Source organism: Camelus ferus, chromosome 4 (assembly GCF_009834535.1).
Source record: "Camelus ferus isolate YT-003-E chromosome 4, BCGSAC_Cfer_1.0, whole genome shotgun sequence".
NCBI lineage: Eukaryota > Metazoa > Chordata > Mammalia > Artiodactyla > Camelidae > Camelus > Camelus ferus.
Window position 1 is genome coordinate 45,822,454 of NC_045699.1, and position 130,405 is coordinate 45,952,858.

The window sequence follows — 130,405 nt, forward strand, 5'->3', positions numbered from 1 at the left end:
TCACCCTTTACAAGGCATCTTCACACCCATTATCCCAGGCCCACCCAGGCAATGCTTGAAGCCCTAACGGGATTCACAGCTGGAATTAGGCCTCTTTCAGCTTTGCAGGTTGCTCAGTGACGTTCCCCAGGTGCCTCTCTCTCCGGGTGTGTCCTACACGGCAGTCCAGTCTATAGCCCACTCACATCCAACCATCACCCAAGGCCCTCAGACAATCCCCTCAGTAGAAACGGATCTTTGTTACACCATAAGAGCACTGCCTTGGGTGTCTGTCTCTATAAGTTTAGAGCCCCTAGTGGATTCATCTCTTTATCCTTCAGTTCTTAGAAATTTACTAACCAGAGTTTTTGAATCTTAGCACTATTGAGATTTGGGGCCAGATAATACATTGTAGGGGACTGTCCTCTGCACTGTAGAACATTTGGCGGTATCTCTGGCCTCTACCCACTAGCTACTCTACTATCGCCCCAGCCCCCGCCTGCCCCCACTGTGATGTGAAAACCAAAAATGTCTCCGGGTATTGCCAAATGTTCACTAAGGGATAAAATTATTCCTTGGTGATAACCCCTGCTCTAGACTATGAGCGCCTTGGGGACAGAGCAGTGCCTTTTTCACTTTGTACCCCTACTGTCTAACATTTTTCTGGCACGCAGGAGTTGACCAGTGTAGAAAATTCAACTTACTAAGTGCCTCCTATGTGCCAAACATTGTCTGATTTATTAGTGCTGACCACCCTTCAGTCATTCACAGGCCACCTTCCTGGTTTTTGCCTTATTTGCATGTAACCAATACTAGTATTAACTTGACATTTTCCTTTACATTGATTCAAATCAGCTACACAACATGGTATTACAGTACCTCATACAAAGAGGATGCTTAATAGCTGTGGACTATAAATGAGTTTCCCTTTCCAGCTCTCAATATCAGCTTCATGGAAAGAAACAGATTCCCTGACTACCTATCTCGTCTATTAGGGACCTCTCACTTCCATGACAAATAAACCCTAGAATTTTGAAATTTTGGCACAATGGGATTTTATTTCCCACTCATGAATAGTCTGTACAGGGTGTTCCTGGCTGCCAGGTGACTGTGTGTTAATTCAGGGACCTCAGGCTCTTGACATCTCAAGGCTCCTTCATGCTCTGGGTTCCCGTCTTACTATAAATATGGACAGAGGAAGGGTAAAGAGAGCATGAAGAAGGCACCCCTCTTCTTCACAGGCAGGCCCGGAAGTGACACACATCACTTAGACTCACCTTCCTTTGGTGAGGACCACTCCCAAGGCCCCAGCTCAGTGCAAAGGGGCCTGAGAAATGGCCAGCCGCTTCCCAGTGATGACTCAACACTGTGGAACCGGCTTGCACCCTGCCTTAGGTCATGTAAGATACTGTCAGCTCACATCTCAGATGTCTGCTTTCACCTCCAGAACATCCCTTCACAGCACCCTGACATCCAGTCCTACTGACCACGCCTCTGGTGTCACAAGAGGGAGCAGAGTAGGGAAACTCTTGTCTACAACGGGTTCTCGAATCAGCATGTCCACTCCATTCCTTCCACCCTTTGCCATTAAAAAAATGGCAAAGCCAAGAGAGGACAAAGAGCCTACTCAGGATTACCCAGCAAGTCAGGGGCAGTACAGGGCTCTGAGCTGCCTGCACTAGGCTGGCAGCAGCGGGGCCCTTCCACCCACCTTGCATGGAAGAAGCCCAGGGAATTAGTGTTGATGCCAACGCCCCACTCTGGAGTTCCTGACACCTCTTCTTGGACCTAGGCCCTTTTAAAAAGAGTATTTCAAATAGGAGCCATCAACACTTACAGAGGGTGGGTCTTAATCCATAGAGGATCATTAGCTTCACCAAAGTGATGGGACATCCATCAGCACCTCCCATTCTTCCACCAATTATCTATCTGCTAATTATCTGGGATTAAGAATTGACACGGAGCGACATGGTCATTAACCACATATTTGCACAGGCTTATTCATGTCAGTGGGGCTAATCAGTCCCACTGAGTTTAATTGGACACGCCCACAATGCACACAACACATTTACATCTGCTCGGCTGTCAGCAACCAATAAAGGACTGCAGGATGTGTTTATTTCCAAAGGGACTTGGCTCTTGGCAGAGGCTTTTTTGCAGGCATGCTGGGTGTCTTGGCTTTCTGGCAGTACGGACTGTGGCTTAACTCACAGCACACACTCAGTCATTTGTCAGATATTTGTTAGCGCAAGCCCTGTAGCAGGCATGGCACTGGCTCTAGAAAATTTTACAAAAGTGAATGAGACACTGTTCCTAACACCTCAGAGGTTTACTAACAGTCGAGGAAACAGATGCAAGCAGAGAGAGCTAAGGGCTCTGAGAGAGGAAAAAACAGCATGCCATGGGAATGCAACCCCAGGAGAGATCTGTTTGTCCTGAGAAATCAGGGGAGGCCTCACAGAGGAGGTGGCCTTTTCAGTATAGAGACAGAGGAATTCCAGGCTGAAGGAACCACAAAAGCAAGGGCACAGAGATGCACAAGGAGAACGGGGAGTGACCTAGTGTGGATGGCACACATGCACAGGTGAGAAGGAGATGGCCTGGTAGATTGGGTCATGTCATGGAGAACACTGAATGTTTTGCTAGGGTTTGGAAATGTTTCCTCTGGTTATGAGGATCATGGAAGGAATTTTGTTTTGGTGTGTGTGGGGGGAGGTGTTAGCAAACTTTTTATTTCAGTGTAGCATAAAAACAAAAAAGTGCAAACATTTTCACAAACTGACCACACCTATGTAAATAGTACCCACTTAAATAAATAAATCATTACTAAAACTCCAGAAATCGCCCTTGGCCCGCTTTAAGGAACTAGCCAATCATAAGAGAAAGCACTATCCTAACTTTAATGCAATAAATTAGTTTTCCCTATTTTCTTGTATTTGGCTTCTTTCACTCAAAGCAATGTTTTCAAGACTCATCCGTGTTGCTATACATAAAACTAGTTTGTTCCTTATCACTGTGAATATCTCATTGTATGAAAGTATCACAATTACTAATGAGCATTGTATAGTTTCCAGTTTGGGGCGGTAAATCTTCTTGCACATGACTTTTGGTTCTTTTATGGATGTACATCTGTTGGGTACATACCTAGAAGCAGAATGCCGGATCATAGGGTACGCATATGTCTATTTATATAGACATTGCTAGTTTTTCTAAAATTGTTCTATTTACACACCCACCAGAAACGCATGGGAGTTCCGGTTCCTCTATATCCTGGCCAACACTTAGTGCTGTCAGTCTTCTTATGCTTTATGCTTGCTTGTTTGGAGGGGAGTGACACAATCCCACCTAGGTTGAAGAAAGTCACTCTGGCAGCAGCATAGAATGTAGCGGTTAGAGGGAGCTGGCACAGGGACCAGCAACGAGGCCAGGCAGTAAAGCCTGGGAGAGGGATAATGAAATCAGTGGCAACAGAATTAGAATTTTAAAAGACTGATAAAAAGAGGCACTGCAGGGTGTAACATGTAGGATGTGGATGCAGGTAGAAGTGGACTTGAGCGGGAGATGGAGGAAGGTTCCGGTGTAGGGTAGGCTGGGTAGGTGAGGTGTGTCAGTTTTGAGGGCAGGAGAAAACATCTTAGTTTGGGATGCATCAAGTTGAAGATCTAGGACAATGAGATGGAGATGTTCAGTAAACTACTGGTTACATGGGTCTGTTTGCTAAGGGATGAGGTCAAAACTGGAGACACAGAGTTAGGATTTATCATCACAGAGGCAGGGGATGAAGCCAGGGGTGTGGTTGAGATTTCCCAGGGCGGGAGGTGGGGGGTGGGGTGTGTGGAATGAAAGAGAGGAGGGCTGAAGACCTGCCACCCACCTTTAGGGGATAAGCGGAGGAAGAGGAATGAGAGACAGCATCGCTTCCCTCTGAAATGCTGGCAGGGGCTGTGAAGCATGAGTCAACCCTTCGAGCCCTAGTAGCAGCCTGGGGTCCATCTCACCAGCCATAGTTTTATCCTGAATGAAATTGCATCACTAACCTCAAAGCTGCATTGTGAAATCCACAACAGATTGCGTACCTCTGGCGGCATCCTAGGGACAATGGGCACCAGAGACTCACCGCATCTCAGGGCTGGGAATCTTCCTCCCCACCTCCACAACATCTCTGCCAATTAGTTATCCAGCACCCAAGGCAAGGAACTCAAACTTCCCACAGCAGCCCATTCCACCACAGAGCAAGTGAGGATGCAAGAAAAACCTTTCCTTACAAAGGCAGTCTCATGATGTTGGAAGACAAAGGAAAAGAGAAAAGCGAAACTCCAATGGTAATGACCCTAGATAGCATAAAGATGCAAGGACTCTGAAAAACTGTTTCTATTAAGATAGCCATGAGCATCTTTCTGTTGGGGTTGGGTTCATGGTGCTAGATTCCCCACAGGAAGCTGCAGTGATTTCACTACCGTTCGCACGCTGGATGGGGATGTGCTCATCCGCTGCAGGCACTTCTCTGGCTTCATCAAGCAGTGAGTACTGCCCTGGAGTATGGCCAGACTCTCAGGACGGGAGCAGTGCATGCTCCAGCACAGATCCACCAGGCTGGACACGCGGAAAGAACAAACCCACGGCAAGCGAGGTGGGCACCATGCCATTCAGTTCAACATTTTTTTCTTTACCTGCATCCGCCCTGTGTGTGTCTCTGTAGAAGAAGGCAGACAGATATGACTAAGAAATGCCCCCTCCCCCTTGCAGAGATTGGTGGAAGAAATGGCATGTAAGAGGGAAAGGTGGCTGAAACACTGTTTTTGGTTTTGTTTTTGGCTTTATTTTTAGAAAAGTCCAAAACATCTACCTGAGCAGCCTCTGCATGACCTGAAATATGATTTGGTTTCAGAAAAGACATCAGAGGAAAATGCCCTTAAACTTCAACAGAAAGGGTCTAATCAGCCACTATTAACAACTGACAGCATGAAACTCCAAAGTGTTAATTCATGGATACACATTTGTCAGCTGAAAAGGCATACATCACCTTCTCTTGACTACAAGACATCCACTCCATTTAGGAGACCTCAGACTGAGGATTCTTAGGAATTTTCCAAAACTTGCAGACTTTGGAAGTGGATAGCTTCTATCCAAGATGACAGAACAAGATTAACTTTCTGGTTCTACAGAATCCATTTTTTTTTCTTTTTTGGGGGGTGTGTGTGTGCGGTAATTAGGTTTGTTTATTTATTTACTTTTAATGGAGGTACTGGGGATTGAATCCAACACTCGTGCATGCTAAGCATGCACTCTATCACTGAGCTATACCTTCCCCCACCCAGGATCCTTTTTCTTTCCCTCTGCTTTACCACTCACCCTATCTATTACTGTACATTGACAACCTCCATTTTCTCAATATGATTCCCATAATGTTCATCCTGTTACTTTTGATCTGCTATGGTCATGAGAATTGCCCAATCCACAGGCATGGAATCCCAGCAAGCACAGCATATCACCAGTGGCTGAGGTACGGGAATGGGCCCAGGGTCGTGGGATGCACTGCTTGGTATCACGTGTTGCACCTGGAGGCTGCTAGCCTCACAGAATGCTGAAATGCCCTTCTAAAGGTACAACTGATGCACCATCTCTGGGGAAACACACTGAAAGAATAGTGCCATTCTTCAGGATGCAGTGCATTTATTAAATCAGAGACCCCTATAGGTGTGAGTGCACCAGTAGGAAGGACAGAAGGCCTGGGAACCAAGAGGTGGAAGCAGCAGTGGCCCTACTAACCATCCGTCTCAATGACCTACTGTAGGACTATTCTTCCCATCCCTGCACTTTTGGCCTCTGCAGGGTCACACTTTCTCAATCTCATGTGAGTCTACCAGCATGGGAATATATATTATGGTTTATCAGCTGGACTTTTTAACTGGAACTTTCTTGTTTTATTAGAAAATTGGGTGATTTTCTCATCTTTTTAATTGTGGTGGTGGTTTCAGTGGTATTTGTATATATCGAAACTCATCAAATTGCATATTTTAAACAACTGTACCTCAATAAAGTTGCTTTAAAAAGAGAAAACTTGAACAGTTATATGAAATACACGACCTCAAAAGAAAAAAATATTGAGATTTCAATAGGAGTTTTGGTAAAAATATAGAAAGTAGATGAGAAAAATCAAGAAACCCTTCATAGAAGTAATCGTAGGCATGATTCAAAATTAATAAAAATATATTTTCATATATAACTCCAACTACTGTCTTTATAAAGTTGGAATAGCTTAAAGAGAAGGTCCCACCTACACCTCAAATCAGGACAGGTTTGAATATCAGATTGAGGTAGGGCCTTAGGAGAGGGGGACTGCTCTGTATAATAAGGGAGAAGCTGAGAAAAGAGGAGGCACCAGGGAGAGAGGAGAGAGGAACCAGCAGGGTGGGATGCTGCATGGGTGGAGGAGGGAAAGTTGAGAGTCCTCAGGGGCACAGCAACACAAAATGGACTTTGGGAGAACAGGAATTAATCGGTGGGGATTTTTAAGTTGTTTGCCATGGTGTGTGCTCTGGGCCTCTCTCCCTCTGGTCACTGCTGCACTATCTTTAGAAAAGGATGCATTGCTCACTAAATTCTTTTATGTGAAAGTGGATTGTTCTGGGAATACTGAAGCAGGCAGGGATGAGTTTTATGTCTGTGTTGATGCAAGGCAAAAACAGACTAGATGCAGAGAAGCTGGAGTTAAAGACTCCAGTGTAAATCCTTGAAAATGAGCAAAAAATTCTAGGGGATCTTCTGACTTTCAAAGGCTGTGGAATTGGTGGAGTTCAAATTGAGATCTCCAAGGGGTAAAGAGGGAGCCAGTTAATATCTAGGCTCTAATTGGAAGAAATAGGAAACAGAATAAGATATATATTTGATACAATGATAAGATGGAGTCGAGAATAGAAAAGGCCCAGAGAAGGGTGGGAGGATGTAGAAGGGATTGAGGGACCTGCTAGGCTGAGGGGCTATGAGTTTACCCACTCTCTGTCTACTCCATCCGCTCCCCAACCACCACTCTAGAGAAACCGAAGATGAGCCTCCAGCAGAAGTTGAGTTTTTAATTTTTCCTGTCCCTCATTCCAGTCTTCTAAATGAATTATGTGGCCCAGTGAGACAAGTGAGAGGGGAACTGTCAGAAAAGGAGAGAATATCATCTTTGTGGGCAGGGAGGGGCTAGAGCAGAGACTATGGCCTCTATCCAGCACCCACAGACCATCTGTTTGGGTGTCCTACTGGAGTCTGGGAAAAAACCCAGGCATGCAACTCAGGGGCCATGAAGTGGATTACTAAGAGAGTTCAGAGAAACTGAAGGAGAGTTTCTCAACACCAGTTCATCAGTCACCGTCCCATCTGGGTTCCTTGGTCAAGGCTCTCCTCTGTGTTAGAGCTGATCTGAATAGCAGTGCTGGGCCCCTACAAGCTTCTAATCAGATGCTGGAGCCCCAGTGCTGTCCCCATGGAGCAGAATCCCACCTTCTGGAGCAAATTCTATCTGAAACTTTGTCTCCTTCTTCAGGAGAGGTCTCCTAATTGAAAAAAAATCAGCTAGGGACCCCACACAGAAAACCCTTCTCTGAGGTTTTCAAGAAAAGAAAATAAAAAATATTTTTATCCACTTTAGAAATAAATAAAAGTAATGTAGAGCTCTGTTAACACAATGGAGAAAGATTTATCCATGAATTATGATGTGCCTAAAGAGAGGAGAATAAGAATTGAGTCCAAGCCCCACATTCCTTTCTTGCTTTTCAGCATCAGAGTAGAGGGAAGAAGAGGAGCAGAGAGTGAGCATTTGGTAGGTAAGGCTCTGCCTGTTCTGTCCTGAGCTCTCAAGGGTTAACCTTAATGTCTCCTTTCCATGAGACCCAGGTCCACATCCACAGTCTCTAAGGGCGTCAGCCACTAGAGTTCATCCCTCTTAGAAAACAAAGGCCTCAGCAGGGAGAGTCAGAGGAAGGAGTCAGATCCAAGAACGCTTCCCCAGTCCCCTGCTCGGCCCATCCACAGGAGTGGAAGAACGGTGGAGCTGGCCAGTGGGTCTTGCCCACCAGGTGGCAGTGTGAGACACGGTGGAACAGATATCTGGAGGCCGAACTTTTGGGCCCTGATTTGGGACAAACTGTTTCACGTTTTTAAGGTTCAGATTCCTTCCTGAGATACACCTGACCTTCATCCCTCACAGCGTGGTTATGAGGATCAGATGGGATAAAGTATAGAACACTATTCCAGACTTGAGCCTGTCTGTTGTCAGTGACTATTTGACCGTGTGTACTAATGCTTAGGGTCTTAGAGTCTAGTCTCCCAAGGGCCTCCCCCAGAGGACAGTTTTGCTCAGCCTCCTGTAAGAGCCTTTGCTCCTACCTTCACCGCACGTGACTGAGTCGCCTGGTTTTCCAGCTGGGAGAGCTCGCCAGAAAGGAGCTCCTGTAACGTGGCACCTGCTTGCTCTTTGGAAAAGCAGGTGTTAGTGAATCTCTTCTCCCTTTCCTGTCCCCCTCTTCCTAAAATGGCTTATGTGACTCCAGGCCCCAGTGCAGCTGAGGCTGACATGGGAGGAGAGAGAAGAGGAGGAGGGACGCTTCCCACGCAACTGAGGCAGACTACCAGTGAAATCTTCTGGGATGACTCGGGAGCTTCCTGCTGACAAAAAGGACACCGCAGGCTCCTAACCTTTGTGGAGTAGCTACGTGGTCTTCAGCAGTTTCCAAACCCCAAAACCCGAGGGGACTCTGTGGCAGAAATGGAGCCAGCTCTTCCAGGGTCTCCCCTCTCTGCACAGTGAGTCCCTGGTGCTACTGTCCTGGTCCCAGGTGGCTGATCCCCACTGGCATCTCCCTTTGGCTTATTCAGTGGGTTCCCTATTGGGCCTGGTCCACATTCAGAATAAAAGAAACCCAACTGCAGCCCCAGCCCACTCTCATCTCACACTCTGCCCACATCCATCCCTAACTCAGGCCCACCTTCAACCTCTCTCCTGTCACCCCAGCTACGGCCTGTGGAGTGTCTCTCTCTGAACTCCAGGGTGAAGTACAGTCTCTCATCCCAAGGGAAATTCAACCCTTGGAGTGGCACTTACTGCAGAAGCAGCTGGAACACGTGTGGTGTTTGCCCTCTTTCGGTCCAAAGATCTCTGCAAATCTTTAATCCACTAGCTCCCAGCATTCCTCAGTGTAACACAGCCTCTCCACCTCCAAAACCAGGTTCCGTCCTTGCTGGAGAATTTCCTATTAGCCATGAGATCTGGGAAAAGCTGGAGCACCACCTTTGAAAGAGCTTCATCCAACATAGGACCCACCTGGCGAAGATTACAGCCTCAGGACAAACTAGCAGGGAATTCCTGGCCAAAAGGCAAACATGAACCTTCCCAGCCCTCTGTGGCAGGAGGCAAAGCAGCACAGAAGGATGTAGGCTGCATAACACTGAGGCAACCACATGACACTGGGGAAACTCCGTGTGAAAGGCCGGCAGTGCCAGCTAGGGAACGACCCACAGAGTCAGGGACATAGTCTGGGGAAGATTCCCCCAAATAATCCAGATATTTAGAAAGCTACCTGTGAGGAGTCTAGACTCCGACTCTGTATGTCACTCAGGGAGCTCAAGGGGGAACCCAGATCAGAAGCAACTGGAAAACACCCTAAAGATTCACTTGGACAAAAAGTTGGGTAGACATTTCCGGTAGGAGCCCTGTAGGTATGTACAGTTCATTGTTGCCACCTCTTGGAAGCTTTCCTTCCTTGATTCAGGCATTAGACAAGCACTGGAAGCCCAGATTACATGGTTTTGGGTACAGCAAAGATAGAGCTTACCTCTCAAGGTCCTTGAGTCCATAGAACTGTTTAGTTGATACAGACTCGATCACAGCCTCTTTCTCAGTCCATCTTTCTCTCTTAGTCCAAATCCCAAACTCCCAATTTATCCCTTCCCCACCCCCTTTCCTCCCTGGTAACCAAAAGTTTGTTCTCTATGTCTGTGAGTCTGTTTCTGTTTGTTTGTTTTTTTATACTTTTTTATTAGTTATTTCTGTTTTATAAATAAGTTCATTTGTTTTTTTTGGTTTTTTAGACTCTGCATATGAGTGATATCATCTGGTATTTTTCTTTCTCTTTCTGGTTTACTTCATTTAGTATGACTATCCATGTTGCTGCAAATGACATTTTTATTCTTTCTTATGGCTGAGTAGTATTCCATTGTGTATATATATCACAATTTCTTTATCCAGTCATCTGTTGATGGACATTTAGGTTGCTTCCATGTTTTGGCTATTGTAAATCGTGCTGCTATGAACATTGGAGTGCATGTATCTTTTTGAATTAGAGTTTCCTTCAGATATATGCCCAGGAGTAGGATTGCTGAATCATAAGGTAAATCAATTTTCAGCTTTTTAAGGAATTTCCATACTGTCTTCTATAATGGCTGTACCAAACTATATTCCCACCAACGGTGTAGGAAGGTTCCCTTTCTCCACACCCTCTCCAGCATAAATGCTATTTTTATTTAAGTTTCCAGTTGTTCACTACTAATATATAGGGATAAAGTTGACTTTTGTTTTTTGACTTTATATTCCATATTTCCACCTTATATTCCAACTCACTTATTAATAATTAATTAGCTTTTTCTGTTGACTCTTCAGGATTTTCTACATAGACATGTCATTTGTAAATAAGGAAAATTCTATTTCTTTCAAATCTGTGTGCTTTTTATTTCTTTTTTGTGCCTTACTGAATTACCTAGTACTTCTAGTACAATACTGAATAGAAGTGGTACACAAGGATGTCCTTGTCTTGTTCTTGATCTTAGGTTGGAAAGCATTCAGTCTTTCACCAAGGTGTATGGTGTTGGCTGTAGGTTTTTTGTAGATTGAGGAAGTTCCCTTCTATTCCTGCTGAGAATTTTTTTTTTTTTTAACCAGGAATGGATATTAAATTTGGTCAAATGCCTTTTTGGCATCTATTGAAATGATCATAGGGTTTTCTTTTTCAAAAGTTTGTAAATATGGTGAATTTTGTTGATTTATTTAATGTTAAACCAAGCCCACATTCTTGGGATAAATCCTACTTGGTCATGATTTATTATCCTTTAATATATTGTTGGATTAAATTTCCTAAAATTTTGTTTAGAATTTTTGCAAATGAGAGATACTGATCTGTAGTTTTCTTTCTTGTAATATGCTTATCTGGTTTTGATATCATGGTAATGTTGGGTTTATAGAATGAGTTGGAGTATTTTCAATATTTAGAAGTTTGCTTAGAATTTTTTTCTTCCTTAAATGTTTGATGGAATTCACCAGGGGAAACCATCTGCATCTGAAGTTTTCTGTGAGAGGTTTTAACCACAATTTCAATTTCTTTAATAGATACAAAGGTTCTTCAAGTTATTTATTTCTTCTTGAGTGAATTCTAGTAATTTGTATATTCATATTTTTATTCATTTCATCTAAGTGTTTTAATTTATTGGCACAAATTTGTTCATAGTATTACTTTAAAATATCAGTATAATCCATAGAGGTGTCACTTCTCATTCCTGATACTGTTCATTGGTGTTTCTTTTTTTCTAATCAGTATGGCCAGAAGTTTACCAAGTTGATCTAAAAAAAATCAGCTTTTGGTTTTATTGATTTCTTTTGTTTTTTATTTTCTGTTTCATTGACTTCTGCTTTGGGTTTAATTTGCTCTTTTGGCTGCAATTTTTGGGATTTTAGCAGGCAGCAGAAACAAACATATGGGTTCACTCCATGTTTATCCAGAAGTCAGAGACGTGATTTGAGGGAGAGAGATGGTGAATTCAGTTTTAGTTCTACTTTGTGACTCTTCCATTTGAATTTATGGAACCGACAGTTGTAGATTCTTCTAGGATGGAAATCTTGGAGTTATTGGTGTTTAAGAATGTTGGTTCTGCAGTTTGACAGACTCAGGATTTATATGCTAAGTCTTCCCCCTTCCTAACCATGTGAACTTGCAGAGTAACTTAATGTCCTGAGACTCAACTTGCTCATTTGTACAATGGAAATAATAATAGTAGCTTTCCTCATGAGATAATCGATGTTAAAACTCTTAGTTCCATACCTAACATGAAGTGCTTGATAAATGGTAGTTATTACTTATTATAACTTATTCATGACTTTTATCGCAAAAATCCATCCTGCTCTAAAGACCCCTTCATCATTTAAGGATTTTGTCATGTTAACTTCTCCTGTTAAAAAAAAACCTCCAGTTTTCCACTGCTCCTCTCAAGAGTGTGGTAGCTAAATGTATAAGCTGTTTTTTGTTTCATAGCAAATCATCCCCAAATTAGTAACTTAAAATGTCACTAATTTTTCTTCCCCTCATGATTCTTTATGTTGGCTGGGCCATCTAGGCCAATTCAGATAGAGATGGATGATGGAGGATGGCTTCAGTATGTCTGGTGACAGGTTCAGTGTCAGCTGAGACTCAGCCATGTATCTCTAATGATCGAGCAGACTGACCCAGGCTTGCTGGTGTGGTAGTAGAAGGATTCCCAAGAGGAAGAAAGGGCAAGTTCTGAGGACAAAGCTCCTCCCACCTTAAGACCCAGTGGAAATTTGGGGCATGGCTTCACTCATCAATCCATTTTATGTCACTTCTTTCCCCCTTGCTTCACCGTTTCTTACTGGTGTTGTCCACTATATTGAAGGTATCTTTGAATGTGACCTTTCATCTTGGTAAAGATAGTATATTGGGCAAAGAACTAAGGAAGAAAAATCTCCAGCTCCAATATGAGGGGGTCTCTGACTTGAAGTCCCTGAGGTCCCTGGATAACTTACCTAACCCCTCTGGTACTCAGTCCTGCCTTAGCTCTGCCATTTCTCTCAGACCTCGACTCCTCCCCAACTCAGGCAGAGCCTGAGCCTCCAAATCTGTTGACAGCCTTACTCCACCCCCAACACAGGCTCAGCTCTGCCACCTGCCACCTGCCACCATGCCAGCCTGCCCTTCTCCTAGTCTGCCCCACCTCCACCTCAGCACAGCTGCCTGACCCAGTGGGAACAGCCAATCCACAGCTCTGAGACTCTCCTTTCCTGAGCCTGAGCTCAGAGCTCCCCTTCTGACAGTGGGTAAGGGGCAGCCCTGGGGACCCAGGGAGAGCAACCCCCACAGTCATATGACCTATGAGCTCACTAAATGCAAGTAGACAGAGAACCAGTGGGTGGACCTGATGAGTGAATGGATCCTGCAAGCAGAGACCCATCCCTTCCTCCAGATTGGATGAACTGCACAGGTTTGGCGAGTACCAGGCTCGGTGCTCTCAGTGGCTCAGCCCTCTGCTAGCAATTATCACCTGCAATGTCTTCTGCCTGGAAACACACTGCCTTATCCAAAACCCTGTCTCTGGAAGAACAGAAAATGTCAGTGCATCCTTGGGACAAGCTGCCCAGGCCCAGCCGGTTTACCTGCCCCTAACTGGCTCAGCTCCACAGCTGATGTGTGACCTGAGTGGTTTCTAGTTTTGTGATCCACACGTGATGCTCCAGGAAAAAGTGACAATGTCTCTAACTATATTCACCAGATTTAGGGGGCAGGGAATGAAGACAAAGATACATAGTTATGTATTTAGATTCACAAATCTAAAACTTAAGTTAGGACATTTTACTCTCCTTACATTCCACATATAAAAATAATCTGTGCTCATGATTAGAAAAAAAAAATCCACAACATACTGAAGAGGATAAAGTGAAAAGTTCCCTTCACTAATAAATTCTCAGAGAATACATGACCCTCCCCCCAGGCAATCACTGTCAGCATACTTTTTATTTATCCTTCTAGAAATGTTCTACATATGTGTAAGCATGGATTTGTACAACCTCATTTTACACATATGAATAGGATATTATAATACATGCTTTTTATAATACTATTTATGTCATATTGGTTAAGTTTTCTCACATGGCTACAGGACTCAATCCTTTCAAAATACAGAGAATCCATGACTTAGAAGCATGTGATAACCCAAAAGTTATTTTGTTAATAACCTTTCTGGAACTCAAAACACCTTTTCAGAGAAATAATTTCTGAATCAGGGTCTGTAAACTTCTTCTATAAAGGGCCAAAGAGTAAATACTTTTAGCTTTACAGGCCACAGTCTCTGTCACAGGTTCTGCTTTGAGCATTGTTTGTCTTTGTTTACAATCTTTTAAAAATGTTAAGATCAATCTTAGCTCTTAGGCTGTAGAAAAACAGGCTGTGGGCCAAACCTGGCCTTCAGACTATACTTTGCTGAGCCCTGCTCTAAATAGTGGTTAGACTCCCAGCTTAGCTTCTAGAAGCAAAATCCACCCATAACATTGCTAAGATACCAAAGGAGACAATATATCGTAAATGGCTTTGTAAACCATAATGTCTGTATCACTGTGAAGAATTATTAGCCAGTTCTTCAGTGTTTAGCATGTGGATAATTTTTTAAATAAAATTTGTAAACACTGAATTAAAAAGTTTTATATATCTTGAATTGCATGAAGAATTAGAGAAGAATCTGAATCAAGCTATCTACAACCCTGCATTACACCCAATCCTACTCATTCTGTCAGCACAACATAAACATGCACTGACTCAAATTTGACTGGTTGGTGTGGTGGGAGTTCAGAGGCCAAATGGTCCCCTCCATCGGAAAACAGGGAGTGTATCACTGAATTTTTGCCCCACTGTGGGCACTGACAAGGCTTTTCTAGTGCTTGTTGTTCACAGTCACATGCACTGACCTAAACTTTATGTCCTCTCTGAGTCCCAGCTCTCGGAAGCCACAAAGGCAGGGAAGGGGCAGAGAGCAGAACATCAAGGACACTGGAGGGTCATTTGGTGACTGTCTAGATGAGGAAGCTTATTTTTAACAAATGACCAAAAATCTCTTATATTTCATTGAGCTTTAATCCTTATGACTTGCCTCTTTTCTGCCACAGAGGTAGAACTTCCCTTAATAATTTCACACCATTATTACAATTCTATTTTCTCATAAAAGAAATGCAGAGATTTTCCTGAAATATCTGGGCTGAAATCAGGAAAGAAGGTCGAAGAGAAAGGGTGCTAAAGAGGATCACACATGAGACGGGCTGAGCTGGTGACTGAACGCACGGGCAGGGAAGGCGGCTCTTGGTACACGTACAACCTCAGGAGGGAGAGCCAGGTGGGCAACCGGTCCTTCAGGTGGGGGCACTTTGTGATCTCTCTCTTAGCAAAACATCCTACAACTTGCTAAAAGAAGTCCTTTTAAAAAAAATTCTGTAATGATTATTATTAATTATTAATAATAATAATAATAATAGAAAACCCAGGCCATCCATACATTGGATTTTATGGACCCCTTGATTCTTCTCAATCTGCTTGTCCAGCCAGGTAAGCCAGAGCAGCGTGGCAGAGAAAGGGTGTTGATGATGACAGGTACAATTTTAAAAATAAGCTAAGTTTATAGACCATGAAGAGTTTAGAAAATACGTTCCCAGGCATTATCCTCATAACAACTCTGTAAGGTCCAGGAGGTGGAGATGGATGCAGGGACTTGCCCAAGGTCACACAGCTAGCACAGGGTGGAGCAGGAAGCAGCACATGAACTTTCTGAGACCAGCCTCAGTGTTCTCCACATCTCCCACACTGCTTCCCAGAAGGGTCCAGCCTGCTGACCCTCACATAAAGCAGCATGGTTTGCTGAGCATCTGCACCTGCACTGGGGGAGGCAGGAGAGCCAAGCTGGGAAGGGTGCCAACCGCGGAGCCTGAGCACGTTACTTACCCTCTGATCGATGGAGGGAAAGTAGGTGCCCAGTGCCAAGGACATGCCAGAAGTTCAGTAGCTAATACAGGTTCCATTATTATTGAGTCCTTATTTGTCTCCTTTGGGACCATATTATAAAAAGAAAACTACCAACAAGAGGTTGATTCATGTCCTCAACTTCATTTTCTTCTGTCCAAAGAAAAAAGCCACACACACACAGTTCATGCGTTTAGCTCATGATTCTGCCTGGTTGTGCACAGCCTCCATATGCTGGAATAATCCATCCTGCCCTTTAAACCAAGCTACAATTTTAAAATTTAATAAATGGCCCTTATCCTTCTAACTTCATCCTATATGTGATTAACAAGTATCAGTACTTCCTGTGGAAGTTACTGTTCTGGAAAGCTGGGGCAGGTGGGCCCAAAGCCAGAATGAGCTAAACAGCTTCAACTCCTGGAGTTTATCCCGAAGCTAGTGAAAATAATCAGCTATCAAGGGTTCCCCCTACAGGCACCAGAAAGCAAAGGCTAAACTGAGGTGGATGTCATCTGTGTTCCTTTCTTTTGAAAAAGTTTCCAAGATGAAAAAGAATAGAAGATTTACTTCAAATGATTTCTCTTTCTGAGGAATAGAAGTTCATGACCCAGAGACCCAAATTTCCTCACAACAGGACACTGGAAATATCTGCCGAGAGACAAAAGTTCACATGGGGACTCAAGGATCGGGGGTGGGACAAGGTGCTCACATGTTATATGAGAAACAGCTGCAGAAAACACGGAGCACGATCAGCTTTACCCTACGCAGCCCTGCTGGAGCGTGGAGTTGCTGGACAACAGATTTCATTTCATACAAAGGAAGAACATTTTAATAATGAGCTACACACAGCAGGGCTGAAGGGTCCTCACTGAGGGGTTTAAGGAGGGGGAGAAGGCCAGTCACTGGGGAGTACCAAAGAGGCTGGCAAGCTGGCGGAGAACGAAACTGGATTATATTTAGGATTTAGTTCTAAAACCCTGAGAATATTAAAACCCCAAACAACAGAACACTCCTCTTGCTAGAAGGCTGACTGGTATCGTCCTCAGTTATTTCTTCCATATTAAATATCAACATTTTGTGCTTCAAGATCTGATTCAGTCTCAAAGTAACTTTAAGAGAAAAGAATTTGAAATCAAAGTAAAGGGTAGACTGTACCAATGTCAACTTCCTGGTTTTCACATTATACCATAGTTATACAAGATTATAATCACAGGACAAAGCCAAGTCAAGGGTACATGGGCCTCTGCAACTTCCTGTGAATCTATAATTATTTTGAATTCAAAAGCTTTTAAAAATCAAATTAAAAATACTTCCCTAAGAGGTTCTAAGTAACCTCAAAGGCAACCCAGTTTGGTTCAACAGTGCAGTGTCATCAGCCACAAATGACTGTGCAAGTAGCCACAGGCAGCAGCGGTCGTTTCAAAACCATGATCAAATAGCTATGAAGATTTATAGCTGCAATTAGGAAAGCCCACGTCATGTTGACAGTGTCTAATTTGGTTACGCTGATCATAAATCTTCAGTTATCTGGGATCACATCGTTAAAATCACCTATAGGCAATACATTTTTGAAACTGCTTCCCGTGTGGTACTAACACAGGGACCATGTTCTGATTTAATTACTATACTTATCTAACTGTAATACAACAGTGAGCTGGTGTCTTCTTCCTCCACTATGACCTGCAACAAGAACTACATTCTGTCCATCTCATTTATCACCAAAATCTAACCCATATAGGTTCGCAGTAAATAGTCATAGAATAAATAAGAAATAAACCAGTAATTAAGTTATTTTCTTGGACTCCTAAGAGTGACTTTCTTTTCATACAAAGACATCCAAAGAAATCTCAGAGTCCCTATTTTGGAATCAGGACTAAATATACACACATACACACGTGTGTGTGTGAGAGACAAAGCCTGCAATGCAGGGGTTTAATCTCTAAAGATATTCATAACCACTTGTTTTTGATTTGTTAGTTTCTTAAGATACCATAACTCAATTTGATGTAGAATAAATTACAGAGGTCAGGCTTTTTCAGACAGAAAAACCAGTATGAATTGTTGAACACATCCCCCAGCTTCTGCCCAGTTTTATCAAGTGCCAATTCAGGAATCACTGAGACAGCGTCACCTTTGGATTCTTCAGTATTAACCAATCAAAAACCTATCAGCGATATGGCGATTTCTTAAATTCTAAATCCTCTTAGTTTATTAAAACATATGTTTTTCAAATAAACATTCTGAACTGCCCAATCAATCAAAGCAGTGAGATCCCAAAGTGTTGCTTCTTTCTGCAAAAAAGGCACATGTGTAGCCTGTACAGAAAATCCAACAGCCACACCCGAAGTCAATTAGGCTGTTTTAAAGACGTGATGGAGGCTACTCACTGATCCTAGAGACACCAAGGACTCCTCAGGGTCATTCATCTGAACGGCCTCAGAAGCCGCCTTGATCCTCAGGACCTCTGCAAAGCCATCACCAAACCAGCACGTGATGTGCGCTATGTCTACAGTAAAGTAGAAAAGACGATCCTGGCAGAGCTTCCGGCGATACACAGACCGAGGGTCAGCAGACAGCACAGCCTCGATGGCCCGCCTCGCTTCCTCTGCCGACCGAAAGTATTTAAACGAAGCCTGACCAATGCCTGCAATGAGAAGAACACAACTTGATGCTCAAAATCATGCAGGGCAAATTTCAGTACAGTGAACTTCCATGTGGAGGTAGGCTGGTTCCTTGAATATCACTTGAAAATCTACTCAGTCGTTATGGAGAATGTCACCTTCAAGTGGTACTGTCATTAGACTGAATTTATGCACCCCCGCCCAAATTCTCATCTGCTGAACAAAAAAATCATGGTGATAACTCTTCTTTAGTCCCCTAACTAGGAAAGCCGAGCTTTCACTTTCTGGCAACATAAATGTTACTTTCCTATGTTCAACGTAGACTTTAATTCAATTCCTCATCATTTTCTCTTCAGAGTGCAGCCATGGTCAGGGAAAGGCATGACATTCCCAGCATTCTCAGGAAGCCACACGTACGCACAGCACTGGCTACATGCAGGGTAGAGCCTCAGAGAGCACTGCCACATACTCACAATTAAAAGTAATGCCACATTCCATAAGGAACAAGGACAGTGAAGCTGATACACCAAGAAAGTTCTATGCCATCACTAGGGAACAGGCCACCCCATTCTATCTAGGTGCGTATTTCAGTAAACAGATGTCTACCCCATCAAGTGGGAAAACTTCCGATGTTTATATCACTGTGGATGTATTTTAATTTTTAAAAATAAAGTACATACAAAACTTAAAAGATTAACTGTGACCACATAACCAAACGAAGCCAGGCTTTTCCAGGAAAGCATGTGCTTTAAACAATGTTGTTCCTGTTCAAAATACCGTGTGGAGTGGTGGTGGGTCTTTATCTTTCTCAAAGTAAATTCAACTTTTAGAAAACAGCCAAAAATCACTCTGGGCTATGTGCAATAAATAAGGTGGTAAGTAAGCTATAAAATACAATTTTTGGTCAAAAACCAAGGACCCATTATGCAATGCTAAGATTCCTTTAGTGCATGGTTCATAAACTGACTCTAAAGCCACTCAGAAAAGAAGTTTTGAAAACACCACACTCCTCAGTAGCAGTGTGTCTGGCAGAAGCTCCAGGACTTTGCTTGGCTGATCATTTGGCGTAGGTGCCCTTTCCTCACTTCCCTACCCACTTATCCTTCCAGGCTCAGCCCAAATATATCCCTTTTCCTCCAAGAAGCCTTCCCAGATTTTCCACTCCCCAAGTTAGAACCCCCTCTCCCTTGTGTGCCCACAACACTCAAGCGCCAATGCCCAACCCCCTGCCATTTCAACATCTTTTTATCTTTTCTAGACTCTGAACTTCCTGAGGTCATTTCTTTTTTCTGTACTGGCTCAAAATTCTGCTGTTATAAATTAGTCCCCATTTTACACTTACATGTCTAATTTCTCTTTTTAACCATTTTTTATCAGTAAGGCATATTATAGCCTTTCAGTGAACTGCAGTTTGACAAACATAAAACTTTCCAAAGGAGGAAGCATTCCACGATAACCACAAGAAAAGGGGTAAAATCTTCTAGGCAGTGCTGCTTTGGTCTACCACAAAATCCTTTTTTCAAAACTGATCATCAAAAAAAAAAAAAAACAGCTGATCTTCCCCCTCCTGTGAATTGTACACGATGATGAAACAACTTTCATAAACCAAACTTTTAAAATAAAGAGATCAATTTAAAAATCAAATGTTCTGTCTAAACATCAAGCCTTAGGAAAGAAAGAGAAGCACAAGCATCCAGCGGCAGGTGAAACTAGACATCTCCTTGGCAGCTAACTGGCTACTTCTTACTGGAATCACTGCACCCAATTCTTCACAGGCCCTTCCTTCATTCTAGATGGCTGTTTGCAATCTGCCATGGGCTGGAGAAACCAGATAACAATGTTGTTAAGAACCATCTGTTACAGTAAACAGGCTCCAAGTAAAAGCCCTGTGGCCTCGCTTCTGCAGTGAAGTGCGTACCTCTACTACTGGGACTTTTGGGGGACAATTTCTATGCTAAGACATTCTCTCCTTCTGCCTCCTGGGCTCTGTGCCAGATGCTGAACTAACAGCCACCCGACAGAGTAAGATGGGACATTTCGCTAGTCAGATAGCGAAACAGATGGAAAAAACTCAACCTACGTAAGTACAGAACAAACACAATTTAGCCTCTGAATGCTGTTTGAAAACTCCAAGAACTACTGCAACAGGTAGACAAAAAGGCCCAATTCACGGGCAGCAGCCGTTCTCAGCAAACACTTGACTACATGCCTGGGACTCACTGTACTGAACAGTTGTTGACTGAAAGCCATCAGATGATGGTGTCGCTCCAATGTGACTTTATACTCCGTTTCTTTACGAGTCATGATGACAGACTTCCTATAACTGCCCTCAGAAATACAAAGTTTCGCTAAATCTCCCAGTAAAAGCTCATCTCTCCTTCAACAATAAGAAACAGAAAACACCTGCTTCACCTGAGCTGAGGCGCCCAAGGTCCATCTCCGCGTGCGGGGTAAACCGGACTTCCAAGGAGGCCACGGGGGCCTCTCTCACCCAGGCGGGAACCGCACTGTGGTGGGCTGCACCGGCCGCCCTGGAAGGGCAGGGAAGAGCCTCGGGTGGCATCTCCGCACTGTTGCCTTGTGGGACCACTGCTTTTTCCCCTCTCCTTAGCCTCCTGTCTGCTTGTTCCTCTGAAAAGCTCTTCTCCAGGTGATGTGAGCCACTTTGCTCTTCTGCCATGCTCGGACTCTGACCACTTTCTGATTCAACACCCAAATCTGCTGCTCGTTCCCTGTGTGAAGCAGGGCTTTGCTGGACTTTTACTGTGTCATCATGTTTCATGTCGTTTTCTCCTGAAGTTCTGTCTTCGGGACATTTAGGTTTCCCCTTGGTACAACTGTTGGGTTGCGGTTCATCATATCTCGAGAGCTGTTGCTGGTAACAGCTGTCAGTCTTGCCATCAGACTGGGACACGGTTTTTGGTTTATGTTGGTTATTCTGTAAATTAAAGTCCCCTAAGGGCTCAGTCAAATTTTGTGGCGAGTCATAATCAGCAATATAGGGCTTTATGTCTAGCACAGGTGTGCCATGGATCATGTCAATTCCAGAAAGGTACAAGGCTCCACCTGTAACGTGAAATATTAACAATGAAGAACAGTGTAAACAACTGGAGAATCAACACTATCTGCTTAAGCCTCACCAAGCTTACTCACAATTCTCTTACACACCAGGCTCTCTTATACCTGGTGCAGGAATACACTTTTCTCTCCACCTAGAAACCTATCCTCTTCTTTACCTGTCAAACTCCAACTTACTCTTCAAGGCTCTCATGTGACATCCTTTTTACAAAGCCTTTCTGACTCTTGCAGACATAAGTATTCTTTCCTCTGGGTTCCATGAAGGAACCTGTGCCCAAACCTCTTCTGGAGCCTTGTCACATGGTCTGGCAATGACCTGCTTAGAGACTCTCTTCCTAGACAGTAAGTAGGACCTTGAACAGAGGTGAGGCCAATGTGCCTTTGCATCCCTGGGGCTTCTAACTCTGTTCCAGGGCCTCAACATATCTCCGTGAGACTGACGAAGGTTTCCACTGTGGCAAACAGATCTGAGGTGACCCCATGATGCTCACCTCCTGGCATTTAATCCCCTCTTCTTAAGCATGACTTGATACTACTCCATTGACCATGTTGTGTTATCTAAGACTGTGTTTGCTGGCAGACTCACTTGAGAGATTCTCCTTGGGCGTCTGACAAAGCAAGCAGCCATGCTGGGAAAGCGCACGTGGCAAGGCACTGCAAGCGGCCTCTAGGAGCTGGGGGTGGCTTCCAGGAGCTGGGGGCAGCCACTACCCAACAACTAGCAAGAGGCTAAGAGCCTCCGAACCACAACTGTAAGAAAGTGAATCCTGCCAACCACCAGAGTGAGCTTGGAAGTACATTCTCCCACAGCCAAACCTCCAGAACAGAAGTCATCCCAGCTGACACCTTAACTGCAGCTCAGTGATACCCAAGTGGAGGACCCAGCTAAGCTGTGCCCGTACTCTTGACTCACAGAAACATAATAATGTTTTAAACTCAAAATAAATGTGTGTTGTTTAAACTAAGTGCATGGTAATCTGTTACACAGGAAGAAGAATCTAATACTCCATCAAGACAAATAACTAAGCAGAATGTAAGTCACCATTACTAAATACTAAGGACAGGGCCCCTGTTGTCCCACTTATACAGCTACAGTCAGTTCCTTCTACCAGTACAGAGTCTCCTAACTTGACCCTTGGGAAATTGGCCAAATGAGAAATCAAAAAACCACATGCGATCACATTTGAACCTATCTCCATTTAAGAAAAACATGACTAACAAAGGACTCTGATCTCTAAAACATGCCTACTGTGAATGAACCTGGAACTTTGGGAAGAAGATTTTGGACTTTCTAAATGACAGATTATGCTCAACAACGTCTGCAGAAGAAAGAAAGGCAATGGCACACAGGGGAGAGTTCACAGGATTTGGAGTCAGATAAACCCCTGGCTGAATGCTACTGGGCAAATTACCAAACATCTAAGAGCCTCAATGCCTTTATCCAAAACACGGAGACTGCTACCTGTCAAACCCAGGAGCCACTGTGAGATACTGTACATGAACACTCTTTGTAAACCAGAAAGCACCACACAAGCACTGGTTATCACCGTAATGCTTATTTATAAGTGTCCACAGGGCTAGTGTGCTTGCCTTTCACCTTTCTGATTTGATTTCCCCCTCAACAATGCTAAGCTCATCTGTAGGGCAGGGATTTTTATCCAATTTGCTTGCCACTATATCCCCAGCACCTAGAACAATGCTTGGCATGTATTCAGCACTCAGAAAGCATGTATGGGTTGCACAAATGATCACAAAACGTTCCAGTCCTATTACCTAGGTTGGTTAGCCATCACAAATTGATAAAACTCAAGTTAGACTGGCTACAAAAATTTTTCTGGAAAACCTACCCAACGCCCAGCAGGGGAGTTCAAGATCTGGGAAAGAACAAGCAAAGTAACCACTCTCATCTTTTTTAGCACCCGGTAGCCTGAAAAGCCATCTTACAGCTTTTGTCTCATAAAATCCTCAAAAAAATCCCAGAGTGCCAGAGAAGGCAGATCCTTCTTCTTTGCCCACTTTACAAACAAGCAAGCTGAAGCGTGGAATGGTGTCCTGATTCCTATCTACCTGCCATTTCATCTTCTGCCTCTCTAACGAATGTGCTGATTAGGTCAGAGGGATTCAAGAAAGAGATGCTTTCTAAAACATATGGCTCATTAGCTAGTTTATGTGTGAACATGTAGTTAAAATTAATCTGGTATTCTACACAGGTTCTTCCACAGTCTGACAGATGTTCAGTCTATGGCGTATTCATCCCAGACCCTCTGGCACACGTCACAGTGCACGGCGGCACTCCAGCCACGATGCATGGCCATGTCCTCAGGGCTGCGAGGAAGAAAACACAGCACTGCCCGATGCTGATCATATAAACACGTGCAACAGGTACTGTGTGTTAAATTTTGAAAGTGTCTGATTTTTTTTGGATCATTTTGTATTTATTACATTCCCAGTCAGAGAAAACTTGGTTACCAATTTAATGATTACGAAATCTTAAGAGATATTTTTAGATAATTTACAAACTTCTGATAAATGCAATGACTTAAAACTCTGAGCATCCTATGAAAGCTTATTTCAAAGTGTTCCAATGTTAACACTCTTTTAATCATTTCGTTTTCTTCAATGTCTGGTGATTCTCAGGGGCTAACACCAGTGGCACTTGTCTGAATAACAACCAGTGCTGAGTACTATGTTGATTTTATAAGACTTCTTTTGGTGAAGGGAAAAAAAGGTCAAAGTAGAAATTACCTTCTACCTTTTCCAGTTTGGCCAGTGTCAGTCCTATTGCATTGGGACGATGTGGGCTCCTGGTGGAGAAAACGCCAGTCTTCGCACCATTCAGCCTGGGAGGCTGCACTTTTGCCTTACAGCTCAAATGACCATTTTTGTGAAAAACAAACAAAATCCTATTGAAAATAAACCAAACCACTGAGTTAGAAAAGAACACAAGTTAATCTATCATAATGACTTGAGGGGGAAAAAAACTTTAATACCCACAGAAAGAATGTTTTTAATGGGAGTAAAACGTAATCAGTAGAGGAAAAAAAGAATAATACCATTCCCGTTTCTCGAAGGAAGAGTCTTAACTCTACACCCACTGCCCCAACACAATGACTGGCACACTGTAGGAACTTGAGACATTTGTCAAGTATCTGAATAAACAGTATTTACTAAGTAAGTGCCTGCAATGTGCCAGGCAGTGTGCTAGACATTTTTACGTTCATCTCATTTAATCTTCTTAACAACCCTAAGGAGTATGATTTATCTTCCATTTTAAGAATGAGGACATTGAGGCTCAGAAGTGTTAAATGACTTCGTTAGGCCTCCCTACACAAGGTACAAAAAGAATTCATGAAGAAAAACAGTAACAGATTTGAATTCATTAAATCATTAAAATTGTGTACTATAAAATGTCATCCCAGGAGAATAGGTTTGCTACATGTATAACAGACAGTGGGTTAATATCTGTGGTAGATGAACAGTTCCTACAAATCACAAAGTAAAAGAGAACTTGATGTGGGAAACCAAGCAAAGAAAATGAATAGGTAATCATGGTACCTCTATATTTTGTAATAACAGGCAGCTATCAAAGCAAACAAGGTAAATCTGTATGTACCGTCATGATATATACTAAGAGAACAAAACATACTCCATTTATTAAAACAAACACCCACTTTATATGTATATATTTAGGTTTCTATGTGTATTGAAAAAGGAAAAGAAAAAAAGAAAAGGTCTGGCAGGATACCCACCAAGCTGTTAACAGTGATAATCTCTGAAGAGTGTTGGGGCGGGTGGGGACAAGAAAGGAGAAAAACAGGAGGAATAAGGAAAAATCTCTTTATATACTTCAGAGTCCATCTTTTATAACAGCAGTGTTTTTAACATAAGTAATTCAACTAAGATCATACACACTTGGTCAGAACACCCATGTTCTTTCTACTCTACCCATATCCCCAAATTAACATGAAAAATAAACTATTTCAGAGTAAACAGTTAATTTTAGATCTTTGTTAGTAAAATCAGACCAATTCAGACTGCTGATGTTGGGGTGAGGAAAAATGGACAGAGACAGAATTCCAAGTGACAGCAACCAACAGGACTACCACGCAGGCTCTAACATAGGCAACACTACGTATCTAGATTTCTAAGGTCTCTTCTGTCTTTTAGGAAGAGGAGACTTAATGCTTCATGGGTCTACAACAGGGTCCACAAACTTTTTCTGTAAAGGGCCAGACAGTAAGTATTTTAGGGTTTGCAGGTCAACCAGTCTCTGCTGTAACTATTCACCTCTGCTGCTGCAGCACAAAAGCAGCCACAGATAACACATCAAGGAATGCACACACGTGGCTGTGTTCCTGTAAACTTATTTACAAAAGCAGAAGGTGGGAAGGGTTTGGTCCATAGGCCACAGCTTGCTGACCCCTGGTCTAGAAGACAGAATGATGACCCATGGACAGTATTGAGAAGTCTACAGATTTCGGCTCAACAGAAGGCATTCATCACAACCAGAACCAAGTGTGAATAGAGTGTGCCTTCTCAGTGGATCCCAAGCTTCCCCGAGGGCGTCCAAGTTACGCAGACAATCACATGCGCAACACAGTCCAGGAATCCCATGCAACAGGCAATGGTGGTCTAGATAGCAGTCTCCAACACTGCCTCCAACTGGAGTACTTTACTCAGGCACAAGTTCTGGGCCAAATATCATTTCTAACTAGAAAACAACTTACCAAACATGAGAAAACTGTTCTAAACCCATCAAGGAATGTTCAGGATTATTAAAGATGCTTTTTCTAATCCTCAAACAAGCCCGTGAATGGCTACAAATGGATGGCTGCCTTGGAGTACCATTCTTGGCTGAGAAACAGGATTCCAAGTAACCAATTGGCTCAGTTAAAAGATTCCCTACAAAAGAAAATTAGTTAAGAAATCATTAGTCAAAAGGTCAAGCAAAGATGTAGGAAAACATGTATTCTTTAATGCACTGATTTCATAGTTTTAAAATCTACTAGGTGTTATGCAATTATAAAACATGATTCTTATAGTATTTATAAATACATATAAATATGCTCATCATTACATACGCATTGTTATATCCCATTAGATAACAAGCTGCAAAGAGCATAGGTCTAAGAAAGAATGGAAAGAAGAAGGCATCTTTAGAAGACCCACTATGACCATAATTCAAATTCTACGCTATCATTGCTATGTTATGTGACCTTGGTCAGCGCTAAGAGGGTATTTCATATAGAGGGAATAACATGCACAAAGTTAAATGAGAAATGTTATAGCATAAGCAGGGAACAAGCTATTTCGATTGGCTAGAGTGTGAAATACAAGGCAAAGAATAATGAAAGATAAGGGGATGGGGGTTGTATGTAAGTAAAGATGCTTTCAATTGAAAACAACTGAACACATGAAACGAACTAGTTTAATTAAGCAATAAAGGGAGTGCATGGATCACAGTACTAAAATATCTAGAGGCAGGTTAGATTTCAGATTAGTCTTGCTCCAGCAGCCCTCTGCCCCACTAGTATGTGAGCTCCACATGGGCAGGAGTTTTACTATCTTATTTACTGCTATATTCTCATCGTCAGTACATGCCTACAAGAGGATTAAGTACTTTAAAAATTCATGTTGCATGAGAAAAAGGATTATGTAAATCTTAGCTGATTAAAATGGAAAGTGAAAGAAGAATATGTATAACATAATCCTACTTATGAAAATTGTATATATTTACCTGTCTAAGTATATATAAATATATGTCTAGAAAGCTGTCTGGAAGGATATTCACCAAAAATGTTAATAGTGGTTAACATCGGCTGAGAGGTTCTTGGATTATTTTTATACTTAACTGTAATTTCTACAATATTTGAAATTTTGGCAATAATTACAAATCACTTCTTAAAATGTTTTTAAAGCAGTAACTCCTTTCAAAAGAAGAAAAAACTGGCCAGGCAGCATCAGTATAGGTTTTAAAGTCCAAGATATCCACAACAACCACTTTGAATTTATAGATTACTTTTTTTTCACATTTCATGAAGGCTCTCATTTTATTTCCAGCTTCCATTAAGTCTGTCCTACCAGCACAGGCAGTAAGAATATACCCCCGGAGAAGTCCATCACAGCACTCTTCATTACTTTTCACTTGTAAAAACTATATTATGTGAGACATATAAAATATTACATGTAACACATATATAATAAAGCATATTAAAATGAACTCTTGTTACCACCACCCAGCCCAAGAATTAGCGCCTTATCAACAATTTGCATCTTTTTATGTTACCTCTCTCCCTACCTTGCCCCTTGAGATAGACAAGTGTGGCCTAGCTCATTCACTTCTTGAATGAATGTAGTCTTTACCATTCACTTCTTTTTTTTAAATGATTGTATCACATGCATATGCATGCAAAAACAATGTTTCATTTATCTTGCCTTTGAGTTCTATAAAAACTGGTATCAAATGTATGTTATCTTTTCAGATTTGCTTTCTTTCTCTCAATATTAAGATTCTAAGATCCATCAGTACCATGTACGTTTTTGAGGACTTTAAATTTTTTGTCAATTATGTTTACAGGCATTCTTTTTTTTTTTAATTTTCAGCTGTGCCCTGTGGAATCAATACAGTAAACAATTTTCTGCTGTTCATAAAAAATGTCATGAAGGAAAATGGCCAAAAATCAGTTGGGATCCCTGTGTCTTATTTCATTTGTTTAACAAACACTTTATAACTGTCTCCAATTGCCAGACACTGCTAAGTTTGGGGAAAAGATACAAAACAAGAATCTTATCACAGTGGAGTCAACAGCTGGTTGAGAGAATCTTACATTAGCTGCAATATCATGGGAAATGTCATATCCTAAGTAATGATCAAAGACTCCTGCCCTTGACTGGGGGCCTACAAGTGTGTAACTAACTTGAGCTACCACTTCATTGAAATAGTCTTTACCAATTTTTCACAGGTTACACAGATGCTATGATAAATGTAAGTCGTAACCAATTAGATCGATTCCAACTTCTTTGTGCATCTTTACTAGAGCATAAGCAAGGTAACACCAGGTAAGCAATGAACTGAAAGCATACTCATGAGCCACATTGTAAGGAGTCCCTCAACTATGTCACTCTCAAAATGTTTGGGACTATTCCCTACATATCAAATATCCATCTAATAACCTGGTGGGAACTTACCATATTCTAATACATCTGAACCCTCTGAAACTTATATATTCTCTGTGCCCCATTCTTGGAATAAATGCTAAGAAATATAAATGCTCAATAATTTCCAAATATAAATTCTGCTTAACGCTCTACTTGAAGTGGAGACCCGAGAAGGCACACCCAAGAGGATCCTGATATTCTTCCTCTCACCTCATATCTCAAAAAACAAACCAACAAACAAATCATTAAGCACCTGCCATTTGGTAAGCACTGTGCTAGGTGCCTGGGTATAGGCATAAACAAGGACCAGTTTTTACCCTCAAGGTGTCTAGTATATTGACAGAATAGACAAGTAAATCAACAATTAAATCGAACTACCTTACATTCAGGATAGGGATAAGCCCAGGTATGCCAGAGTAGTACCGGCATGAGAACTATATGGAGAGGCAGAAGAGGTTCCCCGAGGGCTATGGCCAGTATGAAAAAAGGACAAAACAACACAGGGCCACTACACTAGTTGTGTGACCTTGGGCAAAACTGCTTACCTCTCTGGATCTGTTTTCTCTGTTATAAAATAAGGATAATAATACCTACCTTGGAAAGTTACAAAATTACTAAAATATGTAAGACACGTAGTACAACAGAAAGTGCTCAACAAGAAGAGGTTTTTAAAGCCCTTGCTCAGGCTTTTCCCTCATTTTAACAATATTACAACTGTATTAACTGTGTAATTTTTAAAAAGACCAACGAATTATTAATGCAGAGTTTTTTGTACACAAGGCTTATCAACAAGTCTTGTGCAGACAGAAAAATTCAGGTCCTTTTAACCTCTTGCCTGGACTATTAAATTACTCTTGTTATAATTCGACTCCCCTTAGCCAGTCCCTCTCTTCCTCAAAACACACTACACCAATCCTCCAGATTCTGAGCTCCTTATGTCATGCTCCTCTCTAAACTATGTTCCCCACTATTAACAGATGTCCTATTTCTAAGCCTGCTATCCAAGGCTCTCTATCCAATCAACAGTTCCGACGCCTCCCTTTTCCATCCAATACTTGGTACTTACAGTCAGAATCTCATACTCTTTAACAGGCACAAACTTTGCCCAGGTAACAATACTTTCGGGAAATTTTTAAAACATACACAAAGATTTTAGTTTCAAGAACTTTCATTTATAACAGTGAAAACCAGCAATAACCTAAATGCCTCAAAATAGGGAACTGGTTAAATAAGTTAGAGCACATCTATAAAACAATACAGTGCACAAGCACTTAAAATCAACAGTAACTGCTGTGAAAAGATTTTTATGAACCTTAAGGGTTTTTTAAAGTTATAAGGCAGTGGAGTCTCATAATAACTCATATTTCTAGTGTGTATGCACTAAAACATGTATGGAATGTAGGCAGTAAGATATTAACAGTGGTTTTCTCTGGGTGATGGCCGGCCACTTTAATCTTCCCATTTGCTTCCTCTAATTTCTAAAGTTAATATACTCTGCTCTACAAACAGGGGCGAAAATAGAGAAAAAAACTCATGTCCATCTTTCCAGGCCCAGTTTAAAACTGTGTCCTCCCCCCTGAACTCCCTCCGCCTCCCCTCACTTCCTAAAGCACAGGATGCTTCCCTCGTGGTATTAATTCCTAATCGGCATAACACCTGCTGTATATATTCCGTCTCTCCTTTATTATGAGTGAGGACTCCCTCAGAGAAAGGCCGTTACAGTGCACGTGGCTGTTCTACCAAGATCAGGTCGATCTGAGCCACCAAGAACGGGAGAGATGAGATCATTCTGCCCGCCTCAGACACATCACGTGGTCACCTGAGCACATGACCTGTGCCTTCGCAACAAGTAGGAAAACGACCCACGTCAGTTCAGGGTCTCGCATTTCCCGTCCCTCTATGCAATGAAGTCGGCTGCCTGCACTTAGGGCTCTTCTGAGCGCAGACCCTCCTGCCTCTTAGAAGTTACCTGTCTCCAGAGCCGGCTTCACGCACCCGCACGGGGTCGCTGCGGGGCGAGGCCCGGGCTCTTCCAAGCTGCGCATGGTTACTGGTCACACAGGTGCCCACCCAACGCGTTCAAGCCTTCCGCTTCCGGTCTCCATGCCTGGCGCCTGCGCAGGAGCCGCGCCGGCGGGTGGCGCCAAGAGCGAGCACTCGAGCAGGAGGGGGCCGCGCGCGGGGGGCGGGGCCGGAGGCCGACGCAAGTTTGCGGTTAAGGGCTTGCGGGCCTCGTCGCGGGTAGTCAGCTGCAGTTTCCCGCCCTTCCAGGGCAGCCAGCGACTCCGCGTTACCCGTTTATCCAAGAGGGACATGTCGATGAAGATTTGTGCGTAAGGATATCTCTCGAAATAATAAGCAACCTACATATACAACGCATGATGCTAATTTTTTAAGAAAAAGAATGTGTATATGTAACTATCACAGCAAGATGATCGGATGTTGGAAACTATGTTCATTGTTCTTGGGTGGTGGGAATACATAGATGGTCATTTACACTTGTCTATATGCTCCCACTTTTCCATAATAAAAACGATGTTTTGTCAGAAAAGAATCCCAAGTAACTCTTATTTCAAATCTAATAGATGGGTAGCCCCACACCATACTAGAGGTTAAGAAGTAGGGACTGGTCCTTGTGCTCCAGATCTCACGAGAACTGAAGCGAGAATGAAATTGAGTCAACTTGCCATATACATTAAGGAGATTGTAGTCATTGCTTCTGGGCAGCTCTAAAAAGTTGAGGGCCGGCAAGGACCGTTATTCATCCCATGTGATGACCAGTCCCCTGGACCGATAGCCTGGCCTTTTACCCACTTATAATGTCATCTCTCATCTGTATATTTCTCTGTATACATTATTCTACTTCTGAGTTTTTATACTGTTGTTTCATGGAGGGCAGGGGGATTGTAAGGAGACATATTGCCTGCGAGATAAATTATTCAAAACCATACATGTCCGCAGATTTAAAAGCTTGCCAGCCATGAAAAGCTGTTCCTCAACCTGTTCATTTATCATGGACTAACATCATTAGCAGAAAAAAAAACATCATAAGGAGCCAAAGATTTAAAGATTGTAGGTTTCAAAACAAAAACCTTAAAAATTGATAAAAATTCATATACCTACTTGTCCTCTGATGGATCTTTTCCACTTGAAAATTTGGAAAGGAATGCCATTATTCTGTTTCCCAGAGGAAACAGTTCTGGGCCGCTGAAAGAACAAGTTTGAGAACCGCTGAGCTATGTACGCATTGTAGAACTGTGGCAGTAATAGCTGCAATTTGCCACGAGGTGGGGGTGTTGCTAAAAGTGATAGTCTTGCTTAATTTGTGGAGACTGTTGTAGAAAATGGGAGGTATTTGCCCTCCGGGACTTAGATATCATATACAACGATGATAACACCAAAAATACATTAACAAGTGTGAGAAGTTCTGAAATGCAGACTTGGAGACACTGATGAAGTAGGTTGCTATCTCTTTTAAAGGTAAAATTTCTCTTTATGGAAAACAGGAACTTAAATAAGTAGCACTATTATGTGATTTGAAGCTTTTATCATCTTACCTAGAGTTATATATAATTATTTGTAGTTTATGAGACAGCTGTTTCTCTGGAGGTAGGACCTAGGAACATGCCTTAAAAAAATCTAAATGTTCAAAGCAGGTGGTCATCTGCCTACACTTTGATGAACACTTCTCAGTGTAATAACTCAATCTTTCACTTTGGTGAAGGATCCCTTTGAAGAATCAATTAAAGCTTTGGATTTTATCACACATCATACTAGATTTAATATCATAAGATTCATGGATTTGAAAGAACCACCATTGTACCTACCATGAGAAGAGGATGGCACAGGGTAGGGCTAGACGGATTCTTGCAAAACTTAAATTCTGTGGTCTCAAGGTTCTAAGCCAAGAAGAAAAGTGGAAAATTTGGGGATACACACTGTGTTTGAATGAGAATGATGAGAAAGCAGATGTTGTAGGTATATAGGGAGTGGCATAAGAGGGCAAGTAGAAGAGGGGAGGGTATAGCTCAGTGATAGAGTTCATGCTAGGCATCTATGAGGTCCTGGGTTCAATCCCCAGCACTTCCATTAAGGAAAATAAAAGAGAGAGAGAGAGAGAGAGAGAGAGAGGGCAAGTAGAAAGGGTCCTAAAAAGTAGAAAGAGAGGATCCCTCTTCCTCTAATGTACTATATTCCTCATTCCATCTACTTTCTTATCTCTTTCACCTTTGTGCCCCTGTACATGTGTAAATGTCTTAAGATTCATCTTAATAAAACACTTCGAGAACTCAAGGTTTCAGTTTTTTTTCTGATCTTTAACCACTCTGGCAAGTGAAATTAAGATTTCCAAGGATTGAAAACCATAATGAAGAGCCCTGAGGAAGTTAGAGGTGACTTTGTGTGAGTACACAGCCTCTCTGCAGTTATTTCCTCAACTGTAAAATGGGAATGGTAATCACTTCCCAGCCTAGACTGCAAAGACTCTTGTGCAAATCAAATTAAAAAGTGTATGTGAGACTGGGACATTGTGCTGTACACCAGAAACTGACATATTGTAACTGACTATACTTCCATTAAAAAAAAAAAACTATATGTGAATGTGTAAGTTCTGATGTGCCATTCAGATGTTAGGGTCTATCATGTTGTAAGCTGTTCTCAATATGTTACTTCAGTAATATATTGGGGTATGAGTAATCATTGTGCCACTAATATATCCAGAGGGGAAAAAATTTAACATTTATTGGGGATAGTGTGGCAAATAGGAGGGAAATAGCATTATAACCTCCCACTATACCAGTGGTCCTCAACCAACATTAGAATAATCTGGAGGACCTTTAAAATACTCTAAATGCACAGACAGAAAACAAACTATGGTTACCAAAGGAGAAAGGGGTAGGGAGGAGGGATAAATTAGGAGTTTGAGATTAACAGATATACACTACTATATATAAAATAGATAAACAACAAGGACCTACTGTATAGCACCAGGAACTATATTCAGTATCTTGTAATAACCTATAATGAAAAAGAATCTGAAAAAGAATATATATGTGTGTGTATTTGCAACTGAATTACTTTGCTATATACCTGAAACTAACACACTGTAAATCAACTACACTGCAATAAAAATAAACTTTAAAAAATACTCTAAATGCAATGTTGTATCCTAAATTGGATCCAGAAGCAGGAAAAGGGACTTGGTAGAAAAACTAATGAAATCCAAATAGTATCTGTAGTTTAGTTAATGGTAAATCTTAATTTCTTAAGTTTTGATAAATGGACCATGGTTATGTGAGATGTTAGCATTAGGGTAGACTGGGTGAGAGGTATACAGGAACTTCTGTACTAGATACACAACTTCTATATAATTTTAAAATTATTTCTCAAAAATTATTTAGAGCAAAAAACAATTTAAAAAATAAATATACCTATGTCTGGATGTCACCCTAGATAGGTGAATTGGAATCCCTGGGGTGGTGTCTGGGCATCTGTGATTTTGAAATCTTCCCCAGTGGTTCTAATATACCGTGAGGATTGAGAACCGCTGTTCCACACCATGAATGCTTGAAAGACAGGGATCCTGTCTTGTTTTTCACTATAGCCTAGTACCTAGCACGATGCCTATATGAAGAACTTGCATAATTGTGCCCTTGCTAAACCATTCCTTTATTTGCAGAAATCTCCTTTGAATCCTCTGTAATAAGAGAAGGGAAACTGAGAATAAACCACCACCCCCCCAAATGCCAGGGAAGATTTTCGGGCATCTTCCTACCCAGAATAGTTCCTACTCCTGCCCCCAGTCTCTTGTCATTTTCAGCTAATCCTGACCATTATCACCAGATAAATATTCCTAATATACTAAAACTGCCACTCCATTGTTCAAGTCATACTTGGTTTCCCATTACCTAAGTAAATAATATACTTCTTAGATATGCAAAATTCTGTACACTCTAATAATATAATAATAACTGTTAGCCTACTAGCCTGCTATTATTCCACATGGACCCTGCATTACCTGTAGGGGTTTTGCACGCAATTTTCTTGAATATGTCTTGAATTCACCCTTCTCTGTGTCATGTACAGTAATGCTGCTATCCTCACCTGTAATACAAATCCTCTCCATCTTTCAAGGCTCCACTCAGCTGTAATTTTGTCAAGTCACTCCAGCAAAAAAGTGAGCATTCCCTCTGTTATATCTTCTATTCAAACGGCACTAACATTTACTATCTTCTTTTGTAATTATTTGTTTTCTGTTTTATCCCCCCATGAATCTAGACTAAAGCCCTAGCGGGCAAGGACTATGTGTTATAGGTCTTCTAACCCTCACAGTGCTTACTGTGATGCCGTCCACACAGTTAAACATGTAATCATGATTTAATGTACATTTTGCACAATTACAACATTTAAAAAGTAAAAATAGAAAATCAAAATTCAAATACACAAGTAAACCAAATTCATCACTCCAAAAGGTCTTTGAAGGAGTCCCAGAATGATAAGAATTGTAAAAATTGTTAAGTTGTTAAAAGCCAACTGAAGCCTGAATAAAATTTTGATGCTGTTGTTACATTAATAATTGAACAGAGTTTACAAGAAAACTATATACTTCCCCAAATTTTAATTGTTCAGACTTAAAAATGGGAAAAGGGAAGACTCAGTAATTAATTTTCCCCTAAGAAAAAACATTTCTTTAATTCCTAAGAGCAGGAAAATGATTAAGTCTGTTCCCACTACTATGGTCTCCCCAGTATACATATGCATATATATACACATGTGAGAGCGTGCACACACACATACACACACACACACACACACACACACACACACACAAGCAGGATATTGTCTATGTGGTAGAGCCTGAAGAAAATATATTAGTTCTCTCAGATATGGTCTATATATGGGGAAAAAAACACTTAAAATATTAATGAATATTGTAGAGATTTCTACCATATTTTGAGAAAATCACACATATAATGTACTAAGATGTGTATTTTGTTGAACAACTATGATGGTTGAACATAGTTAAAACAAAACATAACTATAGATGTCATTTTCTGGCTGAATCTCTTGAGGAACATTTGGAAACACTGGTATCTCTGGTTCTTCTGCTTTGGGTTTTTCCTTCATTTCTGTAAAACAAAATAAAATACAAAAATAGGTTCAATAAGTGGTATTGGGACAATTGGCTATCTATACGGAGAAAAAGACTACCTCACACCTTGCACAAAAAAATTTTTAAATGAAGATTTAAATATTAAAATACCATACATGCCATAGAAACAATAGAATGTCCCAATAATCTTAAGATTATAAAGGCCTTTTGAAGCAGAACACAGACCAGAAGCCATCCAGGAAAAGATTGACAGGTTTGAATCATTAAGAATTAAAATCATGACAGGTCTGAATAACTAAAAACTAAAATTAAAATTTTGTCAGATAGATTACCAAAATACTTCAAAGTTAAGCCAAAAAAATTTTTTTATAAAAATTAAAAAATAAAAAAATAAAATTTAATTAAAAAAAAGTTAAACCACAAACAACTAGAAATATATTTACAACTTATATGTAGGTAAAGGTTCAATAACTATTATTTAAAGAGATTTTTTTTAATCAATCAAAAAGATAGGTATCCTAAATATAACATCTGACAGGGATTCAAGCAGGCAATTCTCAAAAGAAAAAAATCAAATTCATAATAATTATAAAAAGATGCCTAGTAGCATTAGTCATCAAAAAAAGTGGAAATTAAAATAATTAGGTTGGATTTTTTTAACACAAAAGATAGGCAAAGATTTTTTAAAACATAATTATGTACAATGTTGGCAAGGGTGTGAGGAATAGGCACTTACATAAATTCTGGGTTTCTATGAATTGCTACAACATTTTTGAAGGCTAGTCTGACAGAATGTATCCAGACTTTAAACGCTGGTACCCTTTGGCCCAGCAATTAAACTTCTAGGGATTTATTTCTCCAAAGGAAATAATCAGAGAAACTTAAGCTTCCAGTGCCTTAGTTTCTTTATCTATAAAATGGGGATAATGTTATTCAGCCAATATGATTTTTAACATTAAATAAAATAGTTCAAATAAGATGTTTAATACAGTGTCTGGCAGATAGAAAGTGCCAAACAATTGTTAGTTAAATAAATGTTACTTCCAATGATGTTCATGGAACATTGTTATAATAGTAAAACTTGGCAGTAACCTAAGTTTTGATCATTATAGGGGCTGGTTGAATAAATTATTGTACATATGACATAATACTGTACAATTGTTTCAAAAGACATTATTAAGATGGCCACAATATATGTTGTATATGAAAAAAATAGGTTATAGAATAGAATGTATTGTACCATCTCATTTGTTAAAACAAAACAAAAACTTAACATTGGGGATAGGAGAGGGTATTATAGGGGACTTTTATTTTACATTCACTTATATATTGCTATAATTTATTATAATGAACATTTATAATTTTCATAATTTTATTATTTTAGTATATTTAATATTTATGATTTTACTGTTATTTTATTGTAATAATTTATGAATTATAATTGATAATAACATGATAATTATAATGAACATTTATAATCTTAAAGTTATGAAAAGTTTATAATTACCAAAAAGATAGGTATTTCCACTTGTTTACTAAGACTAAGCCAAAAACAAAATGAGCATTAATTAATTGCCCATCTTAACCTTGCTGGGTTTAGAATGAAACTCTTAGAATCAGGGTGTTGAATTGATTAGAGCTGCTTTTCCAGCAGGAAACTCCTGTCAGTACAATGCTTCATATGTCTGCTTTTACTGTAATTTTATTTCCTCAACACCTGTGTTACTTGGAGCCCAACTAACCCCAGGTTTTTGTTGCACTGATATTTTAGGAGAAAGAGTAAATAAGCTACCAGAGGGATTTCTTTAGAAAACAGTTCCCTGGGGCTAGCTGTGTTCTGCCAGACTCAATCCATTTCTTATACTGAGCACAGTAGTGTGCAAAGAGAACTGAGGCTCTCAGTTATGTCCCTGAGACAAGTCAAACCAAAGAAAAGGTCACATTATTTTCAAAATTCTATGCTGAGGAGAAAGCTTTTCAGGAACAAATATTTAAATAGAAAGGGTTTTTGGTAAACCTAAGTCCTACAAGAATGAGTTCCCTAGTAGCAAAATCCTATTCTGTGCCTTTGTATCTCCCTCAGTACCTTGGAGCATGAATTTATTTGCATTTAGTTTTCCAGGAAATTTTAATTTTCAAGAAAGACTTCATTCACTAAGCTTTCTTGCTAATCTAAATTTAATTGTCCTTTAAAATATTTTGCACATAATTCACCCTATATGAGGTTCATTTCTCTTCACTGGCTAAAGCTTCCCAAAATGGATAGTGTGTACACACTACACATGATTATAGTTTCAATTATTTTCTTTTAATTATGGAAATCTACCAAGCAGATATTGGTTGAATGAAAAACATTTTTCACTTGAAACTAGACAGGGACATTAATGATATCCCTTTGAGATAATGGGGATAACCCAGGATAGTCAAAAAAAGGCTATAAATTACCACTCTGAGGGAGACACGCCTATTTAGTGCTCTGATTATGAACTGGGAACACCTATAAGTGGCAGCATCACTGACTTGTCCCCAGTAAACAACCCCTACCTTGAGGAAAAGTAGAAGCATCCTTAGCTTCTTCCTGGTGTGCTTTAGGATCTTCGTCTTGGGGCCCACCTGTTTCTTCATATGGCTCTGGAAAGCATTCTTTAGGCACATCCTTATCTTTACATGTCTTAGTAGAGAGGTCTTCAGGCCCAGGTGTTTCTTGGTATATATCAGGTACAGGGTCTTCAGATCCAGGTGTTTCTTGGTAGGTTTCAGGTGAATATTCTTCAGATCCAGGTGTTTCCTGGATTGTTTCATGAGAGGGGGCTTTAGGCATAGCAATTTCTTTGTAAGTTTTATGAGAAGAGTCTTCGGGCTCAGCTGTTTCCTGGTATGTCTTTGTAGACAGCTCTTTGGGCACAGCTATTTCCTGCTGTATTTTAGGAATGAAGCCTCCAGTTTCAGCTATTCCTTGACCTGGTTCAGACTTGTGTTCCTCAGGTTCAGCTCTTTTTTGGTACATTTCAAGAGTGTAGCCTTCAGGCACATCTGGCTTGGGGTATGCTTCAGGAGAGCATCCTTCCAGGACAGCCATGTCTTCAGATGTTTTAGAAGAAAGGGCTGCAGCAGCTTCCTGGCACATTTTGGGAGAGAGGTCTTCTGGTTCAGCCACATCACGGCACATTTTGGAAGGATGGTCTTGAAATACAGCTATTTCTTGGCACATTTTGGGAGAGAGGTCTTCAGATTCAGCCATATCTTGGTGTATTTCAGAAGGGTGGGTTTGTACTGCTGTTTCTTGGAACTCAGAAGAATTTTCCTGATGGATAATGCTTTCTTGACCTATTTCAGAAAAATGTTTCTCAGGCACAACTCTCTGGGGCAGGGCTCCCAGAAGGAGAGCTTCAGTCTCACTCCCAGGTGGCTCAGCTTCTTTCTCAATAGGTGCTTTCTCCGTCACTTCCTTTTCTAGTTGTGATGGAGGCTCCACCTTCATTTCTGTATTCTGTTGTCTCTTTCTGCCTCTTTCACTTCTTTTTCCTGTTCTCTGCCGCTTGTGTTTTTTCTCTCTGTGGAGAAATCAGAATTGGTGTCAGCAACAGGGCTACGGAATTCAAATAAATGCTAGGTAATAACAGTCCCAGGTCTCCCACTGCCTTGCATAACCTTGAACAAGCACTAAATCTCTCTGGGCCTCAGTCTCCTTGTTTGTAAAATGAAGGAGCAGTGCTAGACGTTCTCAATTGTCAGGAGAGGAAATGACCCTCAGGCTTTTTGTCTTTGATGCCTTTCTCAGCAGGAACCTTCTTGGTGAGCTGTGTGTGTGTGTTTGAGAGCCTATACTACACTTAAATTTTGGTTATGGAAAACATGTCATTGATGTTATAAATGAATAGACTGGCATTCTGGTTTATATACTAGTGTCTTTGAGTTTAGTCTGTGTGAATTCGTTTCTCTATGCCCCAGGTAAACAAATACGATTGTGTTTCTAGATCTGCAGCCCAGCCCCACTCCATGTCTGTGCAACCTGCAGGTGAATGATGCATATGGCTTGCTCATCTAATACACTGTCTTGTGTAAAGCAGGTTAGGGAACTGCACTACATGTCAGATGAGTTGTGCTGTAAGCTGAGTCCAGAGCGTCAAAAACATTTTCTTGAGGTAAAGAATCTTGGTGGAAAGGCATGAGTGGTCATATTATACCTACTCTGAACTAGTAGTTAAAGATCTGGAGGAGGAAAGGATATGCATGGGACTTGTAGGCAATGACAAATTGTTAGGTGCTGCAAATATAACCAAATACAGATGGCTAATACAGATGGACTCAGGGGGGAGAAAAAGGTACTATAAATAAGCATTTCATCATTTTTATAAACCTACAGAAATTCTGTTCCATGCTACCTGCACCATGGAGCCTTCTCTAACAGAACACAGGGCTGAAATGCTCTCCCTACTTAGTGCTCCTATAGGATGTATTATGATTATGCTTAAGGCAAAGAACATAGGCTGCCTCATCCTGTAGTCACTTACGGAGAAATTCTATTTCTTTTAGTAAACTAGACCTTCTTTGGAGATAAAACTAGTGTTTTTTATACCCCTGCAGTGCTCACAGTTCCCTGCACACTTAAAAAAATGTGTACCCTATTATATTTTTGTGATTTCAAAATTTTCCATGATTAAAATTGTTTTAAAGATTGCCTCATCAAAACCAGTTTGAAGTCAATATTAAAAAGGAATATATTGTAATAGGAGAGTTAAAATGAATATTTAAAATAATATAGAAGGTAAAAACGATATGGTACCTCAGCATTTTGAAGTTTAATACCAAGTAACTAAGGTAACAAGATAAATTATAAAGTCTTTATTGTCAGATTTTTAAAAAGATGATGTATGTGAATTCTTCAGGAAACACTTATTATTATCCTGGAAATTAAATCCTAAATAATTCGATATGTAGATCTCTATATGAGGGAATTTGAGTAATATAATGTCCCATGTTCTTCCTGGTAGTTTTTCAAAAGATACAAATATGTCTGTGTGACCTAAAATTTAATCTGTACTCTGTGATTTATCAGCTGTATGATCATGGGCAAGTCACTTAAATTCTCTATTCCTTGGTTTCTTCACAGGTAATGTGGTTGTTGTAAGAATTGCACATAATAACTTACATGAATCAATTATCCAAATAGAAATTAGTACTCTAATATTAATATAGGAAACATTTCCTATACGTGTTAAGTAATTTACTTATTGTGTTATCACATATAATCTTCACATCAACTTATGAGGTAGATACTATTATCTCCATTTTGCAGATGACAAAACTGAGGCACAGAGAGATTGAGTAACTTGGTGAAACTGCTAGGAAGTGAGGGAGCCAGTCTTCAAATCTAGTCATTCTGGCTTTGACAGCCAAGATCTTAACCGTTACACTCTGCCACTTCTCTCTGGAACTACAAAGGTTTCACTGTGCAGTGTGTTGCAGTGACAACAGCCCTCAGTAGTATAGAGATGTGTCACAAGAGCAAGGCCAGCCAGCTGCCAAGAGGCTCACCAAGGTGTCATTCACTTCAGTGACTTCTTCAGCCTTGGCCCCCAACCCAACGAGCACAGAAACCCAATTCAATGAGCATAATGAGATCAGCTCCATTTATGAGGGGCAGAGCTCATCAACCAGCTCAAAGAGATGAATATGTAAACCTAAACACCAAATTTTATTTGTTTTGTTTTTGTTCTTGTTTTTGTTTTTGGTGGGGTGAGGTAGGCAGAGGGAGGTAATTGGGTTTATTTAGTTAGTTTTAGAGGATGTACTGGGGATTGAACCTTGGCAAACTAAGCATGTGCTCTACCACTTGAGCTATTACCCTCCCCAACCAATTTTTAAATGAACAGTGAGAAATGTAAAGTCACAATACTTGGGCTAACAAATAATTGCACTCTTTCCCTGTAGCAAGTACTTGGGAAGCCAAGTAATGATCAGAAAGTTGCTTGGTGAGTATGGACTTAGGGGAGCTAATAGCGTATTCTTCAACAGAGGTACTTGCCAGAGGACCTAAGGATAGAAGTTTCTGCTGTAACATATATGCATTCCTGAAAAACCTCTCTGCAAAATCATACACTAAAGTTACAGGCTTATGGGGGAAAAAATCAAGTTGGGGCAAATGACTCAAATCTTATGCAACTTTTTAACACTAACATAAGCAATAATTGGTACAGGGGAGAGAGATCTTGGATAGCCCAGACAGGCAGTTTACTATGGCTGGAGGCTGCCTCGGGGATTGTAAAAATGCACAAAAGCAACAGTGTAAATGCAGGCTTTCAGCACTGAGATCATGCAAATAAGGGTGGCACTCTGAGCCAGCAGAGCTGCCACTAAGTTGAGCAAAGGAGGAAGTGCAACCTGCTACATGCAGAGATCTTTGCGAGGCTGGTAATGTCCTTCTCTAGGGGTGGAGCCCGGCTGCAGGCTGAAAAGGATCCTATCTATACAGCAGCCAAGGTGAAGGCTTTTTCCTTCCTGCTGAAGGCTTTAATTCTATTCCCACTATTCTGGCTTCTTTTTGACTAGGAAAAAATTATAAATGAACACAACTTCCACATTATACTGACATCATTCTCCTATTTACCAGTCCTATGTAAGCTAACTGGTGTTGTAGAAACACGTGTTCTAACAGAACAGCCAGTACTCAGTCCACAGTAGGACTAGGTGCTTAAAATACATACCTGCATAGTATGTTTTTTTTTTAAATGATGCCTGGAAAATTGCTTACCTACATTATTTTTGCCATTGAAGGAAGAAACATTTTTGCAATAAGGAAGAAATACACATCTAAATCTTAATCAAAATTTTTTTTAAAAAGAAGAGTGCTTATTTAGATCAGTGGTTCTCAACTGGGAGCAATTTTGCCTCCTCTCCCCCAACCCCAGGAGAAATTTGAGAATGTCTGGAGACAGTTTTGGTGGTCACAACTTGGGGAGAGGGGAGTTCTATGGGCTTCTAGAGGCCAGAGATGCTGCTAAACATCTTCAGTGCACAGGACAGCCTCCCATACAAAGAATTCTCCTACCCACAGTGTCAGCAGCGCTGGGGTTAAGACACCGTGGCTTGGATGCTGTCCTTTGGCTCCTTGGGCTCCCATTTTCTATCTCCAAGCAAGCAATACCTCTGTTTTCATAGTCATAGTCTAAATGGATACAGTTAGATGCTGCCTAATGTATAATCATGTTCTTGTACTCCCTCTCTGAGATTACACACAGCTGACTGGGGCCATTTAGGAACTCCCAAACTCTCATCACTCATTTGCACACAGTGTTTGGGTTTACTCCATGGAGAGTTAGCCACACTCATTCAAGGATTTTACTAATAGAAAGCTTGGAGAACAAGCTTGGTCGGGGGTGGGGGCAGGGGTGTCTCTCCTCAATGGTATCTCCCAATTCCAACAATAAGATGCTTCTATGGTTATATTGCCAGGATGGTTGGACACCAGGCCTCTCTACAATACACATAGTTTGATCGCCTGGTGCTTTAATTAAAAGAGACCAGGGATACGATTCTGTTCCCACTACTGTACTAGCTGTGTGACTTTAGGCAAAAGATTTAACCCTTCAGAGACTTGGTTTCTTTCTTTCTTTCTCTTTCTTTCTTCTTTCTTTCTTCTTTCTTTCTTTCTTTCTTTCTTCTTTCTTTCTTTCTTTCTTTTCTGTAAAATAAGGATAACAACTCCCTATTTATGGGATTGTTGGAAAAATAAAATACAGTATGTAAAAGTGCTTAGCATATGCTTGGTAAATACCAGTTCCTTTTCCCTCATGGGGTACCGTACCCAAATTGCCATTGTGAAGTTTGCTTTTCTTGTGCTTCAGCTTTCCTTTTTCTGAGTTGTTCTCTGTTTCTCAAATGCCAAGTTCCAATGACTTCTGTAGGATCAAAATAAAAGTTATAGGAGATAGTTACGGATTGCGCATAACAGCAAGAGTCATATAGCAAAGTGGCAGAATCCCTATACTGGGTATCTAAGTTTTTCTCCTAAGTTTTTCTTTTGAGGACAAGGACTATATCTTATTTATCCCTGTGCCTCTAAGGAATGCCTGGGAACAAACATTTAGTCAACATTTTTTAAATGAAAAGGTCAGTATTTATACATAAGTATGCAACCAACCTATTAATTTCTTCCAAATATTGTGCATATGGTGCAACATAGAAGAAAAAAATCAGCCATGTTCTGCTGTCCCACACATTGTAATCTGTTTTCATTTCATTCCTCATATTCATTTAGTCCTTGTATTACACAAAATTGTAATGATAACACACAATTTAATCACTTATCAACCTAACAATGTATCAGAAATATTTTCCATCATCTAGTCTTTATAATTATAACTTTAGCAACTACATGATACTAATCAAGTGGATATATTCTCATTTATCAACTCATTCCACTTGTCTTGAATATTTAGGTTGTTGCCAGTTTTCTTTTTTGGGGGGGGGGTTGCCATTTTAGATCAAACTGTAATGAGTATTTCATGCATACAGGATTTTTATTTTCTTTTGGAATTTTTTCCTTAGGATGATGTTTCTTTAAGTTCTTTGGAATATAAAAGTTATTATCAAGAAGGGTTCTGTTGCCATCCAAGTTTGTGAAAAGTTGAAATGGGTCTTTGATGTAGAACTTCTTAGAGCCTATGGAGTGATTGTAAATGTGCATGGGGATCCCCAAAAGAGAATATGTCCCTTGGACCATGGCACCCTTTGTTCTTAGGACAGAAGCTCTTTTTTTTGTTTGTTTGTTTTTGTCTTTTTGAGGGGAGAAAATTAGGTTTGTTTATTCATTTATTATTAGTTTTTTTGATGGAGGTACCAGGGATTGAACCCAGAACCTTGTGCATGCTAAGCACTGCACTCTACCACTGAGCTATACCCTTCCCCCAGGACAGAAGTTCTTAATGGTGAACTTGGATGGCGGAAGAGTATTCCTTTATTTTTATCAATCTCCAATTAAAATTAAAGGACCATATCCTTCAATTATGAATGTAGGTAACAAACAACGATAAATTCTAGCAGTGTGTGGCTTTTTCATGAAAAGAAATTACAGATTTTTTTTCATATCACATTAGTTATTGCAGATACCTTAAAATATCATTTATTTGAGATAATATATTTGATTTGATACAATGGTTATTAACTCCACCACTGGATCTTGTTATTTAATGCATCTATAAAGAAGCATATGTATTACTATATCACAATTCTTATTTTGATAACTGTATCTTAATATAATTCTTTCTTTTGTAATTCTATGTATTTAATTTTATGTATTTAAAATATCTAGTCTAAAAAGGGGTAGAGGTTCATCAGAATGCCAAAGGGATCCATGGCATAAAAAAGTTTTAAATCATTGTCTTGAGGCCTAGGGTTCTGCAAAACATTTTGAGAAATGCTGCTTTAGGATAGATCCAAAGATTAAGGTCAGTGAGCAAAAGAATAAACACTATTATATTTACTATCTATCGCCAGATCTCTTTCCAAAAGTTACACATTTATGTTACCAAATAGGTAAAGTGTACTTGTTTTACCACAACCATCCAGTAGTGAGTGTTTTCATTATCTTTCATTTATATATTTTATTAATAATTTATTTATTACTTCCTTGTATTTCTCTGGCTTATTGGAATCTTAGCACCTGAAGCCACCTCAGAAAATTATAGAGCCCCAGTTTTTCCCACTTAATATATGAACATACCCAATTATGCCCCTTTTTTGGCCAGGTCCATAAAAAGAGGAAAATAATCATAGCCCAAATCCTTCCCAACAGCCACTACCTCTTAAGGTCTCTTCATTACCTGGAACATGCTTCTCTTCTTGATGAGGATCAGGTGTCTGATGAATCATCAGATGAGATTGGTCCTTTTCCAAATCCATCTTGCTGCAATACCTTCTTGCTATTTGGTCTGACTTCCACAAGAAGCCTTTTTTAAAATGTCAAAAGTAACTAACAGTTAAAAACACACACACAGACACACAAGTTCACTTGTCACTTGACTTCCCGCCTGAAAGTTTTATCTGGTTGGACCACAGCTGCTGACTACTTCTACTTTGTTTATCGCACTGCACAGGTGTGAGCAAGGAGCATGGCTGGTGCTCTGTCCTCATTCTCAGCATAGTAGCTGGTTATACAGGGAGCCCCACGGCCACAGGCTGATACATCACAGCCTCCAGTACACAAGTCATTTGGCTCTGTCTGCTAAGAAGTGCCTGAGTCTGGTGTTCCTTTTTACATACAGAGGTGGCATAGTGTAGAAAGAACACCAGGTCTAGCAGCTAACCAGCTCGATGTCCTTGAGCAAGTCGCTTCCCCTTTTTGTGACTCTCTTTCCTCATTTGCAAAGTGGGTAAATAATTCCTGACTTGCCTAACTCACACAGTTCTTGTGAAATTGAACATAATGAAGGTGAAAATTATGAAGATTTGAAATTAATCTTACATTGTTTTCCTGCATATGGCATTTTTTCACCTTAATCTTATGCAAAGTGATGGAAAGCTTTGTTATAAATGCTGTTAGACTTAGATAATAGACATAAAGAACTAAATTAGGAATTCAAAGCTAATTTGGACCCTCTTCTGCTCACCTGATCATTCACAGGTGACTCAAGAACTAGTGAAATCCACTGTGACTCATCCAGGGAAGGTCAAAAAGCATTTCTTAGTGAAAATATCAGCACATTTTGTCACAGAAATGAAGTTGAAACCAAAGGAATCGCCCATCTCCAATCGGTCACCCCATTTATGAAGACAAGGAGGCATAGAGGACGAGGATTGTTCACCTAAGGAAGGAACACTGACCACCTCCTGCTATGGGCAACCAGCCTGTGAGAGGTAGGCTTAATGATGGGTCTGGAGTCCAAGACTGAACTGAAGAGAGTCTGAATTCCAGAGTTGCCACATTCCCTAATTCAGTGATTTTAGACAAGTTAGATAGTCTTGGAGCCCATTTACCTACCTACAATATGGGACAATATTGGTAGGTACTTTGTGGGGTTTGGGGATGACTGAATCAAATAATCCACGTAAAGCCTTTTATATGTGCCTGGCATATTGAATACATGGTACCTAGTATATTGAACTTGTTTAACAAGTGTTAGGTGCTGTTGTTAATAACAAAAATATAGTGAACAGATTTTGGTAAGCCAATTCCCAGTTTAAATGCACTAAAGAAACTCAGAAAAAAATCTGAAGGGAATCCTTTATAAAAAGAAAACCTTTACAATGTGAATAGATGCTCCCTACTTCCATAAACTCTTAAGGCGTTAGAATTGGAAGAGCTTCCTAAACCGTCTAGTCCCTCCCCCTATTTTATATGCAGAGAAACTGAGAACCAATAAAGGCAAGGATTTAGCTGCCCCAGGTTTTCTTACTTATTGCTGGTAGCAACTGTTACTTATAAAATAGGTCATCTTTTTATGCTTAATTTTACCTGGGTATGAGAATGTATGTGTGATATGAACTATGAGAGAAGCAAGCTTTTCAAACACACTGAAAAGTACTGAGAATTATATAACAAGACACTCAAGTGCCCACCATCAAAACTTAATGCGGGGAGGGAATATCTCAAGTGGAGAATGCGTGTTTAGCATGCATAAGGTCCTGGGTTCAATTCTCCGTACCTCCTCTAAAACATAAATAAAAATAAATAAATCTAATTACATCCCTCCCAAATAAATAGATTAGAAAAAAAACTTAATGTGGTTTTTAATTATCAGATCCTAAGCTCTAGCTTGAAGTTTCTCAGTTCCCCCAAGTCTTTCTTGTAAATAAATCTCTAAAAATTCAGATAATATCAAGGAGTCCCTATTCAAAGGAGTCCTGTAGGGAATGGAAGGCATAATTTGTCATTTGTCTCTTGATAATTTTTGGATTTTCAGAAACAGGGTTTTAAAAATCAAGTACAAGTAGCTTTGAAGATTATAAAAGGCGTTTTATAATGTAAACTGGTATTTTGAAAACTAGTCCCTTTATTTGAGATATTTTGTTCTTACTGATTAGGTTGTTTCTTATGATAATGAAATAAGATAGCATTTTAGAATACCTCTGGGGCACCTTACCGAAGATGCAGAATTACTTCTTAAATACAATTATCCTTAAAGCTTACAACACCGGGTTCAACGATTCAAACCTTCCTGAATGCCTACTCTGCGCTGCATACTGAGGAAGACTGTCAGACTTACAAAGGTGGACGGATGTTGGTCTCTGAGTTCCGTGTACTGTAGGTTCATAGAGATATGCACATCTTTATTGGAAGGAAGTAATATTTAGATCCTTTACACTTTCCTAAGTTGCACCCTTCTTAAGTTGACTCCACCCTGCCGCATGTTCCAGTATCTTAGGAGCACAATATTGAGGGACTATATGAGGGTGGGGTCTCAAGTTAACAGTAATGAGGGAGCAATATTGGGTGGAGGGGGCCAGTGGAAGGGAGTTTGGAGCAAACTAGATTGGAAGTCAGGCAAGGTGTCCCTGGTGTGATAAGCAAGCCACAGCAGGAACTTGTCTGGGACAAAAATAGCCGCGCACTAAGTTCAAGCCATAGTTCATTGTCCTTTCCCCTCGGTAGTAAAGTCTAGAGTCATGACCAGAATGTGAGATGTTAGACATTAAAGGCTGGGTATTTTTAACAAAAGTGCCTTGTTCCAGAGTACTTTGCATAGATACATGAAACCTGCCTCTAGGCCCCAAACTCTGAGAGGTGGTTACCACTGCTGATGCACCTATCTGTCCCCACAGTATAATCCAGTAGGAGGCTTCGCCCAGAGTGGTCCCTATAAACACCCTCAATCCTGAATGCAGGGCCGGCCTCGTGGGCGTGCAGACTGTGAAAGTACTTTATATACTCAGAGCAGCTGATGCTGCCATGACTGAATAATAGTAATAATGCCATCATCTGCTCCAGGGCTCTTTCTGCTGTCATTCAGTGGCACTGACCCATGGGCTGGAGATATAGCAGTTAAAAGATAAAAGGTCTCTGCCCTTACAGAGCCTACATTCTAATGGAAAGAGATAAACAATAAGCAAATAAATAAAATATGTATCTGATGGTGATGAGCACTTTGAAGGAAAGTGAGCAGGGAATGATAGGATAAAGAATGAGGTGGGAAAGCTGATGGTGGTTGCTATTTTAAGCAGGGTGACAGTTGAGCAGAACTGGAGGAGGTGAGGGGCCAGCCAGGCTGCCATCTGGGAGGACACTGCAGGCAGAGGGGCACTGGCAAATGGCCTGAGGCGAGGGAGTAGTGGGAGGTGTGTTCAGAGAGGCAGCTTATTGCCCCTTGTAGGGATTCCTGCTCTGATAGAGATTAATAGTCCTGGGATGGTTTTGAAGAGAGGAGTGATACCCTCTAACTTATATTTTAAAAGGATTATTTTGCCTACTGTGTTTAGAACAGACCATGGGGAGAGAGGCGGAGGTGGAAGCAGGGGACCAGTTAGAAGGATCCTGCATAATCCAGGTGAAAGATGAGTAAGACCTGAACTGTGACAGGAGTGGTAGAGCAGTGATCAGACTGGAGTAGCTTACAAATTAGGTGTAGAGTGAGCGATAAAGAGTCAAATACTCTAACAAGGGTTTTGGTCTGAGAGACTTAAAAGATCGTTACCATTAACAGAGGAAGACTGGGAGGAGCAGGTTTGCAAGAGATGATCAGGAGTTTAGTTTCAGACGTGCTAATAGATTAGGGAGAAAACAGCAAAGGAGTAGCCAGTAAGGTGGAGAAAAACCAGAAAAATGCAGTTTTCTGGAAGCCAGGTGGAAAATGATGTTTCAAGGAGGAAAGAGTGATCAATTGTGTCAAATTCTGCCAATAGCTAGAGTAGAGAAAGGATTGAGAGTTGTCCTAACAATTCATTTCCTAACAATTTAATTAATTATGGATTGGAGCCCAGAAAGGCTAAGTAACTTGGCCAAGGACAGGCAGACAGGACTAGCTATATAATTTGCAGGGCCCTGTCCAAAATGAAAATGTAGAGCTCCTCTTGCAAAAACTATTAAGAATTTCAAGACAGCTACAGCAGAATATCAAACCCAGCACAGGGCCCTATTGTCACAAGGGTTTCCCTGAATCTCTGTGGCCATCTTATAAAATAGCTGTTAGTATCCTCATTTTTCAGATCAAGACACTGGTGCTCAGAGTGGAGAGTAATTTTATGGGGGTCACAGTGCTAGACCAGTAGTCTGAGCATGAAACCTGAGCCTGCAGCCTCCAAGTCTGGCCTTCTTCCTACCAGACCAAACTAGGCATCGAGGGAGAGAATTGCTCTCCTGCCTCTTGATCCATCTGGAGCAGGTACTGAGGCCATGCATTTCAGAGGCCTGACTGAACTGCGCAGATGTGGGAGGGAGGGAAGCACACCACTCAGAACTCCTCCCTGGGGCTCTTTATGATGGGAGTGAAAAGGGAGCACTGGATATTACTTAGTCAGAAACGTGAGCTGGTAAAAGTACCCCAAAGCTAATGTAGTTTTAGGCTATGTCAATAGAATTATAGCAATGAGGGTTCTCAGAGTCCTGCTCCACTTTGGCTTGTCATACCATATGGGGAGTGTTCTACTGTGAAGACCATGTGAACTGGTATTTGAAAACGCGTGGGGAAAAGAGCAAGGGATTTGGGGCTCTACCATTTCCTAGCTGTGTGATTTGAGTGGAAATCGCTCGATTCTTTCTGATCCTCAGAAAAACAGAGAAAAAGTAACTCTTCACAAGGATACTGTGAGGATGAACGAGATCATGAGAGCTTTTTGTAAAATGAAGAGCACTGTGCAGATAGGCGTGAGGTGAACTCGGGCAGTGTTGATAGTATGATTAGAGCACTCTAAGGATGCACCGGGGCATTTTCCCAGGGTGGGTGGAAAAGTCAAGAAAGGGAAGATATAATACACTTATGTTTCTTAGTGTTCTTTCTTTGCCAAAATACTTTTTCAAGGCTTTTGAATTCTTTTCAAACAGTGGATCAAGCTTTGTTTTCCTTAGTGAGGAAGGAGAGTTTCTGGTTTCCTCTCTCCACAGTCTGTTGATGCATGATAAATAAGCTCTGTCTGTGCTAAAACAGATGCTGCTCGACACATGCAGATAACACACTCTGTGACTTCAGAATGGCTGTAACCTGACTTTCAATCTCATTTGTTGTGAAGTCCCTCCTCCGGCCTCCTCCATCAATATTGCTTTCTATTTCTTAATGTATAAACAATAAAGATCTGTGCATAAACATTGGTGGGTGGTCATTTATCTAGGGAAGAACAATTCTGCCCCCACCTTGAGCCCCCATTGCATCACTATCCTCATGTTTCTGAACTTTCGGAACTAACAGTGTACTCTCAAGTCTACTGCTTCTTTTTCCCCACATCACATCTTCATTCCTTGCATCTGCAATTCAGTTTTCTCTTCCACATACTGTTCTCTCATAAGTCATAAATGACTTCCCAATGGCCAAGTCCGGTGGTCCATTCTCAGTCCTTGCTCTATGACCTCACTGTTGCTCATGAGTCCTCTGAGCACTTCGGTCTCTCTATTCTTGGCTTCTATGGTAATGTGTTCTTCACCCTCTCCCTCCTCTTCTCCTCCTCCTCCTTCACACACTCCTCTTTCACTCCTCAAGCCATGGGAGGTACTTCCCAAGGACGACTCCCTGATCCTTTTCTCTCTTACTATTCTTAGAAGATCCAACTGTATAGCTTTCACTATTACCTCTATGCAGAAAATTACCTGAGTTCCAAGATCACATTTTCGAGTGTCTCCTGAGTATCATTCCTCACCTGAATGTCCCACTGCACCTTAATCTTAGCATAGCAAAAAGCAAATATATCTTCCCCCTAAGAGCAGTCTCCTCTGTACTTTATTTCTGCTATTCTTAACTATTCTACTATAGAATGGTAGCACCATGTTCCTGGCCATCAGTTCTAAACTTTCAGGGCTGTCTTTGACCCCACCTCCTCACTCTGCATTCCACATCCAGTAGAACACAGTTCTATGAGTTCATTCTTCCTAGTGTCCCACATGCTCACCCCTTCTCTTCCTTTCATACCATCATCCCAGAGGGGGACCTCAGCTTCTCATTGGAAGTATTGGAAAAGCTTTCTAAGTGGTTTATTTGCTTCCATCTCCCCTCACCTTCCCCAGATCGTCCTGCACAAACAGCTAGAAATTCCCCATATAACTGGCTCTGAACTGCTCTCTACCCTGTTCAGAATCCTGTAAAGTCTCAGTATTACTTGTAGAATAAAGACTAAATACATCGGCCTGACTTTTAAAGCCAACTTCCCAATTTTCCCTCCCATCACTTTCTTAAAAAACCCCAATGTTCCAATGAAATCATGCCACTTGCCCTTCCTGTTTGGCCTTGACTCTTTCTAACACCCTTACCTTTACTCACACCTCCTGGCTGTTCAGTGCTCTTCCCTTGTGTCCGCCCATCCAGATGGTGAGTGCCTCTGTCACAAAGCCTTTGATGATGACGATGATTATGATGTGTTAGCCACTCTACAAACACATAGTAGGTATCTGACATGTTACACACATTATCTCATTTAGTTCTTCTAACCAATATTATCCCCACTTCACAGATAAGGAAATTATGGTGTAAAGACGTTAGGTTACATCCCAAGGTCGCATGAGCTTCGTAAGTGCCATAATTCAGGCTCAAAACCAAGGCAGTCTGATTCTGAAGGCCACAGATTTAACCATTCCTTTCTACTACCTTTTCCTACATAGAGGTAATCTCTTCTTTCTGAGCTATAGTGACAACTGATCTGAGCCTCTATTATGGTAAATATCACATAATTTTAAAAATTTTATTGTTCATGTGTACACATCTTTTCTATAAGATTCATTCAGCAAACATTTATTGAACATTTATTTCTTGCCAGCCCCTCTGCTAAGCATTGGAGGCATACAGAAGAATCAAACAGGAGTCCTTTCCTCCAAGGAACTCAGTCTGAGGGTAATAGACAAACAAGTAAACTGAATTTAAAATATAATACAGAATGATCATTTTAATATCAATGTTTCCAAATGTTCTGAGAGTAGAGGTGGAGTGTTTAATTCTGCTGCCACGGAAGTGGAAAAATAAGGATATTATACTGTGTATCCTCTGGCTGTAATTCTCTTTATTCATAGCTTCCTTGGAATGACTCTGCATTGGTCAACAAGTAGAGCTGGGAAAATGAGGAGGCCCTATGTGTGTATCACAGTGTTTTGGGTTTTTTTTTTAACTTTACAGTAGTGTTAAGTTTTTCCCCTTTTATTAATTTCACAGAAATAATAATAGCCAATATTTATTGAACATCTGCCCGCCGTATCCCAGACACTGCTCTAAGCACTTTAAATACAATAATTCATTTAGTCTTTATGTCTTTTAAGGTAGATACTATTGATATCCCTGTTTTGTAGATGAAGAAACTGAAGCACAGGCATTGAACCTGTTCCCTAAGTCGCACGCTTAGTAAGTGGCAAAACTGGGTAGTTTGGATCTAGAAGGCCATATGCTTAACCACCCTACTCTCCTGCCTCTCAATTCTACTTCTTTCATATTTAATAAAATAAGGTAGCAATTTGTTTTCTTTTTCGATCCCCTCTCCCTCCTTTCTTCCTCCCTTCTCTCTCCATGCTCTCCCTCTTTCTGCAATTTGTTGACTATCTACTCTGTGCCCCAAAGTATGTGGGGCCCTGGGGGTACAAAGGCAAATATGCAAAACAGTGTATGTGGAAAATGAAGGGAACACAGAGGACAGACATCAAACCAAGATGGAGAGACGAGGTCAAAGCAGTCTTCCTGGAATAGGTGATTTCAGGCTCAGTTTGGAGGCTGAACAGGAATTCACTGAGACCACGCAGCCAAGCTCAGAGGAACAAACACAGCCTCTGGAGTCAGATCTAAGTTCATTCAAATCAGGTTCTGTGTGGCCTTGGGCAAGTTACTTGAGATCTTCCAGCCTCGATTCCCTCACATATGGAATGGGCATTTTGACACCTACCTTTCATGACTATTATGAGAATTAAGAGGGATGACTTTTGGAAAGCATCCGGCATACAGCAGCCCTTAATGCTCCTGCTGTCATTACTGATTGTTCATAATCTCAATAACAATAAGTGAAACAGAGCGACTAAATAATAAATCCAAGCAAGGCGTGAGAGTTGTTTTATAGATACAGAACTGGAAAGCCAGAGAGGGGCCAATGTCACACAGGCTTAGTGGCAGTTCCAAACTGGAATCCAGATCCTCTGAGAGTTCTACCATTCTCCCTTCCCCTGCCTGCTAGTCCAAACATTTCTGTCTACAAGCCAATCTACCTCATCCCCTGGCTTAATGAAGTATTTCCCAAACTTTCCAATTACATCCCATCTTTGTGATTTTTTGCCATATTCTTGTAATAACATCTTCGGTAGTGTTATTTACTTAATGTTTTTCTTCAAATAAGCTTATTTACTAGCAGTATTTAAAATGGAAATGTTCTGTCACCATTATAAATGGAAAATCAACAATATCACCTGTGAAATCACAGGTTTGTGGTATAACAAATGATAATTCTTCTAAGGCACATTAAAATACTGAACTATTAAAATAGACAATGTTTTATCTGAAATTATCTGCACTGTCCCAAGTGGAATGAATGCATACCACCTCTCAGGAAATGCTGGCTTAATCAGTGAGTTCTTTTCATTTCACAGAACTTCTAGATCATGTCCAAATTATCCTAAAACCAAACTGCCCTTTGCAGTGACTGGTTTATAATTTGAAAGGGACAGAGCAAGAGACCCAACTCATTCCCTGGCCTGCCATGGACCCACTGTTATTCATATCAGATACTCTCCACAGGGTATCAAGTTGAACAGTAACCTCTCCTATTTCTGCTCTTTCTTCACCCCTTGGAGTTTTAGCTACTCTGGCATAGAATATGTACTAAGACCTAACATGATGCTTTAGTCTTACTTGTTTGGAAACTTCAACTCCCTGCTTCCAGCAAATTCTATCCCCTGGACTTGAAGTTTAGAGTTAGAATGACCTAGATCAGTCCCTGCCTGAAAGGAAACACTGCTGATGCACTGCAGCCTTCCAAATGGTTTAGACCCAGTGCCTGCCAGGGGCCTGGCACAAGGTGTGCATTCAAGTGAACGGTCCTCACCTGAACCAGTTGAGGTCAGGGCACTCTGGCTAGAACTGCCGCCTCTAGGTGGACATAAATGGCAATTGCACCATTCTCACCTGTCAACTAGGTTGTGAGCCATGGCTCCAGCACTTTCCCTTAGAGGCAGCCTGCCTTGCTCCCTAATTCTCTGACACTCTCTGTTCCCCCTCCCTGCAAGTCCCCCTCTGGGTGAGTTAGCATCAGGGATGTTTGCATACCAAACACTAAGCTAATTGATATTCTGTCACAATCTGTTCAACAAATGTTAGGCTTTTTTGTATTTCGGTGTGTGTGTGTGTGTGTGTGTGTGTGTGTGTGTGTGTGTGTGTGTGTGTGTGTGTTTTGCTGACACTTTGGTTGTATTTTTAGCCAGGTTGGAGAGGAAAGAGAAGGAGTTACTTCAGCAGGCAGAAAATGGATTGCCAGGTCTTTTCTCCCTGGCGTTCTCCTAAGTGACTGTGAGCACCTTTAACAGATGGAGCTCAGGATGTGATCAGATCTGATTTTATCAGCATGGATCCTGGGCAAGTTCACTGTCAGGATGAAGACTTCCTTTGTGCTTCTTTATGTTCTGTGTCGTCACCCTTTATTGTTAGTACTCTCATGTCATTTTAAGGAAGCCAGCCCTGCTCAGCCATGAGAGATACCTGTGTGGGAGACATGCAGCAAAGTCTGATGTTCCCCTGGAAGAAAAAACGATCCAGGCCTGTCCCAGAACTGTGTAATGAGCCCTCCCCTCCCTATCAGCAAGAAGCATATCTTATTCTTAAGTGTCAGAATGTTCTTGGCAGTCAAGACAGAAATTCAAACAAACCCAGACAGAATAGCCATCTTCAGAGACTACCAGCATCACCCCGAATTACCCATAACTCTTCTAACTGATGGGCTTTGTCTTTCTGATGAAAATAAAATAGGATGTTGAACATTATTATTGCCACAGTCTTTGTTATTAAAATTGGGTGCTATACTTTGCTTCTCAGGAAACAGTAATAGCAGCAATTATCACCCTGAAGAGTGTGTGGTGCAGCAGACAGAGCCTGGACTCCTGGATTAGAAGATAAGTAGGGTATCTGCTTCCACAGAGCTGCTATTAACTTCTGTTTTCAGCCATTTCAGACGGGCATACAATGCTTTGTTCTCATGCAAGGAGACTGGACAGAATTATTAGGCAGAATTTATGTAACTTGGCCCACCCAACCAAGACAGACTTTCTAGAAAGTCCTACACCTCCCCTGATCTGTGGAAAACTCCATTCCCATATCCCACCACCAAATACGGCACCCACATGGATTCAGTCATCTCTCTGAGGAGGAATGAGGAGAACGAACCTTCACTAATCCAGTCAATTTAATTCCCCTTTAATGGGAGTTAAATTAAGATCTCAATAATACATGATGACAGTTCTGCTTTCTAGTCTTGTAAAGAAATTCTGCCTTTAGCTCTAAATTCTAGTTATCCCTGGCAGAAGAAGTGAATAATTGATCAAGTAACAGAGTTGCCATACAGGAGGGGGTAGAAGTGGAAGGAATAGACTGATGACTAGGTGATACAGTAAGTAACAGGCTTGAGACTTTTTGGTAAGTCAGTCAGGGATGCTTGACTGGGCAGGAGAGCTATTTGTTTGGGAAATTACTTGCAAACTGATAACTGTACTTTACAGAGTTACGTGAACCTAGGACACAGTAAACACTAAATTTCATAAAATTTCATAGCTGGAAGAAATTTTTAATGTCATCTAGTCATATTTCCCAAAAGATGTCTGAAAGCCCTGTATGGACTCAATTTACTAGTAAATGTTTCTGATTTTTTAAAATGTTTTTAAAGAAAACCCCATAGAGATTTTTTTTAAGTAACACCGTATGTTATAGTTTTGATGATTACTTCACAACCCCACGATAGTCACCACATTTCTATGGGCCTTTGCTCAAAACATGACCTTGGGCAAGTTGCTTCCCTTCTCCGGATATTAGTGTCCTTCTTGACAAATAACAGTCCCAGCTCAGTTCTGCCTGCCCCTTAGGGTGGATAACAGACTCAGTCTTGGTAACCGCAAGATATGGTGTCTTTTCTAAAACATAATAGGTGTTGCTACAGGTTCCTACAGTCCCTCACCAGCAACATCCCCGTGCTAAGCAAGAGTAGCCATGTTTCATCCCTCTGCATCCTATTAAGATGTGTCTCCTCCTCACCTGTAATTCCCCCTACAGAGTTACCCACAAATGCATTTTCCAAGGGGTCCTGTTTTTTCTTTTTTTTTTTAATTTTTTTTCAGTTGAATGAATTTTATTTTATTTTATTTTAAAGGGGTCCTGTTTTTTCATGAAAGACAAGGGATGGGCTTGTGCGGGTCGCAGCATGTGGAGGGAATGAGCAGCAAGCATACAGGGAGGTTTTCAGGGGGAACAGCTGAAAGCCTCTTGCTTTCCCCCACATCCTCAACTACCAGGGCCACTTGTCCATAGGCTTCTATCAGCGTGGGTGAACCCTAAGGAGCGTGGCAGCAGCAAACCACGCAGAGGACCCTCATCGTCTACATTTTCGGTCACAGCAGAACCTCATAATGGCACAGATTGTCGTTCGTCCTAACAGGCATTTAGCAACTGTTTGTTGTGAGTCAGGTCCTGTGCTTGCCACCGGGGGTAAGAGATGAGTCAGATGTGCTGCCTGCCCTTGAGAGCTCACAGTTTAGTGGGAGAAAACAGACTTGTGTGTGTCATATACAGGATGTGTTGTGACCAAAGCCCACAGAGTGTGTGGGCACAGTTGATAGGTCACTTAAGTCTGTCTGAGGGTCCAGGGTAGGTTTCTCAGAGGAGACAGAATTTAAATGGAACCTTAACAGGGGTGCAGAAATTCCCCTGGGGGTGGGGGTTATTTCAAACAAGGGGAGCTGCAAGTCTACAAAGGCGCAGGGATGTGAGAGGACACCTTGGTTCTTGGCACAGTAACAGGTTCTTGCTCCACATCAGGGAAGGGAGAGACCTGAAACCAGAGAGGAAGCTGGGGGCCTGAGGAGAAGGCCTTTATGATGTCATGGGAAGCCACTGAAGGGCTTTAGGGAGGAGAATGTCATGGTCAGGTAAGGTTCTTAGAGCACTTTGGTGGCAGTATGGGGGCTGGGTGGGAAAGAAGAGAGAAGATAAGTTCACAGAGGGCATTAAAGGAAGGGTCAGATTCTAAAGAGATTTAGAAGGTACCCTTGATTATGAGAAATTCTAAGAGCTCTGGCTCAGGAAATTAAAAGAGAGAGAAGGCAGTATGAAAATTTAGTGAGGGCCCACAGGTAAGATGACAAGATATCTTACATCAAGCAAATCACACCTTGACTGCAGTTTCTTGACTGCCTGGCCAAGATAGCTATGTAATGTTTGTGGACAGGAGGTCAAAAGCTTTCATTATAAATTATTTTTATAGCTACAGAAGTGGATTCAGCAGATCTGGCTGGCTAGGCCAGTATTCCCCTCCTTCCTCTCCTGCCTAATGTGTCTTAGCCCCAAAGCCATTGCTTCGTCAAGGAGGATGCCCTACGCAGATAGAGTAAGGCCACGTTTTGGTTGAGGATAGACAAATAGCTGTGCCAAGATCATGATACGAAGTCCTGCCTAGATCCACTCATTACCGCTGAGAACCACACAGCGCCCAGTTCTCGGCTGCCTGTGGCTTACAATTACAGAACACGCGTGGGGTGAATTTCCAGAAGAACTGATATTTGAGCTAGGTCATGGAGGGAAGCTGAGGGAAAATAAGTACATTAAAATGATATCCTACCTGGTTTGGCCTTTTTTTAAGAAGTACACCTACAATGTTCTAAAGCAGAACTTTCTACAATGATGGGCATGTTCTTCTGTACAATCCAGCATGGTAGCCACCAATCACATACGGCTATTGAACACTCTAAATGAGGCTAATGTGACTGAGGAACTGACTTTGTCATCTAAGTTTTATGAATTTAAATTTAAATAGCTACCATGTTGGACAGCACAGCTCTGGAGCCCACTTAGCAAGCCTAAATTCTGTTTCACATGCTCATCCTTTGCTTCATTCTCCTTATGACTCATGCCTGTCTCTGTTCTCATCTGCCTAGACCCTCCAGTTTGAGATACTAATTGACTGTCTTCTAGCTTCCTAACATTGGTCCTGTTTCCTGGTTACTGATTTCCTCTCTTATCACAGCAGAAGCCCAGGTTATTTTCCATTTGACACATTCCTTAATACTTCCCCAACCTGTGCCAGTGTGTGGGTCTAGATAAAGTAGCTTCGGAGAAGCCTGTCCTGCCACACTGGGCTCTTCACTAGGTCTTATTCACTCCTTCCCTTCTTTCTCTTGGTTTCTTTTCCAGGCCACTTTAACCAGCCAGTTAGTAACCTGGAACATTCTTTGATGTTTTCCCTCCCTGACAGCTTGAGTCAGAGGATGGAACATTTGGGATGGAGGTGTGTGTACTAGGGGCGGGGAGGGAGGGTTATTACTGGATTAATGAACATTTTGATTTGGAAATAGGTGACGGGCCCCATCCTGAGGCCTTTTCTGTCAGGCATTTTTAACTGTGATTTATATACAGTTAGCAATATTGATAGATGGATTACATTTGTGGATGGAAAGGATAGATTCAGGATGCAAAAAAGGCTCTTGATCAGCCAAAGCACTGGGCCAAAATTTAACAGGTTCAAATGTAATGATGACAAATCTCAGATTCTGTTTTGGGGTCTAAATGGCCAATTGCCTGAGTACCAATGCATGGTGTAGAAGACTGGGCAGTTTTAGCTAATTATGAATCAGTGATGGATAACAAGAAAGGCAATATCCCCTTGGAAAGCACTAATAGAATCACATCCAACAAGAGAGTTCACATCCATAACAGACCTGCTCAAGGGTGTGGAGAAAAGAAAGCCCTCCTACACTATTGGTGGAATGTAAATTGGTGCAGCCACTATGGGTAACAGTATGGAGGTTCCTTAAAAAACTAAAAGTAGAGTCACCGTATGATTCAGCAATCCCACTCCTGGGCATATATCTGGAGAAAACTATAACTCAAAAACAACACATGCACCCCAATGTTCATAGCAGCACTGTTTACAATCGCCAAGACATGGAAGCAACCTAAATGCCCATCAACAGATAAATAGATAAAGAAAAAATGGTGTATACATATATAATAGAATATTACTCAACCAAAAAAAGAATGAAATATTACCATATACAGCAACCTGGATGGGCCTAGAGATTATCATACTAGGTGAAGTAAGTCAGACAAAGAAAGACAAACATCATATGATATCACTTATATGTGAAATCTAAAAAAATGATACAAATGAATGTATTTACAAAACAGAAATAGGCTTACAGACATAGAAAACAAACTTATGGTTACCAAAGGGGAAAGGAGGGGGAGGGATAAATTTGGAATTGGGGATTAACAGGTACTTACTACTATATATAAAACAGATAAACAACAAGGATCTACTGTATAGGACAGGGAACTATATTCAATATCTTGTAATAACTTATGATGGAAAAGAATCTGAAAAAGAATACATATATATGTATAACTGAATCACTTTGCTGTACACCTGAAACATTGTAAATCAACTATACTTCAATTAAAAAAAATTAAAAACAAAACAAAACAAAAAACAAAAGAGACTTGCTCATTTCCACCCTGACCGGACCATGCCCGGATCATTGTTTCAGGTTTTGAGCACCTCTCCTTTAAAAACAAAAGTGGGGGTCGGTATTGATAAGCTGAGTGACCACAGTGGTAAAGGGACTAGTAACCTGTCATATAAGGACCTGGGACAGTTGGGCTTTAGAAGAGCAGACCATGGGGACAAGGTCACTGTCCTTAATCTCTGAAGGGCAGTCACAGAACAAAGAGCAGACATGTTCTACATGGCTCCCGAGGGCAGAAAAAAAGCAAACGAGTGAAAACTTGACCAGATTTCAGCTCAGTATGAGGAAAACATTTCCTATGGTCAGAACTATGATTTGGGATGATTTTAACCTGCAGAGGCAGAGTTTGGTAGAGACCCTGGAGAAATGATGTTAAACATGCCCCAAAGCGAGTCTGCTCAAAAATTGATCGTCTCCGCAGTGATGGATAGCTGATTCAAAATGTGTAGGCTGGATGTGCGCTGACCCCGCTGAGCTTACAGGTTCTATATTAAGTGTCACTTCTCTCATTCTAGCTCAGCATTCTCGTTAAATAACCTTGGCTCCTTGTATGTGAAAAACAGGTTTCGTGCACAGAACCTCTAGCACCAAGCAGAATGGCAACATAATTTTAGCTCCTGAGCAAAACGGGTGTCACAATAGCGTCGGTACAGTGTGCACATTAACATTTGAATATGCTGTATAATAAGCGTGCTAATTACCCTGAGAAGAATACTTGAAGAATAAAATAAGCTGTGATCGTTAGAGGAGGAAGGGGCTAGCAATTTATGGCATGGCTGCTGCTTGCTATTCAGAAGTACATGACAGCTCTCATCACAGGTAAAAGGTAATTACTGTGATTATAAAATGTAATGACAGTGGCAGGAAGTGATCAGAATTTTATTGGAAATAAGATTGTGGTACAGTTTTTTTTTTTTAGACACATTCAGATTTAGTAGTAGTAAAAATGGGTCTCCAGTTGGGTGGTTGGTTGGTTCCTTCGGGCAGTTTAAATGTGAATCCATGGCTGTGTAACTAAATTCAATTTTGCAGGAAGTGGCCGACCGAGTTTTCACGGGAGATGAGAAGCTGGCATGGGGAGGCCTCGGGTTGGACATAGGGACCTGACAATCGCCTTGTGCTGGGATAGGAGCCGTGATAGGGAGCTGGCAGGCGTCCCACACCTTGGATGACCTAGACCAGCAGTTCTCAAAGTCTGGTCTGCAGACCTCTGGGGGATCCTGATACTCTTTCAAGGGGTCTATAAGATCAAAATTATTTTCATAATAATATTAAGATGTTATTTGGCTTTTTCATGGCTTCCTATTGTATGACTCAGCTTATATGAAATGTCCCAAACAGGCAAAGTCTATAGAGACAGAAAGCAGATGAGGAATTGGCAGGGATGAGGGAGGCCAGAAGAGGGAGTGACTGCTTAATGGGTTTGGGCTTTCCTTTGGTGTGCTGAAAATGGTCTGGAACTAGATAGTGATGGTAGTTGCACAACTAAAGAGGCTATTGAATTGTATACTTTAAAATGGTTAATATGGTGAACTTTATGTTTATGAATTTTACCACAATAAAAAAACTAAGACCAAAAAAAAAAAAAAAAAGACAAAGAAGAAGAAAAGGTTCCACATTTATCTGAGAGGTTCTTCCCATCCAGACTATTAAAGCTGCTTGAGGGTTTTCTAATCCTGGAAGTTGTCTTCTTTGCCAGGTCTTTCAATAGCTGCAACTCTGAAAATGTGTGGCACATTTTTCTTATTCCCCTAGCCTGCCAGGCCCTTTCAAACCACTTCTTTAGACTTTGCCTAATGCTCATCTCTCTACTTGAAATAGCCTTTCTGTCAACCTGGAAAGCTACTACTTGTTCTTTGAAGTCCCTCTAAAAGGACATTCCCTGGCTGAAATCTTCCTGGGCCTCCACTCCCAACCACAACCCAGGAAGGTTTGGTCCCTTCCCCCAGTCCAGGTTTTTACAGTGCTTTGGTCACATTCCTTACATAGTATTCCTGATATAATTTCTTGTCACTTTGTATCACAGTTATAATACATTACTTTTATTAATGTGTCTCTCTCTCTTAAAAGGTGACTCTTAAGAGCAGGAGTATATTCTTATTATTTCCTAATTATTATTCCTTATTATTATCCTATAATTATTACTTATTATTCCAGTACATACACCCCTCTCCACACACACGCAAAACACACAAACACACACACTACACAGCTCTCCAAATATTTGCTAATTAACAACTTAAAGTACTTTTTTAAAGGCTTTACAAACATTGACTCATTTAATTCTTATAACCTTATATACATTTTATAGATAGTTAAGCTGAGGGAGCAAAACTTTAGGGTATGAAGAGATTTTGACAGCAAAACTGTGGGATAGCAAAACCATGTGATGGCACCTGGTGTCAAATTTGGCACGTGGTTGCTGCTTAGTAAAGGCCTATTTACTGTTTACTAAAATGGCCAATAATATTTTTTAAAATGGCCAATAATATTAAGTAAATGAAAGAGATCCATTCTCAGGATTTGTTAAATGTTTCCATATATTTCGGGACCTCATAGAGTGTTAGAGCTGGGAGAGATCTTGGTTATCTCTTCATGCAAGTTGGAGATAGGGCATGGGAGCTCCAAGGTGATCCCTGGAAGAAATATGGAGCTGAAGCTTAATAAGAGAGATCAGGTGTAGGGAAGGAGGTCTCCAAGAAGCAGAGAGAGTGTATAAGATAATTAAGAGAGAAAATTATTCAACCAGCACTTAGGAAACCCCCTACCCCCAAAAAAAAGGCCAGAGGAAGGCAAGAGAATTAGGAGATGGGAGAGTCCCAGAGCAGTGCAAGGTGCCCCAGGGCATGCATTATCATCAGAGGATATACGGAGTTTCAAATCAAAGAGCACTTCAAGGCTTCCCACAAAAACCAGCTGCAGTCTTTTGTCCCGTCCCACCCAGAGAGAGCTCCCCAGAGGCAACGATTGCTAGCAGTTTTAGCTGTTTCTTCTGATGTTTACCTCCATTTTATAAACACATGATCTGTTCTACTTCTTGGTTTTTACACTTTAGACATGATCTGTTGACCTCTGTTATTGGAAGATTAGGGTTTTGCTCTCTGGTACCTTCTCTAAAAGCCAAGTAAGTGGGCACTAGTAAACTGGAAACCAAGTGACCCACCTAAAAGGGAGGCAGCTGCTACTAAGTAGGTTATTGCCAGGGAATGCCGCCTCATGTTGGCCAATGTGTCAAAGTATGTTCACTTGTAAGTAACTAAAATACGACTGGAAAACTGACTTATCAATGAAGCTCACACTAGAAGTCCAGGGTAATTCAAGCTTCAGGGTTGGTTTGATTTAGCAGAACACCAATGTCATTACAGCTGAACTTGATTGGGGGCAGGGCACAGCTCAGCAGTAGGGCGAGTGCTTAGCATGCAGGAGGTCCTGGGTTCAATTCCCCACTACATCCATTTAAAACAAAACAAAAACAAAAACGAAAAGCTGACCTTGATGTGAGATGGGCAAGTCCCAGAGCTCCTCACCCATATCCAGACAGATAAAAGTCACTTCTGGAAGCCTCTCTCTCGGGACTCCTAGCAAGCCTCTGTTAAGCTGGATTGGATCTTGTGCCTCTAGTGGACACCATGGGGTTCTGCCCAGGTCCCCTCTTCTGGGAGGACACATCCATTCCTCAGCTGCTGGGAATATTCTTGCTCCTCACCCTCAGGAAGCCACTTCCCCCAAGCTTTTACACCCCATCCCAGGGTGCAGCCCCCGGCCAGTGACTGACTGATGTAGGAATACAAAAGCCTGGCTCCTTTACTTTGGTTTGGGACAACTCTGAAGGACCATCCCCATTCTCGAGTTCTGGCTAGGATAAGCTGAGGCTTTGGTTGTAACTACATTGCACCTACTTTGCTGGTCAGTTCTCCATGCCCACCCAGCCTTCACGTCCCCAGAGGTACATATCCCGAGAACACACCTCAGTAAACCCTTTTCATGCAACTCTCCATCTTGCATTCTGTTTCCAAGGAACCCAGTCTTAAGATAGTGCTTGTCTTTGAATCAATAAAGGTGACAAAAAATAGGACTATGCTGATGAATTAGGACTAGTTTGCAAGCGCTGTTCTAGAACCATGGGTGAGATCGGCCTCTCCCAAACCACCTAGGCTGAGCCAGGGAGAATAGGGACTGGAACAAAACTTTGAATTGTTAATGAAAAAGGGAAGAATCATATTTTGATCTTTTAAGAAAAGCCAGAAACAGTTCATGTAGAAAAACAAAAACAAAAACAAAAATCCTTATGATGTTTTAATATCAGAAACTAATTGAGATATTTTTAAATACTATGAAGAGCCAACAAGACATGGTCCAATTGTTTGAGCAGGCAGGTAGCTAGATATGAGCAGAGAAAGGGGGACACAGACCAAATGGCAGGAATTGGGCAGAAAGGAGGGGCACAAGCCAAATGAAGGAAAACATACATCATGTAAGCACTAGGGGTCCTGGGGCAGAGAAAGAAAAGGAGGAACCTTTGGGCTGATAAGGGGCCACACCTTTTGGCCTGGAGACCAAAAAAGAAAGGTGAGAAAAGGCAGGAATTTCCAGTGTCCGAATGTAACCTTTTGCTCCTTGTGCCTTCATTTCAATAAAATTAGCCTTGCAGATCAGAAGTACCCATCAGGCACTGACGCCATGACACTTTCGATCCAGACTAAACAAGGATAAAAATCCCTTCTCCCTTTGGGAAGGTGGAGTTGGGATGATAATCAGGAAATATGACCCCAAGTCCTTCCTTCCTCAATCGATATTCCGCCCATTCATTTTTACACCCTATGTAACTAACTTTCCAAAGAAACACAGGGCAGCCGCTCACCTGAGCCTGCAGGCTCTCCCCTTGAGAGTGTACTATCCATCATCCTTTAATAAATCCTCGCTTTACTTTTTTTAACCACTATGTCTTGTCTCTGAATTCTTTCTGGGATGGATACAAGTACCTGGAATACCTGCTGCATCCACCGGCAACACAATACTGGCCAGCATTTTAGCAATTTGCAAACTTGGCCAGAGAGAACGCAGGCGTGGTTTGTAGTTCCAGAGCGCAAAGCTGTGATTAACAGTTATCATGAAGTCAAGCTCTCCAACAGTTTCCTAATGATGTGAGCAATATAAAAATGGAATGAAGCACCTCAGGAGGTGGTGAGTTCCTTGGCACTGAAGCCCATTGTTTGAGTCTTGTTAGAATTTGAACTATATGATCTTTGAGTTCCTATTTATTGATATCCATATAAAGTGCCATGTATTCATAAAACATCACTGATACAACCTCCGCCTAATATCAATAGCAAAGAACACTGGGATTGCACCAGTGGTTCCACTGAAACACAGCTCAACTTCCTTTTCCTGGAAAGCACTCCACTTGACTCGTCACTTCCAGATACTTCAGTATCAAAGAAATAATAGGTGACAAGAAAATCATGTGATTCTTTGCCCTGTTCTTGTCTTAGATACAAAAATGTCACCAGCAAATCCTTTACAGATTTCACATTATGATACCCTTTGTTGCTTAGAAATTAGCATTATATTCTAGCATGTCAGAGCTGGAAGCATCTCAAAGATCATGCAGTCTTGCTTTCATTCAGTGGGAGAAGACAGAGAAGAGAAGGAACCCACCAGAATTACAGGGTAAAGTGAGGACCAGGACCCAGATCTCGGCACTCTCAGAGCAGAGTTCTTGTTGCTGCAACCCAAGCAGCCCATTTATCGTCATTCAGCTGAAATAACCGCCTATCATCCAGCTATCCCAGAGTGACAGGACTTACGGGCTAATGGACCTCACAGATAGTAGGTAGCCAGGCTCTGTCCTTTTCAGCACTCCAGAATGCCTAACCATTTATAGAGAGAGATTATTTGAATCTGTTTAGAGGGGTTTTTTTTAAGGTAATATGCTCACATGGTCCCCCCAAAAAAGTAAGCACTGAGAGTGTCATTCCCACTTCTCCTTTTCCTCTTATCCCCTCCTACAGGTGATTTCTCTTATTAGTTTCTCATAAACTATTATGAGAAATTTGAAGTCAATTCCTCTGATTCTCAAAATGACCGAGTAGGGTAGGATATTTATTCACCCTCATTTCACCTATGAGGAAACCAAGACTTAGGGAGCCTCAGTGAACAAAAGAATGAAAAATTAACCAAGCTGAAACTCAGTGTTCTTTCACAATGTTACTACCCTTTTAATAACTCTGTGGTGTGTGGTAAGGGCTTAGCTACTAGGCACAGAATGAAAGGTACAAGTGGCCCTGGAAGACAAGCTGAGCCACTGAACCAGGGCTCCTTAAATTTCCTAACAGGACAGAGCCTGCAGAGGGACTGACTGGCCCAAGCTGTAAAGAGAAGAGGGACACAACAGGCAGATATCCACCTTGAAATAGGACTTGTTTCATCCTGTTCCTTCATCCCATACATTTAACCTGTCACAAAGCCCTGTCAAGTTTTCCTGTGGAATGTTTATCCTGTCTGTACCTCATACATGGGTTATTGTCACAGGCTTTTAATTGGTCTCCTGGTGCACAAATAGCTTTAACCTAAATGAGCATGTATTACATCCAATTTCCCTTTATAACATGTGTGTAAATTATGCTCGTCCTTTAAAAAGCCTAGTTTTTAATCTTTCAACTCTATGCAGTGGAAACAACCTCGTTAGTGTGTTAGTAAAGAGGGTCACGCAAAGAAGACTTGCTCCAGCTCAGAAACAAGGCTGGTCATGAGAAAAGGAGAGACTTGTTCAGAAAATGGATAAATACATTGCGATGTATTCATACACTGGAATACTACTCATCAATAAAAAGAAACAGTTACTGGTGCATCTGATACAACCCAGATGAATCTCACAAATATGTTGAGGGAAAGGAGTCAGATACACGAGAGTACAAGTGGTATGATATCATTCATATGATGTTCAAGAACAGGCAAAATTGTCTGTTGGGGGTATAGTTTACAAGGGTTGCCTCTGATGGGGCACTGGAAGGGATACGGGAGGATGTGATAGCAGGGCTTCTGTCTTGATTGGGGTGTTAGTTACACAAGGTGTACACTCTTGTCAAAACTCAGCATACTCAACATCTGTGCATTTTACCCTAATTATTCCTCAATTTAAGAGACAGAGGAGAAAAAGAGAGAGTGAGAGGGAGGCCAGCCTGCTCAGTCTCTTGTAACAAAAGGAGACTGGATGTCCAATGAAAAATAGTGGCTTCCTAGTAGCCCCCTGCCCTCTCTCAGCTTCTCTCTAAAACACATCTAAAGAAGCAGGGAAATTAGGAATCTCCCAAAACTGTACGAAATCTGATCTACATGTTGTACTAGAGTCTTGGCAACATCTCTACTCTTCTAAAGTGCATGTTGCAGCTGGATGGAGAAAATCTGACCCAATTTTGAGCTCCTATCAAGCCCACTTTCATTCCATGAGCAGACTGCCTCAGAAAAGGTTGCAAGGCCCTCGGCCCCTCCCACACCATCTGTCCTCAGTGCTCTGGGGACACCCAGCCCTTCCAGAGCAGATCACTGAGGCAGGCAGAACACCTTTCCCGGTATCCACACCCTCTGCCAGCGTGCATGCTTTTTAATTTAAATTTTGTTTCAGAGTAAATCAAGGACAGAGTCTCAAATGCAAAATAGGACTAAGACAGAACTTGTTACCAAAACAGCATTCTCCTGCCTCGCCCCTCCCACTTCACTCCCCCTTCTCCAGAGACAGCAATTTCCATTCTTTTAGCTGTTGGCGCTGGTGTTTGCCACCTTTTATATAAATAATGTGGTTATATTATGTGTGATGTTTTTTGAACATTAACTATTGACTTCCTACTAAGAAAACTAAGAATTTGGACCCTGACACCACACAGCTTTGACTCCCCCCAACCCTTGCCTTTCAATATCGGTTATTTATGTTAATAGGACTACATAGTATTTACAGATGAGCCACATAACATGCTGTAATTATATTTCTTGTACAACTTTTTGTTTTTCCTGGAGTTACGAAAGACCTCTTTTCTTGTTGTTTTCATTTCTCTATCAGAGCTGTGAAGTCTCCTCAATGTGGTTACACAGGAGGTACTCTTCATTTTTCTTTTCCAGCATCCCCCCTGGAGCCCTCTGTCCTCTGTTCCATCTGTACTGGGTTGCCCTCGGGTTGGTTGGTAGCCTGCTACAGCTGCCCTCAAGGGAGGGTAGTTTCTAATAGCTTTCTGAGAAAGGGTGCATGGAGGGCTAACATTTTGAGATCTTAAATGTCTGAAAATATTTTTATTCTACTCTCTCTCTTGACTGACAGTTTGGCTGCTTGTTAAGTTCTAAGAGGAGGATCCCTTTCCTCAGAAGCCATCAACTGCTCCACTGTCTTCTAGTTCCCTGTGTTCTATTGAGATGTCTCATGTCATTAGGATTTTTTATCCTTTCATTATGACTTTTTTTCTCTTATGACTTTTAGGATCTCTGGTTTTCTGATTTTCATCATAATATGCCTTGGTGGGCCATTTCAATCTGGAAATCCAAAGGAATTGTGCTGTATTATTGCTTGATCATTTCATCCTTTATAGCTACATGTACTGAAAATACTGACTTTTGACTTTTGGGGGTGGGGGGGAAATCTCTCAGTGGAAATGCCAGCTTGCTCCCTGATCACCATGGTGTAATACCCACTAGTCTGTAAGACCTACCAGTACATCAGAGTTTCCAGTCAACTTTTTAGCCCCTCTCTCATAATATGAACAGATATTCAAAGATGATCACATACTCAGGAAAGACTTTTGAAAATTAACAAAGGGAAACCTCATTAAAATGGAGGTGGGGGGCCAGAGGGAGAGTTCTCATGTACGTACCACTCAACATCAATATAGATGCCAACAGGAAGAGACATGCCTTCCATCTCTGGCAGAAGTGACACTACTTAACTACCTTGGGAGGAAGAAAGATTTCTTCTTGTCTGGCAACAGCTCAGCCAATGAGAGACTGTCACAACTCAGCCAATGAAAGGCCACTATACTTCAAATTCCCCGTTTCCTCCAATGGACTCTTTGTTTATAACAGCTCCTCCCAATTTCCCTTCTCCTCTATAATAGAGTCTCTTTTCTTTTGCTTTACTGGACTTACCTGTGGTTCACCACAATTGCCTGTCGAGTTGCAATTCTTTCCTGCTCCCAAATAACTCATTTGCTGGTAAAATAACTGGCTGTTTTATTGTTTTAGGTTAACAGACTCTAACACAAGAGCTAGAAATCTGAGTTAGTAAAAAGGAACTTGGGGACAATAGAGACAATTGGTATATCAGAATAAAACTTTATCTCCTTAAAGATTAGAGAAGATATTACACCAATGAAATAAAAATAGGATGCTATGAAAAATGAATAATTATAAAGACAAAAAAAAAGGAAATTATAACTAAAATAAAAACAAATTTGGTTATCTTAGATGTTCACTCTTAAAGAAGTCACTTTCCTCAAAAGAGAATCCTCCAATCTCCTGCCTTTGGAGGTTAGCTATTAGCGTTCTGAAACTAAGTGGAGGAAGGGGAGTTGGAGGGGTAGCTCACCATTTGGAATGTAGGCTTCCACTTAATTGCCTCTATTTTATCTTTTCTCTCTTGAACTCTGGTAAGTCAGATATTGGACCTCCTGGACTGATCCTTTGATTTTATTTTTCCTTTAGTATATTTCTTTATCTTTTTGTTCTACTTTCTGGGAAAATTTCCTCAACTTGATCTTTAAATCCTTTTAAGGGTTTGGTAGGGTATGGAGATAAATATGAGTTAAATCCATCGAGACTTACCAGAAATCCTTCTGGTATCATTCTACATCTTGACTGATGGTACAGTTGACCCTTGAACAACACAGGGGTTAGGGTTGCTGATCCTCCCTGCAGTTGAAAACCCACATATAGCTTTATAGTCGGCTCTCCTGCATCCGCCAATGTACATCCACAGATTCAATGAACCTTGTTTTGTATAGGACTGTAGTTCATATTTACTGAAAAAAATCCATGTGTAAGGGTCCCACGAAGGACTAGTAGGGGCACTGTGCATTCTGAAATATACGTTCTCCACCTCTCCATGGCTAGTGGAGGGAAATTCACTTTTATTTGGGCTTGGCGTCCCCAAGTCCAGCACCACTTTGAGCCTATTTCTCCAGAGAATAAACTTCTGGTCTTCTGCCATTTTTCCACTGGCTCTCCATTTGCTAACCTGTCCCAGAGGGGTACTGGTGAGGGTATAGACAGAAAAATAAGTGAAAAGAGAAGGAGGTCCAGAAATATACTAAAGAATATGTAAGAATTTAGTATGTGATAAAGATTATATTTCATGTTCATTGGGGGAAAGAAGGTTATTTAATACATGGTTTTGGCCATTAAAAATAAAGAAAATTAGACCTTTACCTCAAGCCTTACATTAAAACATTAGTCTACACAGATTAAAGATTTCACCAAAAAAAATGAAACCAGAAGTATCAGAGGAAAATATAAATAGTGATATAATCTTGGTCTGGGGAAGGCCTTTCTAAGCATGACATGGCAATAACCATAAAGATTAGTTTTATCCTAAATAAAAATAAAAATTTTTTCTTCATCACCTTTCCCAGTGTGTGTGTGCGTGTGTGTATGTGTGTATACATACATAAATGAAACTTTAAAAACAAACAACAAATGGGGAAAAAATAATTTGAACATGTATGTCAGACTAAGGGTTAATATTCTTAATACACACAGGGCACGTATTAATAAATAATTTTATAATACCAACAGGACATGAACAGGTAACTTATAAAGAAATACAAATAGCTTATAAATACCTGAAAAAAATATTCAGCCCCATTAGTCATATACACAAGTACAAATTAAAGAATGGGATATCATGGTCAGCTTACCTAAGTGATAAAAAATTTTTACAGTTTTATTGAGATATAATTCATACACTATAAAGTTCACTTCTAAAATGTACAATTCAGTAGTTTTCAGTATATTCACAGAGCTGTGCAAACATCATCACTATCAAATTCCAGAGCGTTCCTGTTACCCCAAAAAGAAACTCCATACTCATTTTAGTCACTCTCTGTTACTCCCAGCCCTTGACAACCACCAATTTACTTTTTGTCACTATGGATTTGCCTGTTTTAGACATTCCATATAAATGGAATCATACACTACGTGGCCTTTGATGTTCTTTCACTTAGCATAATATTTTCAAGTTGCATTCATGTTGCAGCCTACATCAGTACTTCATTCCTTCTTATGGTCAAATAATATTTCATTGTATGGCTGTATTAGTTTCCTACTTGTTGCCATAATAAATTGCCACAAATTTAGCAGCTTAAAACAACACAAATTTATTATCTTATAGTTCTATATGACAAATCCAAGACAGGTATTCCTGGGCTAAAATCAGGGTGTTGACAGAGCTGCATTCATTTTTGGAGGCTCCAAAGGAGAACCCATTTCCTTCCTTTTTTCAGTTTCTAGAGGCCATCCACATTCCTTGGTTTTTTGCTCCTTTCCTCTGTGTTCAAAGGCAGCATCGGTAGGTCAGGCCCTCCTCAGGTCCTGTTACTCTGATGAACTCTTTTATAGTCAAATCTCTCTGTTCCTTCTTTTATGCTTCCCTCTTCAATTTTTAAGGACCTTTGTGATTGCTTTGGCCTATATGGGTAATCCAGGATAATCTCATCTCGAGATCCTTAATCACACCTGCCCAGTCCCTTTTGCCATGTAAGGTAATACATTCACAAGTTCAGAGATTAGGACTGTGGACATGTTTGGGAAGTCATTATTCTGCCTACCACATGTATATACCACAGTTTGTTTAAGCATTTATCAATTGATGGACATTTGGGTTTTTTCCACTTTGGGGCTATTGTGAATAATGTTGCTATGAACATTCCTGTACAAGTCCTTGTGTGAATTTACATTTTCAATTCTTTTGAGTATATACCTAGGAGTGGAGCTCTATGTTGAACTTTTTTAAAGTGTACAATTCAGTGGGTTTTAGTATATTCATAAAGCTGGGCAACCAAAGCATCACCACTATATAATTCTAGAATATTTTCATCACCCCCAAAAGAAACTCCATATCCACTAGAAGTTACTTCCAATTCTCCCCATCCTGCAAGCTCTGGAAACCACTAATTTGCTTTCTCTTTGGATTTGCCTATCTCTGGACATTTCACATAAATGATATCATATAAAATGTGGTCTTCTTGTCTGACTTTAGCTAGCATATTTTTAAGGTTCATCCATGTTGTAACACATATCAGTACCTCATTCCTTTTTATGAGTTAAAAAAAATCCCATTGTACAGATATACCACATTTTATTTATCTATTCATCAGTTTATGGAGATTTGGGTTGTTTCCAATGTATGACAATTATGAATAATGCTAAAATAAACATTCATGGACAAATTTTACATGGACATATATTTTCATTCTCTTGGGTATATACCTAGCAGTGAAATTGCTGGCTCTATGTTTAACTTTGAGAAACTGCCAAGCTGTTTTCCAAAACAGTTGCATCATTTTACATTCCTATTAGCAATGCACAAGGGTTCCAATTTTTCCACATTCTCCCAACACTTATTCGCCATCATTTTAAGTATAGCCATTGTAGTGGGTGTCAAGTGGTATCTCACTGAAGTTTCGATTTTCATTTTCCTGAATGCCTAACGATGTTAAGCTCCTTTTAGTGCTTATTGGTCATTCATCTATCTTCTTTGGAGAAATGTCTATTCAAATTCTTTGCCCATTTTTAATTGAGTTATTTGTCTTTCTGTTGTTGAGTTCTAATAGTTCTTTATCTAGTCTGGATACCAAGTTCCTTATTAGATATATAATTCAAATATTTTCTCTCATTCCGTGCATTGTCTTTTTACTTTCTTGATGGTGTCATTTGAAGCGCAAAACTTTTAAATTTTGATTAAGTCCAATTTCTTTTTTCTTTGGTTTGTTGTGCTTTTGGTGTCATATATAAGAAAGCTTTGCCTACTCCAAGGTCATGAAGATTTACTTCTAGGTTTTCTCTGAGTCTTACAGTGGGTTTAGCTCTGGTATTACAAAGTCTATGATCTGTTTTGAGTTGATTTTTGTATACGGTACGAGACAAAGGTTCAAATTCATTCTTCTGCATGTGGATATATAAGAATCCCAGCACCTTTTGTTTAAAAGACTATTCTTTCACAATGACTTATGATGGCACCCTTAGGTTTTCACCCTTGCCATTAGTTGAAAACAGACTGCGACAAAGAATTTGGAAAGATAATACCTAGTTTAGGCAAGAGTGAGGGGAAGTCTTACACACTGCTAATGGGAGCATAGAAGAACAGCCTCTGAGGGGTAATTTGCCATATATATTTGATTGAAAATATATATTCTGGTTCAGGAATGGTACTTCTAGGAATGTATTTCAAGGAGCTAACTGTACAAAGATGTTACATATAATGGTGAACAACTGGAAGTAACCTAAATGTTTACCAGTAGAAGATTAGGTGAATAAACTTTGCTACATCTGTATTATGAAATATGATGCCAATTTTAAAAATTATGAAATGATTTACTGACTTGGAGAAATCTCTGTGACCTACTGCTAAGTGAAAAATAAAAGCATGTTAAAGCTCCCTTTATAGTGATATTCCTTTATATAAAATTATGTATTTTACATATGCATCTACATTCACAGAAATAGCTCAGAAAATATCCACAAAAATGTTAACAGTGGTTGCCGCTAGGTAATGGGATTTTGGCTGACTTGTATTTCTTCTTTATACCTTTGTGCATTGCATGAATTTGCTACATGAATATGTACTGTCTTTATATTCAGAAAAAGAAAAGCTATTTTCATTTTGTAGAAGAATGTCCTCAAGGAATATATACTGTAGAAGACTATGCAATGGCATGGAAATATGTTCCTAATATGTTAACTGAAAAAATCAGGTTCCAATATCATCCCACTTAAAAAATTTTAATGTCATATACACAGTATTTCCTAGGTACTATACTTTTTTTCACCACTTACTATTTCTGAAATAAAAATGTCTCTTATAGTCAATATGAATAATGTAGTTCCCCCCTCCCTGTCTCCCTGAAAAGCTGTTATTAATGAGATGATGCTTCTGGCAACTGGAGACTTGAGGAAGTGCCATATGTGTGCAGAGAAAAGACGGGAGGAATAGATACCAAAATGTGAGCAGTGCTCAGCCCTGAATTGAGGTCTTTCTTTTTGTTGCTGTTGTTAAATTAGTTTCCAAGTTTTCTGTAGTACATGCGTAGATAAACATACAAAGAAATCAGGAACCTGACTGCTCTGCTTTTCAAGGAAGAAATAAGACTGTGAGGGTATTTGGGACTTTGGGGCTTTACCAAAATAAGAGACTAGCAAATTGGGACACACACAAACCACCTCCGTAGTGTCAGAGTCTGCAGTGAGGGAGGACGACCTTGCATGCCCTGTGAGGGACCCCTGGCCAAACAGCAGCTGGCAAAGCAAGCTCAAGAACAGATAGGAGAGTTCAGTCAGCAGGAGCAGGGCTCTTGGATCAATCTTAGCTCTGTGTGGATGAGGAAATCCCTGTGAGGTAGGAGAGAGTCCAAATGGTGGGGATGCCGGCTAATTGTGGAGGAGAAGGATGCTCAACACTGTGGGGCCACACAGATATTTTCCAGGAGAAAATTCCCAGTTCCTCAAGAGCTACAGGAGATGAAGGACATGGAAAAGAGGTGGAGGACTGATGGTCACAGTAGAACTTCAACAGCCCCTGAGGAGGCCAGCAAGCTCTGGGCCTCTGCTTAGAAGGGAGGGACATGGGCCTGCAGTGACTGTGGCCAGGGCGCACAGGAGAGTCCCAGGCACAGTGCCAGGTAGGAGCTTCCCCCACATGATCACGTCTAATCCTCACAACAGTCCTGAGACAAGCAGCCTGAGACTCCCAGAGTGGTTTGTCCCAAAGCACACAGCCTGTAAGTGGTAAGAGTGGTCTCCCACCTTACTAAAGTCCTTCTCTAAAAAGGGAAAAACACAGAGCAAAGTTAACACTCACATTTATCATGAGTATTAATTCATTATTTATCATGGTGGTAGGTGGAAAACAAGTTTCAAAAATTTTCAATCTGATTTGAATATTTTTAAATAATAATACAGAAAAAAGCTGCAAGGATATACACCTTAATGGTGGATACGTCTCAACAGTAGGAATTTAATTTTTAAATTTCACTTTGTTTTTTTTTAACTTCCTCTCTACCCCCATCCTTGAGCATGCAAATCTTCAAGCAGAGAAAAGTTTTTTCTGAAGCAGTTGTGAAGACTAGCGGATCAAAGTTATAAGAATGAATTACAGTGGGACCTTAATGACAGAGAAATCCAGGTTCTTACTAGCTATGTGAGTTCTACTTGGTTTCGCTAAGCCTGTTTCCTAAACAATAAAAGGGGATTATAGTCTTGTCCCAGAGAGCTGTTGCCAGGATTAACTGAGATGCAATGTACACATCTCTGAGAGCCCCAAGCAGGGCACTTGGCATAAGGACAGTGTTTAATAAATAGTAAACCCGACTCTTGGTAGTCAGAGCTCTTCCTTGCTGCAGCGGAAGGCTCAGCACCTGCAGCTGTTTCAGAGAGCAGAGAGGAACCTGGCTCTCTTGGCAGGGGCCCCTTATTGGACCTGAAGCTGCCTGCACACCTGACACTCTCCCCTCCTCTGTTTCTACCATCTGGATACTAGCGGGATCTCATTCCTTAACCCATTTTCACCTATTTGCCTTCTTCTCTCCCTTTGTCTCAATGACCTCAGCTGCCTAGATAGTATTTTTGAGTACACGTGACATTATTTCAACATAACACACATTTGCCAGGCACCTATGTTCTGAAGATGGCCCCAGGCTCCTGCTCTCCATTCATACCATCCAGAAATATTTGTATGAGCTCACGGTCTAGCTAAGAATTTAGATATTTCAGCAACTCCCACGTGTTGCCTAACTGCCCTAATAGGCACACACACCAGGCTGGGAAACTCAGAGGGCAGATTTGCCAGGGTATGCACATGTGTACAGGAGAGGAGGGAAAGAATGGAAGAATTTAGTATTTAAAGAGTAATGATTTCCTCACCCTATATTATGCATCAGCTTCATATACTGTCTTTCTTAAAGAGAAAAGGTATTCACTCTGCTGAACTGGTTTCAAAGGCAGTTAAACCAATGCCCAAATAGGGCTGTTCCCTCTCATTTTCAGATTTGTTCAAGTCTGCTCACAGACCCAAAGTCTGTGGAAGGCTCTGGTCATCTGATGATGCTGCTGAGGCAGTGGGGTGGAGAGCAGGTCCGAGGAGCTACAAACTGGCTCAGAATGTTCTCAGATATTTTGGAGCTCACTGGAATACACAAACATTCTGATTAACAGGCAGTTTTAAGACACAAAGAGATGCCAAAACCAGGCATTATTTGATATTTGTATTGTTTATTAGGTAAATATTAACACTAGTGGAAGTAAAAAGAGATTCACCTATAGTTGAGACTCCCTCACAAACTAAGATGTTTTCACTTTTATTCCCTTCCAGACTTTCTTCAAATCCATAGTCATGATAACTGCGGATTAGATAGTTAAACATTCGACTTCTTTCTCAAACCCAGATGCATACACAGAATGACGTTAAGTACAGCAGTATTCAAAACCAGAGCAGTGTGACAACAGCCCCTTCAAGCCCATGGACTGACAGTCCAGTGGAAGATGTTGGCAGGGCAGTGAGACACACCCTGTTCTGCCTGTGTTATTTATGCCTCTGGCAGTGAAGCCCCTGACAAAGAAGCATGTCACTGGAACACACGCTCTTTGTTCACAGAGGTGCATGCCAGCACCGGCTGTGTCAGAAGGGACAGTACCGGGTCTGTAGTCTCTCCTTTGGCTCTTTTGCTTTCTTTTTATTTGCTGCACATTGTGGCTATGTTTATTAATTACTTTGTAGCTTAATCTTGTAAAACACACATTTATCTTGTGAGTCCTGATACACTTGAGATGGTCATAAAGAGAGGACAGGATCCCAAGATTTGTCCCCGTTTTCCCCTAAGGATTGATACCACCTCCCCCAAGAGCCGCCTGGTTACCACTCCCAGTCTCCTTCAGCATCTCCTCTTTACCTACAAGGTGGTGCCAGCAGGCTCTGTTTGGTATTAAAGATCCTCTGTAGTTGTTCCCAACCCATTGTTCCAAAGCAGACCCCCATGCTAGGGACTTCGTTCCAGAAACGGACTGATGGTGTAGCAGAAAAGATGGCAGGCCTTGGAGTCAGAACAATTTGGGTTTAAACCCTAGCTCGTCCTCTTGTTGGCCATGCAGCTTCAGTTCCTCACCTATAAAATGACTAAAATATAATCTACTTCACAGGGTTGCCTGAGGATAAAATGAGAAAGAACTTATTAAGCCCTACAAGTGGATGCTCAATCATTGCTTGTTAGCTCATGGAACTAATTTGCTAGTTTTTCGTAGAAGCCTTCATCCCATGGCCCTGTGGTTCTCATCACCTTACAGTTATAGACCTCATGACAGTCTGAACAGCACCTCCCTCGTCATCACAGAGATGTCTGCTAAGACTTACATTTTAAATACAAGACTCAGGAAACAACACACTAGACTGTTTTTCCCTTTATCCATAATCCTTCTAAAACTTTTTAGGCTTTGACGTATTAATTCATTTGATATTTAAAAATTAATACAACTAGTTTTGCATGAGGAGGGATAAATTAGGGGTTGGGGATTAACAGACACACATGACTATGTATAAAACAAACAAGGACCTACTTACAGCTCAGGGAACTATTTTCAATTTCTTGTAATGACATACAATGTAAAAGAATCTGAAAAGAAAATGTATGTATGTATGTGTATGTATAACTGTATCGCTTTGCTGTACACCTGAAACTAATATTGTAAATCAACCACACTTAAATAAAAAATTTTTAAATAGATGTAAGTAGTTTTGTTTGCCACTAAATGAATTTAGGTGAACTGGGAGAGGGGAGTCTCATAACTTTAAGAAAACCTTAGGTTAATGCATAGAATTCTAAGTCTTTCTCTATTCATACATTTTTCTCAACCTTGGAGCCTCTTGTAGAATACTAGAATTAAGATAGTATCTGATTTGACATACGACGTATTTACTTATTTTAAGCTGAATGCAACGTTACGTTACCTACCCGAGGTCTGCAAAGCCGACTTAGTGCTCTAACCCTAGCTCTCAGGGAGCTCTCTGAGCCAGCACATTACAAAGGCTACCTGCCAAGCTTTACCGAAATGGAGACCATCAAGAATTCACACACCTCACAGGGGTGCCCTTAAAAATAAACGAGATAAAAGTCTTCGGGGAAACTCTGCAAACTCCGAGGCCCCATTAGAAATGTTAATTGCTGCCTTCGCTAGCCTATATTTAAATGTTAGAAAACCCAGGAAGATTCTCCCGAACTCTGGGACGCTCGGCTCCTCTGTGGCTTGGGCCAGTGGCCGGTCCCCGCCGGCCGTGAAGGCCGACTCCGCCCGTTGCCACGCGGTACAACGCGGGCCGGCAGCGATTCCGCCCCCGACGTGGGTCCTCACAGCACTTCCAACCCCACCTGGCCAAGGAGACGGCGGAGCTCGGGCTGTTGGCCCCACACTATGCAGGGGAGCGGGAGGTGAACCCGAAGGCCCCAGTTCCGCTCTCTTCACGTCTCCCGTCTTCGCGGGAATCGGACTGGGCTGGCCAAGACTCTGAGGACGGACCTGGCCTTAGGGACCCCCAAAGTCGGACTGTAAAGTCTCCCCCCGTCCCCGGCCCTCCCGGCAAATGTCCAAGCGCGGGCTGGAGAACCGCCTACGTGCGCGTCGAGGAGGGACCTGGGGGTCTCAGCTCGGCAGCAGGAGGGGAAGCCCCCAAGGCGGGTCTTACATCAGCCACCCCACGTGCGATCGGAGGGCGGGAGGAAGTCGCTCCTGTCCCCGGGAGTGCGCCTTTTGCCCCCAGCCTCCGCCCCTCCCGCCGCGCGTCTCCCCGCCCCGTCCTTGGTGCACCGCGGCCGCCGAGCCGAGCGGCGCCGCGCGGGGCCGAGTCGAGCCGAGCAGCCGCCCGCGCCGCGTCGCCGGTTTAAGCGCAGTGCGGGGCCGCGGCCGGGGGCGGCGGTAGTGAGGACAGCGCTGCGCTCCAGCCCCCTTTTCCCTCCATGGTTTCTCTCCGCTCCCGTGAGTAACTTGGCTCCGGGGGCTCCGCTCGCCTCCCCGCACGCCGCCCGCCTCCCGGGACCGCGCCGCCGGCCCCTGCTGCGAGCAGACCCCTTCCGACGGCCCTCGCTGCGCAGGCTGGGACGCCTCTCCCCCCTCCGCCCCCGCCGCGGAAAGTTAAGTTTGAAGAGGGGGGAAGAGGCAAACATGGACATGAAGAGAAGGATCCACCTGGAGCTGAGGAACCGGACCCCGGCAGCTGTAAGCAGACCCCCCCACTTCGAGCGCCCTCTCCCCCCGATGACTTGCATGTAATGGTGGCCACCTGCGGGGCTCGGGCCGCGGGTTCGCCGGCCCCGGAGCGAGGAAGAGCGCAGCTCGCGGGCTCGGACGGTGAAGGCAGGCGGGCGGGCGCGGAGGGGGGAGCGAGCGCGCGGGGATTAACTCTTTGGCGCCCGCGGGTCCCCGCAGCCGTCCGGGGAAGGCGGTGGGGTGGGGGAAAGCAAACTTTGAGCTCCTCGCCTGCCGGGGTCCTTTCCCCGCGGAGCGCGTGTTCGTGTGGCCGGCGGCAAGGGAGGGAGGAGGGGGTTGTGTAACGCTGGGAGCCATGTTTGCAGCCTCCCGGGATGCGCGGCCGGGCGGAGGCCGGGCCTGCCGAGGAGCCGCGCGGCCAGCTCAGGCTGGGCCCGCTTTGCGCCAGACCGGGCTCCGCGGGCCCCGGGCGGGTCAGGGAAAGGGGCTCGGGTGGCGCGGGTGGCTCCTCCGGCCTGACCTCGCGGTTGGCGCCGGCCCGGTCAGAGCAGGGGCCGAGGGTCGAGCAGGGAGCATCTTCCCTCCGAAGGGGACAAGAAGACCCCTTGGGCACCGGGGGGCTTGGGCGGGCGCGGCCTGGCGCGCGAGGAGCGGGGGAGGGGCGAACCCGGGCAGCGGAGGTGGCGCAACCGCCGCCCCTCCCGAGGCCAAGTTTGAAAAAAGGACCCGGTTCCCGCCATTTTTCAAGCCTAAAAATAAAACTTTCTCCCCCATTTTTATCGCTCCTCTTTGGCCCCTCGGGCCTTCCCTACTTGCGACCTCCCAGGGCTGGCCCCCTCGGCCCGGGCTAGCCGTTGTGGCGTAGGCGGTTTCTCCCTACCACCCCCCCCCGCCGCGGCGGCGGAGCCCGGGGGCCTCTGCCCGGGAGGCTGGCCCCTCGGTGTGGGCGGGTGGCGGCTCCTCGCGTCAGCCCGGGCGCGCCACAGACGGACACAGCGCCATGTTGGCGGGCACCCGTCTCCCTCCGCCGCGTGAGCCGGCCTGCGAGCTCGGCCCGCTGGGCCCTGCTCGCCCGCCCCGGCGGTAGCAGTGGGCCGCCGTTCCCCTGGCCGAGTCTGCGGCTTGTTTGGCGCCCGCCTCGCCGGGGCTGGGCTCGCACTGGCGGGAGCCGCGCGATCCGGCTGCCGCCGACTCGTCTCGGGCACGCTGCCGTCCCCCTCCCCCCTCCTTCTTAAAAGGGCAACGCCAGGCGGCCGCCTCCGCTGGATTCGGGCGCCGGGGGCCTGGGCTCGCGGGCTGGGGCCTCTACCCCCGCACGTGCTCCAGGGCCGCCGATCCGGGCCGGCTCTCTCCCGCCGCGGCTGCGTGAGCAGCGGGCGGGCCTTTAAGAATGCCTCTTTCTTCTCCACTCCGGCCCTCGCCGCGAACTAGAGCGGCTTCCCGCGGCCGGGCACGGGGCCATGTTTCCCGGCCCCCGCGCGGGGAGGCTGCGCCTCAGCCAGACCGCCTCCTCGGGTGAGTGGCGTCCTCTGGCTGGTGGGCAGCCCAGGGGAGTCCTCCCACCCCGTCCCAGGCCAGCGATGGGAGTGTTAACGTGCAGTCAGGTAGCTGTGGGGTAACAAGTTGCCAGCTTGTGGGAATTCGTCAACCATGGTTTACCTGGTGTGCACGCGAGGTTTTCAATCCCTGAGGTTCCCACAAATGTGGCCTTGGGCAGGCCGCACCTCGTGGCTTCACCGCGAGTCCCTGGAGGACCTCGGGGTGGGCGTCTCCACTCAGTCCCCGGGGTTTTAAGGTTGAGGTTTGACCGCAGCCATCCCTTCCGTCCATCGGTCAGACATTTTGTGTTGGCCACGTGCTAGTATATTGAACCGTTAGGCTCCTTCACACTAAAACTTAGTTGTCTCATTTTGAGTTGTTAATATAAGACGTTTGAATTATTACTGAGTAGTTGCAAATCAGTAGACTGTGGAGTAATTAAATTTAGCCAAATTTTCCAAAAGTGCGCACGTAGATATTCAAAGTGCCTTAAAATCTGGAATTTGAGTTTTTTGAATGTGCATAAAGTACTATGAAAATACGCGGCTAAGAGCATTTTGTTCTCTGTGAGAAATACAACTGAGCTGGTGTTGTATATGGAATTTATTCATTATGAAATAACTAATATACTACTTTTTAAAACACACATATATACAAGTGCTAATTTTTCAAGAAATCAACAAGACTTAAACATTTTCCCCAAAGACAGGCTACACTCATGTGGCTATTAAACTTAAATTAAAAGGTCAGCTTATCAGTTACATTATTCACATTTCAAATACCCAAAAGCCACACATGACTAGTGGCTACTGTATTGGACAGCACTAACCTACAGTAATTCACTAGTTTTGTCACATATTTGAGTACCAACAGTATGCCAGGGTTTGGAAAAGCACTGTGAACATGGCAGTGAGCAGCCCCTTCCCTCCTGAAGCCTCAGAACCGAGTGTTGCCTGTTGCCCTAGTGCAATTTAGGGGCCTTGGGAGAGTGTCATGGGAGCCAGGCAAGACTGTGGGAGTGAAGAAAGTCTGCTCTATGGACTCTGACAAGGGGACTGAGACCAGTAGGAGTTAGGTTCTTGGGAGAGGAAAGCTGACCTTAAACTGAAGGCTTTTCAGGAAAAAAGAAATTTGTAGATTTAAAGGAAGTTTTAAAAGAAGAGTTTAAAAATGTTTTGCACAAAAGCATCATCCTTAAGGTAAGTGAGAAGTTAGTTGTAAAATGATTCTTTTAAGACCTAAATCAGCTAGTCACATGGCACCATATGTTTGTTGTTGGGCCAGCTGTTAGAGAGTAGGCTTGACCTCTGGGATCCTGCAGACCCTTGTCACTTGGGGAAAGGAAGAACCCTCTTTCCATTGAATGTATTGGTATAATAAGGATAGGAGGCTCTTAAATTCACAACAGTGTATCCCATGGTTGACCCTGATGTCATGAAGTAAGACCTAACAGTATTTGAGGAGGTAAGTGGAGGTTTGATTGTAAGTGCTTTTATCACAGGGGCTTTTATTGTATGTGTGGGGTTTTTTTGTTTGTTTGTTTTTATTTTGGGGTTTGAAGAAGATCCTGGTAACACCTTACCTTGTGTTCTTTGGGCAAAGTACATGGGAAGAAGATAATAGGTTCATTTCACCGGTTACATCCTCACTTGTTACGTAAATGCAGGTATGCTCATTTCCCTAAGGTAGGGTAACTCATAAATAATGTAATTCAACTTTTTAAAGTCTAAAACACTTCTTTATAACAGAGGTGTTCTCATAGTGGAAAAAATGGCCTAAGATGACATTTAAAAAAATAATTTTCATAAAGAATGGTGATCACCATTTAAAAATATCTTGTAGGCAGGGATAGGGAATGCTTTATACAAAATATTGGTGTCAGTTATTTCACCAAGAGCAAGTTATACAGTGCTAGAATGTACCCTGTACACCATAGAAATGGTGGTAGATGTGAAGAGACACATGCAGTAGCCAGATACAGACCAGATTTAGATGTATTCCAGAATTGGAAAAAATTTCTGTTGTTTACGTAAGGCCCTCATATTTCTACTATACCAAACATGCACCATTGTGAGCACCTCATTAACTATGAATCTCTGTTCCAGTCTTGTGTTCAAAGTTGGAAAGCCAGGCAGTTCCTGTGGCTCACAATCTATGCCCCTGGGGAACACTGGTGGGCTGTATATGCTAGACTGAGACATTCCATATCTCACAAATAAGAGCAGTTTTTTCTTAGTCCCGGTTTACTGAAGGGGGGGGAGGTTTTTCTCACGTATGTCTTTTAAAGTTTTTTTTCTCAAGCTTTTGTCATTTATTGTCTACTGTGATGTGATTTTGAGCTCAATGGGATATTCTGATTGGTTGCATAGCAGCTAATTGGGTTTTTCCCTTGTGTAAGGAATATATCTTCATTGAAGAGAAACTAGATACAAATACGCCAAAAAATAGTAGATATAAAGAATGAAAAACCCCAGAAATCTCACACACACCCCCCTATCCTACCATCTAAATATTCTGATATTTAGTATAGTCCACAAGAATGTTTAATTTTTTCCAAACTCAGATCATGCTATTAATGCATATACTATCTTGTTGCTAAAGTACAGTAAATATCTTTATTTTTCTATGTTACCATTTATTATTTTTACAGCCTGATTGTTAATGTCGGTATAGCCCATGGCATGTTTAGGTTTTTTGCTGTTTAAAATAGTACTGAAATGAACATTTTGTAATGTTAATCTCTGCCAAATTGCTTTTTAGAATGATCTCCTTTACCTACCCACCAGGTAGGATAGGGTTATTTCCTTCCTTCATGCCAACGTTTTGCCACCCAAGCACACTTGAGAACTACTAATATAAATCTGTCCTGTTATTTTGAAAGCATTCTTTTTTAAATTTATTTTTATTTTTAAGATTATCTTTCTGTGCCTCAGTGTCCTCATCTGTTTATTAGTGGAGGTACTGGGGGTTGAACCCAGACCTCATACATGCTAAGCATGCACTCTATGACTGAGCTATACCCTCCCTGCCAAAAAAAAATTACTTAAAATAATAGTAGGGTGGAGAGTTGAAGATTGGTTAACTCAGAAGGATGGAAAATGTCAAAGGTGGCAGGAGTTACTTTCCACATTTTTTAATTTCACTCACTACAATAATCATGTATTTTCTAACTAAAAGAACTGATAGTGATCTTTAATCCTCCATCTCTTTTTCCCTTCTTATAACCGATAATTTAGGAAGGTCACTCAACCACTTAGGGGAAGTTGATCCTTTTTTTTTTTTTTGGAAGAGTAGGAATGAGAGCAAGTTGGAGAGGATGAAAGAAAAATTGCTTGATCTCTTCTGTAGCTCCTAGCTCCAATCCCCATAGTTTGGCTACATTGTATTTCAAAATTTTCAGTGAGAAACTGGAGTATCAGCTTTGCTTATAGCTATAGAAAACAAAAACAAGTTGAACAGAAAGTCATTTGGATTTTTGTTCTTGGTTTTTAAGTGTTTACCTTAAATTCATGTTTGAGAAAAAGCTAGTTTCATTGGGAAATGAGGGATGAAGAGTGAATTTGGCCCCCAAGGTTAAACCATTTATCTTCAAGCAGAACACCAAGTAATTCTACCTTGGACCAAATAGCTCCCTAAGTTGTACATGCAAATGTACAAGTGCCTGCCCAGCCTTTCTTACTAGGTAGTAGCCCTGGGAGAATTGGGGACATAAGGAGATAAAACTAGAGCTGTTTTTCCTTGATTAGAACCACCCATTATGGATCTAGATTGGGAGGCCCTGGAGTTCTATGCCCCCCAGCCCCCACCTGGTGCACTCTCCCTTGCAAGGCAGTCTGGATCCCTTCACACTCAGGAAGGATGGAGGGGAGAGGAGAGGCTTAGTTACCTCAAATGCTGCTGCTGACACAGTGCCTGAGAGCAGACACCTTTTCACCAAGGTCCTGTTTAGAACTTTAGATTGGCTAGAAGGCTGCTGATGGTGGGCTTTCTAGGCCTGTTAATAGTTACCGGGTATACATTCCCTGAACTCTCTCTCCCACTTGTAAACTTCCTGCACCTAAACCCATCCTAGCCATCTCTTCTCCGTGGAAGGGCTGCCCCACCTTCAACAAGAATAGAATGACATCTCATTTTTAATATGCATTATGTATTACTTGTTATAGTCAAATGATTTTTTGTTTACTGACAGTTTATATTTTTATGGCTTGTCTACTTTTTTGTCAGTATTTTGTAGGGTTTTTTCCCCCTCATTTAGGGCAAAAACAATACCTTAAGAAAAAGATAAAATAAATAAATGCAAATACCTAGAATTTCCATATATCAAGAAAGGTCACAAAAAAATCTTAAGGCTTGGTTCCCATTTTAAATAAAGAACTCATAACTCAATAACAGGCTCTTAATGTTTATATTTTTTTCACCTAGCAAGAGATTGTGAGGAAACAATCCTTATTTCAAAGAGCCAGCCCTTCTCAGTTGCCCTTAAGTTTTCAGATATGCTGATTTTCATCAGGAGAGGGAAGGTAGCAGAGGCATCTAGATAAAGGTGGAAGGAAAGGAAGAAAGAAGCAAACGATATAATGGGCCTGTATGCATCCTGAAAGCAGGGTTTCTGAAGAGGAAGTAGACAGGATAGCAAGAAGTAGTGAAGAAGCAAGTGAGAAGTTGCGGTGTTGCAGGTATCACTGACTCTAAATCTGTTTCCTTTTCTGTAGCTGGGGGTAGGATGTGTGGTAGTACAAAGAATGAGTAAATTCTCCATAAATGGTAGCAGTTACTAGAATAGTATCCTTGGCTTTTGAATGGGAGGATGAAGATGTTACTAGTTCCCATCTTCCATTTTAGAACTATCAGCATCTCCTTCCCATAAACATGCTTGATTAATGCTGTTAAACATGTTAGAGTTACTGCAAGAATGCCTTTGGCAGTTAAAACTAATTTGCATTAGTGTAAATTTATCAAGACATGTTTAAAAATTGCAAGTTTCAGAGTCAGCCACAGAACAAGAATGGCAGTGGGAATCATGGTACATATTCACACAGTAAACTGTTTATTAAGTAATCAGTATTTTCATAATCTGCAGATGTGATACCCTTGGGTGGATTTGAATTTTGAATTTCAGGACTTCCAAAGAAGAAGATTTTTATGGCCTGAAAAAGGCACCTAATGTCTAACGGTTATCCTAGAAATGTTTTTCTCACATGTATCACAAAGTGATTCTGGAGGAGGGTATAGCTCAAGTGGTAGAGCAGGTGCTTAGCATACAAAAGGTCCTGGATTCAATCCCCAGTGCCTCCTCTAAAAAATAAATAAGTAAAACCTAATTATTACCTCCCCCCACCAATAAAAATAAATAAATAAAAATATATTAAAATAAAAATTTTAAAAATGATTCTTACTTTGAATTAAGGCCTCTTGCATCTTGAACATTTCCTAGTGTCAAGATGATCTCAGTAAAAATTAATAAAACCAGAAGTGGAAATGTAGTCCAGCAACCTGTAGCCAAAATCTCTTCGGTGATCTCGATGGGAAAAATAAAGCTTTCCTCTTTTCCTTGTGTCAATCTCCTGGGCTTTCAGGTAGACTCAGCCTAAAGGGGTTGCTGGGGGTGGCAGGGAGGAGGCTATCTTCACTCTGTATTTGTGGTTAGAGCCACCCTTTCAGGAACAGACTTGGGAAAAGGAATAAGGGGGATATTGTTTCTTCACATACGTCTTAAGAACTGTAGTTTCTGTCTCTGGAAAGTAAAGAGTTTAAATCTTTATAACATGGTGTGACATTCCACCCTTGATATCTACAAGAATATTGTTATCAAAGGCTTAATCATTTTTCATTTATTTATAACTAATGATCTAGGTCTAAACAGAGTCTGCCCCTATATATGTGGGTGATTTGTTGGGTATTTATGGTTGGAATTTTTACTTTGTTCCTTGTTTCTTGTATGTTTTTGAAAGCTTGTCTCCCTCTTTGTTACCCACAGGTTCGAGAACTTGTCCTGGACAACTGCAAATCAAATGATGGGAAAATTGAGGGCTTAACGGCTGAATTTGTGAACTTAGAGTTCCTCAGTTTAATAAATGTAAACTTGATTTCAGTTTCAAATCTCCCCAAACTACCTAAATTGAAAAAGGTAAGTGGTTTTTCTTTAACAGCAAAAGAGAAAACCATCTTGGGAGGGGAAAAATATTACTCTATCTAAGGAAGCATTTAGTGTAGCAGAGAGCACATGGCCTTTGGAACTGGGCAGATCTGGGATTGAATTCCAGCTCTATCAATTTCCTGATGGGTGATCTTCTGCAGGTTACTTAATCTCTTTAAGGCTCAATTTCCTCACCTATAAACTGGTGATACCACCTGACCTTGCATGCAGAATTGCCGTGATGTGTGGAAATCATACATGTTGGATGCTCAATAAATAATTATGAAGAATAACTGTGAATAACATTTCTTTTATGAATTTGTTATAATATTAACTACGTTTTGTTCTTAGTATGCTCTGGTTTAGGAACCACAGGGGCCTCCTACTTTTCATGTTTTATGTTTGTTGATTAAGGGTGAGTTTAAGTAAAGTCTTCAGATTTGTAGTCTAATATTTCAAACCCATAATATAATTCTTAGTGACTAGGAAGTTTAAAATGTGTTGCGATTGACTGCAAGAATTCATTTTAACAGAACTGCTCTATTTTCCTATCCTAATTTTATTTCCTATCCTAATAAAGCCTGTTAGTGCTTTACTGGTCAGTTATAAACCAATCACTATCTCCTCCAACCACGCCCCCTTCCCGAAAAAAAAAAAACAAAAAAAACCAAGAAAAATGCTTTTTCATGTCCTTGCACATTTACCTGTCAAGAGTCCCAGAATGTCTGAACTGGAAGAAATGTAGATCTTCTAGCCTAGCCCTTTATTTTACAGGCACAGCAGTAGACCCAGAAAGGTATAATAATTTGCCTAAAGCCACCCACAAAAGTGCTTAGTACTGGAGCCAAAACTAGAACCCATATCTCCTATTTGCCAACCTAGGACTTGTTCCATCACATTTGAAAATGTATGTGGTCATAGTAGTCTTGCAGAATTCTCCAGTTTAGGGAATCTCTTTATTAGAGAATTTACATTGAACCTTTATCTAAACAAAGATACAGATAGAAATCTGAACTCAAATTTAGGCAAAGAACAGGTAGGCTGTTTCTGTGGTTGGCTTGCTTAAATCCGAAAGGGGCTGTTTCTTTGGTTAAGTATGGGAATTAAAAACCAGAAGTGCTTTTTGCTTATTTGCCTTATTTAGGTAATAAATGCTCAGGCAGCCGTCATGAGTTGCAGGGTGGCCGTCCTATCAGAAAGAATTCTGTTGTATTTAAATTTGTTAATTTTTTCTTTCTTGCATCTACTTTAGAGGTTCAAATGTAATCCTTTTACATTTGCATGGGTTATTGGTGACATTGGAAGCTCTAATAAGCCCATTAAAAACTGATGGCTTTTTAGCCTCTATCTACATAAACTTTATGCTAGCAGGTCCCTACTATGTGTTTTGTATTCTGTGCTGCTTTCTTAACATCCTGGTACATTTTCCTGAATTACTATGATCTATGTACTATCACACTTATTCAGAAAGTCATTGTATAGGGGAACATCCATATAGAGGCTTTATCAAATCCTTCTGAAGTCTTGTTAATCACTTAACTTTGTGGAGTTGGTGGGGGAGGAATGGAGATGTCTATAAACCAAACCCAAAGGCAGGTTGGATGTTCTCACAGCCGATACAGGCTTTATTTTCTTCTCACCTGAGATGTTCATGTTGGAAGGATGTGAATATTACACATGTTGATAGTCTGACCAAGAGAAATGGTCTCTTTAGTTTCATTTACTATAACCTCAGTAAAGCTGACACTTGAGTCTTCGTTGATTATAGAGATGTACTTTTAAATCTGGACCATGACTAGATATTTTAACAGACTATCCCAATTTGAAGGAAAAAATGTTTTGAAATGTCACATTTTTCTCTTCAGAAATGCTTGGTAATACCTACGCAGCAAACTTGTTTTTTTAAACGCACTCTTTCAGTGACTATTTACATTTTTTAAAGGTCCTCTGTTTGGTGTCATGTAGATTTCATTTCATTGCATGCCAGACTAAATGACAGGGGTTTTCATGGTATGCATGGACATAGCATTTACATAGCATAGTGAGGAGCATGTGGATTCTTCTGAAACTAGCCTGCCTGGCTTCATATCATAGATCCACCACTGGGCAAATTACACAGTCTCTTTATTGTTCATTTTCCTCATCTGTAAACGGGGGTAATAATTCTGCCTACCTCATAGGGTTTTTGTGAGATTGGATGAGTTCATGTATTTCTAGTACTTTGAACAATTATTTAAGTACCTGTGTACTTAACACTTAAGTACCATATAAGAGTTAGATAGTTACCATTGTTGTTGGCACTTAGAATAGAATTGAAAGCAGCTATATGGCCTAGGTTTTCTTATCTGCAAACTGAAGAGTTTAGTTTGAATTGGATGCTCTCAACCATCTTACTTTTCCAGGCTCCAATTTTTTTTCATTCTGCGATTCTGATATTCCTTGGTAAAGGTTCATTCCTTCATGGGCATACCACTGCTACTTGACCTGCAGCTGAGAATTAGAGTAGATTCTTATAAATAGTGCCAGATTTGTGCAAGAAGTGGCCTCTGTTGAGTTGGTTTCATCAGTCTTGAAGCTGTTGCCCCAGTCCCTTTTCTGAGGTCATGGGACTTCTTTAAGGGCTTGTTCTGTGGTGTGTACCACTCCTGTAGCCTTTGGGGCAAGATTCCTTGGTGCCTTCCAGATGTAGAACCCCATGACGAATCAGCACTGTACAGAACCAGATTAGGTTTCAAGTGGCCATTGTGAGCTCTGCTTGGCCCACAGAATAAGCTGCTTAGAATGCACAGACTGTTTACCCTTCCTGGCAGGTATAGAGTATTACAGCTTCTCAAAGAATTCTAATTTGCTTTGACCCACTTTTTAGATTAGAAAATGTATTCACTGATGTTGGGGGCCAGTAAACTGTTATAATTAGCACCTGATTTAGAAACAACTCTTCTCATCCTATCAAGTCCCCCCTTCCCTGAAGTGTTTGTGGGATCTATAAACCACTTACTTCTGTTTAATCAAACAAAATGAACATATGTACACTAATAAAAATAGAGATGATTTGATCTTGATAAATACTTGCAAACTGTATTTGTTATTTATGACACCTTAATGATATGTGTTTCTCTGTGTGTTATCTGTGTGCTGTGTGCATTTTCTCTTACAGCTTGAGCTCAGTGACAATAGAATCTTTGGAGGTCTGGATATGTTAGCAGAAAAACTTCCAAATCTCACACATCTAAACTTAAGTGGAAATAAACTGAAAGATATCAGCACCCTGGAACCTTTGGTGAGTAATCGATAATTTGGAAGCCAGGACTTGTTGGTCATTTTCATTTTCATATTTCTTTATGGTGAGGGAAGTAATTGGAAATAATAATTGATCAAGAAAGTGGTGGGGTTTTTTTTTTTTTAATGTTCGTTTTTATAGAAAGTCCAGTTTTCAAGCTCAGGGCCTCTCTAGTTATATGTGTTCCTCTGGCTTTGCTCTCCCTCCCTGATTATTGTGGTGGCTTTCTTGAAAGGGGGGGAATTATTTCCTTTTTTGCTGTTTTTAAATATATGTTGACTATATAGCCTTAAACATTTCTCTTAAGAAATTTTTCCCCAGACTAGCCAGGCTGTTCTGTACTTTTATAGAAAAGGCTGTTTACATTGAGTGGCATATCTGAGCTGTACATAGAACAGTCCAAGGGCAGCTCCAGTGAGTTCTAGGTCTTCTAATTCATGATCTTATGCTCTAGCTGGATCACTGGTGTCTAAAGTTTTACATGGGAACCCCCAAATTCTCCTCTGTCTTACATGCTGGAATAAGCTATGAAAAGTAGAGTGCCAGTTGGGTTATAGACTTGCTGTGTGACCTTGGGCAAATTGCTTCTTCTCTCTGGGCCTTAATTTCCTCACTTAAAGAAGCTGGAAGGATATAGTCCCTGCCTTACTTACCTCACTTAGGAGTTCTGAGAATAAAACAAGGTAATGCACTTACTTTGCTTTGTAAGTTGGGAAGCTGTGCTATAGGGAGTCCAGTCCATGTGGAGGTTATAGGGACCAGAAAAGAGCTTCTGGAGGCAGGGGTCATGCAGGGTAGGGGGCAGCTCCACAGGCTGTTTTCTTTGGCTGCCACCTGGAAATTTCTATGGTTTTAAGATTATTAAATGACTTTTCCCCCTAAATAATACATTTTATTCATAGAGGTAGAATTCAATTCTAATAAGGCTAATGAAACTCAAACTTGTTTCATACCACCCAGAGAAGCCTGTGCTTCTTTCTGATTTTTTTGTTAGACATAAAGTTGTATTTCCATCTGACTTAACTGGGAAAGGGGTTATGTAGCAGATAGGAGCTGTCTTTCAGGAGCCACAAGAGCAGAACCCAAGAGGATAAGGCATCCTTCTGCTGTCTGTATCTTTTCTGATGCCACAATTTATTAAAATAATTTGGATTTCATATCACTTGTACAGAATGCTCTGTTGCTATTTCAAAAGAATATAGAGTTAAATTATGTTTTCTTTTAATGAAGAGGATTTCCTGCCAGAACTATAGGGTCTTTTCCCTCCTAATGGATAATTGAGGCTGTGCTCCAAAACAGATTTAATCACCAATTTTGTGAGTCCCTTTGTTTTTACATTTCATTAAGTAGACCACATTAGCTCATATTTCTCGTAAGTATTGGGAGCCTGGTGCTCACCTTTTTTCCATGAATTTTGCCCCTTTTTTTCCTGCTATAGGTACACCCAGATACTTGGGCTCCCTCCTTTTTTTTTTTTTTAAACTAGTTCTGTTTTCCTCCAAACCAATCCCCATTTCTAGTATTTAAGCAAGCACTGCATTTTGCTTTATTCAAGAACATTAACATTTGCCCGTTGTATCCTCATATAAGGCAGAGAAGAGAGAATGTCCTCCTTTTAGAAATGAAGAAAACGAATTTAATTACTTAGCAGCCTCAGATAAATGGCGAGCAGGGATTCAAATCCAAGTCCTCCAGTCTTTCCATTGCCCTTTGAACCTGTTATCTTTTTATCTATAAAGTTTTTCCATACCCAGATTGACCTAAGCTGGGAATTCCAGCAGGAGCACTAAATTAAGTGCTGATGGTCTCCCAGTCAGATGGGCTACATTAAGCCTTTGTTGTTTGTGTTAATGATAGGCCTATCAATTTAGGGTCATTGTAAGCATTGGAACCCCTTTTCTCTGGAACAGAATACCAGGCAGTTAGTACCTTTTCATGCTGTTACCTAGTTCTCATGGCAACCTTAGTCTTCTTTGATGTTTCATCAGAAGCTTTTGTTAGTGTCATAGCATTTAGAGGTAGAGCAGAAGCAAACATTGTGTGGGAGTTGTTTGCATGGTGTGTTCCTGACCTGGTCAGTGATATAATTAGGGCCCTTTGGTGGCTATGAAATTCTCAAACCCCTGAGACTGTGAAGAATGAGAAATAAGCATTATAATATTTACCATTTTTGGAGGATCTGCTATGTACCATACACCACAGTGGATGCTTTGTGTATGTTGTCTCATTAGTAATCAACATTTCTACAAAGTGGATAGAAATAGCATGACCCTTATTTTATACATGAGGAAGTTGAGGCTTAGGAGAGGCTGAATCCATTGTCCAGAGTCACACACTTGGCTAGCCATTTGACTGACCCACAGCTCCACAAACCCATGACTATCTGGAAAGGTTGAACTCCTGCCATTCTCCTGAACTTGTTCAGATTCCTGGGGGTGCTAGGTGGGTCTCCTGGAGTTACAACTTCAGGATAAATAAATCTGTGGAAGGTGAAGGGGGGAAATGGGTCCATTTCTACTTTGGAAGGTATTCTTCAGTGGGGGAAAACACCATCCTCATCCTCATCAACCACATACATTTTGACACCGTCTACTTTGAGCCCAGTTCTTACAGTCAATGCAATGATTGTGAATGCCTCTGCTTACTACAGGGACATTAATCGAGAGACAAAGAAGGCATCAATTCAAACTTCCTTGGACACCTTTTTTAAGAGACCTGGGCCATCCAAACCATCCCCCAAAGCCCTTCTAAATTCTAAGAAGGCAAGCAAAATTATTGTTAATAAAATGTTTAATGTTTATTATGGCTAGCCTATTAGTTTTAGGCCAAATTTCTGAAATGGTAGAGTTGTGATTTTTTTTTTAAGTAGTATTTACACATTACATAGAGATCCTAAATAATCTGTGTGTATATTTTGGGCCTTAAAGCATAATTTTACTGCTTTAAACAATTCTAGAGTGCTACAATTTGGTGTTTTGTTGTTTATTTGCTTTCACTTCGTTTTCTAGCATATTGTTTGACCTGTCCAAGTTACTCATAATGCGTCCTTCCTGAAAGGGTAGTTACAACTGTCACAGATTCAGAGTTTCAGAAACAGGAGAGCCTTGGAGGCCCTGTACTAGGATAGTCAACAGAATTAGAAAATGGGCTTGGAACACTGTAGAGTTTCAAAGATCAGGGGTTGTGTACATTTTTGTACATTGATTCCTAGGGAATAATGTTGAGCAGTAAATTCCCTTGAGCAAAGAATTTAGACGAGTCTCTGTGGGAAAGCTGCCTAAATTTACTTGTTCTATCCTAGCTGGTGTAGTCAATCTTGTTGTGCAGAAAAAAGAGTTCCCCACTTGTCTGGGGTGCTGTTTCAGCATTTTTTTTCCTTTTTGGCAAGAACTCATACCTCGGCTTCTGGAGGTCAGGGGCTCTCCAGTAGGGAACCTAATCTGAAAGCTACATGACATAAAAGCCCTTCTCCCTGTGATCAGAAGGGCTGGGGACAGTATTCTTAAGACCTCGGGGGACCGACTTACATAAGCACATTATTGGATTCACAAAACTCTTGGATCATTGTACGTTGGTGTTTTGAGGAGTACATTTGCCTGTTGCTGTAACCCTGTTCTGTGTTCCCTGCCTGGCTCTGTGTTCCCAAGGGCTGTTCAGTGAGAATAAAATCAGTGTGGGAACCTCTTCTTTGATAAGGAAGATGAAGCTTTTGTGTGTGCAGGGTCAGCAACCCTTTCCTCTAGAGGACCACCTAATAGTAGGTCTTTTAGGCTTTGTAGGCTGTACAGTCCCTGTCAAAACTACTGCACTTTGCCATTGAACCACAGAAGAAGCCACACATAATACACAAACAGGTGTGGCTATGTTCCAGGAAAACTTGTCCTGAAGACACGGCTTTGTTTCATCTGTGTTTCTTCCCAGGTTCTCGTGAATGTTGAAATAGACTTCCCAATAAAGCATCAAAGCCTTTAAACATCAACGTTTATTTTTTGCAACTTACTTCATAGAGATCCTCTTAATATTTTTATAGTACCACCCTCTTAGAGAATACCAAGCTTTTTCTCTTGATTCAGACCCATTAAAAGTTAAACTTACGAAGCTGTATATCCATATGCCTTCCAGGCCTGTTCTAAAAGGCACCAGGCTACATGGTACTTCATATTTTGTGTTTACTCTTTATAGGTTTGCCCCCTCTTCTCCCTGTGAGGGTCTGTTGTCACTTTCTGTTGCTGTCTCCTTACTTGCCTATAATACTACCTCTGTCCCCCATCTCTTAATTCACCCTTAATCAAAACTTAATAGACCTGGGATTGAAATACTAGGACACTGATGTGATAACAAATGAAGATCTGAGTAAAATACATGGACACTTTCCTATCCACTTTGGCTGCTCAGAAAACTTTTCTTGGGCCAGGTTTTTAAGAGAGAAAGATGAAACTGAGGTCCTGAATAATTGAGGTACTGTAACAAAACTTTTAAGGTATGGTAAAATCAGAAGAATTTTACATCAGAAAGTTCTGGTAATAGTGTCAATCTTCCCTAAGAATTAGAAAAGAAGAAAAGAGTGTAATGTTTCTCTACTTATGAAGTTTCAAGTCTGAGTCCCCCTTCTTTTTCCCAGCCTGTATTGACTCCTGTCTTCCTGGAAAATATCTGCATCACACACTTGGTGCTTTACTGTACTCTGTTCTCAAGTGTTTCATATCTATGTCCCCAAGGAGAAATCACAAAAATCTTGACATTTGAATAGATTGCAGTCCGTCATATACTACCACCTCAGAGCATTGAAGACTTAACTGCTTGATAACCCAGCAAGTTCTTATTGGTCATTTGATTACTGAAACATTAAAATTTAGTTTTGAATCAGATTTATTAAACTCTCTGATTTGTCTCATACTGTGAAAAGATCCAATTTTAATAAGTACTTCAAATTCATATTTCTTAAGACTACTCATGCTGCCAAAAGAAAAAAAGAATCTGAGAAGGTAGAGAAGGGAAGAACTAGTTAAAATTTTAGTGACCTAATGTAAAGGTTGTAAAGGACTTGAAATATTTTCCTGTGTATAAGGCTGAGTAGGTAGCAGCTAATTGAATACAGAGCCTTGAATTTTACCTCTTTGGGAGATGGGTTTTGTTGTTTATGTTCCTTTGGTTTAGGAGGTATGTTTCTTGGTCCTTTTCTTCAGAAAAAGTTGGAATGTCTGAAAAGCCTGGATCTGTTTAACTGTGAGGTTACTAACCTGAACGACTACCGAGAGAGTGTCTTCAAGCTCCTGCCCCAGCTGACCTACCTGGATGGCTATGACCGAGAGGATCGTGAAGCCCCTGACTCAGATGCCGAGGTGGACGGTGTGGATGAAGAGGAGGAGGATGAGGGTGAGTGGGTACAACATCCAGTGAACCTAGTTTTTGCCTTTCAAAGGCCCTGATAAAGCTATTGAATGTTCTTGCTACTGAGCAGAAAAATTTATATCCATGCCGTGCATGTAGGCATTCTGTTAAATTTGGAGCTCTTAGGACATTGAAGTCTTCAAATGATTCAAAATGGAAAATGCTTTGTTAGCTGACTAGTCTTGAACTCAGAGCCTAGAGATCATAGACTGTGCTCCAGCCCATGGCGGTACTTGTAGTTTACCTTTTACTTAAAAGGACCATTGTCTCAGGTCTCTTGCTTTTGTCCTAGCTGTTCCCCTTTCTTGGCTACTACCTACTTATCCACAGTCAGCTTTGTCAACACTTCCAGGAAGCATTTGGTGACGCCAGCAAGCTAGGTTAGATTCCTGTGTGTGCCACAGCATTGCCTTGCTTACCTCTTTCATAGCACTTGTCATTCTCTGCTATTCTTGTCCCTTCCACGTATGCTATGATTATCTTCTTACCTTTTAATTCACAGGGCCGAGCACTTAGGAGGTACTTAGTACATGTTTTTTATATGTAAATATAAATATACATTTCCTGCTTTCAATATGACTAGAGTTTTAAAATTAATTATTTTAAAGCACTATATGTTGCATTCCATTTTTCATTAATAAAGGAAATAATCTCTGGCTATAACATGGAATTACAATGTAATTTTTATTTTTGACACTTAATCAAGGTTTTACCATCCAATTATCTCTATTATCTCTTTGTATATTTTCTGCTCAAACTATCCCTCCTGATTAGCTTGTGTTTTCCTTGCATAGTGACGTGATTACTCTGAGTCATTCTTAGGATAAAAGGCTTCTCACCTCCAATGGCTTAGAGGATGCAGAACAATTAGTTTGCAAATAAGTCAACATGAAGAAAATTTATTCTCATAGAGTTCCTGGTGTTGCTGGAATTTGCAGTATTATTGGACTTGAAGCATTGTTTTTAATACCTCTTTAAAGATAAAAGTTCATAAGACAGAAATGCTTAAAAGTGGAGAGCATCATCAGGCACCTTGGGTGCAGTTAATAGGGCAATACTCTGGAAGCATTTTACAGTTCTTTATTACCGCAGATTTCAGACAGGATGAAAAGTGATGGGATGTTAAGTGGTAAAGTGGACACAGAATAGCTCAGCTTGTTTCAGATGTTTACATCACTTAATGCCCTTCACTACTGGTTCTCAGTTTTTCTTAAAAACCAGTCTTGTTTTTATTTTATTTACGTTCACCTTAAATGGATTGAAAGGCCACCTGTATGCAGGAGCCCATAAAGGAAATCCCTTGGAGGTTGGAGGGCAGTTCTTGAGAGCAAGATCAATTAGGCAACAAATATATGTGCTAGGCTCTGTGGAAAGTAGTTTCAAAAGAAAAAATAGACATAGTTCCTGTCCCCTTGAAGCTACTGTCTACTAAGAAGGAAAATGTTAAATAATCGTAACTAAATAAATAATCACAAGTGAGCAAAATGTGTGGTAATGGAAGCAAAATGTGTGGTAATGGAGAAGCATCACGTAGTCATGTGGGAACATAGAGCTGAGATTAGGCGGTTTGGCAAGTCAGCCTGAGGAAGTGATGTTTAACTGAGAATCAAAGGTCGAGTCAGTGTTAGCCATGCAGAAAAGGCAGGGAAGAGTGCGCAGAGTCCAGGAGGTAGGAGCGAGCACAGCAAGCTCCAGGACCAGGAGAGAGAACTGCTTGACTAGAGGCCTGCACCAAATGGAGGAGAGACACAGTACCTTTCAGCTGGCCTGGCTGCCTCCCCTGTCCCCACGCCCACCGTCATCCCCATCGTGGGGTTATTATGGCTGTTTCTCAGGTTCTTGATTTGCACGGCTGGTTTGTAGTGGTACCCTTAACCCAGAGAAAATGGGTGGTATTCTTAGGTTATTTTGGTTTTTTGTCTGAGAGGGGTGTTCTTCCTTCTTTCCCTTCCTTTCCTTCCTTCCTGGAAAATTTCAAATATAGACAGTGGTAGAAATACCAGTAAAACCAACTTTCATGTTTGCCTTACCGAGTTTCAACAATTCCTGTTTCATGGCTGATCTTACTTTAAACATACACACTTCCCCCCTTCCTTATTTTGAAGCAAATTGTAGAGGTTGTATCATTTCATCAGTAAGTATTATGGTACACCTAGTCCACCAGGATTCCTGGCCTCCAGGTTTTATGAGACTCGAGATAAAGGGACTGAGCTGCAGCAGCGTGGGAGAAAGAAGGTCGCTGTGGTTTGTGCTTTCTCCTGATGGTGTAGCCCAGCACTGTCCTGTGGACCAACCCAAAGCTCCACAACCTTAGCAGGTGTGCCTTGTGGGGCACACAGGGTATTTAATGAATTCGTTTTGGACTATTTTCAGAAGGAGAAGATGAGGACAAGGAGGAGGATGAGGATGGTGAGGAGGAAGAGTTTGATGATGAAGAAGATGAAGATGAAGACGAAGATGTAGAAGGGGAAGAGGATGAAGATGAAGTCAGTGGGGAGGTCAGTGCAAATCTTGCTGACCTGTTTCCTATTTGCAGTTAAAATAAAAGTGGATTTTTTTTTAAAGGAAAAGAAAAAGCCTTTTGAAGAAGTTAAGGTACTCATAAATAGATGGATTTCTGTCTGATTAATTTAGCTCTTGCCCCCTTTTAGTAAATACTAAACAGAGTACTTATTGAATGCCTACTAGACAGTGCTTGGCTCTGCAGAGTAAGTTTTGACCCTTTAACTTTGGGAGGCATCAGCGAGTTGAGTATTCAATCAGCAGGATGAGAAAACTGGAAACATTGATAACAATGGTATGTCCATCTCCTTGTTGGGAAGGGTATATTTACCAAGTCTGAACTTTCTTGTATATCCAGCTTAATACAGTAGATACACATGTGCCTGCTATGTTGAAGAATTGAGGATACAAAGTTGAATCAAAATGTGGTCCTACTCTGAAAGAACAGGTAGTCTAGTTTATGGGACACATAGTAATACAGTATCTCTGAGGAGCTGAATGCCATAGAAGGACAGGAGAGAGGAGTGAGTTAACTTTGATCCTAAGGGGATTTGTGAAAACAGGCCAAGAAAATAGATGTCATCAAAAAAGCATGTTCTTTTGTAGTACAAACATAAGGCTGAGCATTTGTGTAATTTCATAGGTCTAATGAATTAAATTAAGTTTGTGAAAGAAGCTTTTTAAGAAGATTTTAAATTAAGCTCATTTAAGAAAAACTAACAGTTCTCAGTATATTAAAGTAGGTAAAAATAAACTTAGTTTTTTCCTGGCGGACTGTTACATGTATTGACAATCATCATTTTTCTTTGTACTCCTCAACTGAGCAGACTTAATCTAATAGTGGTATGCTATTTACCATTCCATAGGAAGAAGAATTTGGACAGGATGGAGAAGTTGATGAAGATGAAGATGATGAGGATGAAGATGAAGATGAGGATGAAGGTGGGTTAAACCTGTACTATGGTCCCCCTCAGTTAAAAATCAGGGGGAAATTCCATTAATTTAGAATTTGAAACCACTGAGAAGAAAATAAAATGCCTTTGACCCTCATGGTCTTCACAGGCACTTGTATAGCCACATCAGTGCATCTGTGCTGGTTCAGCCCCCTGGCTCTACAAGAATTAATAATACCTACATGAGGGTGGGAAGCCTGTCCTCAGTCCCCACACGTTTTTTTAGACCCCATCATTTAGGTTACTGTCAGGCATGAGATTTCTGTTTGGAATTTTTTCATTAAAAAAATTCTTAATTGGATCGTAATTTTTGCCAGATATATAAATAGCACCTTTCCAATTTTATTAATGTTATTCCTTTTCTCACCACAACCAAAACTAGTGAAACATCTATTTATTACTTGTCAAAAGTACAGATTCTAACGCTTATGTAAGTCAGAGTACCAGGTTGTTTGCTGTGCTTTCCACTGGTTCATACTTTCAGCATCTGCACAGGACTAAATTTACATTGGATATAGTGATGGTTAGGCTCTGATTTCTGCCTTCAAGGAGCATTCCGGAACACACTTCAATGCAGGTTTAGTTAATTTCATTAAAATAGCCATGAGTTTTTACTAGTTGAAAAAACAGAATGGTGCATAGGCCTCTGTGTCTCAAATATCTAAGGAGTCTAAGAAATCTTTTTATTTAATATAAACTGGCTACAGTTTGAGTCTTGCCATGTTCTAGGCTAAATACTTTTGATCCTCAGAATAACCCTATAGAGTCAGTGCCATTGTACCCATTTTACAAACGAGGAAACAGGCTTAAAGCGGTGTAAGTGGCCTGCCAAGATCACTTGTCAGTGAGCCTGGCTCAAAAATAGTCTAGCTAACTCCAGAGTCCTTGCTGTGCATTTTAGTAACTGCTAATGTCTAATTGTTGGGACCAACAAGTATAAGAAAACTAAGAAACATGTGACGGCGATTTAAAATTGAGAAAACGGACTTGACTTGGCTATGATTTGAGACGCTGCTGTGCATTGTGCCCTTCTTGGTTCTGTAGTCACTATTTATGCTCCTTCAAATTAATACTTCTTAATTAACAACTTGTCCATCTGATCAAGCTTATTACATCATTTTTTTTAAATCTCCCAACCATTAAAAAATTCATTGTTGTTACCTCCATTAGCAATAACTTAGGCAAAGTAAATGCATTTCCAGTTGTTTTAAAGTGAATTTTTGCTATTGTACAGAGGAGGAAGAAAGCGGGAAAGGTGAAAAGAGGAAGAGAGAAACAGATGATGAAGGAGAAGATGATTAAGACCCCAAATAACCTGCAAAAAAGAACTGTTCAGTATTGGTTGGACTGCTCATATGGATTTGGTAGCTGTTTTAAAAAAAAAAAAAAATGGTAGCTGTGATACAAACCCCAGGACACCCACCCACCCAAAGAGCCAAAGAATAGTTCCTGTGACATTCCGCCTTCCTCCACTTAGTCCCTCTTGGAAATCCACCACCAAGCTTTGGGACTTACCCCAACAAAATTGTAAGTGTTGTTAGGTTTTGTGTAAGACTCTTGCTGTAGCCTGGATAGCTGTGAGTGGTGAGTCACCCGTCTGTGGCTCCCAGTCACGCCGAGATTGTAACAGCATTTTTACTTTCTGTACAACAAAGAAGCTTTGTAAATAAAATCTTAACATTTTGGGTCTGTTTTTTCATGCTTTTCTTTTCTTTTTAATGAAATTTTTTTACACTAGGACATTTTATGTGACAACTGCCAAAAAATATTTTTAAGAATTAAGTGAAATAAACACGTTCCTCTTTGGTAAAGCCTAGTTGTATGCTTACATTTGTAAATTAAGACTTTGATTGTAAGCCTGTGTTAAAACACCCTAAAGAACTAGTTTCTTTGGCATTTTTATTTTAGAGATTGTTGAGGGGAAATACACAATATGTGGGATCTTTGAGCATTTAAATCTAATCCTCATTCTTGATTGTGGAAATAAATGAAGTAGACTTTTGAAAAATAATGTTTGAAATTCAGTGTCCTGGAGCCCATGAACGCCAGTAAAAATACTGTTAGATTCAAATAATAGACGAATTAAAGAAATGAGGGTAGGATAAAGGAAAAGGCCCTGCCCTGAGTCCCGGGAGATCTGAATTCTAGTTCTGGCTCTGCCACTGATTTCCTTTGTGACCTTGTGTTGACCTCTGGTTTACCTCCCAGTCTATAAAATTGAGGGGGTGTGACCAGATGGCTTCTGAAGTCTTTTGCAGCACTGATCATCTATGACCCTTGCTGACAGGAAGGTCTGAAGAAACAAATGAGCTTTGCACCAAGGCTGAAACATGTAGCATTTGACTGACAGTTGAACAGAGTATGGTTTGTTTTCAGGACAGGCATGCTAACGGGGAATGACATGTGAAAAGCTTTGCCAGGGAGCAGGTAGGCACTGCCTGAAGTCAGCTCAGCTTTTGCAGAAAATGGAAATTTGCTCTATTCTTACAGAACTTAAAGGGATTTAGGGGAGGGATCAGATAGATACTCTGCAATCTGTGTGCAGTGGGTCAACAATTTAATAGATGTGTGACTGTGTTATCAATTTTTGGAATGGAAGGTTGAGGGTTGTTTTGGTAACTGAGCTCTAAGCTACCAGAATCGGGTTTTTATACATGTAAAACTAGTGTTAAAGATTGGAACCTAATCTGAATTTATATCTAGAAATAGTTTATATAGTGTCAAGGTAGCCCCCACATTGTGTGCTTTGAAGTTAAAGTCTCCTCTAGGCTTTAAAATGGAGTTTGCTTTTTGCAAATGAAATTTGAGAAAATTGAATTTGATCTCTGGCTTAACATACTATTTTCCCCAACCATAAGGCTTCATCAATGCTATTTGGCAAACCTTACACATTATAGAGCAATCTTTGTAACATAGGTGTCCTTAGGTTTTGCTTATATTGTCAAATACCAAACAGTAACTTTGGGTGAACATTTTTTCTGATTTTTCAAGTTTACAGAACATTCCAGTAGCTACCAAGCACCTAGCATAAGCCAGGCTCAGCTGCTTGGCCAGGCAAGGTAGAAGGGGTTGTGACAGACAAGTCAGCCCTTGGGTGCTCACAGGAACTAGTAGAGGAGACACAGGGGTGATATTTACCAAGATCTAGAACAAGAGGTCCAGTAAGTGTTGGGGTAATTCAGAGGTGGCTTTCAGCTGGGAGGTTTAGGAGAGTTTCCTAGAAAGGAAAGTATTTGAGCTACACATGTAAATATGAGTAGGGTTTAGAGAGAGGAATGGAGAAAGGAGGGAGGAACGTGATGGAAGAGGTCAGAGGTAGGGAGTTGTGTACATTTAGATTCAAATAGGCAAGTTTGACTAGAGAATGAAGGAGAGGAGAGGAATGGCAGATGAGACCAGCGCAGTGATTTGGGACCTTATCCCAGCATGCCTTGAAGGTCAGACCTTTCTTGTGCATTCACTTTATAAAATGTCATCTGACCTACTAGTGGCCAATGAGGATGTCTAGGGATTTATCAAACCAGCTTTTCATTTCTGTCATGCACTTCTTGTTTTAAAATTAGGTTTTCCAGAAGCCTATGACATTCAGATCTCTGGGAAGGCCTTGAGGCTCAGCTGCTTTTGAGTAAAGACTATTTTTAAGTTTTTGAGAAGCAAGTTTTTGGGTGATGAGGTCACAGCAGACCATATTTCTAGAATTATCTCCTATCTGAAGGAGACCTTCATTGAGTGGGTTTGCTTCCAGCTTTTGCAGTGAGTGTTTTAAGTTATAAATGTCTGAGCTGGGTGGAATCTGATGGGCCGGATAACTGGTTCCAGTTTGCTCCTGCAGGGCCAGGAGAGAGGTCTCTTTCACACACACACCTGCCCTTCCAGCCAGAGCAATTGCTCTGTTCCTGTGTGATATGCTGGAATGTCATGATTGCTTTTGAAGCTTTCGTCTTTTAAAAATAAAGGGTTAGAACCATTGCTTGGTGTAGATATGGGGAAACTGAGGCACAGGAGAGGGTCAAGGACTGGTCCACAGTTTCCTGGTGAAGTAGTGAAAGAGCTTGGCCCTGTTTACAACTTTGTTCTTACCTTTAGTTTACTCCTGCTGCTGTAGGAATCCAGGCCCTGAAGATTGACAGACACTTCTGATGGAAATGCAGAAGACCATCTTGTGTAAGATGCTAACCCCCCACTCCACATCACTACTGCCAGGACTCCTCTAACTAGGTCATATGAGAGTCAATGGTTTCCATTTCTGGCATTCCTATTTGGGCTATACCGTCCTCCCAGCGTAGAGGTGAGACAGAACTATAGAGGTGGTTTTATCCCTAGGCTATGACCTTCCCTTTTCTCCAGCCTTGTCAAGTTGTGCTGACATCAATTTTAATGAGACTGATGACACCATTGTGTTGACAGTTCGAAAAGGGAGTCTAGTTACCAGCTGACTTAAGCTTCAGCTGCCAAACAGTTGCTCTGCAGGAAAACCACCAAGACTGAAGCAAGTGTAGAAGGTCTTTCTAGAGCCAATTAGGTCAGCTTCATAATCTCTCACCAAGTATTTTATAACTTGTCCCACAGATGTCACAATGGCATACAGAGAAAAGAAAATGACCCTTAGAGTTACTCTGATCAAGGGGACTTGACCCAGGCCAGTGGGTGTGTTCATTACAACACTGCCCTGCCCCAACCCTTGGGAAGCAGACTGGAGGTATGGTGAGGGAAGCCTCAGATAGAATCCAGAGACCTGTTCTGGCCACCAGCTGGAAACTGACCCTTCTAAGTCACTTCTCTCCTGTGAGTATCTAGTTCCTCCACTGAAAATACGGAGTCCAAGCTTAGGTGAGCTTGCAGCTCTGATCCAGCTATACAAATCTGAATGGGTCATCCTCCAGTTCTAACCAGCAACTGACATGCTAGTAGTTAGCTATTCATGCTGTTATTCCCAGTTACCCCAGTCTTCCTGAGGAGTAGGTAAGGGTTTGTTTCGGGCTGGTGGAAAATGTCAGAGCCATGCCTCAGGCTGATGGAGTAGAAAGGGATGGACATTAACAAGAGATGAGTGAGGAGGCCATTACGTTATGTGGACAAGGCTGGATGAGGACTGCACTCCCAAGACTGATGGTGCATGAGGTACCTTCCAAAAACTGCAATACGAATACTAGTAAATCTGTTTTACTAGTTAAACTAGTCAGTCTGGAAAGTAGCATTACAGACTCACCCTAGCACGAGCAGAATGTGTATCTGCCCCTAGGGGGCACTAACGCTCCAAATCGTAGGAAATGAGCTAAACTGTATTGCACATTTTACAGAAGTGGAAGGAAACTGAAGGATTTAGAAGTGAGGTGCCACTAAAGTCACACAGCCAGTAAATGGCCAGCCTGGCTGGGGTTCCAACCCAGCTCTGCTCGAATCCACGGCTTCTGCTCTTTACCAAATGCTCCTTCTAGGGCTCTCTGGCTCCTGGCTCCTGGCTCTGTTCTAATGAGAAAGTTAGTGGATCTATTTCTCCTCAGTCTGGAGCAAAGTAGATGCTGGCTAACAAGACCCTGAACAGAGCTAGTTTTCAGAATTGGAACCATGAAATACTTTAGGGGTGCAGGCAAACAGTGAGTATTCTATAAAAACAATTACCATTCTTAATCATAATTTCACATTGTTAGAGGCAGCCCTGCCATGTACCAACTGTTAACTGGCAAAAGGCTCTTTGCTTCTTGGAACTCCATTTTCCATTCATAAATTGGTGGCCCTGCACACTGTGGTAAGCTAATGAGTGTGAAAGTGCTGGACCCTCAGGGGGGGTAATGTGGAGAACTGCTGGGAACAGCCTGCATTCTGTCAGTGGCAGACTAGGCTAGCACACATGCAGCCGGGGATCTGCACAGCTGTGCACTTGGGAGATGCGGCACCAGCAGGCGGGGGAGCAGCAGGCACCTGAGCAGAGTGGGTGGCCTGGCACTGAGGGAGTTTGGGAGTAGGTGATAGGACCCTGGGGAGGCAAGTATTCCGCAGGATTCCAGCCAGCCTCTGGGGATGGGAATTCCTGTCAGGCCCTTGGCTTTGTCCATTCCAGTGCTGGGTCAGGGCCCTGCCTTGTCCTTGATCTGCCCTTAGGTTCCCCTCCTGCTGGAACATCAGCCCCTTATTTCCCTGTTTCTTTAGCCACCTGGTGCCTCTACAGCTACCTGTCCAAATCCTACCTGCAGCCACTCTGCCAAGGTCGGGCCTGACCGGCTCCAAGGCTGACCCATCCTGAGCCCCACTTCTGCCAAAAGAATGATGGCCCCCAGTGTGTCCACGGCATGCTACAGTTTGCATAGCTCATATCCATCATCTTGTTCAAAGGAGGCAGTGTGAGGATTCTGACCCTATCTTTCAAATAAGGGAATTGAGGCTCGAGGTGACTTGCAAGGCCCCAGAATGCAGAGTAAGGCATTCCAGCAGGCAAGAAACTTCCCTCCCTGGGTTCCTCATTCAATGACTTTGATGATTCGATCTCACCACCCTGGTGCTGGCTGCTCTGCTCCCTGTCTGGCCTCCCCTGCTAGGAAGTGAGTGCTCTGGGCCATGGGTCTGAACGCCTTTGCTATACCTCACACACTGGCACTCAGTGCACATTTCCTCAATGACATTTCCTCAAGTGTATTAGGTAACAAAGCATCATAGACTGGTGGCTTAAACAACAGAAATTCATTGTCTCGGTTCTGGAGGCTAGAAGCCCAAGGTGAGGGAGTGAAGAGGGCTGGTTCCCCCTGGGGTCTGTGGGGGAAGGATCTGCTTGTAGTTGGCCATCTTCTCCCTGTGTCTCTTCACATGGAGTTGTTCTTCTGTATGCCTCTGTGTCCAAATTTCCCCTTTTTATAAGGACAATAGTCATCTTGGATTAGGGCCCACCCTCATGACCTCATCTTAACTAATAACATCTGCAAGGACCTTGTTTCTAAGTGAGGTTACATCCCAAAGTACTGGGCATTAAGGACTTTAACATATGCACTGGGGTGGGGTGTGACACAATTCAGCTCATCACACAAGCAAGTGAATTGTGAAAACCTCTGGGCAGAGAATGGCAGTCAGGTGCTTATAAGCCCCCACAGTTGTGTATTTGGACATATAAGCAATGTGATTAAAAAGGGGACCTGGGGACTCAGGTTTGGAGAGGAGAGTCAGACCCTGATTTGCCATCTCCCATTTTGTGATCTCACTTCAATTACCCCATACTATATTGCTGTTTCAAACTATATTAATTCACATTAATTATATCATCCCCCTTTGAACTTGGAACTGGGAAAAATTATTTTATTTTGATGAGCAGAGGGCTAAAATGGCAGTAGGTGAGACAAATCAATTCAAGGGAATCTAGAGTCCCAAAATCAGAACCCACCAATCTGGAGATAAGAAAGTCGTATCTTCAGACACCGATGGAAACTTCCAAAATGCAGAGAAATCCGGGCTCCCCAGGCTGCAAGAAACCAGATCTCATGTAGTCGAATCCATCTGCTGATGCTGGAAACCCCTCAGCAACATGCCTGTCTGACTTTTGTTGGATACCTCAGGGATGGGGAGCTCACTCTTTATAAGGCAATGTATTTTCCACCTTTGAAAAACAAAGTTATTTATCTCTAGAATAGTAAGGCAGCTTTATTTTTTATTATCATGGGTGTTGTTAATTTGATAAGCAGTCTTCTTCAAAAGCTCTTATTTACCCAATTTCTTGTAACACTCTTGGCTCTAATTTTGCCCCACAGAGCTGCAGAGGGGGAAAAAATCTAATTTAGCTTTTTAAATGGAGTCTTGCAAATAATTGACATAATCTATCATGGCTCCCCTAGCCCCCAACCTCTCTTCTCCACAATTTATCTCAGTTGAATACTCTTGAAAGCTTCAACTATTGAAAATTCCTGTGACAAGGTTCCAATGTCAGGCTCATCCATGTTGTAGCATGAATCAGTGGTTCATTCCTTTTTATTACCAAGTAATATTTCACTGGGTAGCTATTATTCTATTTTATCCATTGATCAGTTGATGGACATTCAGGTGGTTTCCACTTTTTGGCTATTATAAATAATATTATTATGAATATTTGTGCACAAATTTTTGTGTGGACACTTTATTTCTCTTGGGAATGTATCTAGGAGTGGAATTGCTGGGTCACATGGTAATGCTATGTTTAGCCTTTTGAAGAACTGCCAGGCTGTGTCCCAAAGCGGCTGTACCATTTTATATCCCATCAGCACTGTATGAGGGTTCCATCTCTCCATACCCTTGTTTTTATGTCCTTCAGATTCTAGACATCCTAGTGAGTATTTGGTGGGATCTCACTGTGGCTTTGATTTGCATTTTCCTGATGGTTAATGATGTTGAGCATCTTTTCATGTGCTTATTGGTCAGAATATTATCCTTTGACACATGTCTGGATCAATCTGGTTGGCCTCGGGTTGGCAGTATCACATGGTTGAGACTAGGTTGATGGGGGGAGCGGTTCTGGTGTACTGGGGTTGTTTTTAGAGATGCTAGTGAGCTAAGCAGGCAACCAGGAGAGCAGTCAGACTGTGTTGGTGATGAATATCTGAGAGTCACCACCAAGGACACAGACCTTGAAACCCTGTGAATGGATGCTATTCCCAAGGACAATATGAAGAAGAAAATGAAAGTTCTTAAAGCTTTGGAGACCCTTGGAAGTTAAGAGTGAGAGGAGGAAGGAGAGACATCATAGACCTATTGTCTTAACTGGGGTGTGGGGTGAGGAGGAGATAAGGCTGGTGACAGATACAGACTATCGAGATGAGGCATGAGGACAGGGAAGGTCCCCCCAGGCCACAGGCAGTGGAAGCAGGCCAGGGAGCAAGGGCTCAGAAATGAGACTCCTTTCTCCTTAAGTGTCTGGGAAGGGAAAGAACCTGGGCAGGCAGTTCTGGGCGGTTAAGGGGTCTCCCACGCCTCGTCTCATGCGGTCCTCACTACTGCCCTCTGGTGGTGGTTGTCCCCATTTGGTGGGAAATTGAGAAGTTATTTAGCAGGAAGGGACACAGCTGGGAGTGAAACCCAGGCCTGACTTATTCCAAACCCTGTGCTTTTTTCAGGACATTCCACTGTTTCAGCATCCTGTCGGGGCCCAGCATGGGAAGAGATTATTATCATTGGAAGGAATTTGGGGTGGGGGGGTCCCAGCTTCAGTGTCCTCTCTTTAGAAAGACTCTTCCTGAGCACCCGTCTAAAGAAGGTCCCCTTGTTTGTCACACACAGCACTCAGTTTGTTTTCTTACTTGCCATTATTATAATTCATGATTTTATATCAATATGTGAATATAGTTTATAAACTACACTTACTGTAAAATGGAGTTTACAGGGAAAGGACCATGTTCTTCATTCCCCATTCTATTCCTGGTGCCTGGCATGGTGCCTGGCATGTAGCAGACACTCAGGAATTATTTGTTAGATGGGTGAGTGAGGTAGCATTTGGAAAATGGAGGCAGGTAAGGTGTGTTCAACTTTCTAAAAAAAAATTTTTTTTTGGACCTCATCACAGGTCAGAAGCCTTCCACAGAGACAGTACGAGTTGCCTTTCACCTCCCACACCAGCCCAAGGTGTGATGGTGGGCTTGTTTTCCCACGGACAGTATAAAAATGATGTTCATGTTACAGGGATGAGGAAGCAGGAAGTGGGTGTGGGTCAGGCTGTGACCAGGACGGGTGCCTATAAATGGAACAACTGAGCACCTTGGAAGAAGCGGATTCTTTGGCCACTTGACACCAGGGCAGGTCCTCGGCAGCTGGGACTGGGCAGCTTGGGTAGATGAATACTTCATTTCTTCTTCAGAGGAACTTTTCCAGAAAGCTGACTTCAGGGACAGTCATGTTCACTCAGGAGGCTAAATGTGGCCTGAGGGATAAACATGTGAAGTCAGTTATTCCTCAGTCTTCGCCGTCATCTTTCCTTTTCTGACCATTCAGAAAATATTTATTGGCACCTAGTAAGTGTTTAGAAGTCCTGTGCTTGGTGCTGGGGACATAGTAGGAAACAGTTCAGGCCCTGCTCTCAAGGAGCTCTTGGCCCTGTAGGACACAGTTACAATACAGAGGCCTGGTCTGTCTTGTTCACCACGGGCTTTGTGAGAGAAAGTGACTTCTACACTGAAGAGCCTGCAGAAGGCAGGGCTCAGTATGGTGGCTGGAGAGGAGCAGGGACTGTGCAGGCTCGGGAAACAGCCTGTGCCAAGGCCTAGAGGATGGAGAACATGATCCTTTAGGGGAACTCAAAATAGTTCAGCGTAACTAGATCACAGAGTGGCAAAAAGTTAAACAGGAGTCCTAAATTGGAGAAGGCTTTGCAGGAATCAAATTTAGAAGGGGTTTAGCATAGTCAGACTGACCACTGGGGTCCCCAGCCCCAGGGTCTCAGTTCTGGGAACTGGGTCCAATCCTCTACCTTGATCTGCATGACCCAGCACTCTGGGTACCCTAGTTTCTCCAAAACTAAGTTCTTCCTTGCACTCTCCTGCCAGTAGTGGAAAAAAGTCCATCATTGGTTTTAATTTGTTTTTAAAGACCTTCCCACATGTCCTCATCCATCTGGACAGATTGAACACTGTTTCATTATCCAAGCAGAAAAAGCAACAGAAAGCACTGGAAACTGGCTTTAAAAACAGGAATAAGAGTGGAATAAGGATTGTGTCCTTTCCTCCTTACTATAGTAAGGCAAGCCACTACTATATTTTATTGAAAGTCCTTATTTAACCACGAATAACATCAGCCTAACTTGCTTTGGTGGGATGATCTATTTTTAAACATGATTTCTCCTTTTTTTTTCTTTAAGTGTGGTTTCCACTCATTTCCAAATTATGCAAAGCTATAATGGTTTTCTTTAGCCCAAGGTGACTGAGTTACTTTAATTTTCTTTAGAATCAGGATCCGTTGCTCAGCCTCACCCAGGTGTGAAAGGCCATTTAAACTTGAGAAACATAAAGCAGGTGGCATCTTGTCTAGCACACTCAGCATAATGCAGATGAATGAACCCCACTACAAACTCCTTTTCCCTTTGGCTGCTTCCTCCTGGCCTCCAAATACGCACTTCTTCAGAGCCCCTCAACTTTGGGACCCACCTTGCTCTAGCCCAGGGTCCATTTTCCCTCTCCTTTTAACAACTCAATTTTTCCAAGAAAAGCTCGATTTTTGCTTCCTGTTACCTCATCTTCCCTCGACCACAAAATCGGCTTCTCCAGTGGCTCCCCCCTGCCCCACACGCCCCCCAAGTTCTTGCTCCTCATTCTCCTGCACTGCTCTGGGCCTTTGACTTTGTGGGTCTCTCCTCTTTGGGACACACCCTGGTTCTCTGTCCTTCCAGGGCAGCTCACTCCTCCACACTGCTTATTCCTCTGCAGACCCTCTCCTTTGGGAGTCTAACCTATCCTCAGTCTTTTCCTTACTCAGAATGGCTCCCAGATTTCTCTCCCCAGCCTAGACCTCTACTCTGAGCTTCAGACCTGCCTTCCTCCTGCCTGGTGGGCAGTTTCACCTGCATATTTATACCTTCGGATCCTAAACCTACTCTTCTCCCCTTCCATCCAGGAGTGCCTCCTCTTCTCCTTTCTGTTATTATTGTTACTTAGCTCATTAGTTATGCTAAGTCAAGCTGGGAATCAAGAGTTTTTTTCCTTCAAACTGGTTCTTATTTCTCAACTGCGCCTGCAACCCAGTATAATTAATGTATTGCAAGAGCCCTAGGCTGAGAGGCAGTCTAGGGTCCTAGTCCCAGCTCCGCTTCGGCTTTCTGGTTGGCTTTGGATAAGGCAGTGGAACTTTCTGAACTTGTTTCCTCTTATATAATAGGACCGGCGTTGAAAGCTTACTACAGGCCAAGTACTGTGGTCAGGGTGTTCTATACATCATCTCATGAACCTTAGGAGATGGGCTCTATATAATTTCCCCATTTCAGAGAAAAAGGAAATTTTTTCTTAGAAAGACTAAGGTATTCATGACCAAGAGCTGGTTAGCGGCAGGGACTGGGCTGGAACCAGCTCTGTAATGCTAACTCCAGAATCCGTTTTTTCCATTACACCGTCGGGCGCACTCTCCCCACTCCCAAAGCCGCCACCATACTCCTTCGGGGAATGTGGGGACCCCGCGACCGCCAGGGGTCAGGCGTCCAGGATATGAGCTACACACTCAGCTCCCGAGAAGGGCGCTGGGATTCCTCTTCCCGCCTCACCTCTCGCCTGGAGTGTGGCCCCGCCCCCTGACCCGATTGGCTGTCGGGAGCGAGGCGGCGCCCGGGGATTGGCAGCGCGGCAGCCACGGCTGACGTGGCAGGGCCGGCGTGTGCGTCTAGCTGGGCTGCCGACAGAACTGACCCGAAGCAACGGCTGCGGGGCCGTGGAGGGTGTTGCTGCGCCGGAGCGCGAGGCGCTGCCATGCCGCTGGAGCTGGAGCTGTGTCCCGGGCGCTGGGTGGGCGGGCAGCACCCATGCTTCATCATTGCGGAGATCGGCCAGAACCACCAGGGCGACCTCGACGTGGCCAAGCGCATGATCCGCACCGCCAAGGTGAAGGGAGAGTCTAGAGGACCCGGGCGCCGGGCGGGGCCTGGGAAGACCAGCCAGGGGAGGGGCGGGGCTGCGGAGGCCGGGACCGTCCGCTTCTCCGTGCCCTGCATCCGGCCTGGCGTCCAGCTCGCCAGGTCCTTTTCCAAATATTTGGAATTCGCTTCTTCATCCTCCGCCACCCTCCTGATTTGTTTGCATTACTACAGCTGCGCCCTAACCCGACTTCTTTCGTCCTCTTCTGGTAGCAGAATGATCTTTTTTTTTTTTTTTAATTGAAGCATAGTAGGTTTACAGTGTTGTGTCTGGTGCACAGCATAATGTTTCAGTCATGCATATTATGTATGTATTCCTTTTCATATTCTTTTTCGTTATAGGTTACTACAAGATATTGAATGTAGTTCCCTGTGCTATACAGTAGAAACTTGCTGTTTATCTATTTTCTATATAGTAGTTAGTATCTGCAAATCTCAAACTCCTAATTTATCCCTTCCCACCCCGTTTCCCCTTGGTAACCATGTTTGTTTTCTATGTCTAGGACTATGTTTCTGTTTCGTTTGTATCATATTTTAGATTCCACATAAATGATATCATATGGCATTTGTCTTTCTCTTTCTGACTTACTTTACTTATTAGTATGACAATCTCCAGGTCCATCCCTGTTGCTGCAGATGGCATTATTTTATTCTTTTAGAATTATCTTTCTAAAACAGATTTGATCAGGTCATACCCCGGCTTGACACCTTCAAGTAGCTTCTACTGCCAGCAGGTAGAGTTGAAACCCTTTAACAGAGCCTTCAAGACCTTAATGACCTGGCCTCTTCCTGCCCATTATTTTTCCTCTCTGACATCTTCCAGTGACAGTGAATTACTTCCAGTAAGTTCCTGAAAGTTGCTGTGGTCTCTCTCATCTGCCATTCCTTGTACTTACCTCATAGAGGTGTGAGGATCAAATGAGATAACTTGTGTAAAGCTCTTAGCACAGTGCTTGGCACAGAGGACTCAGTAAATGTAGCTGTTAGTGATATGACGTTAATGAACGTTCATTTTCTCTCTTCTCTTGGTTGCTTTCTCCAACCCCTTCCTGCAAAGCTGGGCTCCAATAATTGTTCCCATCCAGTTGCATTGTCACATCTGTTTGAACTTCTCTTTCTGTTAGACTGTGAGCTCCCTGAAGGGGGTGCCTATCATGTTCTTCATTGTGACTCCAACCCCCAGCATAAGATCTGCACTGTGATTCCTTGGCTTAGAGGTAGCTCGCTCCATCTTTTTCCTTTACTTTCCCTTCAGTCAGTGCTGTTCACCCAGTCATTCATGACTAGGTTTTTCCTTACTCTTTCAAAATTAACTTTCCTTTTATGGAAGCCTACTGAATCATAAAGATACTTTTTTTTTTTTTAACATAAAGAAACTTTTATTTTTTATTATTATTTATTTTTCATTGAAGTATAGTTGTTTTACAATAATATATAAGTTTCAGGTATACCACATAGTGATTCAGTATTTTTATAAGTTATACTCCATTTAAAGTTATTATGAAATAATGGCTATATTTCCCTGTGCCATACAATATATCCTTGTTGCTTATCTTATGCATCGTAGTTTTTATCTCTTAATCCTCTACTCCTACATTGCCCCTTCCTACTTCCCTCTCCCCAGAGGTAACCACTAGTTTGTTCTCTGTATCTGTGAGTCTGTTTGCAGCCTAAGTGTCCATCAACAGATGAAAGGATAAAGAAGATTGGTGTATATATACACAATGGAATATTACTCAGCCATAAAAAAGAATGGAATTCTGCCATTTGCCACAACGTGGATGGATCTAGAGGATATTATGTTTAGTGAAATAAGTCAGAGAAAGACAAATACTCTATGTTATCACTTATATATGGAATCTAAAAAATAAGAAGTACTATTAATGAGGAACAATTGCTAACTTTTTTTTGAGTGCTTACTAAGTGCTTTAAATGCACCATCTCACTTAATTCCTGCAACAGCCCAATGGAGAAGATACTGCTGGTTTCATTTTAAAGTCTCAGAGAAGGTAAGTGACTTGCCCAAGGGCACACAGCCAGTAATTCATTGATTTCAGAGCTTTGCTCCTAGCTATAGGCTCCAGCCTTTGTACTGTAACATTGTTTGTAGGGGGAAATTCCTGCTCTTAATTTAGGGAACAACTTTTTTTTTAGAGGTGTGACCTCTGAATCGTGAAGTTACAAAAGTTCCTAGAGATATTGAAGACATAGAAACAAAGTTATAGTTGTTTTTTTTTTCTTTCTGTGGAGGATAGTTCTCCCGGAAGGAGAATGAAGAGGTTGAGGCTGTGTTACAGTGGAAAGAGCCCTGGACTAGAGTCATGGCATCATTTACTAGCTGATATAGTCTTGAGCTTTTCCTCTCTAGGCTTCAATTTCACTCGTTTTACAGTATGTATGTATTTCTGTTTTTAAATTTAAAGCAATGGAATCTTTTGAAATCCTTATATTTTAGGATTTTTTTTTTTTTTTTTTGCCAAATGGAATCACATTTCCAAGTTTATTTACTCAGAGTGTGTTATGTACAAGCTAGCTTGTTCATACACCAAATCTGCTTAAGTATTAAAAACTGAGTTCTGTTAAAAAAAATTTGAGTTCTGTTAACTTGAAACCCAAAAATGCATGTGAGAGCTTTGAGCTGAGTTTATTCAGTGTCTTACTGAGGCCTGTAGCCTGGGAGACAGCCTCTCAGACAGCTCTGAGAAGCTGTTCTGAAGAGATAAGCAGGGAGGTCAGTATATATGTGATTTTGGTGAAGGGTTCACATATCAGTAGAAGGTTGCTGCTAGTCAGGAGGAACACATGTCTTAGTTAATGATTTTAGGACTTAGTTCTATGTGTGGGAAAATGCAAGAATCTGGGGTCATTGGAATTCTTCCTGGGATATGCATCTTAACTACCAGCCTGTTTACCCAAAGCACAGAAAGCCTCATAGTCCTGTTTTTTCCATCCTGAATTCGCCTCAGGGTGCGCTGTCTGTCTGTGGAGACCTGTCGTCTGTGGAGACCGTGGTGGGTTGTGCTTAACCCTTTGTGTAACTGGATGATGAGCAACATTCTTTGTTCTTTTCTTGTTCACACAGTATTTTAATAAAATAAAAATTTTATTATAACAAAATATTATAATATGACATATATGGAATATAAATGTATTATAATTAGAGATTTGCTGATTGGATATACTTTTAACTTTCAATTTTTGATGCAAAGGGAGTATCATACCTTGTCTGGTTCTGGGCTTCTGCAGCTTGCTTTCTGCCAGGAGAGACTCAATAAAACCTTGAACAAAGAAACCATCAGCATTTTTAATAGTAAAACAGGGACAGTGGTTGAGTTTTCTGAACCTAATGCTACAGAGTTGACCATAGCATTAAGCAGATAAATCACTCATATTTAGGGAAGAAGCTGAGAATGGGAAAGGAGGAACCTGCTGTCCTGCCATCCGTCCTCCCATACAACTGCTGTCAGGTGGAATGTGGTAGAACTTTATCTGATTTCTTATCATTAAGTTTCTGCTTTTACTTGACTTCACTTTACTACTTCCTGTAAAGGGAAGGTTTGCCTAGGTGTAGATAAGCTTTTTCACTGCTTGAGGGTAAGTCTACTTTTTGAGATAGAGGTGAGACCACAGGGAGGGAAGCAGCACTCTGGGAAGCCCTCTGGCCACTCTGCCAGACTCACCGTGCAGCTTTGGTCAGGTCACTCTAGGCCTTGGGATCTTCATCTAGACAATAAGGACTCTGCACAACATCACTTTCAGTTCTCATGTTCTTTGAGCTTCTTTCCAGCATCAAGTTCTGACCAGCACAGACATTTCTGGAGGAGAGGTTTTCAACAGCATGAGGACCTCTGTGTTTACAGAAATGTCAGTGAGCTGAGACTTTGGAGGGTTTTCTTTAATCCTTCTCTTGAGTGGCTTTTAAAAACAATTTTGAGAGATTGGAGGCTGGCTGGCAATAAAATTATAGCTTTCACAGACAACCCAGCTCTTGTATTATACCTTCTCTTCAGTAAGGCTGGGTCATTTCTAAGTTTTATTTGTCTGCTTTTTGCCCCAGGACCTCTTGTTCAAACAAGATGCCATGCAGAAAAGCCTAAGTGCAGAACAGATAAAAGCTGAGTTGTTCCTTTGCTTCCCACCCCCTTAAGGGGCTCCTCAGAACAGTTACAGGTCCTGGAGCCAGCCCCCAATGGCTGTTTGTGTAGCTGGAGACACAGAGCCCCGAGACAGGAAGGGATTTATCCAAGAGTTAGGGTCAAAGTTAAGCCAGATTCTGACTTTTTTTCCTAAATTCTAATCTGGTGCTCATTGTCCTGTGCTGAGTTACAGAACTTCTTCTTTAACTGTTTGATTCATTACTTTTAATATTATCGTACAAAACAAATCCTCCCCTCACCTTCTTTCTACATTTTAAGAGGGAAAAATAGAGGGGAACCCCCATCTCCAGCCTGTTCTTCCTTTGAGACTTCCTCGCTTCTCCTGTTTCTCGTTGTGGGGCGTTCTTAATGCCTCTGTCAATTGATGTAGTTTCTAAAGATAACAGTTTAATGTCAGTTGCCCCCAAACTTCTCTCCTCTCTGAGAATCCGTGGCCGGTCATTGAAAGGACCCCTGACGTATGTTGCAGGAGTGTGGGGCTGATTGTGCCAAGTTCCAGAAGAGTGAGCTGGAATACAAGTTTAATCGGAAAGCCTTGGAGAGGCCGTATACTTCGAAGCACTCCTGGGGGAAGACGTACGGGGAGCACAAACGCCACCTGGAATTCAGCCACGCCCAGTACAGGGAGCTGCAGAAGTATGCGGAGGAGGTTGGCATCTTCTTCACTGCCTCTGGCATGGATGAGGTGAGCCCTCTGCCGCTCTGTCATTCACCATTTTAGCTGGCCCAGGGGACAGCAAGTGGCCTGGTGGCTTTTGGCTTAGAGCCAGCTCCAGCCCTTGCTCACTTTAGACCTTTCTGTGCTTTCCGGACCTAGAGTTCCCCATAGCATTAAGTAGATAAACATCCACCTGGCTCAGTGAGATCTGGGGTGAAGAGAACGTAGTTGTCAGGGCAGGCTGTCTCTGGGAGCAGGGGGTAGCCACAGTAGAACACCAGAGTCCCTCCAGCCTGTGGGAGACCCCCCCACTACAAGGCCAGTTTTCTCCCAGTGGAAAGTGGCCTGGATTCTGAGTCAGGAAACCGCAGTTCTGACCAGAGTCCTCCCTTTGCTGCGTGGCCTTGGCTGTTTTGGGTTAGGTGGCGTTGCATCATCCAGAAGGGAGCGGCATGCAGGATGGCCTTGCTGACATCCTGGAAGAGTCCCACTGGTGCCAGGTCTCAGGTTCCATCTGCTCTGTGACCTGCCTCAAGATTCCTTCATGTGTTCTTTTTTTGAGTATAAAACAATTTTAATTATAAAAATAACATAATATCACAGAAAGTTCAGAAGACAGAAAAAAGGGGGGGGAACTGACCCATAATCCCTATAGAGAGCTCTTTTCATGTATTTTCTCTTGAAGTTGTTTTATATGCATATTTTATTGCCTGGTTGTTATAATTGTGAGTATTTAGTTCCGTGCATGCTTTTCCCAGTTAACATTATATCACAGCTTTTACATATATCTTGATTTCTTCCCCCCAACTTTATTGAGTCATGTAATAATGGTTATGAAAATATCTTGTGCTGAAAGTTTTTAATGGCAGTGTAATATTTCTTTTGGGGGATTTATAATGTATGTAACTGTTTCTTTATGTTTGAACATGCAGGTTACTTTCAGTTTTTTTGTGCTTATAAATAATGATGAGATAAACATCTTTGTGTGTTTTGAGTTGTTTCCCTAGGATAACTCTGCAGACACGATCATTAGATGAAACCTAAGAACATTTTTATGGCTCTTAAAACACTTGGGATTCTTTAAAACAGCCAGAATATTTTAAGTGACCCTACTTCCTTCTCAGGCCTCTGACCTTTTGTGTTGCTGTTCCAACCCTATGAGTTGTCTGTAAATTGAGCCAAAAGAAACATAAGTCTAGCCTAAGCCAATGGTAGTTTTAAAAAAAGAGGAGAAGCAGAGAACCTTGGTGTCTGGGAAACTTGACAAGTGCAAATTCCTTCTTTAACTGACAGTATGACATTCTTGACATTCTTCAAACCTAGTTGTACATTTAATCATCTTAGTTTCCTACTTCTGAATTATGTTATAGTTTAGAAAGCATCTTCACCTACAGTAGTATATTTTATCCCTACTATGCCCCATTTTACAGATGAACAAATGGAGGCTCAGAGGGGCCAAGAAGTTTGTACAATGTCGCACAGCTGGGAATTGGATCTTGGGGGCAGTGTGCTCTCTGTGGTCCCTCAGCGGCCGCCTGGGCGTCAGTCCAGATGTGTCTGGCGTCCCAGAGCTCAGCAGAGCCTTAGGGCTTCCACCCTAGCTCTTCACCACCCTCGATGTTGGTGGCTGGAGAGTCTTTGGCCCCAAGAGCTGCCTCGGGGTGGAGGGGACAGACTTTTTAGGAAAGTCTCCCTAAAGTCATTGCTGGGTATTTTCGTAGTCGCAACTTGAGTAAGAACTCTTCAGGAAATTTTTCCTGTGCTCCTGCTTGGTTCAGGCTCCTCCTTCTGTCGTGTTCTCCCAGTGCACTTTACTTCTGCAATTGCTGTGAACCATGCTCCTTCCTGCCAGCCTGTTAGCCCCACAGTGTCCCCAGTGCCTGGTATGTCATAGGTGCTCGGAAGAGATTGGTTGAATGAATAAAGAACTGGATGAGCCAAATAAAAGGGAAGGTTAGTGGCTTTTATCAGCTCCTTAAAGGATCTGCAAATCAGTAAAGGTTAGGCAGGAAAGAACGTGGGCTTTCGGAGGATCCGAGAGACTTGGGTGTTGTTTCTGGTTTTGCTATTAACTAGCTAAGCGACTAAGAGTAAGAATCTTTAACATTTCATGAGTATTTATGTTTTGCCAAGTTCTGTGCTATAATCTCAAAATAAAAAGTTTAAAATCTAAAAAAAAAAATTCCTCAGTTTTTAAAAGATTTTAGCTCAGTAAATATGACTAGTAGAAGCTGCATAAACAGAAGCTCTGTGGCGTCCTCAGTGATCAGGGCTAAGCGGCTCACTGCCCTGAGTGTGGTGTGCAGCTTGCTCTCTAGTGTGGACCCTGGCTGGATGGGCTGGTGGCTGCGTGCATGGACTCTGGGGTCCCTTTTTATTTTTAAATTGATTTTTTTTTAAATTGAAGTATAGTCAGTTACAATGTGTCAGTTTCTGATACACAACATAATGTCCCAGTCATGCATGTATATACAGATACGGATGTCCCATTTGAGTTTGAATATGGTTTGTCTGTCATTCCTAGTGAGTCCAGGTGAGGGTTATTTACTTTCCTTGTGCTTCTGTGTCTTTAGCTGAACCCCTGTCATCTTGAGTCATTGTGAGGATTAAATGTGATCATTCGTGTGAAGCGAGGCACATAGCAGGCACCCAGCAACATTAGTCACAGTTTAGGCTGGGCTGAGGGTCAGGACATCCGGGTCCTTGCCCTGCTTTGCTCTAAATTCATCTCAGTGTGAGCTTGGTGAGTCCCTTCCCTGCTCTCGGCCCCCATTTCCTTTGGTGTGTGAACAAGCTGCTGTCCAAAGTATCTCCCAGCTCTGTTGTCCCAAGTCAACCTAGAACCAGAAACGGCATCACTAAAGGTGACTTAGACCTGGAATGAGGGCTTTTCTGTTCAGTCCGTGTTTTCAGGCACCTGAGCTCCCGGGCGTGGACTCTGAAGCAGAGGACACCTTACATCTGTGGGGCTGCTCAGGAAGTCACATCTTTAGGTCGTTCACTCCCAGGTGGCTTCGAGGTGGGAATTAGGAGCAGTTGGGAGAAGGAGAGGAGCCCGGGTGTTGGTAGCCGGGAGCTGCCTTTCGGCAGGTTCCCTTTTGGTTCCCAGGAAGCGCTTCTGTTTGGTGTGTAGAACGTGTGCTCTGCAGCCGTGCTCAGTTCAGGTGCCGATACTGACACTTCTTCTGTGGGCTTGGGCTCATCATGTAACCTCTTTGAGCCACAGATGCCCCATCTGCAAAAGTGAGGTGATCAAGATGCCCACTCACAGGCTGCAGGGAGGCTCCAGTGAGACAAGCCTGTGGGGCTCAAGATCTGCCTCCACTGAATGACAACTGTTCTGCTACTTAGGACCCTTTCTTTTCTCTGCTTCACACTCACTGGGCGAGGAGGCTCCTTTGTCCTAGGAATGCCGTTGGTTCCCAGCTGCTCTCCTGACTGACCTGGGTGCAGGTAGTGAGGGGAAATGCATTATTTTTTTTTAACACCTTTATTGTGGTATGGTCCTATACAGTAAACTACACATATTTCAAATGTACAATTTGATGAATTTTGATAGATGTATATACACCCATGAAACCACTACCACAATCAAGATAGCTAACATTTCCATCACTCCACAAGAGGTGCAGTTTTCAAATTCCCAATTTATCCCTTCCCACCCTTTTTACCCCTGGTAACCATAAGTTTTTTCTCTATGTCTGTGAGTCTGTTTCTGTTTTGTAGATAAGTTCGTTTGTCTTTTTTCAGATTCCACATATAAGCAATATCATACAGCATTTTTCTTTTTCTTTCTGCCTTACTTCACTTAGAGTGACAATCTCCATGTCCATCCATATTGCTGCAAATGGTATTGCTTCATTCCTTTTTATGGCTGAGTAGTATTCCCTTGTGTATATAGACCACATCTTACTTATCTAGTCACCTATTGATGGGCCTTTGGGTTGTTACCATATCTTGGCTATTGAAAATAGTGCTGCTATGAACATTGGGATGCATGTATCTTTTGGATTATATTTTTCTCTGGGTATATGCCCAGGAGTGGGATTGCTGGATCATATGGTAAGGCTGTTTTTAGTTTTTTAAGGAACCTCCATACTATCCTCCATAGTGGCTACACTAATTTACATTCCCACCAACAGAGTTGGAGGATTCCTTTTTCTCTACAACCTCTCCAGCATTTATCATTTGTAGACTTTTTGATCTTGGCCATTCTGACTGCTGTGAGGTGATATCTCATCGTAGTTTTGATTTATATTTCTCTAACAATTTGTGATGCTGAGAACCTCTTCATGTGCTTCTTGGCCATCTGGATATCTTCTTTGGAGAGATGTCCATTTAGGTCTTCTGTCCATATTTTGATTGAGTTGCTTTTTTTTTTTTAAATATATCAAGCTGTATGAGCTGTTCGTATATTTTAGAAATTAGTCCCTTGTTGGTTGCATCATATGCAAATATTTTCTCCCATTCTGTAGGTTGTCTTTTCATTTTGTTGATGGTATCCTTAGCTGTGCAAAAGCTTTTAAGTTTAATTAGCTCCCATTTATTTTTGCTTTTATTTCCATTACTCCAGGAGCTGGTTCAAAAAATATATTGCTGTGATTTATGTCCAAGAGTGTTCTGTTTTCTCCTAGGAGTTTTATAGTGTCTGGTCTTACATTTAAGTCTCTAATCCATTTTGAGTTTATTTTTGTATATGGTATTAGAAAATGTTCTAATTTCATTGGGAAATGCATTCTTATGAGCCTTTGCAAGAGTTAATTTCTTTTCCTGCCAGGCACCTTGGCTGAACCAGCAAGTCCTGTCTACCCGGCTGTTGGAGGCAGGTTGGTCCCTTGTTCTGTGTTTACCTGGCAAGTAGCTCTGAGTATTTATTTACCCACCTAACTTCCTCATGTACAGTAGGCATTTATTGAGTGCCGATTTTCTCCTCTCTGTGTGCTGAGGAAGGTTAAGGCATGGCGGAACTTCATTAAGACCAAGAAAACTGCCAGGGCACTTGGTCAAAAGCTACACAGAGGCACGTGGAACTCAGCTGAAATGAGCACAGTGCCTTTGGTCTAAATGGAGAATTCTGTTCAGAAAGCCAGTGGGAGCCATGAAGTAGCGGTGGCCCTGAGGGACCCATCCTAGCGGAGCTGCCCTTTCCTCCCTGCACCTGCCTCTACCACGTCCTTTCCTCTGCCACCCCTGCCTGCTCGTGCTGCATTCCGACGGGGCCAGCGGGCTCTATGTCCCCCTTATCGTTTCCTCACCCTGACTGGGCAGTCCTCCAGCACCCCTGTTCTTGCCAGCTTATCACCACAGATCCAGAGGGGAGTGGAAGCACCTCTTAGATCAGCGGACCCCCACATTTCTCATGGGACACAATGTGGAGAGGGGGTTCTGTGGGCACACATTGTTGATTATCATTAATTTATTAATTTAGAATCAAAGCCTCTCCCCCAAATAAACAAGGATTCTGAGTTGAATAAGTGTGGGAAGCACTGGGGTAAAATAGCTGGACAGGTGTATTTACTGGGACCCTCTGGGAGGGAGTCTGGCAGTGCGGTGTTTCACCCAAACCAGTTTGCTGGTGGGACCCTTTTCTGTGTGTTTAACCCAGTTAGATGCCTGGGGTTGGGGGGCGGTGGGTCATACTCAGCCAGGTTCCTTTCAGACAGATTCAGAAAGCCTTTCTGCTGTGGAGTGGGAAGGGGGAGAAGTTGTAAGACTGCCTGGCTGCATTGTACCCCTGGATGGAAGGGATCAAACAGCAGGGTGGGCAGGGCTAGAGGAAGCCAGGAGTCCACGGAGAGAAGGAGGCCACTGACGCTGACCCAGCCTGAGGGGGCCTGGGCATGGCGATATGGCCACAGGGTGGAAGGCTAGCCTTTTCCGGATTATGGCTGAAGTTGGCACCCTTTGCAGAGATTAACCCAAAATGGCAGTTTTCTAAATGGCCACTAGGTGGGGCTGGCTCCTCAGGAGGGCTGCAAAATGAGGTGCACAGTTCTCTTCCAGCACAAATTTTGTCCTTTTCCTCATTTGAAAATTGTAGAGCTCCATGCACATTTTACAACTAGCATAGGTAAGCATTTGCAAGTGTTTTTTCTGTACATGGCCCCCCACCTTGCTCCTGTTCGCTCTGCACCTCTCCTGAGTGGGCTCCTCCATCTCTGTGCTCTTGGGGACTTTTTCATCATGAGCCACGCTCTCACAAGTTGACCATTATATAGATGAAAACTTAGCATAGGGTTTCCCCTCTTAAAATGGAAAACACTCTCTTCATCTGCCAGATAGAGTAAGAAGGATGGGAACGTTAGGCTTTGTTCAATAAATATATTAAAACTGAATACTTTTCAGTTCCATCTTAGGGCTGGTTAACAGTAGAGAGAGTGACATAGAAAACTATGGAAAGGAAAGGAGAGATGAGGAAGAAGTAAAGCAGAGGGGAGGAGGCACCAGTGTCTTAGCACACTTGGAGGTGAGTGGCGCTTGGGCCATCTCCAAGGTGTCTCTTGGACTGAGGGGCCATCTGCCTTTGAACTGTTCACTGGCTGGTTAGCCACTCTGAATGTCTCTCCCAAACAGCTCTAATACCTATGTTATTATAGTCTTAACACATGAGGACAGTGATTCTCTGAGTGTGGCCAGTGATTGGAGTAGCTCATCACCTGCTGGGAAGATGGACAGAAGCTCGGGCAGCAGTGGCTTGATTTAAAGAGCCTACTGGCAGAATGACCTTCTCAGACTGCTCCTAACCATCCCCAAGCCCTTTGGATTTTCATGCTGGTAGTCTCGCTCCTTGCTATTCAGGGTATGATTCTTGGAGCAGTAACAGTGGCATTCCCCGGGAACTTACAAGAAATGCAGACTCTCAGGTCCCACTGTAGACCAACAGAATCAGAATTTGCATTTCACTTGAGCAAAATCCCTGACAGGTTCCTGGGCCCATATTAGAGTGTGAGAAGCACTGACCTAGCTAACCAAGTCTTCCAAACTTACTTTTGAGACTCAGCCAGCATTTTAAGATAGATGAACTTAGATATTTGGAAACATTCCAAGACATTGATTCGCCCTGCTTCTGGTTTTCAACTTCAGTTTTTAAAAATAGCAATGAAAAGTAATTTGGGGGGTCTTGTCATTTGACAGCAAGTTGAGATTTTACTCTTAAATCCTGAGGTCCTTTGCCAATTTCCTGAGTGTTACTGATGAATCCCAGATAAGGATGGTGAAAGGCCCTAGAGAGGTAGCCTCAGACGATGTTGTGTCCAAAAAAGTGACTGAGGTTCATTTTTCCTGTGAGCAGCATGGTTTGAGGTCTGAAAGGGCTTGGGTTTGATGGGCCCTGCCAGCTGTGGATTAGTGTGTGTCAGAGCTGGGCCATCCAGTGCTCCATTTTTTTCTACTTTCGGCAAAGATTGAAATGGCTTCTTTTCCTGGCTCTTTGGTCCTGAAGAAAGGGTAAAACCTTTGAGGAACTTCCACTTTCTCACTGCCTGCTTTTCTGGGTCAAGATTAGGTCTTCTCGTTTGTTCCCTGGGCCCCTGGGGAAGGAAGGTCTGGCCAGGGGTCCCATTCACTTCAAGATTCTCATGGCCAGTGCGGGCCAGCATGCAACGTTTGTTGGACAGACGGATGGTTGGATATGAATGCAAGGGTGTTTGAATTTGAATGAAATGACTGATAACAAATCTGTGTCTGCTTTCAAGTTGTTGAGAGTCCCTCTTGCTGGGCAAGAGAAGGGATTTTTCTGTTTGTTTGTGGCTCCTCACCTGTCTTCAGGACAGTGATTTTGAACAATGGTGAAAAAGAGCTCCCCCTCTGATTTTTGTAGATGGCAGTTGAGTTTCTGCACGAACTGAATGTTCCATTTTTCAAAGTTGGATCTGGGGATACTAACAATTTCCCTTATCTGGAAAAGACGGCTAAAAAAGGTGAGTGTTTCATTTTTGTCATATAATCTGAGTCCAGACCCTCTTGTTCTTGCTCTGTTAATAAACAACCCACCAAAGGAGTCTCCTGAAGATAGGTTTTCCAGTCAGCATATTCTCCCACTTTTTCATTTGCTGACTTGAAAGGAAAGTAATTGAGGATAAGACAGTTTTTTAACAAAAATTTTTAAATTAAAATTTTTTTTAATTTCTAAGAATATCTATACTAAATTGAGGATATGACAGTCTATATAAAGCTTCTTAGAGGAAGGTCTGACTTTGAGAAATATTCTGTAGGTATATTACAATGTCTAACCTCTGTACGTCACAGTTTGTAAAGTGGCCTTACAACACGAGTGGTCTCACTTGATCCTCGTAACAACCCTGGGGCTGAAGCAGGTCGTATAACTGTGATGCTCTCTACTTACTTCACAGACGAGGCATCTGAGACCACACAACGTAGACGTGGCAGCTCTGGGCCTCACACTCTTGCATCTGGGGCAGTGTTCACCTTACCACACTGTGCAACCTCTTAATCCAATGAGATGTTCATTTTTCTCTGAAGAGTGTGGAGTTCCTCTTAATTTGGTTCACTTTGCAAAACGATGATGTTGCGGGGGTGAGGGGTCTGCATTTCCTATAGTTGAGGACAGGACCCCACCAAGCTCACCTCTGTTCCCCCAGCAAGGCTGGCACAGTGTTTGAGAGCTGTTTGTAGGGTTCAGTGGAACAATGAGACCAAGAGCAGGGGTGTGCTTAAGGGATAGTTAGAAGCCCTAAAAAGAAAGTGGTGGCAGTGTTGGTGTTGGGTCCCGCAGGCCGCCCCATGGTGATCTCCAGTGGGATGCAGTCGATGGACACCATGAAGCAAGTCTATCGGATTGTGAAGCCCCTCAACCCCAACTTCTGCTTCCTCCAGTGCACCAGTGCATACCCACTCCAGCCTGAGGACGTCAACCTGCGCGTCATCTCGGTGAGCACGAGGGAGGGCCGTTTGTCTGATCGGGCCATTTGCTGTGGGGCAGATGCTGCCCAGATCCTAAACAACCTTGCTTTGTAACTTAAACATCCTTTGACAATCCTGCTGTTACAGAATCTAATTAGAACCAGCTCTGAGGTTAAAGAAGCAGATACATTCTAAAGATCATAAATTAAATTTTCTTAAAGCCAATCTTAATTTTGCTCATTGTAAAAGTTAAGGTGGCGTCTTCATAATTATCTATGTACATTTTCTTTACCAGTGTGTCTTCGCCATTAGTGGTTCCTCTTCTGTGAATGGCTGGCTTATATATCCTTTCTAAGTGAGTTGTGGGTAAAAAAAAAAAATTAACCTTTTTGGAAATGACACTGCTATCTTTTTAACTAAAGTTTCTGTCCCTCTCAGTTCAGTAGTCTTTTCTCCATTTCTAGCTCATCTCTAAATCATGTTATTTTTAAAACATGATTTTTTAAAAACTCAAACAGCCCTGAAATACATAACATAGCAAATGAACATCCTCTCTAATCCCATCCCACAGAGATTACCGTAATTAACAATTTAGTGTATGTGATGCCAGATAGTTTCCTCAGTTTTCTTCCTTTGTGAAGCACGGTCCCCCCTAAGGTGTGCGCATGGCCTCTCTCTGGAGAGCAGGGCACGGTCAGAGTTAAACTGCCAGCCCGCCCCTTGGGCCCAGCCCACCCGAATCACAGCAGGGTGAGTCCTCTGACCCAGCACCCTGCACTTCTTTGTCCATCTCACACCCGTAAGCCTGGTTTTCGAGGCCTTTGCCGCTCAGCCATCCTAATCTTTTATTAACTCCCATCTGGGTCTGTCTGCTATACGTAAGCTTCCTCGTCACCTCACTGACAAGACTCACTCGACTTAGAATGTCTTGTGTTGCATCCAGTGAATTACAGACAACCAGTTAATTATTTAGCATTTTCACCAAAGGACTGTCTTGGGATTGGGCTGTGTGCTTTACTGATGATGGTACTTGTGCATGTAGCACACTTGCTTTCAGCAGCTCAGGCTGCTTAAACGGGGCAGATGCTTTTTGGACGAGTTTAGGCATTTGGTTATAGTCCTGTTATTATTCCTGGTGGCTTGCACAGTGTGAAACGTCCTTCAGATGCATTCTTGATAACAGTAGCCATTACTTTTGAGCATTTACAGTGTGCTGAGTGCTTTCCACGTGTTCACGGCAGCTCCCACCAGGTACAGTTGTCCCAGGAAGGAGAGGCTCAGAGAGCCTCAGCGTCTTCCTGCAGCTGTGTGGATAGTGAGCAGCTAAACTTGGGCTCAAACCCTGATCTTCGTGACTCTGGATGTATGCGGAAAGCACCACAATATTCAACCTTCTTTCTTCTCTTTTTCTACTTTAAAGGAATATCAGAAGCTCTTTCCTGACATTCCCATAGGGTATTCTGGGCATGAAACAGGCATAGCGATATCTGTGGCCGCGGTGGCTCTGGGGGCCAAAGTCTTGGAGCGTCACATAACTTTGGACAAAACCTGGAAAGGGAGTGACCACTCGGCCTCGCTGGAGCCTGGAGAGCTGGCCGAGCTGGTGCGGTCCGTGCGCCTCGTGGAGAGGGCCCTTGGCTCCCCGAACAAGCAGCTGCTGCCCTGTGAGATGGCCTGCAATGAGAAGGTGGGTCCTCCTGATCCTGCCAGGCTCCACCGTGGGGAGGGGCCACAGTGGGCTTACCTGAGAGGTAGTTAGTACCAGCCCTACCTGAGCCCAGGCTAGGGCAGGGATGCAGGGATGTTGCTTTGAGCCTTTGAGTTCTTTTGGGTTCATTTTATAGTTTTCCATTAAGTCTCTGAAGCCTGTCACCCTGGTGCTCTAGACCCTGAGAGATGTCAGGGCAGGGGAGTGTCTGGGTCCTCATGAGGCACAAACGTAGGTCAAGCCTGGGGTCCTGTGGAGTAGGTAAGCCTTGAGAAACATTCAGGCAGAGGGGTTCCGTGAGGCAGTGGGTGAAGGGCCTGTGATATGTCGAGGCATCCCTAAGTGCGGGAGGCTCTGGGTGGAGGGGAGCAGGGGGTTGTCACAGGGCTGGTGGGGGATGATGCAAATGTTCCCTCAGGGGGACGGTATAGCTCAAGTGGTAGAGCACATGCTTAACATACACAAGGTCCTGGGTTCAATCCCCAGTACCTCCTCCAAAAATAAACCTAATTACCTCCCCCTGAAAAAAATAAATTAAAATAAAAAATTTAAAAAAAGAGAAAAGAAAAAACAAATGTTCCCTCAGGAGCAGTTTGAGCTGCACAGCATTAACCTTCAGACAGAGGGGACGGGGAGGCCGAGGAACCCTGCCTGGCACACTGAGCATCTGGGCTTCCTCACAGCCATAGCCTACACCTGTCTTGGCCTCTGAGTCGAGAGCCAGGCGGCCCGGGGCTACTAGGAGAGCAGCCCTCCTCACATGACGCAGGTGGTCTGAGTGGAGGCAGAGATCAAACACTGGGCCTGCATGAGGAGTGTTTGCCATCTTTTATGCTGTCCTCAAATTGAAGATGCATATACACCAAGAAATTAAAATAGTTAAATAAACAAAACTGAACAAAAACCCAGCTACTTTAGAGAGGAAAAGGGGAGAGAACTGGACCAGAAACTGGAATGAGAGATGTAGCAGTTGAGTACTTGGTTTGGTTCTGAGCCTCCAGGCTCCCTGGGCAAACAGTGAAAATATCACAGGATGCATAATCTGATAGTCATCCCTTGGGAGACTTTTTGTCCTGCCACTAAATTCCAGAGTAGATTCCTTGGCCCCTGCCTGGAGGATGTAGCGGAATGGAAGAGATGATTTGTTGACCCGTGTTAACAGACAAGACAGAATCGCTGGTCATGATCTTCACGTCTCCTTTGTTCCCCTTACCTGTCCGTCCTGTCTGTCCACCCTTCCTAGGAGGCCCCCTTTCTGTTCCTCTGAACAGCAGTCATCCTCACCGTCTTGTGAGCCCTCCATATTCCTATTTTACCGAGCAAGGGGACCATAAGGTTTGTGTCCGTCGAGAGCAGTGGGCCAGGAGTCAGGAATCCTAGGTTCTCCTGGCTCCTCGTAGCCTTGGCCGGGTTACCTGCCCTCTGTGGACCTCAGTTTCCCCATGTTTAAAATGAGATACTGAACTAGACGATGACAAAGTAATCTTAATTTTTATTTATCGAGAGCATTCTACGTTCCAGGTAGATTACATACATTATTATCATTAATCCTTATAGTTGTGTGACAAGATAGAGGCACTGTTGTTTCCCATTCTACAGAGAAACTCAGCCACGATTTGGATCTGGCTCTTTGGCTCCACATCCTGAGTACTTTATTATAAAGGCCCCTCCTCTGAGTCCCCTTGACACTGGCTGAGTCCCTGCTGTGTGTGAGATACTGTTTTAGGCACCAAAGGGGAAAACAGTCCCTGCTTTCAAGGTACCCTGTGCAAGAATACCGATCGGGGACCTTGGGGATAAAGCAGCATGTGTTAGTTATTTCTGTGAGGCTGGCACTGAGTCTTTATTTTATCCACAGCTGGGCAAGTCTGTGGTGGCCAAAGTGAAAATCCCAGAGGGCACCATTTTAACACTGGACATGCTCACTGTGAAGGTGGGTGAGCCCAAAGGCTATCCTCCTGAAGACATCTTTAGTCTAGTGGGCAAGAAGGTCCTGGTCACTGTTGAAGAAGACGACACGATCATGGAAGAATCGGTAGAAAATCATGGCAAAAAAATCAAGTCTTAAAATAAAGTGCCATTCTCTGAATTCTGAATTGCCTTGTGGGTACTGTCAGGTGCCTTTGAGTGAAATGGGGTGGGAGTGGTTGTCTCCAGGGACCTGGCTTTCATCCCCTCCATGCCCAGACAACAGACATTTTGGGGCCAGGCCCTGGACCAGGCCCGGTGCAGGGATTCAAAGAGCAGATAGGAGCAGCCTCTGCCTCAGGTTGGCCGGCCCAGAACGTGAGGTGGGCTCAGAAGCATCTCATCACCCTCCAGTTGCTGTGAGGGTGCAGAGGCGTGAGTACTGGCTGAATGGGCCCTCTCCTTCCAGCCTGCCTTCTTCCTGCCCACAAGTCATCCCTAATGACCCGAAATCTCCCGTCCTTCCAGACCTTCAGCTGTCTCTCCTTCTCCACTGCCCTTATCCTCCGCCCGCCCTGGGGCCGAGTAGTTAACTGTATAGCGACAACTCGGCATTAGAGAAGGGGTGGCCAGAGTGTCTTGCAGGCAAAGAAATGCCCAAAGTACTCATGTGTCTGAGCAAAGAGGGAAATGGCATAATATTCCTTCTTTCAACAAATATGGAGGGCCTACTATGTGCCAGGCCCTGCTTTAGGGCCTGAGGATACAGCAG

The 130,405-nt window shown here is 42.2% G+C and overlaps 4 protein-coding genes and 1 long non-coding RNA gene across 9 annotated transcripts; 2 read left to right on the plus strand and 3 right to left on the minus strand.

Moving 5' to 3' along the window:
• Nucleotides 1-15,870: 15,870 nt before the first annotated feature.
• Nucleotides 15,871-31,045, minus strand: TRMO (tRNA methyltransferase O). 3 transcript variants are annotated; one of them, XM_014561855.2, is made up of 5 exons: nucleotides 30,573-31,045; nucleotides 26,173-26,347; nucleotides 24,191-24,348; nucleotides 20,780-21,433; nucleotides 15,871-18,390 (listed from the first exon to the last, which is right to left on the minus strand). In XM_014561855.2, the coding sequence occupies exons 1-5, from the start codon at nucleotides 30,646-30,648 to the stop codon at nucleotides 18,098-18,100; spliced, it is 1,356 nt and encodes a 451-aa protein (XP_014417341.2). In that variant the 5' UTR covers nucleotides 30,649-31,045; the 3' UTR covers nucleotides 15,871-18,097. The 3 variants fall into 3 exon arrangements, with proteins under 3 accessions (XP_014417341.2, XP_032333937.1, XP_032333935.1); XM_032478046.1 differs by lacking the exon at nucleotides 26,173-26,347 and having other exon boundaries at nucleotides 24,198-24,348; nucleotides 30,573-30,713; XM_032478044.1 differs by lacking the exon at nucleotides 26,173-26,347 and having other exon boundaries at nucleotides 30,573-30,713.
• A 4,527-nt stretch (nucleotides 31,046-35,572) lies between these two features.
• HEMGN (hemogen) lies at nucleotides 35,573-81,802 on the minus strand. Of its 3 annotated transcripts, none has more exons than XM_032478047.1 (6): nucleotides 81,640-81,802; nucleotides 52,105-52,221; nucleotides 45,539-45,664; nucleotides 43,522-43,615; nucleotides 38,259-39,268; nucleotides 35,573-35,730 (listed from the first exon to the last, which is right to left on the minus strand). In XM_032478047.1, exons 3-6 carry the CDS (start codon nucleotides 45,615-45,617, stop codon nucleotides 35,624-35,626), a joined length of 1,290 nt encoding a protein of 429 aa, XP_032333938.1. In that variant the 5' UTR covers nucleotides 45,618-45,664; nucleotides 52,105-52,221; nucleotides 81,640-81,802; the 3' UTR covers nucleotides 35,573-35,623. The 3 variants fall into 3 exon arrangements, with proteins under 3 accessions (XP_032333938.1, XP_032333939.1, XP_014417350.1); XM_032478048.1 differs by lacking the exon at nucleotides 81,640-81,802 and adding an exon at nucleotides 80,054-80,147; XM_014561864.2 differs by lacking the exon at nucleotides 81,640-81,802 and having other exon boundaries at nucleotides 52,105-52,423.
• Nucleotides 79,579-101,475, plus strand: ANP32B (acidic nuclear phosphoprotein 32 family member B). Its single transcript, XM_032478049.1, has 7 exons — nucleotides 79,579-79,989; nucleotides 87,497-87,646; nucleotides 90,813-90,935; nucleotides 96,122-96,311; nucleotides 98,700-98,824; nucleotides 99,695-99,770; nucleotides 101,016-101,475. Exons 1-7 carry the CDS (start codon nucleotides 79,936-79,938, stop codon nucleotides 101,081-101,083), a joined length of 786 nt encoding a protein of 261 aa, XP_032333940.1. The 5' UTR covers nucleotides 79,579-79,935; the 3' UTR covers nucleotides 101,084-101,475.
• Nucleotides 101,476-107,043: 5,568 nt separating this feature from the next.
• On the minus strand, nucleotides 107,044-112,251 carry LOC116663198. The gene is made up of 3 exons (XR_004319341.1): nucleotides 112,117-112,251; nucleotides 109,487-109,649; nucleotides 107,044-107,228 (listed from the first exon to the last, which is right to left on the minus strand). It is a non-coding gene; the product is annotated as an uncharacterized LOC116663198 (long non-coding RNA).
• On the plus strand, nucleotides 112,075-129,821 carry NANS (N-acetylneuraminate synthase). The gene is made up of 6 exons (XM_006187775.3): nucleotides 112,075-112,308; nucleotides 116,967-117,182; nucleotides 124,975-125,074; nucleotides 125,890-126,044; nucleotides 127,438-127,704; nucleotides 129,584-129,821. Exons 1-6 carry the CDS (start codon nucleotides 112,177-112,179, stop codon nucleotides 129,791-129,793), a joined length of 1,080 nt encoding a protein of 359 aa, XP_006187837.1. The 5' UTR covers nucleotides 112,075-112,176; the 3' UTR covers nucleotides 129,794-129,821.
• The last annotated feature ends 584 nt before the right edge of the window (nucleotides 129,822-130,405 follow it).

Bases quoted from the DNA above. Each gene is read 5' to 3' on its own strand.
- NANS (XM_006187775.3), top strand. From the start codon at position 112,177: ATGCCGCTGGAGCTGGAGCTGTGTCCCGGGCGCTGGGTGGGCGGGCAG. The intron at 117,183-124,974 runs GTGAGCCCTCTG...TGATTTTTGTAG, and splicing joins CTGCCTCTGGCATGGATGAG to ATGGCAGTTGAGTTTCTGCA. The intron at 127,705-129,583 runs GTGGGTCCTCCT...TTTTATCCACAG, and splicing joins AGATGGCCTGCAATGAGAAG to CTGGGCAAGTCTGTGGTGGC.
- TRMO (XM_014561855.2), bottom strand. From the start codon at position 30,648: ATGCGCAGCTTGGAAGAGCCCGGGCCTCGCCCCGCAGCGACCCCGTGC. The intron at 21,434-24,190 runs GTAATTTCTACT...TTCACGTTACAG, and splicing joins CAAACTGGAAAAGGTAGAAG to GTGGAGCCTTGTACCTTTCT. The intron at 18,391-20,779 runs GTGAAGCAGGTG...TTCTCATTGCAG, and splicing joins CCTTGGGCGCCTCAGCTCAG to GCATTGGTCAGGCTTCGTTT.
- HEMGN (XM_014561864.2), bottom strand. From the start codon at position 52,249: ATGTCAGATACCTACTATGTGTTTGTAGAGTGGCTAACACATCATAAT. The intron at 45,665-52,104 runs GTAAGGGTGTTA...ATTTTAAAAAAG, and splicing joins GCCAGGAGGTGTGAGTAAAG to GCTTCTTGTGGAAGTCAGAC. The intron at 39,269-43,521 runs GTACGGTACCCC...ATTTCTCCACAG, and splicing joins ACTTCACAATGGCAATTTGG to AGAGAAAAAACACAAGCGGC.
- ANP32B (XM_032478049.1), top strand. From the start codon at position 79,936: ATGGACATGAAGAGAAGGATCCACCTGGAGCTGAGGAACCGGACCCCG. The intron at 79,990-87,496 runs GTAAGCAGACCC...TGTTACCCACAG, and splicing joins GGAACCGGACCCCGGCAGCT to GTTCGAGAACTTGTCCTGGA. The intron at 90,936-96,121 runs GTGAGTAATCGA...CCTTTTCTTCAG, and splicing joins TCAGCACCCTGGAACCTTTG to AAAAAGTTGGAATGTCTGAA.